The following is a 144,179-nucleotide window of genomic DNA, read 5'->3' on the forward strand; positions in this document are numbered from 1 at the left end:
TTCACACTGCTATAAAGTACTACCTAAGACTGGGTAATTTATAAATAAAAGAGGCTTAATTGACTCACAGTTCCACATGACTGGGAAGTCCTCAGGAAACTTACAATCATGCCAGAAGGTGAAGGAGAAGCAAGGCACATCTGACACGGTGGCAGGAGAGAGAGCAAGGGGAGGAACTGCCATACTTTTAAACCATCAGATCTTGTGAGAACTCACTATCATGAGAACAGCATAAGGGAAACTGTCCCCATGATCCAATAACCTCCCACCAGGTTCCTTCCTTGACACCTAGGGATTACAATTTGAATTACAATTCGAGATGAGATTTGGGTGGGAACACAGAGCCAAACCATGTCATTCTGCCCTGGTCCCTCCCAAATCTCATGTCCTTTTCACATTTCAAAACACAATTATGCCTTCCCAACAGTCCGCCAAAGTGTTAACTCATTCTAGCATTAACCCAAAAGTATAAGTCCAAAGTCTCATCAAGATAAGGCAAGTCCCTTCCACCTAACAAGTCCGTAAAATCAAAAACAAATTAGGTACTTCCAAGATACAATGGTGGTACAGACATTGGGTAAATGTTTCTGTTCCAAATGGGCAAAATTGGCCAAAACAAAGGGGTCACAGGCACTTTGTTTTCAAGTCTGAAACCTGGCAGGGCACTCATTAAAGCTTAAAGCTCCAAAATAATCTCCTTTGGCTCCATGTCTCACATCCAGAACACAGTGATACAAGGAGTGGTCTCTCAAGGCCTTGGACAGCTCTGCCCCTGTGGCTCTGCAGGGCATAGCCCCCACAGCTGCTTTCACAGGCTGGCATTGAGTGCCTGTGGTACTTTCAGGTGCACGGGGCAAGATGTCAGTGGATCTACCATTCTGGAGGCTAGAGGATGGTGGCCTTCTTCTCACAGCTCCACTAGGCAGTACCCCAGTGGGGACTTTGTGTGGGGACTCCAACCCCACATTTCCCTTCTGCATTGCCCTAGTAGAGGTTCTCCATGAGGACTCTGCCCCCATAGCAGACTTCTGCCAGGACATCCAGGTATTTCCATACATCCTTTGAGATCTAGGAAGAGGCTCCCAAAGCTCAGCTCTTGTGTTCTGTGTACCCACAGGCCCAACACCACATGGGAGCTGCCAAAGTTTGGGGTTGGCACCCTCTGAAACATGGTCCAAGTTGTACCTTGGCCCATTTTAGTCATGACTGGAGGTGGAGCAGCTGGGATGCAGGGCACCAAGTCCTGAGACTGCACAGAGCAGCAGGGCTCTGGGCCTGGCCCACAAAACCATTTTTCCCTCCTAGACTTCTGGGTCTGTGATGGGAGGGGCTTCCATGAAGATCTCTGACATGCCCTGGAGACATTTTCCCATTTGTCTTGGCTATTAACATTTGGCTGCTGATTACGTAGCAGGCTTGAATTTCTCCCCAGAAAATGGGGTTTTCTTTTCTACTGCATGGTTGGGCTGCACATTTTCCAAACCTTTATGCTCTGCTTCCCTTTTAAACATAAGTTCCAATTCAAACCATCTCTCTGTGAGCACATATAACTGCACACTTTCAGAAAAAAAAAAACAGATCACATCTTGAATGCTTTGCTGCTTAGAAATTTCTTCCTCCAGATACCCTAAATCATCTATTTCAAGTTTAAAGTTCCACAGATCTCTACGGCAGGGGCAAAACACTGCCAGACTCTTTGCTAAAGCATAGCAAGAGTCTTCTTTGCTCCAGGTTCCAATAAGCTCCTAATCTTCATCTGAGACCACCTCAGCCTGGACTTTATTGCCCATATCACTATTAGCATTTTGGTCAAAGTAATTCAACAAGTCTTTAAGAAGTTCCAAACTTTGCCACATTGTCCTATCTTCTTCTGAGCTGTCCAAACTTTTCCAATCTCTGCCTTTTACCTAGTTCCAAAGTCACTTCCACATTCTCGGGTATCTTTATAGCAGCACCCCAGTCTACCAGTACCAATTAACTGTATTAGTCTGTTCTCACACTGCTAATAAAAGAAATCTTTATTAGCAGGGGAGGTATTCAAACTGAAAAAGATGTTTAAGGCTTTCTTGACTGGCTGCCCTCCAAACTAAAAAACTAGGTTATAATTTATTCTAACTATTAACCTTTTCCTTTTGTTTTCATAAAAATGGCCTGGGTCATGGGATAATCCACCAACTCAGTTTCTGGATTGTGAAACTTCTTGGGAAAGTTTATACCCTTAAAATAATTATTTGATGTTATGACTATTATATTCCTCATTTAACAAGGTGGCTGATTTTAACCTGGTCAGAGAAGCTGACATTAACCACTACACAATATTGGTTCCCAGATGAGTACATGCACATTGTTCTCTCTCCCTCTGGTCTTCCTCTCTCTTTCCAAGGTTCTTTATACTTTTTCTATCCTCTGTTTATCCCCACACCCAATGCCAAGTACTTGAATCCATCCTGAAGTGGAATCTTCAAAGGCATCAAGGTTTTAAGCAAATATCCTGGCTTCAGTCTGAGGGGTGACATCAGATTGATATTGTGAATCTTCCAGTGAGGCTTTGAAGTCTTAATTTCTTTAAAACATGGTATTTATTAGACCAAAACCCCTTACTCTTGCTAATATTGACTGCCTGTTATTATGCTGAATATCAATCTTTTTTTTAAATCAACTCTCTCTTTTCACAGAGATAGGCAGAGTACAGAAAAAGGAGTGACAGGAAAAAAAATTTATCCTGCTACAATATCTGATGGCAAGTTCTTGGGTTGGCATCTTACTCTTATGATGCTTTAAAAAGTCCAATCTGAGATTTCTTATTAAAGTTCCAGTGAAGCTAACTTAAAAAGAGCCTTTATGGTTAATCACTACTCTTGCTATACTTACTTAAATAATCAGGACATGACAACAGTAGACTTATTTTGTAAACTAATTATTCTTACTGCAACTATCTTTGGCAGAAGTAGGGGTGGCTGTAGACAGAAAAATTATGTTCCAGTAGAAAACTATGGTACACCTGTTATTAGACTCTACTCCTGTTTATTGTCTCTGAGGTTTTGCTATCTACCTATAAACTTCAACTGACCCTGAATTCTTCTAATATTTGGCTAAGACTTTGCAAAACTCTTAAAACTAACATTTCAAATTTTCTTCCACCTTTCTGACATGGAATCACTAAAAATAAAGACTGCCCCTTTACTAAAGCCCTGTGAGCTAAAACTGGACTACTTGATATAAACTGCAGATAAATCATCGTAACAGCTCATGTATGGACAACCTTCATGCTTGTTGCTGTGGGCCACTCAGCCATCACTGGAGGTATTCAAACTGCAAAAGATGCTTTAAGGCAAACATTTAGAAACTTTCTTGACTGTCTGCACTCCAAACTAAAAGACTAGGTTACAGTTTATTCTAACTATTAACCTTTTCCTTTTGTTTTCATAAAAAAGCCCTAGGTCATGGGATAATCTACCAACTCAGTTTCTGGATTGTGAAACTTCTCGGGAAAGTTTTAAACAGGAATATGGCAGTGCTCAAAGTACATTACCCCAAAATATGACTGTAGAAGAACAGAATATGTCACCCTAAATCTTTGACATATTATTTTGAATGAGTTATTTTGAGAAATACCAGACACAGAATCGGCCCTAAAAAGTTACTTTTTTAGAAAGAGAAATTTACATCTGTAAAAGAAAACTTTATTTGTAAGGGTCTTTCTCCCTGCATCAGGAAGAAAAGGACACTAAATCACTAATGACTCTTAAACAAAATGGAAAAGGTATTGACTTAAATTTGCATAATCATCCTTATCTGTTGTAGATGGTGACTATCTGGGGCCGGTGCCAGATGGGTGGTTAAAATAATTTACCAACACAGTTGGAGGTAAAGAAAGGCAGATTTACTAGAGAAAGTAGGAAAACACATTGTAAGACAGCCACGGGCAAATCAGCAAGAGAGGAGCTGACTACAAAGAGACAAAGGCTTGTTGGTGATTTTATAGCATAGTGCTTGTGCTGTGTGCTGAAGAGGGCTTTGTGCAACACAGATAACGGGTCAAGGTTGCAGTGAGCTAACTTGCATTTTTTGATCAACAGAGTCTGGTGATAGCTGGACACAGGAAGATTGTGAGTTATTTGTGTAGGAGAGCTATGTGTTCTGGACCACGAAGAAAGGCAGAGTTATAGCTTATCTGCTTTTTCTTTTTGCTTTCCCTTGGTCCCACCAGCCTGACTCCCTTTCCCTAATTAGGATTCCCCATTACCTTTGTTTAAGATACTTTTCCTAGTCATCTCCTCTGAGCTGGGTCTTTCCCTGCATCCTTCTTTCTTGTATCAAAAAACAATGGCATTTATCCTAAAGTTTAAACTTTCTTTGAGATTTGCTGCACAGATGAACTCATTTCTCTGGATCTTCTCCCATGTAACATGTAACATGAAGTATATATTTTAATAAACTTCTGCTTGTTGATTTGTCTTTTGTTACCAGGAATTGCAGTTAAGAACTACAAAGTACAGAGAAAATTAGTTTTTCTTCTCTACAAGAACAAGAAACAAAATGAAATATATTCCCAATGGTTTCACAAAACAATTAAATCATAACTAAATTTATAATGAACAAATTATTTTTGAAGACATTCATAATGATAAAGGTAATGTATTGTTTTATCTTTTTTTAATTTTTTGAGCTGGGAATTGTTGACTGCTAAGTCATTAGGAAATATCTCCAAGACTGATTTTGTTTGAAAACTGTTGACTTGTTTCTCTGAAAGAAAAGTACAGCCACTATTGTTTACTATTGATAGGTTTGTAGAACTTTTCATTCTTTCATTTCCTTTTTGTTTAACAAATATTTATTTGAACACTAACAATACACAAGGCAAAATGCAAGGGATGGAGGGAAAACAGGACATAGAAATATGAAATATGTATTTTATATATATATATGTGCATATCACTTCATTTGGAGTGATAGAGTGAGAGGACATATGCGTGTATATAAATAAAGATAACTAATGATATAAAACAACAAGTAAAATTCCAAATTACTCTTATAATTATGTAGGGGAGAGAAAATTTTCTATCCTCTGAAGGTTCAATAATTGAATCTACGAAATAAACTGACAGTAGACAGTTTAGTAGGAGAAAAGCTATTTTAATTACACATAGGAGTCCCACAAAGTAGAGGACTTGAAGAGGGGCCAGATGATAGAAGTTTTTATAGAATCCCGAGCTAAAGAAAGACGTAGGGGTTGGTGGTTTATGGGGGGTGGTGTCTCTACAAGTTGCAGGGGAGTAAGAGGAGGGAATGCATGGAGAACAAAGGTTGTCTTGTTATACAGATAACATCTCTCAGGTAATAAACATTGTCTCCAAGGATCTCATCGGAAGAAGAGGTGATGGATAGTTTGTGACAAAGTCTTTCTGGAGGGTGGTGTGTCCTGTGAATTAATCTTCCTTCACTGATGAGACTCCCAGGGAGGATACCTATGATAATTGTGTTACTTTTTGTAGGCTCTATCTTCAGGCACTTAAGGGAGTTCAGAGAGAGCCCTTTCCTGTATTTGCTGTTTCCCAAGTGCCCTCAGTTTAAATAATTAGCATACCAAAATGGTACATTTTCAGGTTTTCTGAGCCCCAACAACTGCGACTATGCAGGTTAAGTAGATAATTACCTTGAAGCTGCTGGAAGAAAAAAAAAATCCATGCTTGCCTTTAGAGAACAATCAAATTTCTGTGATAGAAGCATATATATGAGAGGATGGCCATTTGTGTTTCTCGCAATCCTGCCTCTTAAATTCAAACACTGTTTCATGGGAATTGTTTAGCCAGTAGTATGTTGGGGGTAGGCACCGCAGAGATGAGAAAAGGAGCTGAATAGTATAGACATGTGAAACATGCAATTTAAGTAGGCAGTGCAGTTTTACAACCTTATAAGAACAAATTATATTATACAGGAGGAGTAAATTTGAGCAACAGTTCAGTGTTTAAAATGTTAGTCTTCTGTCCTTTATTGCTGTTTTTTATATATTAGGAGGAAAAGCCTGTGGAGAAGCCAGTTGAGGAATGATAATCTAAGTGCCTATCTTGTACTTGCTTGTCTTTTCCAAATTTGGAGGGCTTCAGCCATACCACAGAAGAATAACAATGAAAAACTCAGGGAGTCCATTGAAGACAAATGGAGGTGGTCTTTGGCAAGGACTTTGGGTTTTGCCTTGGTTCTGCCACCATCAGCTAAATATATTGTGAAGGTCCCTTAATGTCTGAATCTGAGCTGCCTCGTTTGTAAAATGAAGATAATAATGTCAACACAGGGTTATTACTGTAATAAACAATTGAGAAACAAGTGAAAATGCTTTGAAAAGCTGGAAACACAGTATATGTGAAGGTACTGCTGCTTTGTATTGATGACAACTCAAAAACAAACACTGGGATATTTCCTCACGGAGGGAAACTATCTATGAGTCATGGAGATAAAACATTCTGAGAAATGATAGTTTAAATTATCTGTTTTCTAATAGCCAGTACTACAGTTTCTGAGGAAAAAAATCATTTCGATCAAGTAAATATTATTCTTTCCTGATTGAAAGACAAGAATATACAGTTTTCTTTCACCAATGGTGCCTCTAGTGTTTTGTCACAATTTTTCTCTGCAATTATTCTGAGAATATTTTGGAGAGGTAGCACAAATCAACCTTTCTAAAATGACTCATGTGTGTTTTCTTTTAAAAAGGAGCACACATTACCACAGGGTATTAGGTCCTACTTTCAACTTTATAGCTTTCAATGTTTGCTTCATCTATCATTTATATTTATCGTTAACTTTCATGTTTCCCGAGGTAAACAGTGAAATTCTGTCTTTTCTAGAGGCAGAAAGATGAGCAGGAAAGAGGGGATCACTCTGATATATCATTCCTGACGTGTGAATGATGTTAGTGAATCCCATGATGGCCTAAGGCTTGGAGAAAAGATGAGATAGAGGGCAGTGGTCTTGTGATTCTCACCTCAGTCTCACTGGGATGGGAGAGTGTCCTCTTGCAGGTGGAGGTCACCACAACAAATGAGAGCTAAGTTCTAAAGCAGCCTAATCTTCTCATTGTTCCCAGACATCAAGCCCAAGATGTTTCTGTTCTGAATATGATTGATTGTGTTTCTATCTTCTGTAATTTAGCTTCCTTCACTTTCTCCATCTTACTTTAAATTCAAAATGTCTCTCAGTGCTCAAGTACTAACCAGGTTATCAAGTCCTAAACCAAATCACTTGATAAAAATGTGTGATATGCCTGACCATTTGCTCTTCTTTCATGTTGCAGTCTTAATTTTCTAGCAGCTCTTTTAAGACTGAAGGTACTCCAATAGTTAACAAGTGATAGCTGTAATTGGCCTAAAGAGGATTCATGAGTCTCATGGGAGATTCTGCTTGGCGAAGGGGAAGGTCACCTTCATCTAATCTGAAATAAATTTGAGAGTCTCACAAACATGAATCCAGAATATTAACAAAAACAAAGAAAGAAGCACTGCCAAAAATGTTACCCAAGCAAATCACTCAAGGGCTAGTCTTCTGGGACTGATAAAATCACGTACATTTGCTTAAAGCCTGTAGGAATCCCACTGTGTCACAGCTGTGCACTTACCAAGTTTATTGACTCCGAATACAAAGTATGAGAATAAACCTAAGATACAGCTCACGTTGTGCTGTGCATAGGAATAAGTTTGAAAGCAGGCTATAGGCCTGGTATGGGAAGACAAGGGAATGAGTAGTTCTTCAGCTGCAAATCTATTTTAGATACTCAGCAACGAGGTTGAGGAGAAAATATATGAATAAAGGCAGGTACTGGTGATAATTCATTTTTGAAAGAAAAATGCCAAAATAGGGAGGTGTTATCTATAAACACATAATTTCAGCAATGGTGGTTATTTCAGCCTTTGACACGGCACAGGACACTTTGGTAACCGTTCCTCTAGGTGCTATGTCAGAGAACAAATGTATCATCAATCATTGTGGCCTATTTTAATGGACAAAGACACAACTGAGATGGAGGAAAAAATCAGAATTCTAGAGGAAAAAAATCAGAAACAAGGGCAATTATTCAGAATGAGTCTTTTTTTTTTTTTTTTTTTTTTGAGACAGGGTCTTGCTCAGTCACTGAGGCTGGAGTGCAGTGGCACCATCTTAGCTCACTGCAGCCCAGGCCTCTTGGGTTCAAGTGGTTGTGCCACTTCAGCTTCCTGAGTAGCTGGAACTACAGGTGCATGCCACCACACCCAGTTAAGTTTTGTACTTTTTGTAGTGATAGGGTTTCACCATGTTGTCCAGGCTGGTCTCAAACTCCTGAGCTCAACTGATCCTCCCACCTTGGCCTCCCAAAGTGCTGGGATTAAAGGCGTGAGACACCACGCCAGGCCCAGAATAAGTCTTTATAAAGAAAAAAAAAATGAGCCTATTACTGCTCAATTCTCCCCTTCACTCTGGCTTTCACGGGCCATGAGCCCCCTGCTTTGTTATTCCTTTAAGTACACAGGATTCGTGAGACTCCCTGGTTCACCTGCTGACCTAAATTCTATACTATTTGGTCAGGCTGTAAATAATTAAATAGAAATTCTTGCTTTCACTTCATAATTATCGAAAGATACCCCAGCTTTTCCCAGGGTTCCTGGTTTAACCATGTGATATATCAATTAGGAAGAAAATCTTGCTTTCTCTAGTATTGAAGAAACCAATTTAAAGTAAGTATTTGGACCAAATTTTCCAAATACTGGCTTCTTAATTTTTCCTTTTTTTTTTTTTTAAGTTCAGATAGATATGTTGTTTTTTACTTTAAGAAAAAGATTTTTTTTCATAAAAATAAAAATATTTTGAAAAAAATTTTTTTAATCTCTTGGGAGCATCTTCACCTGCTACAATAAAATAAGATACTCTGAAGACTAGAGGAGAATAAGTAATAAGTAAATAATAACTCATGTGGCAATTAGTACTTAGTGAGCTCCTAATATATGCCAGGTATACAGTGGTACTTATAACTTCCAAGCATAATGAGAGCATTTGTAGTCTTTTGTATATGCAAGGAACTGAGTTTCAGATAGGAAATAACTTACAATCATACAGAAGGAGAATGTAGATTTGAACCCAGAATCTTTTCATACCTAAGCTTGTGATTTTCCCACTTACCTATATTTCCTTTTCACCTAATATGTTTCTTAAGCTATGTGTTAAAAACTACACTTCCAAGTTTTTCTTGGAAGTGATTCATTTGGGATGATTCTTTACACCCTCCCTTGTCGCTATTGGCATGCAGTGTCACCCTGGATCAAAAACCTTCAAGCATCAAATCAAATGCCTTTGCTTATTCAGATTTCTAGCCTTCATCCCTCCTACCTCTGGCTCCCTTGGTATGCCCCTGCCTTCCCTTTCTAATATTTTCTGCTTTAATTTCCCTTTACCCTATCAAGCCACAGTCAAACCAAATGATTAGCTCTCCTCTCTTCCTCTGTGCTTTCCCATCTCCATGCTTTTACTCAAGCCGTTCACTCTACTGGAAATGACCTTACCTCTTCCTCACACCACATTCAGAAGCCTTGATCCTGCCATCTTTCTCAGCCCAGCTCAAGTTCTTCTCTTGCTTTTGTAGCTGGAAGTAATTTGTCCCTCCTGCAAAACCTTTATAGCACTCTCTAAGGGTATTTCTCATGAACTCATTTTGTAATATCATTATTAATATTTGACTCTCATTTGCCCCTCTAGACTGAGTGAAGGATCTATGACTGATACACCATTTTGTCTTCCACAGAGCGTAGCTTCTATATTGAAGCTAACATAGATGTAAGAATGCTATATTTTGAAAGAACACATAGTTAAACTTTAATTTCAAATGGAGAACAAATAAATTTTAAGTATATTTGGATATTTTTACATATTCAAATATATGAAACATACTTACATTAAAAATCTTCATTCTTTATGTGAAATTCAAATTTAACTAGGTGTCCCATATTTTATCTAGCAATCCTCCCAACAAACCCTTATCAAGTAGTTTTTAAATAAGTGAATTGCATCTCAGTGGTTCAAATCTGTGACTACGGTATCATTAGCACTGACTGAAGTAACTTCAAATAGTCGTAAATTAAGATAGCTTTGAAAAGAATCATAGTGGTAATTTAGTCCAATCTTCTAGTTTTTGGATTATTTTTTTAAAAAGAGATCTCGCAGAGACTTGCTCCAAATTACACAACTAGCACTCAATTACACACATTGCATTAAAATCGGAACTTAAAAATACAAAGTAGAATCATCAAAACTTCAAAGAGCTACAAGGATGAAGAGAACTTCTGTATACTTGAACTGTACTTCTGTATTTGCTCATTCACTCATTTGAGGCTGGCATTAGCAGCTCTATCAGCCCTTGTTTTACTGTTATACAATCAGGGGTTCCCAACCCCCTAGCTGCAGACAGGTACTGGTCTGAGGCCACACAGCAGGAAGTGAGTGGCGGTCAGTGAGCATTACCACCTGCCTGAGCTCTGCCTCCCATCAGATCAGCCGCATGTTTGATTCTCATAGGAGTGTGAACCCTATTGTGAACTGCTCATGTGAGGGATCTAGATTGCACACTACTAATGAGAATCTAATTAATGCCTGATGATCTGAGGTGGAACAGTTTCATCCTGAAACCAACCCCCTACACATCCAACGCCCCTAACAAAAACTCCTGCTCCACCATCCCATCCTGTGGAAAAACTGTCTTCCAAAAATGAGTCCCCGGTGCCAAAAAGGTTGGAGACCGCTGGTCTACGTGTCTCTCTATACATTTGTACACATTGTTTCAAAGCATAAAGTCTTTTTTTTTTTTTTTTTTTTTTTGAGACGGAGTCTCGCTCTGTCGCCCAGGCTGGAGTGCAGTGACCGGATCTCAGCTCACTGCAAGCTCCGACTCCCGGGTTCACGCCATTCTCCTCCCTCAGCCTCCGGAGTAGCTGGGACTACAGGCGCCCGCCACCACGCCCGGCTAATATTTTGTATTTTTTAGTAGAGACGGGGTTTCACCGTGTTAGCCAGGATGGTCTTGATCTCCTGACCTCGTGATCCGCCCATCTCGGCCTCTCAAAGTGCTGGGATTACAGGCTTGAGCCACCGCGCCCGGCCTCAAAGCATAAGGTCTTGAGAGTCAGTGACTGTCCTATCTGGCCACTGATTAATCTTGCCTGGTTAATGAAATGTGATTATAAAAGGACACCTGAGATATATTCACAGAACCAGAGAAGACATAAGTAAAATGATCTAGGTCATAATTTTTATTTCCTGCCCTTCTGGCAGCAATTTTCTTCCCTAAATCGCTGGTACTTCTCCTTAGGATACTCAGGGGGTCCTGCCTGCCCGGCTTCTTTCCTTGCAAGGCATTCTCTCTGTGGCACTTCTTCCTTTCATCAGAACTTTCCTGTCCTGCTCTTATCTGCTCACCAGGTGGAAAAACAGGTCAAGAAACTAGTCTGAGCAAAGGTGTTAAAGGCTGATATGGATTTAATAGGTTTAATATGCATCTCCTCTAAGAAGCAGATCAAATGTCATACTTTCTGTGAAGACTACTCATTTCCAAGGATGCCAACTGCTTCCTCCTGGGAGCTACCACCACACTTCTGTCAACCTTCTAGTATAGTACTTCTCTGGCTGAGTTTAATTCGCTGTATATTAATACGCACACACAATGTCTTCTTCATATTTATACTGCCAACACCTACTATAGCATCTACTTCATAATTGGCAATCAATATATATTTGTTAAATAAGTGTTTTGTTAATTTGATTTAAACAGGGGATCCCGAGATGTTTAACAGCCAATACAATGATTCTTTAATGATTACCAGCGCCACATGTTGGGAATAGTCAGTAAAGAAGTTCTTAAGGTCTTGCTCTAACAAGTAGTCTTCAGTTATGTGTAGCATTTCAACCCTGAAGATGTCTTCCAGTAATAGCATTATTATTGGTTCGAGAGTGTTTATAAGACAGGGCGTTATATAACTTGAAGTACTTGGTTTCTTCCAATTATTGTCTCCAACCATGCTATCTTAAACTTTTCTCTCTCATTTTCTTTAATGCCATCCTGGACAGACCATATAACTTTCTGGTTACTTTTAATAATTAAAATATAGATTTGTCCGGTTTAAAATAGAAGGGGAGAAGGTAAAGTATAGCACGCTCTTTCACTCCTCCCTTCCCTCTTTCCAGGTCTGTTTCTCTGAAGTTAGGGGCAGGAAGGAGGAACAGAAAAATCATAGGTCATCTTACAAAACCATCCATATACTAGACTGGGATGTAAAGCTTTTCTGGAATGATCCTGGTTTGGAATTTTGGAATGGCTGTGTGCTGTCCTGGTGGCTTCTGTTGGTTTGGTGTCCTCACTTTCAGAAGTCCTCACTTTCAGAAGTGTCTAGTTGTCCTAAAAGTACTAGCCCTCCATCCCTGCTGCAATCTTTTTTTCAGTGTAGGGGTTCCCTCTCTTTGCCCTGTGGCTGTATGAGCTGCTCTAGAGATTCTGCACCCCACCCCGACCACTGTATCTTTTCACACAGAGCTTCAGAAAAGATTGGTTCTCTTCCAAGTAGTCTTTACTTTGGTGGCTTGCAGCCCTACAAATACAGCCTACACTACTAAGCTTTCTGCCTGTAGAACATCTAAATGAGAAGTAAATACTTTTCCCCATGTTTGTAAACACACTCTTCCCCTAAATTCCTTGGTAAGCTCTCCTAAGGATTCTCTCTTCATGCTCCACTGTGCTCCAATGGGAGCTCTACAGTGAACCTGCAGGTTCTACAGATCAGAAAGGAACAAGAAGACAGACACTCCCTTTTGTAGGCATCTCTATCTACCATGATTCTCTTGTAGCACATTCCCTTCACTTGACTATCCTCTTAGCCAACTCTTCTTAAGTAGGGTCACTAGTCCTCAGCTGGTCAGCTGGGAGTACTGCCACAAAACTGTGCTCCAGGGTACACCTTCTGCTGCTGGTATACAGCTACCTTCAGACCTGCTATGGAGTGTATAGCACAGATTATTAAAAGTTGGCTATACATCTGCTTCTTTTTTAAATCTTTTTTATGGCTATACATCTTAAACATGTTCACTATTAGAAAACTATCATGTTATCTGAAAACTCAGGGCTTGGGCACATTTTAATCATTTCTAAACTGCTATTCCATTATTCTTATTTCAATTTTATCTTGTATATTCACTACATGCACAGCTTTAGAATTCACAAACATTGTCAGTCCTGGGTAAATGAGGATAATCCTCTATGTGCTGTTGACTGAAACCTTACCTTCCTCTGTGAGAGATCTGAAGTGTCACCGATTCAATTAACTTTCTCCTTTTTTCCCTCTGAAGATATCCAGACAGTGCTTTTTAAGAGCTCTGTTTCTAAGAAAAATAAAATGAATCACATGTACTCAGCATGTTGCACTCAAAGAGCATTGGTAATACAAAAATAAGTAATTAGTACTCAGTTTTCAAAGGAGGTAAAAATCCAGGAATTGCATTTTGTTCTGAGGCAAGCTGGTATATTTGTCCCGGTTTGAGCCCTCAGGCTATTTATATAGATCCTGCCCAGGAAGGCCTCTGGCTCATGATGCTGTGAACCATGTTTTATGGGTTGAATTGTGCCCTCCAAAAGAGATATGTTGAAATCCTAATCCCCAACACTTCAGAATGTGATCTTATTTGTAAATAGGGTCTTTGTAGAGGAAATCAAGTTAAACTGAGGTCACTAGGGTGGGTCTTACCCTAATAAAATATGATCAATGTCCTTATTAAAAAAAAGAAATTTGGATATACAAATACACACAAGAATGCCATGTGAAGATAAGTACCACAAACTAGGTAGCTTAAACAACAGAAATTCATTGTCTCCCAGTCCTGGAGCCTAGAAGTACTAGATCAAGATATTAGCAAGGTTGATGCCTTCTGAGGGCTGTGAGGATGAATCTGTTCCATGCCTCTGCCTGGCTTCTGGTGGTTTATTGGCAAATCTTTGGCATTCCTTGGCTTGTAGATGCACCACTCCAATATCCTTTGTTATGGCAGCCCTAGCAAACCGATGCATTATACCTTACTTCGAATCTCCCAATTTCTGAATTATATATATTCTGAATATATAAAAAGAGCTCACCTCCCACTTGGGAACAACTCCTATAAGAGGTGAGGCTGAAACAGAGGGAAGAGCTACTGAGATTCTGATATGGGATAAGGTTCCTCAAAGCATGGTTTTCCTGCCCTTAGATCTCTAGCTGCTATCTCTCTCTACCACATCCCTTTTCTAAGTCAAAGAGATGACAATGTCAAGTAAAAACTGATTCTAGTAGATTCTCTGCTTATTTTCTTCTCTGAAATGAAACAATTTTCTTCCACATAAATCTAGGAGCCTACATTGGCAAGTGGTAAAATAGTGGGAGAACTTAATAATGTCTTCTCAATTTTATGTGTGACATGAAAGTGAGAACTTTTTTTTTTTTTTTTTTTTTAACAGAAAGGATATATCAAATCATGTGAAAAAGTCCCTCATTTTACTAAGTAGGAAATCAATACCCAAACGATTTCTAGTCCATTAATTCTTCCACTGGGTCCCATGCGGGTTAAGGATGGGAGAAGCAGAAGCCTGGGGATTAGGAAAGTACTGTACTTCTGCAACTTAATAGCAAGTGAGATAACTTTGGTTTCAAGAGTAATAAAAAAAAAAAGAAAAAGAAAGAAAAAAAGAAAAGGAGCTTTAGTAACACATGATTGGTTCAGTGATGAGATCTGCGGCCAAAAGCAATGTCTAGTACATGAATCAGAAACTCTTTACACTACTCATCACTGAAGTACAATGGAATTTCAAAGGAAGGAAAAGAAGTAAATTAATATTTATTGACCACCTTCATTGTAACACTAGTTTATATCCATTATCTCATTTAACCTTCACCACAGCAGCCTTATTAGTAGCCATATTTTATAGAAGAATAAACTGAGACTTAAAGATGTTTAGAAACCTTATCCAGGAAACAATGACCAGTAACTGGCAGAAATGAGATAGAAACTTATATCTGTATCAGCCTGCTAGGATAGCAGTTGTTCTTAACTCCGTGAAGCATCTGCATCCTAATCACTTGCAGAACTACTTTAAAGTGTGAGTTTAAAGTTCCTAAACCCAGAGATCCTGATTCAGTTGGTCTGTGGGTGGGGTCCAAAAATTTGAGTTTCAAACAAGTTCAGCAACACACTTAATTTTTACACAAGTCAGCAGTGTGCTACATTTAAAAAAGTTATTCTTTGAAAATGATTCTCAAGTGATTCTTAATCTTTTACATATTAGTTCAGATTAGTCACTATACCATAGAAACTGTGCCACTCTAAAATAGAACGAAAGTAACCCCTCCCCATTTCAGTGTTTACCAGGATATTGTGTGACACAATAAGTATTTATTAAGCTCCGACTATGAGATTATTTGAATGAGTACAAGGAAAAGTTAGACATTGACACAGGATTGACAATGTTGTACTTTGACAAATAGAAACATTTAAAAATTATCATCTATTATAATCATCTAGAAAAAGAGATAACTTGACACAAAAAATATAGGAAGGGTATAATATTAAACTGTTTTATAAACCAAATAAATTTAGTTTTATAAAAAAACTTACTTCACTGTCCTTATTTTTCTCATTTAAATTAACAAAACTTCATCAGGAACCAAAACGGGTCAACGTCTTGAGCCATGTCAATAGTTCACTGTCATGAGAATACAGAGTCCAAAGAAGACTCAGTCTTTGACTTTAAAGATATTGCAATTTAATTAAGACACTCAAATTTACATGCATGAAATGACTCAAAACCAATATAAAATAGTATATAATTATGTATAGGCATACCTCAGAGATATTGTAGGTTCAGTTCCACACCATTGCAATAAAGTGAGTATCACAAAAAAGGGAATGACACAAATTTTTTGGTTTCTTAGTGCACATAAACAGTTATGTCTACACTATAGTCTGTTAAATGTGCAATAACATTATGTTTAAAAATATACAAATCCTAATTTAAAAATACTTTATTGCTAAAAAATGCTAATGCTCATGAGTCTTTAGTGAGTGATAATCTTTTGCTTATAGAGGGTCTTGCCTTGGTATTGATGACTACTGACTGACTGATCAGGGTGGTGGTCGATATGCCGGGTGCATTGGCTCATGCCTGTAATCCCAGCACTTTGGGAGGCTGAGGCAGGAGGACTGCTTGAGCTGGGGAGACAGAGGTCACAGTGAGCTATGGTGGTGCCCCTGCACTCCCACTTGGGTGACAAAAAAAAAGCAGGGGCTGGTGGTTGCTGAACGTTTAGGTGGCTGCAGCAATTTCTTAAAATAAGACAACAAATGAAGTTGGCCACATCAATTGACTTTTCCTTTCATGGAAGATTTCTCTGTAGAATGTAATGGTATTTGATAGCATTTTACCTATAGAACATCTTACAAAATTGGAGTCAGTAGTCTCAAACCCTGCCACTGCTTTATGAACAAAGTTTTGTAATATTCTAAATCCTTTGCTGTCATTTCAACAATGTAACAATGTTCAGAGAATCTTTACCAGCAATACATTCCATCTAAGGAAACCTTTTTTTTCTTGCTTATCCACAAGAAGCAACTCCTCATCCACTCAAGTTTTATTCTAATATTGCAGCAATTGAGTCATATATTCAGGTGCCACTTCTAATTCTAGTTCTCTTGCTATTTCCATCACATCTTCAGGTACTTCCTCTACTAAAGTCTTGAAGTCATTCATAAGGCTTGGAATTAACTTCTTCCAAATTTCTATTATGATAAATTGACATTTTGACCTCCTCTCACAAATCACAAATGATCTTAATGGCATCTAGAATGGTGAATCCTTTCCAGAAGGTTTTCAGTTTACTTTGCCATATCTATAAGTGGAACCACTGAAGCAGGTCTAGCCTTATGACATATATTTCTCAAATAATAAGATTTGAAGTTTGAAATTATTCTTTGATCCATGGGCTGCAGAATAGATGTTGTATTAGCAGGCAAGAAGCAATATTAATCTCCTTGTAAATCTCAATCAGGGCTCTTGGGTGACTAGGTACATTATTAACAAGCAGTAATACGAAATAAATCTTTTTTTCCTGCTCTCAACAGAGTCTCAATAGGGAGCTTAAAATATTCAGGAAACCATGCTTTAAATAGATGTGCTGTCATCCGGGATTTGTTGTTCCATTGACAGAGTAGAGGCAGAGTAGATTCAGCATAATTCTTAAGGGCTGTAGAATTTTCAGAATCTTCAATGAGCACTGGCCTCAACTTAAGTCATCAGTTGCATTTTCCCTAACAAGAGTCATTCTGTCCTTTGAAGCTTTGCAGCCAGGCACTGTCTTCTCTTCTCTAGCTATGAAAGTCCTAAATGACATCTTCTTTCAAAGGAAGGTGTTTTGTCTACATTGAAAATCTGTTGTTTAGTGTAGTCACTTTCATCATCTTAGCTAGAGTTTCTGCATAATCTGTTGCAGCTTCTACCTTAGTACTTGCTGCTTCACTTTATGCTTTGTATTAGTCCATTTTCATACTGCTATAAAGAACTGCCTGAGACTGGGTAATTTATAAAGGAAAGAGGTTTAATTGACTTACAGTTCAGCTTGGCTGAGGAGGCCTCAGGAAACCTACAATCATGGCAGAAGGCAAAGGGGAAGCAAGGCACCTTCTTCACAAGGCGGCAGGAAAGAGAAATGCCGAGCAAAGGGGGAAGAGCCCCTTGTAAAACCATCAGATCTCATGTGAACTCACAGAACAGAATGGGGGAAATCACCCCCAGAGTCCAATTACCTCTACCTGGTCTCTCCCCTGACACGTGCCTTGCTTCCCCTTTGCCTTCCGCCATGATTGTAAGTTCCCTGAGGCCTCCTCAGCCAACCTGAACTGTAAGTCAATTAAACCTCTTTCCTTTATAAATTACCCAGTCTCAGGCAGTTCTTTATAGCAGTATGAAGGGATTAGGGGGATTATGATTCAAGATGAGATTTGGGTGGAGACACAAAGCCTAACCATATCACACTTTTATGATAGATGGCTTCTTTCCTTAAGCCTCATAAACCAACCTCTGATAGCTTCAAACTTTTCTTCTTCCTCCTGTCTCTCAGCCTTCATATAATTAAAGAGAGCTACTGCCTTGCTCTGGATTAGGCTTTGGTTTAAGAAAATGTTGTGGCTGATTGGATCTATCCAGACCACTCAAACTTTCTCCATATCAGCAATATGACTATTGTGCTTTCTTATCATTTGTGTGTTCACTGGACAAGCACTTTTAATTTCCTTCAAGAACTTTTCCTTTGCATTCACAAATTGGCTGTTTGGCACAAGAGGCCTAGCTTTTGGCCTATCTTAGCTTTTGATATGCTTTCCTCACTAAGCTTAATCATTTCTGGTTTTTATTTTAAGTGAGACATTTGACTCTTTCTTTCACTTGAAGGCTTAGAGGACATTATATGGTTATTAATTGGCCTAATTCAAATATTGTTGTATCTCAAGAAATAGGCAGGCCCAAGGAGAGGGAGAGTGATGGGAAAATGGCTGGTCAATAAAGCAGTTAGAACACACTCAACATTTACTTATTAAGTTTGTTCTCTTATATGGGTGTGGTTCTTGGTGCCCCAAAACAATTACAATAGTAACATCAAAGATTACTGATTGCAGATCACCATAATAGATACATAATTAAAAAGTCTAAAATATTGAGAGAATTACCAAAACATGACAAAGACACAAATTGAGCACATGCCACTGTTAACAATGGCACTAACAGGCTTACTCAATGCGGGGTTGCCACAAACCTTTAATTCGTCAAAAACACAGTATCTGCAAAGCATAATAAAGTGACGTGTAATAAAACAAGACTTGCTTATATACAATTGATATGGTTTGGCTTTGTGTCCCTACCCGAATCTCATTTTGAATTGTAATCCCAGGTGTTGAGGGAGGGAATTGGTGGGAGGTGACTGGGTCATGGGGGTGGTTTCTCCCATGCTGTTCTCATGATAGTGAGTGAGTTCTCATGAGATCTGATGGTTTTATAAGGAGCTCTTCCCACTTGGCTTCCTTCACTTGCTCTCTCACCTGCTGCCATGTAAGACATGCCTGCTTCCTCTTCCACCATGACTGTAAGTTTTCAGAGGCTTCCCCAGCCATGCAGAACTGTGAGTCAACTAAACCGCTTTTCTTTAAAAATTATTCAGTCCTGGGCAGTTCTTTATAGCAGTGTTTAGAACGGCTAATACAATAATTATGTGGAAGAGATAGTAGTTATATATAATGGGAGACTAAGTAAAAGAAAGATCTGTATGAAGTGAAGTGGAAACTGAAGGACTGGTGAAAGAAGTGGTAGCCGAACTAAATTTGGCTAGGTTGAAAAGAGGGCAAAGGGAATCCTAAATGGAAAAGGAGCAAGGCGCACAGAGTAGAAGTAAGCTACTAAAAACGACAGCTATATGAACCAGGATTGTGTAAGGAAGCTAGCCTGATTAAAGCAGAGAATACATTTTAAACAGTACTGGATGATTATGTCAGATAAAAAAGGTAGATTGTGACGATGTGAAAAATGGATTACTAGACAGGAATCTGGACTCAAGCAGATATAAGAGCATTATAGTTTCTCACACAGGGAAGAATCCAAAGTGAAAACATTATTTTGTACTGGTAAGTAATGTGTCTTAACTTTTGGTTGTGAAAACACAGGGTCTGACAAGTGCAAGTATTCCATGAAGTCTGGTTGATGGCGTGATGGCTGCTGTATTTGTAATCCACACAAAATCTCTGCAATACCTGCCAAGTCTGATTTATCTTGAGATTAGAATCTTAGTTTAAATTTCTACTTTCTACTTAGCTAACCACCTGCATTGTTTCCCATTCTGCTTTCTGTCTTTCAACCTAAAATAAAAATATAACAGGGTGAAATAAAATGTACTAATTCCCCATACACCGTTACACCTGGGCTGTGGTAAGGGGATCAACAGTGACTTCAGGTAAATAGTTCAATATCAATCAGGGTAGAAATGGCTCTTAACACAATATAGTCTGGTTTATTCTAAAGAAATAATGTCACAATTATGTTATTATAAATTCCTTATGTAGAAAAATAGTTATTTTCTTTAAAAAATTAATCATCAGGGTAGAATAAATAGTTAAAAGTGTTTTGTTTTAGTTAATATTAACTCTAGGAGAAAATCTTTAGACGAGCCCTAGTCAATGAACGGAACAAGAGGCAACTAGCAATCAACAAATCACTAAACTGTGAAATGTTTAAGACAAAGGAAGAAAACTGAGAACTTTATTCTCTCTTTGGAGTGACAGGTTCTAGGAAAGGGATAGGGGAGACCCTAGAGGCTGCCAGAAGAATGTAAAAGAGTCAGGAATGAGAAAATACATATGTAAGACATTTCTGAAGGCCTAGAAGGTCTGTGTGAGACTGCCAACCCACCCAAAGGCTTATCGAGGGAGAGAGACACATAATCCCTTGAACAACAAAGCATAGCAAAGAAATTCAAAGTATCCAATCAACTAAATTCTTCCCCACGGAACTGAGGAACCCTTCACAGGTCTATATATTTTGTGTTGTACTGTAGGGAAGTGGTAGAATAGTAGGTATCCGGGCATATAATCCTTTCTAGAAGGATTCAGGGATAAAATCTGTAGAACATAAAAAGGGTCTGCTGCACAGATTACAAAAATTAACACTGCCTCCTCCAGTGTAAGGGTTTGAAATTAGGAAGCACAGTAGAGGAGCTAGGCACAGAGCTTCTAACATTAATTACTGGGGTTCAACTTTTGTCTTCCTGGTTTCCTAGATATATGACCTTGAGCTAGTTGTTCCAGTCTTCTTAAAGTAAATATGATATATGTGTGTATGTGTGTGTGTGTGTGTGTGTGTTTATAAATGGAATGGGAAGAAAAACTACTTCATGCAGTTGTTGTGATAATTAAATAAGGTAATACATGGAGAAGACCTGGCGCCTGGTACATCTTCTGTAAATATGCACTATCATTATTATAAAATATTGTATAAAAGGTGAATAAATGTAAATTATCTTAACAGATTGTCCCAGGAACAATATTCAGGTATTAATTTTGAATATATATGGTCAACCTATGTTTGCCAGGTTGAATTTGCTTAATAAAGAGTAAAGAAAAACTGGCGGGTGATTTTTCCAAAGACTAAAGATGAAATGAGATAATATTACTTGGTACTTATATAGAAATGCATAGACTCAGACCCCTTTTTGAGAAAACAGAATTAGAAAAAGATGTAGAGAACTTAGAAGCGATTTTCTCCTAAGGGTCCATATTAGAAAATTTACTCTAGACAATATAAATCACTATCATAAAGAATTCATGAGAATGATAACATGGCACCAGAACTGTGACAAAACACCAATGAAACAAAACAAAACAACAACAACAACAAAGAAACCTACTTATCCCCAAACTTTTCTGATTTGTGAGTTATTATGGGTTTCACTTTTTAAAAATTCCCCTTCTGCTATGGCATGAATGTTTGTGTCTCCCCAAAGTTCGTATTTTGAAATTCCAACTCCCAAGGTGGTATTAGGAGGTGGGGCCTCTGAGAAATGATTAATTCATGACAGGAGCCTTCATGAATGGGACTAGTGCCCTTAAAAAAGAGGTCCAACAAAGCTCATTCATGCCTTCCATTATGCAAGGGCACAGCTAGAAGATGTCATGTATGAACCAGAAAGCAAGCCCTCGCCAGATATCAAATCTGCCAGAGCCTTGATTTTTCTAGCCTCCAGAACTGTGAAAAATACATTTCTGTTGCTTATAAGGTACCCAGTTTGTGGTAGCTTGTTAAAGCAGCCTGAATGAACTAAGACACCTTTCTAAAATGTGTTATAACTGACTAATTTAAAAATTAGAGTACAATCACTGCTCGGGTGACAGGTGCAATAAAATCTCAGAAATCACTAATAAAGTACTCAATCATGTAACCAAAAACTACCTGTACTCCAAAAACTATTCAAATAAAAAAATTAGAATACATTAATATCAGTATTTTTCCTGAGAATCTCATTAACTCCTTTGAAATAACTGAAAAATAGCACTAGATATTGTAATATGGATATTGAAAATATCCAGAATATAAAAATTGAATTTAGGCTGGGTAAGTTGGCTCATTCCTGTAATTCCAGCACTTTGGGAGGCCAAGACAGGAGGACTGCCTGAGGCCAGAAGTTCAAGATCAGCCTGGCCAACATAGTGAGACCCTATCTCTGCAAAAGAAAATTGAATTTTAAAAAGTCACATTGAACAAAAATTTTGAAGAATATTTAATTTGTTTCAGCTGATAATTCCTAAGATTCTCTATACTAACTATATTAAAATAATAGAACTTGCTGGGAAAGTTGGGAAAATGATACTAGAGAGGTTAGAGTATAATATAGCAACTTTTTGCTTCCTCAGATCTTATTTAGAGCTCATCACAAATTAGCAAAGAATAGGTACTTTATAGTTCCAAACTAAGAATTCCATGTGAGTCCTTAACAAAGATACTGTATTACAAATGTACAGCTCAGTTCTCAAATCCACTAAAAAAGATGAACACAGCTGAGAAGTCAAGTGGATTAACAGGCTTGTAATGATTAAAGGGTAATAAAAAGCAGATAGCTATTTTGAATTCAATGCTATTTTTCTTCTTAAGCCTGGGCTCTAAACATGTATTCTAATGCCAATAAATTTAGAATCTATTTTTTTTTTATCCAGAACATTCTGTTCAATGTTTATCACTCTAATTTACTTATATAAAAGAAAACAAAATAAAACTTTCAAAATATGTAAGGTTAACATTAATGCAACAGCACCACCCAGTGAATATGCTGTATATTCAAAAGTGTTACTAGAATTTACTATTTTCTTTAAATACTAATGTGTACTTTCAAAATATCTATGGCCTCAACCATTTATATAAAATTATACACTATAATACTAACTCAAAAATATATAAAAGCACTATGCATTTTTACTTTTCCATTTATAACTACAGTTAAGATGTGCTTTCTGATACTCGTGATTAAAGGGTTTTGAATATTAAATGCTACCTATGTTGCTACCTATGTCAGCAAGCCAGAAATGCTGGCCGATAGGAGAGACGTATCATTATTTCCTCTTGTATGAAATGTTACGCAGGCATAAAACAATGGCACTTGTTTGCTTTTGTAGATTTTGTATATATCTGATAATACAGTACATAGTTTCAAAGATTTTCTGTCTCATGCCCTTACTATAAAATGTGTGTTCATAATTTCACTACATCTTGCTATTACTATTCCTAATTCATATAAGTGAATTGAATGATGGCATCAATAATACAACCACAGAATTTGTAAACCAATCAATAACGTAATGTGGTGCTTCAGCACAAGAGTTTGAGGCTGCAGTAAGCTATGATGACACCAGCCTGGGCAACAGACTGAGACTCTGTCTCAAAAAAAAAAAAGCTAATATGATATAATATCAGATAACATCTTAATATTCTACTCTATAGTGACTAGAACATAGTTGGGAGTATTGCTTTTGGTATTAAGTCCATATAAATCTACTAGAACACTTTTTATGTTATCTTTTTATTTCTCATGAAATAGAAATACATTGGAGGAAAAGGCAAAAGGAACTAAAATATATTCAACAAAATGAACATTTCTTTTTCACTCTGACCTGCTAGTTTCCCTCCTCAGAAGCTACTACTATTACTTTGTTAGATGCATCATGTCTCAAAAGGAGTTCAGTTCAACAACAAACACTGATTGGGTGTGCAGTTTGTACCAGGCATGGCGTTGGGCATTAGAACATCAAAGGTCATTAAGAACCAGACCTGTGTGATAGTGGAGACAGGCACAAAACAGATCATTTCAATATAACATAAACTTTTATTTTTTTAAGTATGCAAAGAATCCATCTCAGACCTCTCTTCTTGAGTTTCAGAATCATTCATCCAATTGCCGTGTATCTGGACATGGTATGTTTCACAGGCATGTTAAGCTAGACATGTTCAAAACTGAATCACCAGTTACCTCCCAACTGAGTCTGCCTCTATGTTACCTAAATCAGAGACTGGCATCCCATTTATCTGGGTACTCAAGCCAGAACATTTCATTTGTACTTATCAAGCATCTCCAGCGTATAAAGATTTGTGCTAAGCTGTGAATACATGACAGCAAATGGGGTAGTCCCTGTCTTCACTAAAGCTTGTTGAAACTCTGTCCTTGATTTATCCCATTTCTGCCCTCACAATTCAGCCAGTCACCAAGTTTTGCCATTTCTACTTCCTAAAATTCTTCTGAGATCTATTTCTACCCACACTGGCAATGCCCCAGTATAAACTGCCATCTTTCTTTCCCTGGTTTACTACAATTATCTCCTAACTGGTTTCCTTCTTGCTGGTATTGCCACCCTTTGAGTTCTTTTTCTCAGAGTAGCGATTCATCATTTAAATACTAACCTAATCATGTTGATACCATTCAAAGGTACTATTAGCCTTAAGAAGGAGTCCAAAGTTTGTTACATCATCACTAATGCTCTTCATGATCTGGTCCCTATTTGCCTCTCCACCCCTGTCTAGAATCTCTCAGTTCCTAGACTGTGTTCTTCTTCATAAACATTGTTAGCCTCTATCTAGAACACTTGTCTTTTACCCTTTCAATTCCTAGCTATTCTCAAGCATGGAGCCAGTAAGACTGAACTGCCTTTTTTTGATTTTTTTTATTTTTTTCCCTATGAGAACGTAAACTCTGTCAGGAAATTATTAGATTGGTTATTGCCATATTTGCTTTTTCATTATTACATTTCCAGTATCTAGCTTAGTATCTAGCATAAAATAAGGGTTCAATGAATATTTTCTGAATGAATCCATGAATGTCAAGAAAGCAGAGAAAAGTCAACTAACTCAGACTATGGAATAAGGAAAGGCTTCTTAGAAGAACCCTAAAAAATTAGTAAGGATAAAGAAGAGTCAGCCAAAGAAAATAAAGACAGTCCAGACAAAGTCAACAAGAAAGTGAAAGGTCTCAGGTGTAAAGCAGCCTCATGAATGCGAAGTGGGTAGGATGGGAGATGGTACTGGAAAGGGAAACAAGACTGGGAAGGAAAAGAGTGGCAAGATGATGAAGACCCTAGCACACCAGGCCATGGAGGTGGACTATCTTGAAGGTGACCGTGGAGGGAGATCAGAAATTTAAGGAGGCAAGTGAAATAGATTTACATTTGAGACTGGTCATTCTGGCTGCTACTTACAAGATGGATTTGGTGGTGTAGGTGGGGGTGGTAGTAGTTACAGCTGGAGGCAGTGAGATGAGATAGAATTGGGAGTACAAATGAAAGCAAAGGACAAAAAGAGTTTGAAGGGCTCATGAGCCTCCCAAATGTCTGAACTTCAAGGAAGAGGTTAGGAATAGCAGTAGTTTTAGAATCCATAAGCAAATAGGTTAAAACAATGAGTAGATAGTCCTCACAGGGAAGACACAGACAGAAAACAACTCAAGGTTGGAACTTTGGGAAATACTATTTAATGGGTAGGCAGAGGAAAAAAAGACCCCCAAGAAGCATGAGACAGGTAGAAAAAGATGGGAAAAATGCAAAAGGAGTTTCAAGGAGGGTTTGATCAATGACACCAAATGCAGAAAAGAGGTCTAGAACAAGAAACAGTGTTCATACATTAGTGGAGGAAGTACGTTACATTTTCTGAGACAGACAAATAAGACAGGTGGCTATATGTGGCATTGACAGAAGTGGAGAGGGAGGAAGTTATATATTGTATGATGGCTTTAATTTTCTCAATTAACTGGGAAAAAAGTATTGGGATTGTCTGTGGCCCCTACGGAATCTCTATTCATAAGAATGGGTGCCTGATGGCAAGTAGAGTGTAGGACCCAATCAGTATTTCACCTATTCCTACATTAGACCAAGTGAATCAACTTTTTGTCCCTATTGATCTGTTAAACAAAGTAGATATAACAATTTGGAAACCCTGTCACTTAAAAAAAGAGATTTGTTTAAAGCACTAGATATCACAGCATCACCACTTGCATTAAAGATAAAGTCCTAGCTGCAGGCTGCCATGGTCTCTTTGGAACACCCCCCATCTTGTCACTCAAAGGTCCACTCAGTCCTGATAGGTCTGTCATCCAGAATTTAAAGTGCAGTCTAGAAAAGGAACATGAAATTAAAATTAGAAAGGCAATAGACACAACAAATTGCAGATGCATATGAACGTGTTATGTGCTTGAAACATACCTTTAAGACTACTCTGGTCACTTTCTATTAAAGAGAGGAATTTAGGCTGGGAAGAGGAATGAGGAAAGGGTAAAGTTTGTGAGAAATCACTGAAAGTTACAGGAAAGGGAAATTACTGATGATAAATTAAGGGCTTGTCAGGAATCCGGGAAAGAGCTGAAGATAGAGACTGACAATCTGTCATATGTCACTTTGTGTCATTTTCTCCAGTGTTTCCAGTTAAGGATTTATAGACAAGATTCAGGGACAAGATTTTGACAGGCACCTGGGTCAGAGGCATCAGACACAGGAAGTTTGGATGCTGATAAACCATGTAGACTAGGCTGTGAAGGGAGGTATTAGCAGGAGGGCTGACAGGGAAAATGAAATAGAAGGGCAAATGTAGCACCTGTGAGGGTATAAAATTATGATGCTACAATCATAAAGAACACTGAAGTTTTCTGCAATTGTCAGTGTTTTTATAGGTGATAACAAAACTCTTAGACTAATGTCTAGGGTGAGAATTCTGATGTTCCACCTTCTACCTTACACTGACCAGTATCAGGCAACGAAAAGTTTTTAAAAGTCAGATTTAACCTTCTAATTAAATTAATTTGAATAAACACTCATTTTTTAAACAAATAATGTACTTCTAATATAACTATTTATCACATCAATAGTAATATTAACCCCCAAATAAACAATATTTATTGTCGATACAACAAAATCGTCATCTTGCTCTTTTCTTCCTTTGCCTCATTTTTCTCTTTCTCCAAGTTCCATTCTAATCTTGGCTTTCACATAAATCGCTTGGTTTTTTTGTCTCGATTCTCAACAACAACTTAGACATTTGTTAAGCACTTGCCACTTCCAAGATATTTTATTAGGGACCATGTATAAATAATAACAGTCAAAATAACAGCTAATATTTATCAAGTACTCATAATTTTGCCAAGCACTTAATTAAGCACTCTACGGGAACTAATTCACTTAATCTTCATGATACCCTATAAAGTAGAACTGTTATCCCTATTTTAAAGATGCAGAAACCAGCTCAGTTAGGTTAAATAGCTCGCCTAAGTCCACCTGGGTAGTAAATGGTGTAATCAGGGATTTCAATCCAACTCCCTCTGACCGTAGAGATGTGCTCTCAGTCACTACACTATGGTTCCCTTCCCTGCCTCTAAGGACATATGATTTGGTGGAAGTTATGCACGTATAAGTAATCAATTTGATTTGGCAAGTGTCAATGAGACAGGTCTCTTTTTTCTGCTTTCCTCACTGACTCTAATATTTTTTAAAAATCTATTTTCTTAACCTCCTTTTGAGTCTTACTAGATTCCGACTTTGAGACTTACATCAGTAAATAGACATTGAAAGATAAAAGCCCTGAACTAATGAATATGAAATGTATTTTTATTTAAAATTGGTATAGACTTCACTATCAGGTTTGGTCCTTCAACCCACAGGACAAAGCACCGGTATTTGTCTACATTCAACACAACCTTTCTAGCACTTTTTTCACATAATTCAGTTCAGGTTCCCCATCCAACACACGACTGTCACCAGATGATGCTATACCCTGTGACCAGATACAAGTTCTATTATGTCCTCTCGTGTCCCAAACCTCAATAAAACTTAATGGCTTTCTCCCCTGATAACTAGGCCTGCCGTGGTTTCCTAACTTGTATTAAGTGCAGTGTTTCCATTCTTGCCAAAACAAACAAAATACCATGTAAAAAAATACAGATTTCAGGGCCCCTTATCTGAAGAATGCAACTCACTCAGGAATGTGCAAGTTTGGGGAACAGTTCAGTGGTGGAAAGCACCTGATGTTCCTGGCTCCTCCTGAGGGCTGATCGAAGAGGGAGAAGCTAAAATCACGAGACCTGGTTTCTACTTTAGACAGTACCACCTACTGTATAACTTCTAACAAATCACTTCTCACTGAGTCCAGTTTTCTTATCTGTAAAAGCGAGAGGATTTGACCAGATGAATGTTACGTTCCTTCCACCTCTTGAAGTCGTGCTTATGAGCACAGAGTCAGAGGATGTGTGTTCACATGGAAGCTATGCTACTTGTGCGCAGATAACTGCATTCTCTGATTCAGAGCCCTCACCTGAGGGGATGATAGTATCTCTCCACTCTCCCTTTTCTCCCCTTTAATGAAATCTAAATGAGATGATGCTGATAAACATCTAACAGAACCCGGCACATAATCAATGTTCAACAAATTATTATTACTCTGGAATTCTATAAATTACCTCTGCACTTCCTCCCTTGTCACCCTGAACTTAGTGAAGTTTCCTCCACTTGGTTTTGCCCTTCAACTCGGACCCAGAAAACGCGCTCAACGCCGGCGGAAGTCACGCTAAGCTGGGCTATAAATGCTCAACCCCGGTCTCTTCCCCGAAACCCCGGCGCTTCCACTTCCCGCAGTCCGAGGTTCCGACTCGGCGCCAGCTCCGCGAGCAATGGTTCCGCGCTGCGCCCTGCCCCTTCCATGACAACTCCAGCCCCACCTGCCTGGCGGTTCTTGAGCCCAACCGGCATCCGTCGCGGTTGGACGTGGGCTTGCCGGAACGAGGCGGGACTTCCAGTAGGAGGCGGCAAGTTTGAAAAGTGACAACGGTCGACGTTTGCTGATTTTTTACTTTGCTTGTAGCTGCTCCTCGAACTCGCCGCCTTTCTGTCGGCGGCCGGCACTGTAGGTGAGCGCGAGAGGACGGAGGAAGGAAGCCTGCGGACACCTTCGCCATCCCAAGGCGCGGGCAGGTGTCGGGACGCAGGGCTTGGCGGTGTTTTTGTTGTGCTCAGCGGTGGGAGGAGGCGGAAGAAACTAGCGCCTGGGAGGTGAGGGGCGGGCCCATCGTTACTTTTTATTTGATTTTAGTCCCAGAAACAACCAGAGTTCAGTTCCTAAGAAACTAATGGGTGTTTTCTGGTGCAGCATAGACCAAAGAAGACGAGCTTGAGCTGAAATTGTTCAACTTAGGCATACATTTATGTGTGATTTTTGGAAAGGAGGTGGTGATGTGGCTTCTTTGGCTGCAGATGCTTGTCAGCTTTTTACACATCTCCGTTGCCAAACGTTTCTTAACCAAATCCAAAACCATGAATGAAAGGACAAAAATATCACTTTCAATGCACGTTCAAAATTCAAAGGAAGAGAGCAGCGTATATATAGCACTACGCATGCGTAACGCTATCATTTTTTTTTTTCCCTTTTTAAAGTTCAAGGAACGTTTTACTTAATTCATTGAAGTTGGGAGTCATTTCTGTTTATTTTTGTTTAATCTCTGCCTCCTGGAACTGTGATGTCCACAAATAGTTTATTTTAACAAAACAAAGTGTGTAAAATTTAACAGATAATACTTTTAGTATCTACTCTGCTCAGCATCGTGGTGCTGCAAGTAAGTGAGAAACCAGAGGAATAATTAGCAGTTAATCTCTGCTACTCGTTAGACAGAGTATTACTGCGTATATATGAAGTCATTTATATACTTTATCCCACCCAGGAGCTCAAACTGTGTAGTTGGAAAGTGTCTTTCTTCATCTCTCGTTAATGAATAAATTGTAACTGAAATGGTACTCCGAAAGAATGATAGAATTTGGATATTGGAGGAGGTTCCAAAAGGAAATACTGGAAGTTTGGGAAAGTTAGGAGACTAACTTGGAGCACAAATTTCATTCAATTATTAAAGGTTTTGGAAGCCTAGCAGAAAAATTTGAATTTGATGTGGGTAAGGTAATTGAAGTATTTTCGTACAAATATTATATGATGCATTAAGTGTTTTTTATAAGGATTAATCTGATAGTAGAGTGCCAAATATTAGAGAAGAGAGGAACGAGTGATAATAATTTTGAAGATACTTTACACCTATGCTTTCTATTGCAATATTCTGTAATTCAGATGCAGGTTCTTTGGAAAAGTGACTTTTTCTGAAGTCTTTCTTTGGTCCAGTCCTTTTATAAACAACCTCTAAGTCTATGACTTACATGAAAATGTAGAATGCATATTTATGCCAAAGGGGACATCTGATATGTGATGCATCAGAATCCAAAAGATCCCAGCTCTATGGCCTGGCAAGGTAGCTCATGCTTGTATCCCAGCACTTTGGGAGGTTGAGGTGGGAGGATCACTTGAGCCCAGGAGTTCAAGACTAGACGGGGCAACATAGACCCCATCTCCACACACACGCAAATTAACAGGGCGTGGTGGTGTGTGCCTGCTGTAGTCCTGGCTACTTGGGAGGCTGAGGCAGGAGGATAGCTAGAACCTGGGAGATCGAGGCTGCAGTGAGCTGTCATTGTGCCACACTGCACTCCAGCTTGGGTGACAAACTGAGACCCTGCCTCAAAGAAAAAAAAAATTAGACAAAAGGTCCTAGCTCTAACAGGAAAGCTTGCAATCATGAAATTTAATGGTAGAAAGTCCAAATTCTTGCTTAAGGTTCAAATGATCAGTTTATACAACAAGAACACAAGTGACCCAGCAGATGTGACCAAAAAAGAGGAAAAGAGGGAAAAAAAAGAACAGGGAGAAGCCGTCTTGATACAAGATGGTCATGGTGAAGTTCTTGGAGTTTCAGTTGATCAACAAGTGCTACAGCAGAGGCTATTAATACTGTGCCCTAGACAGACCATGTCGTATTCAGTTTGGGCACTACATTTTAAGAAGACATTTACAAAATAGTGTGTATTACAGGAAGATGAATAAGATAGTAGTTTCTAAAACAATGTCGTTATAAGGAGTATTTTAAAGTTACATATAGCCAAACATAAACAAATTATACTTACTTTAAAAAAGGGAGGGCTTAGCAGAGGTGTAATAGCTTTCTTCACATTTTTGAAAATGGTGTCATGTAAACAGAGATTAATATATTCTATTTAGTTGCAGTGACTGGACCGAGAGGTAAAATTACAACAAAACATATTTCCACACACTGTAAGGAAGAGTTATTTAATTTGGAATCATAATAAAGTGGGAAAAAGTTGCATTGAGAGTGAATTCTGTGATGATGTCACATGTTCAAACTGAATTGGGAAGTTATTTGTTAATCATTATTTAAAATGGCTTCCATTTATTAGAGGTTAGGCAAGTTGCCAAAGCTCCCGTTTTTAACCCTAAAATTCTGAAAAACATTAGGAGCCTAAAGAAATAGATTCTCAGAATTGTGGGCCATTTCAATGTATTTGCAAAATTGAATATATTCACATTGGGTCTCTAAGATCATTTTGCTTCACTGGAGAGTAGGGGATCTGAAGGTAACACAACAGGTATTTAAGGGAGTGGCTGAGCAGTGGCTGCTATTGCTGCTCATTTCCCTCTTGCTGTTACTACTGCTATTTTTGTGGTTACAGGGAGAGATACGAAGAAAATGAAAAGATCCTGGAATCTCACAATGTAGTGTCAGAGTTCTTTAAACATAGTTTTGGTACGTTGCAACTAGTATCATAACAGGGTTAAATGCAAGGCTCTAGGACAAGGTTTTCTTTCTTTCTTTCTCTCTTTCTTTCTTTCTTCCTCCCTTCACTTCCCTCCCCTTCCCTCCCCTTCCCTCCCCTCACCTGCCCCCTCCCCTTCCCTCCCCTCCCCTTCCCTTCCCTCCCCTCCCCTTCCCTTCCCTTTTCTCCCCTCCCCTTCCCTTTCCTCCCCTCCCCTCCCCTCCCCTCCCCTCCCCCCTCCCGTCCCCCTCCCCTCCCCCCTCCCCTCCCCTCTCCCCTCCCCTCTCCCCTCCCCTCCCCTCCCCTCCCCCACCCTCCCCTCCCCTCCCCCACCCCTCCCCTCCCCTCCCCTTCCCTTCCCTTCCCTTTTCGACACAGGGTCTCTATCACCCGGGTTGGAGTGCAGTGGTGCAATCTCTGCTCACTGCAACCTCTACTTCCCAGTCTCAAGTGATCCTCCCACCTCAGCCTCCCAAGTAGCTGGGACTATAGGCATAGGCCACCATGCCTGACTAATTTTTAGGTTTTTTGTAGAGATAGGGTTTCATCATGTTGCCCAGGCTGGTCTTAAACTCCTGGGCTCAAGCGATCCACCTGCTTTGGTCCCCCTCAAAGTGCTGAGATTACAGGTACAAGGTTTTTTAACATCAGCATTTATTGACCTTTAGAACTGGATAATTCTTTGCTGTGGGGGCCACCCTATACATCACAGGACGTTTGGCAGCATCCCTGGTCTTTACCCACTAGATTCTAGTGGCACCCACACTCCTGTGCTGACAACCAAAAATGTCTCCAGCCGTTGCCAGATGTGCCCTTGAGGATAAAGTTAGAGAACTACTACTCTAGGGGGACACAGATAGGAATAACTCACTACATGAAGACATTAGGAGATATGGTTTTTCGTTTTCTTGAAGTTCTCACTCTGGTGATAGGAATTGCTACCAATTATATAATCTATTCTTATTCAGTTGTTTTTCTCTCTTCTGTTTGCATCTACAACCTGATTAGCCATCTCACTATATATGTATTGAATAGGATGTCAAAACTGAATACAATTTTTTATGCTCTATATTACTGTTGTTTATATATGGCTTCTGCTGATAATGTTGCCTATATGCCTTGCTTTGAGAATTAATTATTAGGATTGGTCTTGTTAAGCTCCTTGGCCCTCACATGTAAAAGAAAAGCACATGGTTCCCATCTATGTATTCAACCAAAGTCCTCCTTCCTAAATGTGTTTTTCTCTTCCTACAAAAGAGAACAACACTAGGAAAATTAGTAGAAAATAACTGTGTCACCTTAGAATAAAAGTAATTTTAGGATACATAGATAAATATTTGTCTTTATTTTACTAAGATATTTGATGATAGTTAACACTACTATGAATAGTTCAACTTTGGCTCTTTCATTTTGTCCTAATATTTATTAGTTTCCAGATAATGAGAGCTACTGATTATGTGATATTTCTAATATTTTTTTCTTCCTTCAGATTAACAGGAAACTTCCAAGATGGAAACTTTGTCTTTCCCCAGATACAATGTAGCTGAGATTGTGATTCATATTCGCAATAAGATCTTAACAGGAGCTGATGGTAAAAACCTCACCAAGAATGATCTTTATCCAAATCCAAAGGTAAAAGGTGGTTATGTTTGCATGTGGATAATGGTATTTAAGAAAAAAGTAAGCTACTAGGTCTATAGTGTGGCAAGAAAGGGATATGCCCTCCTATTTGATAGAGACCATTTTCATCGAGAGAGAATCTCTCACCTAGTGTAATTTAAAAATAACACCAAGTTTATATGTGTGGTGACTTCTACATTCCCATTAGGATTCAACTCTTTAATATAGTCATTTTCTTTAAAAAAAAAAAAAAGAAAACCAGCTTCTAAAGCATATTAAAGTATATTCAATTTTTTATTATTATTGGAATGGTGGTCTGAGAGTATCATTTATTGGTAGGGGTTGAAGGAACTTATTCCAAGTGGTTTTCAACCACAAAAAAATGCTTAGAAATAATCCTCTTTGGAAGCTTACAGATTAATTTTCATGCATTATGCCCCAGGGGGAATTGACTTGTTTTGACAGGTACTGTTTTTCCTATCTTTAGTTATTAAATACAAAATGAACTATTTATGTGTCACAGAAAATCCCAAAGTCTCCTTCCAGTTTCTTGTGTTGGACTTGAAGTGATAACATAGTAAAACCTGGTTTAATGATGTAGAACTCAAACTTTCTGACATCGCTACCCCCTTTGATTCTTGAAAATGGAAGAAATACTTTTAGAATAACTGATGTCTTCAAACTGAGTAAATTCAGCTTTCTTAAAAGATTACCACGTTTTCCCTATATTTCTCGTCTTTCTGCTCACCCAATACAGTTGTATTACTACATGGATCAGAACAGATTCACACTCCTGCATTTAGGAACTGCTGTTTTAGAAGATCCAATTTTTAAAATAATATATAACCCTATTACATTTATACCTCCTGATCAAGGGTTCCCTTAAACTTCACATCTAAGGAAACCTTAATATCTGGGCAGCAAACAAGGTTTCCTGTGTTCTTTAAAACACATACACACACACACACACACACACACACACACATTTTCAATGTGCCATTATTTCTGCCACATGCCTGACAGCCTGTTCTGAAAGACTAACTCTTCTTCTTCCATTTCCTAAGGTGGATTGGGTTGCTTGGATTGGATTTGGATATACTTGCCCTCTCATTCTTAAACAGCTGATCCCTTGACCACTTATGTATGAGCAAACTAAGCATCTTGTGTTAAATTTGGAAAAATTAAGGAGTATTTCAAGGGAAATGGAGTAATTTTGTTGCCTTTTTCTTCTTTGCTTTCATTGACTATAATACTGTATGGTAATGATGATAGTATGAGTTTATCATCATTATGATAAACTTTAGAGTTATGCATCAGAATATTCAAAGTTGTTTTTGCTGTAGCCTGAAGTCTTGCACATGATCTACATGAGAGCCTTACAAATAGTATATGGAATTCGACTGGAGCATTTTTACATGGTGAGTTTAAGATAAGGCAAAATTATGGGGGTGTTTTTGTTTGTTTGTTTGTTTGTTTTGCTGCAGTTCTGCTTACAATGCATACTGGCTTTTATGATGGGAAGTTATTGACTTTATTTTTAACAAATTAAAATACATAGAAAATTAGTGTCAGTTACATTGGGATCTTATGCATAATAATGGTTTATATCCATAGCTTTAGTAAGATGAAAACCATAGTAAAAGACTTAAATGACACAGATTATTGATGCTATGCAGTTGTTAAAAATTTTTAGGTTTGTCTTCAGAGACTATAATAAACAATAGCTAAGTCTTCCTATTGTTCTCTTCTCTGGAAGAACTCCCAAATTAGAGTAGAAGATATGCAGTAAGATTGAAACAATTGAAATGAAGCAACTGAGCTTTTAGCAAATTAAGTATTTGCATAGTACCTGATATTTAGTAAATGCTAACCTTATTCCATTTTAAAAATTCATTTAAAAATCTTTATTAAGCACCTACTATGAACTTAGCATTAATAATAATGAAAACTCTGTATTTATACTAGAATATGTATTAAGGTCTTTAATGATAATAAGTTAATATATTTTGATCTTAGCTGAAGATTTTTCTCATTTTGTCTAATGCGTACGGTTGATTTTGTGGTTTCTTGCATTTAGATGCCAGTGAACTCTGAAGTCATGTATCCACATTTAATGGAAGGCTTCTTACCATTCAGCAATTTAGTTACTCATCTGTGAGTAAAGAGTGATTTTATTGTCTTAGTCTACATTCATATTTATATTGCATTAAGTTTTCTTAAAGACATAATTTTCTTTGGGAAGGAATACCTACTATGTTCCTCTTCATTTCATCCCATATACATTCAAAATTTCAAAATTGTAGACTGCCACCAAACAGAACTGCCTCCAACTGTGCCACTTTCTCAGCATATTTTCAGTTGAACTTGTAAGATACTGTAAGTCTAAAATTGTTTACCATCTTTGTGAAGAGGTTTGAGTTCTTAAAAGAGTCTTAGTGTCACCAAGTTTATGTACTGTTTATTAGAATCTATAACTATACTTTAGTATTGCATGACTATGTGATTAATATACAGAAAAAATAGATTTCAGTGCTGTAGGGTTATACATTATAGTAGACTTCTGGCTTCATCCCCTGACCTTAAGAAGTATATCCAGAAATCTCTTTCTGAGAATAAGATGTTTATATCCTATGGCTTAGTATTTAATGTGCAAAATACTTTTCAATAGTCTTTTTGTACTTCATCTTCAAGGGACTCATTTTTGCCCATCTGTCGGGTGAATGACTTTGAGACTGCTGATATTCTATGTCCAAGTAAGTGAGAATTCAAAACAATTTTAATGTCTGGCTTCAATCTACCATTTCACCTTCACCTTTCCATCAGTAAATGTAAAAAAAAAAAAAAAAGAAAAACAACTTCAAGGAAATTGCCTTTAAAAAGTATATCCCATTTTTAAGTATGAATTTTTAATATCATGTTGGATTTTTTTTTTCCTTTTAAGAGCCACAGAAAAGCTGTTTATTTGATTTTTTAGAAACTCTTTCCATTTAAAAATGTTCTATAAATTTGAGAATATGAGTACCAAGAATATGTAAGTATGATGTTGCATAGTGGATTCATCATACCAATTTTATGAAATATAGCAATTACTATTTACTGTAAAGAAATTGTCTTTTATCATTAAAAGAATAGTCATGTTATATCAGAATGTAAAATTCTAGCTTTAATTGTCCCTTAATTTGACTTTGATATTTATCCCTCAAGTTATTGTAAGTTAAGAGATTTGGTGTATGTATTAGGCTATTCTTGCATTGCTATAAAGAAATACCTGAGATTGGGTAATTTATAAAGAAAAGAGATTTAATTGGCTCACCGTTGTGCAGGCTATACAGGAAGCATGATACTGGCATCTGCTTGCTTCTGGGGAGGCCTCTGGAAGCTTAGTCGTGACAGAAGGCAAAGGGGGAGCAGACATGTCACATAGCCAGAGCAGAGCAAAAGCACAAGGGGGAAGGTGCCATACACTTTTAAGTGACCAGATCTTGTGAGAACTCACTCACTATAGAGAGGACAGCATCAATCATACTCTTACTTTACAATCCAGCAGTCATGCTCCTTGGTATTTACCCAAGTGAATTGAAAGCTTATATTCACACAAAAACTTACACATAGATGTTCAGAGCAACTTTATTCATAATTACCAGAACTTGAAAGTAGCCTAGGTGAATGAATAAACTGTAGTACATCTAGAGAATAGAAATTATTCAACACTACAAGGAAATTAGCTAGCAAGCTATGAGAAGACATAGAGGAACATTAAATGCATATTATTAAGTGAAAGAAACCAGTCTGCAAAGCCTACACAACTATATATCATTCTGGAAAGGGTAATATTGTGGAGACAGTAAAAAGATCAGTGGTTTCCAGGGGTTAGGGGTGAGGGAGGGATGAATAGGACCCCTTTAGCACTAAGGATTTTTAGGGCAGTGGCAGTACTCTGTATGCTACTCTAATGGTAGATATATGTCATTATGCATGTGTCAAAACTCAGAATGTACAGTACCAGGAGTGAATTCTAATGTGTACTGTGGATTTGGGGTGATAATGATGTGTCAGTGCAAGTTCATCAGTTGTAACAAATATACCACTCAGGTGAAGGAAGTTGGTGGAGAGGAGTTTGTACATGTGTGGGGACCCAAGGTATATGGGAACTATCTACTTCTTGTTCAGATTTACTTTGAACTTAAAACTCCTTTAAAAAAGGAAGTCTATTAAAAATTAATTGACTATATATTTATATGTGTCTATTTTTGAGCTTGCTATTCTACTGCATTGATCTGTATGTCTATCGTTATGTCAAGCAGTACTTTGATTACTTTAGCTTTATAGTAAGTCTTGAAATCAGTGTTATTTCTCTTTCTTCGTCTTTTTCAAGATTATTTTGGCTATTCTGGTCCTTTGCATCTCTGTATGTATTTTAGTATTTTCAGCTTGTCACTTTCTACTCTTCTTCCCCCTGAAAAAGCCATTTTGATTGAGATTACTTTGAATGTATTGTTCATTTGGGGGATATTTGACAATTTAATAATATTGGGTCTTCTGATCCATATGCATGCTATATCTCTGCATTTATTAAGGCTGTTAAATTTCTCATAATGATGTTCTATAAATTTAAGAGTGCAGGCCTTGTATAATAAATGTTGTTAAATTTATGCCTAAATCAAATTTTTAATGGTTCTGTAAATTAAAATTTTCTGATTAGTTATTGTTAGTGTAGACAAATACAATTGAGTTTTGTATATTGACTGTGCTAAAATCACTTATTATTTGAGTAGATTTTTTCTTTTTTGTAGATTCCTTAGGATTTTCCTTATTGACAATTCTCAATCTTTGTTTGAGAACAAACTTTTTTCCTAATCAAGATGCCTTTATTTATTTATTTATTTATTTTTTTTACTGGCTTGGACTTCTAGTATAATGTTGAATTGAAATGATGACAGCAGTCATCATTACCTTGTTCCTGATCATAGGGGGAAACCATTTAGTCTTTCATTATTAAGTATTAGTTGTAGGATTTTTCTTAGTTTTTTTTATCAGAACGTGCAACTTTTACTTTATTTCATGGAGAGTTTTTATCATGAAGGGTATTAAATGCCTTTGTGGCCTCTAGTGAGATAATCATGGGTTTTCTCTTTTTTAATCTACCAAATTACATTGTTTGATTTTTGAATATCAAGCTAACCTTGCATTCAGGATGTTCCCTGATTGGTTATGATATTTTTTAATATATTGCTAGATTTGATTTGCTAATATTTTATTAAGTGTTTTTGTCGTGTTAATGATGGATATTGTTCTGCAGTTTTCTTGCAATGTCACTGCAGTGACTGATCTGAATATCAGGATATACCAGTCTCATAGAATACATTTGGAAAGATTCCCTCTTCCGTTTTTGGGAATTGTTTTGTAAAATTTGTATTATTTATTTCTTTTTTGAATATTTGGCAGAATTTACTGGTGGATCCATCTTGGATTGGAGTTTTCTCTCTGGGATAAATTAAGAATTCAATTTCTTTAATAGGTTAAGGGCTATTCTGGTTGTTTATTGTCAAAACTCCTGCGTTAGCTTTGGTGATTTATATTTTTAAAGGAATTTTTAGGTTGGCAAATTTGTTAACATAAAAGTGTTCATTATATTCCCATATTATTTTAATGTCATTGTGGTAGGTAATAAAATCTTCCCTTTCATTTTTGTCATTAATAATTTGTTTCTTTATTCTTTTTTTTTTTTTTTCCTAACCAGTCTGGTTTTCAGCTTATCACTTTTCAAAGAACCACCTTTTGACTTAATTGACTTTTCTATATTATACGTCTTTTTATTATTATTGAATTTTGAACTTATTGTTATTCTTTCTTCATGGTTATTTTGGGTTTCATTTACTCTTTTTTTTCTAGTTTTTTTTTTTAAGGCAGTAAGCCGAGTCCATTAATTAGATACCTTTCTTCTTTCCTAATGAGTATGTATTGCTGTAAATTTACCTCTAGTGCTGCTTTAGCTGCATCCCCCAAACCTTGATATGTTGTATTTTCATTTTTATTAGGTTCAAGATATTTTCTAATTTCCCTTTTGATTTCTTTTTTTCATGTGCGGGTTATTTATAAGTGTGTTGTCTACTTTCCAAATATTTGGGGATTTTCCCACAATTTTTTCTGTTACTGATTTTTAAGTTATTTCTTTTGTGATCAGAGAATATACTTTGTATCATTTGAATCCATTTAGATGTCTTCAGACTTATTTTATGACCCAGAATATGGTCTGTATTTGTTCACTATGGTGGTTGTAATAAATTACCACAAACTTGGTGACTTAAGATAACATACATTTATTCTCCTATAGTTCTAGTGGTCAGAAGTTCAAAACTGGTTTCACTGGGCCAAAACCAAGGTGTTACTAAGGTTGCACTCCTTCAGATGGCTCTAGGAGAGAATCAGTTTCTTTGCCTTTTCTAGCTTCTAGGGTTGCATTTCTCAGCTCATGACTTCTTTCTGTCTTTGAAGCCAGCAGTATAGCATATTTAAATCTCTTTCCACTTTCATGATCACATTGCTTTCTACTTTCTGTGTATAGTCCAATCTTTCTCTACTTTCCTCTTATAAGGACACTGTGATTGCATTTAGGGCCCACCTAGTTATTCTATAATAATTTTCTCACTTCAAGATCTTTAATTATACTTATAAAGCCACTTTGCAAATAAGGTAACATGCACAAATTCCAAGGAGTAGGACCTGAACATCTTTGGTTGCTATTATTCAGCCCACCACATGGTCTACCCTTGTAAAAGTTCCATGAGCACTGTTGTTGATGAGTGGAGTGTTTTAAACATGTTAATTGGATCCAGTTGATTAATAGCGTTGTTCAAGCCTACTGGGTCCTTACAGACTTTTTTTTGCTGGTTGTTCCATTAAACTGTTGATAGATGTTAAAATCTTCAGCTATGATTGTGAGTTTGTCTGTTTTGTCTATTCTTTAAATTTTTGTTTTATGTACCTTGAAGCTCTAGTTTTAGAAGCACACACATTTACAATTGCTATATCCTCTTGATGACATAGTCTTTGCTCTGAAATATACTTGATTTGAGATTACCATAGCTACTTCAGGTTTTCTTTTCATTAGTGTAACCATGCCATATCATCCTTGTAACTTGTGTCTTTATATTTAAAATGGGTTTCTCGTAGACAGCATATGGTTGGGTCTTTCTTTTTAAATTCAACATCACTATCGCTGTCTTTTAATCAGTCTTAGACCATTTACACTTAATGTTATTATTGATATGATTGGGCTTAAATCCACCTTTATACTATTTGTTTTCTCTTTGTCCTGTTCTTTAGTCCTGTTTTCTCCATTTCGTGCCTTATTTTGGTTTATTAAAATAAATTTTATTTTATATAATACTATATATGAAAAAGATATTCTACCTTGTCTGTTATTGGCTTATCAGCTATATGTCTTTTTCAAATGGTATTTGCTCCAAGTTTTAGTATATATGTATATATCTTTAACATGCCATTATCTATCTTCAAATATAGTATACCTTACAATAATATACTTTTATTTTCTCCACTACTGGTCTTTGTGCTATTGTGTCATAAATTTTACTTTTAAAGATATCATAAACCCCTTAATCGATATTAGATTTGTGTGAAACAGTTATCTTTTAAAGGATTTTCTATTTTGACATTTAAAAAATACACGTAGAGGGTACAAGTGCAGATTTCTTGCATACATATATTGTGTAGTAATGAAATCTCAGCTTTTAGTGCACCCATCGCTCAAGTAGTGAACATTGTACCAAATCAGTAGTTTTCCAGCCCTCATCCCTCTCCTGTCCTCCCACATTTTGGAGTCTCCAATGTCTGTTCTACTTTGTATGTCCATGTGTACCCATTGTTTAGTTCCTGCTTATAAGTGACAATGTGCAGTATTTGACTTTCTGTTTCTGAGTTATTTCACTTAGGATAGCCTCAAGTTCCAACCATATTGCTGCAAAAGACATTATTTCTTTAGTGGTTGAGTAGTATTCTGTGGTATATGCACACCACATTTTAAAAATCTAATCCTCCAGTGATTGACACAGGTTCATTTTATATGTTTGCTATTATGAATAGTGCTATAATAAACATACAAGTGCATTCATTTTTTTGATATGATTTCTTTCTTAAAGAGGTTTTTTTATATGAGGAAAAATGTCTTTTATGTTATCTCGCATTCTTTTAAGTACACCAAATTTCCATCTGGTATGATTTTTCTTACACATGAAGCATTTTATTTAACACTTCTTGTAGTGCTGTTAAAAAGCCTTTATTTCACTTTAATTTTTGAAAGGTATTTTTCTTGAGGCCAGGTGTAGTGACTCTCACCTGTAATCTTATCATTTTGAGAGGCCAAGGTGGGAGAATTGCTTGAGTCCAGGAGTTTGAGACCAGCCTGGGCAATATAGCAAAATCCTTTTTCTACAAAACAAACTTTAAAAATGAGCCAGGTGTGGTGATGGATACCTGTAATCCTAGCTATTCCAGCAGCTTAGATGGGAGAATAACTTGAGTCCAGGAATTTGAGACTGCAGGGAGCTATGCTATGATCATGCCACTGCATCCCAGCCTGAGCAATACGGTGAGACCCGCTTCTTTTTGAGAAGGAAAGAAAGAGAAATGGGTAAATAAAAGGTATTTTTCTTAAGCACTCAGTGGATATGAAAAGTCAAGTTTTTAATCCATAGTTGGTTGTATCTGCAGATGCACAATGCACAGATATGGAGGGCTGACTGTACTATGCCATTTTTTGTGTGTTTGTTTTGTTTGTTTTTTCGGGTTTTTTTGTTTTTGTTTTTGAGACGGAGTCTCACTCTGTCACCAGGCTGGTGTGCAGTGGCACAGTCTCGGCTCACTGCAACCTCCACCTCCCAGATTCAAGTGATCCTTCTGCCTCAGCCTCTCTAGTAGCTGGGACTACAGGTGCACATAACCACACCCAGCTAATTTTTGTAGTTTTAGTAGAGAAGGGGTTTCATCATGTTGGTCAGGATGGTCTCGATCTCTTGACCTCGTGATCCACTGGCCTCGGCCTCCCAAAGTACTAGGATTACAGGTGTGAGCCACCGCACCCGGCCACTGTGCCTGGTGTAAGGGACTGGTGCATTCACAGACTTGGGTTCTGTAGGCATCCTGGAACCAATATCCAGCAGATACTGAGGGACTACAATATAGAATTCTTAGTTGACAGTTTTTTCAGTGCTTTAAATATATTGCTCCATTGTCTTCTGACTTGCATTGTTTCTGATAAGTCTGTTGCTTTTCTTATCTTTGTTTCTCTCTCTATAATGTGTTTTGTTTTCCTCTGGCTGCTGCTAAGATTTTTTTTTTTGCCTTCTAAGTTAGTTATTAGCAGTTTGAATGTAATGTGACTTTTCGGTGTTTTTTGTTTGTTTGTTTTTCTGTTCTTTCTTCCCTCCCCCTCCATCTCTGCCCCCCATTTAGGTTTGTTCACTTCCTTGGATATGGTTATTGTTTTTATACAATTTGGAAAACATTCAACTATTCTGTAAGTTTTTTTGTCCCTTCTTTTTGTAGGATTCCAATTACACATTAGTTATGCTGCTTGATACTGTCTCTCAGCTCAGATATTGTATTCATTTTTTTTCTCTCTGGCCTTTATTTTAGATGACTTCTATTATGTCTTCAATTTCATGAATCCTTTTATTTTAGGTCTAATCTGTTATTCCTATCAGTGTAATTTTTATTTCAGGTATTTTTCAACTCTTAATTCAGATCTTTTTAAAAATATCTTTCCTTTTATTTCTTCATATGGCTGATTATTTTCTCTGCCCCCTTTATTTATTTATAAAGACTGTTTTCACATTCTTATCTACTAAATCTATCATCTATTTATTTGTGTTATTTTTTAATATGTTTCTGTTGACTGATTATATTTTCTTATGGATCATGTTGTCCTTTTTGTTGGCATGTCTGGTTATTTTTAGCCCATGCCAGACATTGTGAATTTTACATTGTTAGTTGCTGGATTTTTTTTATTCCTTTAAATATTTTTGATTGTTTTCCTGGCCTCAGTAGTTTCTTCCTATTCATGAACTAATTAGTACTTAACTGAGAACTTGAGGGAATTCCTCTACAGATTTCCAGAACTCTTTCTATTTACAGTTTCCTCGTCTCAATACTCAGTTCCATAAATCCTAGTTGCTTTGGCTTCTACTAACTCTAAACTCTGTCTTCTTGATCCAGCAAGATTCACAAGTTTTATTTGTGTTCTCTTTCTCTGGAGTACAGCCTGAAAACTCTTCAGTCATAGGCTGGTGCAGTAATAGAGTTCACCTCATTTGTTTCTCTTAGAGATTGCTCTACTGTATTGCCTGTTGTCCAGCATCTAAAATTTGTTGCTTCATGTATTTTTATTTGTTTTTCTAGTTTTTTAATATGGGAGGGTAATTCTGGTTTCTGTTATTTCTTCATGACCAAAAGTGGTTTGCCTTTTTTTTTTAAGTTATTAATACAAAGATAATTCTTACCTTTAAGTTTGAGCAGATTTTCTACACTTTATTATAACCTATACAGTTTTATTTTATATATTATGAGCAGAATATATAGTGGAAGAAGATGAATTTTCATTTTCATGTTATGTTAGTTCAAAGGTTTATTTAAAGAGTGTTGCTTTCTATTTTAGAAGCAAAACGGACGAGTCGGTTTTTAAGTGGCATTATCAACTTTATTCACTTCAGAGAAGCATGCCGTGAGACGTATATGGAATTTCTTTGGCAATATGTAAGATTTAAATATGTTTTGGGGTTACATGCCAGATCAGTAACATTATTTATGAACTTATAATCTGTTTTGAAATGATTGCCATAGATAGCAAATTGCTGTATTGCCTTTAGAATTGAATTCATTTTTATATTTCTGTAAACTTGCAGATTTTAGTTACTGGAAAGCATATCTCAGAATCGTATTTTCTTTGAAATTTGGTAACATTCTGGAGAGGCTGAGTTCTGCTTGTTTTAAAATCTTGTAGCTGAGGCTTGTTTTCCTTTATGAGGAAATGTTAGGGAATATTGATATGTTTACATTTTTTTCTTTGAAGTTTGCATAATGTAGCTTTTATTAAATAATGGACATATTTGAGGTTTATATTGCCTTTTAAATAATGGCATAATTGGACTGTTTGTGGTGGTGGTTATCATGGTTGCTCAGATTCAGTCCAAGGCAATCTCTTTAACAGACAGAAACTCATTTTCCTTTCATCAACAATTTAGAGAATTTGGGAAGATTATGAGTCATCTGTGTGATTTTTCCCATTTGTCTTCAGTAATGGGGTACCATACTCTTAGAAAAGCACCAGAGTAACTCCAAACACTTAGACCCTAGGCTCCAGCTTCACTGAGCTATATGGATCCATACTTCTTTGCACAAATCATGCTAAGCTTATACCTCCTAAACATCATATAATCTTCAAAGCTTACCACATTCATGTGCCAACATACACACACTCTCATAATTTTGCTTGGTTAAGTATCCACTATCTTTAAGACACACCTCAGACATCTATCACCTCTACGATGTCCTATCACCCTTCTTCCCAGCCATTACCCAAGTTGGGTTAGATGTCACTCTTGTTGGTTCCCATTATATTAAAAACAACAAGCTATTTTGTGGGTTTTTATTCTTGTATCTGGCTCCTCAAGGAGACTTAGCTACTTAAGTTCAAGGCCTATAAGTTAGTCTTCTTGAGAATTCTCAGTACTGAGCTCAGTGCCTATGATGAGAGCCCGACATTTGTGTTGAGTAAAGAAATTCCTAATTCATTTGTCATGAAGGCCTAACTCTATCTTAAATTTCTTATTTCTGATGGTTCAAACTATAGTATGAGTAAGCGTTTTGGACACTCTGATTGTGTTGAAATGCACTAATATGAGATGATTAAAATTGCTTTAATAGAAATCCTCTGCGGACAAAATGCAACAGTTAAACGCCGCACACCAGGAGGCATTAATGAAACTGGAGAGACTTGAGTAAGTGGCAGATTTACAAGTAAAATAAATGCAATTTCAAAATGCAAAATGAATTGTAAGTAGTATTTTACAACCCTGTAGTCCACCTTAAGTCTCTTTTATCTCCCTTAATAAATAGCAGGGTATTTGAGTTTGCCTTTTCTAAAAAAAAAGAAAAAAGAAAAACTAGTTTTTCTTCTAACTCTTAATTATGTCATACATCCTTTGGCTTTTTCTGTTGTTGATGTGTTAGCCTGATCTGTTTAAAGCCTTTAGCTTACTCTTCTAATTTGTGTCTGGAATATCATCTTATGTAAGTGAGCAGTAACTGCCTGGACTGTGTTCCTTCAGATCAGTTGATTCCATCCAATGTTTACTCCTACAACAGAGTTTTTTGTCTATTTGTTTTGTTTTTGACTTATAGGTAATGTAGGGAAAAGAATCACTCAACAGTTGTGATTTCTTGGCCTTCCTCATATATATATTGATTTTGAGCAGGATTTTTGAAATCTTTTCTAATTTATAGAGATGTCTTTGAGGTTATCTATTTTAGGCGAGAGATTTTCTAACCTGCCCCTGGTTAAAATTGCCTTTACAGGCAGCAGTAAGCTGAAAAGACTGGGGACAGGCAGACATTAGACTGTAACAGGGTAAAAGATACGACAAACTAAATCAAAAGAAGAATGACAAAGTGGAGAGAATATATGCAGCACATGCCACAAAGCCTTACAACTCTAATAACAAAACCCATGTAATATTCCTAATATACAAATATAATATACAAAACTATAAAGTAGCCCTATAAACTGATAGGAAAAAGTATAACTTTAAAAAAAAATAGACAAAGGCTTTAAACAGGGAGTTTATATAAAAACAGCTAATATATCAGATAGGCAAAAACTAAATTTGAAAACATTCATATAGAAGAGACTTGAACACGTGTAAGTGTTGTAAGGAAGGACTAGTAGTGGAAGAATGGATGATACGGGAGTAAGAGATGTGAGGCGATGATAGCCAGTACAGAGGTAGAGAAATCAGCATTACCAGAAGGAATACAATATGCATTTTATTAGGAGTGAAGTTAGAAAGGGTAGGTATGTATGTGGATGGATCCATAAATTTGATAGTAGAAAACTGAAGGAGCTCATTTGATTTTTATTTTTTGCCTGTAGTAGAGGCCAGATCATTCATTTTAAATGGTTGCCACATGAAAGGGTGTAATTCAGAAACATAAAAGTAGACGATTTCTTCATCTAAGTTATTTGAGGACAGGTATTTCATTTTAGCCTTTCAAAACTGAAGGGCGGTATTTTAATCTATTTTGCTGTGTTAAGTTCTGTTCCAGTTGAAGAGCAAGAAGAGTTCAAGCAACTTTCAGATGGTATTCAGGAGCTACAACAATCACTAAATCAGGATTTTCATCAGAAAACGGTATCTGTTGTGGGGCACCTTAAACTTTAAAAAATAAAATTTGTTTGTAGATGTGGTGGGACATATAGTGGAGGTAACAGCACATTGCTTTCTCTATTACCAAAGAAATAGAATGTATTTCTGTGCCTATTTGTGCCCCTTATAATGGATATATACTTCTCTCAACCATCTAGAACCATGATGGGTTTTGTTGGCAAAGTTTTTTGTTGTCTTATTGAATAGAATTTTTTAGGGTTTTCCTAGGTCTAGTTTTGCTGCTTCCAAACCATGTACTGTGGCACCCTGGATACTGCAGTAAACTCTCAAGAATGCCTCAAAGTATCTTGAATTTTCAAGGGAACCACTGTAGTACTCAGCATCTGTCATATCCTTATTGAATTCAAGGAAGTTCACAGTTTCAATTTTTGGTCACATTCCTTTCATATCCTTGTGAAGCTGGGGTTTGGCATTTGCTGTGGTAAAAGCAAGTACAATGTAAAAATCACTGTGACACCGGAAATGAGAATTCTATAATCTGAAATATACGCTCCAAGGTACATGAATGTATGCAGTGCCCAGTAGGTACATACATCTAACTAGGAAGTACTCGAGGTTATTTAAAAACAAAATAAAAAATTTTTATTTCAACTTATATGTATTATTTTTCAAAGGGCTACAATGTTAGGACATAAATACTTAGGCCGTTATTTGGACTTAACTACTTAGTAAAGGAGCTCTTAGATATTTCTTTTGGCTTAGGAGCATCATGAACAGAGAAAGTTTAAAGAATATCTGATCTAACACATTTAACTCCTTTCTTACCTTAATTTTATGAGACAGCAGTGAGTGGCTAAATCTAAATGTTTTGAATCATTATAAAACATGTGTTTGCTTTTTCTCTTAGATAGTGCTGCAAGAGGGAAATTCCCAAAAGAAGTCAAATATTTCAGAGAAAACCAAGCGTTTGGTAAACATCTTTTCTTTTCACTAGCATTTAAAGTTTGAATATATTGTGTAGAGGAGTATTTTAGCTGTGTGTGTTATTATTGTCAAATGTTTCTCCCTTTTTTCCCTCAAAATGAAGCAATCTTTTTCAACTTAAATATAATAGATGACTATTGTTTTAAAAAATACCAAAACACAGAAATGTGTGAAGAAAGTAAAAATCACCTGAAAGCTCACTATACATTCTGATGTATATCAAAGATTGTATTTGCTATGTATATGTAAATATACGTGTGTAATTTTACATAAATGATATTAGGCTCAATACGTCTTACCTGCTTTTTCCCCCATTTAGCAATATAACACAGGTATGAGTTTTAAATAGATCCTCATTATATTAATGCTTGCTTCTAGTTGTGCATTATATGTATGTGCCATCTTGTAGATCCTTTTAATCCCCTACTGATAGACTTTCACATTGCTTCTAAATTTTTGCTATTAAACAGAAATATATGTATGTGTGTATCATATGCATACATATGTACATACATACATTTCTGCAACACGCTGCTTTTATTTAAAATAATTTTTTTTGTTTAGGATTTTTGGGTCATAGGAAATACACATGTAAAATTGACCAATGCAGCCAAACTGATTTCTAGAAAGATACCAATTTATATTACTACCAGTAGAATAAGAGACTGTCCCTTTCCCTATACCCTTGCCAAAATTGGATGTTTTCAGGCTTTTAAAATCTTTGTTACTGTTATATTGAAAAAAAAAAAATTCTCATTTTATTTTTATTTATTTAATTTATTTATTTATTTGAGACAGAGTCTCACTCTGTCACCCAGGCTGGAGTGCAGTGGTGTGATCTTGACTCACCACAACCTCCACCTCCTGGGTTCAAGCAGCTCTGCCTCAGCCTTCTGACCAGCTGGGACTACAGGCGCGTGCCACCATGCCCAGCTAATTTTTGTATTTTTAGTATAGGCAGGGTTTCACCATATTATGCAGACTGATCTCGAACTCTTGACCTCGTGATCTACCCTCCTTGGCCTCGCAAAGTGCTGGGATTACAGGCATGAGCCACCACGCCAGGCCAAAATAATCTCATTTTAATTTAATTGCTTTAATTCTAGTGATTTCGGCCATCTTGCTTAGTGATTTCTTGTAATTTCTTATTTTGTATGTTACTTGTTTGTGTACCTTGCTTATTTATTTATTTTATTTATTTATTTATTTATTTATTTATTTTTTGAGATGGAGTCTCACTCTTTTGCCTAGGTTGGAGTGCAATGGCATGATCTCAGCTCACTGCAACCTCTGTCTCCCAGGTTCAAGGGATTCTCTTGCCTCAGCCTCCCAAGTAACTGGGATTACAGACATCTGCCACCACTCCCAACTAATTTTTTTGTATTTTTAGTAGAGACAGGGTTTTACCATGTTGGCCAGAGTGGTTTTGAACTCCTGACCTCAAGTGATCCACCCACCTCAGCCTCCGAGAGTGCTAGGATTACAGGTGTGAGCCACCGCACCTGGCCACTTATTTATTTTTCAATAAACTCCATGAATTAGGGATTTTAGCTCTCCATTTATTTGTCTGTCAAATTTATATATTTTTTGCCCATTAAAAGGTTTATGTTTTTATGTAATAAAATTTATAGATAAGGCCTTTATGGTTTTTGGCTTTAATTATGTACATAGAAAGGACTGCCCTATTCATCAGATTATTTTTTAATACTATATTTTCTCATTGTACTTTTATAGTTTCCTTATTATTTTAGCATGTATTCTTTAGATCCTTGAGAAACTTACTGCAGTATTATATTTCCCTTATTTTTCTATCATTTTTTTAATTGGGAAATGCTTTCATCTAAGTAGTACTTACTATTGCTCAATTTTATTATTTACTTATTTCTGTCCCATTTAAATCCAAGTTAAAACAAACACTTTGTACTTATCAAGTTTAGACCTTTTATAAAGAAGAGAAAAGTGATGAAAGTTAACACTATTGTAAGGAAAATAACCTCTAATCTTGTAGAGCATTAAAAGAGAGTAGATAATGTGATTTGCAGAACTCTAAGAATGAAATAACAAAATATACAGAAATTACAGGAGTACATTATATCGAACATGCAGTTTTGGCCTCTGAGTTAGCTGATCAAAAAAGAATCTTTTAAGTTAAAAATATTTAGACAAATTACACAACACAGTAATACATTCTTGTTATGAAATATTCTCTCTTTACATACACACACACGTATATATATGTATATATAGAGAGAGGAGTATACATATATATATAGAGAGAGAGAGAGAAGGGTACGAAATGTGAAAGGTCTCCTCTCAGCCCGTTTTACCTTGAGGTAATACTATTCCCTTCCTTTTTCCGACACCATATGTATACACATATAGAGGCACATAATCGTGTCACTATTTTGTTCTGTTTTTATAGAAATGTATTTATGTCTTATATGTTGATCTGTGAATTGGTTCTTTCACTTAATATATCTGGAAAATCTTTCCTGTTAGTACATAGAGTCATCGAGGGTCCCCAGACAATGTAAATACAACTTATCAACAAATATCTGAGAAGAAAATTCATAGGAATTTTTTTGACATAATTTCAGACTTAAAACAACAAACTTTCAAGATAATTTCCAGCCACCCTTCACTTCGATTCTTTGAATAGTTACATTCATTTTTGAAATTCAGGAGAAGGGAATTTGTTTTCATTCAGCAAGCATGTAGTGAGCACCTTCTCAGTGCTATAACTTTATTTGGGTACTTGGAAAACCAAGATACATTTTCACAACTCCAATTTCAGTCTTATGAAACACATATTAAGTACATAATTATAGAGTTGCACGTACAAATTGTACTATTTAAAGAAGAAACATAGAGAAAATGGGAGCAGGATTTTCAGGGATCAGTACACATTTAGCAGGTAGACAGGAGTGGGATAATGATATTCTAGGAGGACCCTACTGGTCAAAGAAAGATCACTTATACTTGTCTAAACATAAGATCAGAATTACCAGATTGTAGGGTGCAGTAGGGAACTGGTGGGAGATGAGACTAGACAGGATGAGAGTAAGAGCCATGTAATGAAAGGCTTTGAATGTCCTGCTAAGGAGGAGCTTGATCTTTGGCCTACAGGCAAATGTGAGCAATTAAGTAGGTAAGTGATGTGTTCAGAATTTAATTTTACCCCCATTACAGAGAACATGGACCTAATTTCTTTGTTCTTTCCCATTATACTAGAATGGTAAATCACCAAGTTTATTATATATAATATATAAAAATGTTTTCTCAACAGAATGAACTAAAATTGTCAGTGGTTTCTTTGAAAGAAATACAAGAGAGTTTGAAAACAAAAATTGTGGATTCTCCAGAGAAGCTAAAAAATTATAAAGAAAAAATGAAAGATACGGTCCAGAAGCTTAAAAACGCCAGAGTGAGTTTTCTTTTTATTTTAATGCTTTTGTATCTTTAAAAAAAAAAAAAAAACAAATTCTTGTTTAATTATGTGTTATTTTTTGGATTTCTGAATTATCTATACTTCCTCTTAAACTTTTTTTGACCTTATTTCTTTGTAGCTTTTCTCTAGAGTGGATATGGGGAAACTAAATATAATTTCAAGACATATGTTCAATTATGCAACAAGCCTTTGCTCTGGGAGATCAAAACAGAAATGCTGGGTCGTGAGATTTAATTACTTTATTACAAGGGAGAAAAGTATTAAGTAATTTTACAAACAATTGTAATTATAAATTATAATATATACTATGACAAAGTATAAGGTATGCATGTGTGTGGATAGGGGTATATGAGAAATCTCTGTACCTTTTGATTAATTTTGCTGTGAATGTCTAACTGCTTGAAAAATTAAAATCTATTAATAGTATCAGAAAGAGGAAAGGAAGTATAGAGTGCTTTGAAATAATGTAATAAGGGGAGCCCAGTTTAGTATTGGGCTGGAAGTACAGGTGGAAGAGGGAAGGAAGAATGCTACCATTCTTCAGATGCTAGCATTAAAAAAAGATACTTTTCATTTTAAACATAGCAGTACCAAGGCCCAATTCATTGTGTATGGAAGAACATGAAAGGCAGAGGGAACAGCATATGTGAATTCTGTGAGGTAGTAGGGAGTAAGGTATGTTCAAGATTATGGGTTATGTAGGAGATGGATTGACGTGGTGCAATACAAACTTAGAAGTGGGCAGACAATTTACCATCTTTTGTGAAGCATTGTTTTTAAACTATTAATTTAAAAAACATATGTGGTTTGTCTTTGAATTTGTTATCCAATTCTTTCTTGAAAATTAAGATTATCACACAAGAATAGACAAAGATCACCAGAACAGAAATGAGAATCCAGAAATAGATTTGAGTATTAATGAGAAAAGGATGATTTATTTAAGAAACAGTTCTGGCTCAATTAGCTATTCATCTAGAAGAAAAGGGTGTTGGGCCTACACTTTGCTCTTTTACAAAAATAAATTTTATATGTATTAAAAATTTACCTTAAAAAATTTAAGTTTTACTGATTTTAGGAGAACATTTATATAATCTTGGACTAGGATAGATTTTTTAAATTAAGATTGGAAACAGAAAATCTTTAGAGAAAATTAGACATACTAGAACATAATTACAGTGCATATGACAGGTAGAGGGATTATATCCATGATTTGCAAAGATTACAAATTAGTAAGAAAAAGAAAAAAATAAGGTAGATCGAGGGGTAGGCTAGTGAGAATAAGGGAAGGAGTCTTTGTATTGTTACCATGGTTGTAGGAAATATATGTTCATTTTGTAATTTTAGATGAGGAGTTAATCTTTTTAAAAGAATTAACTGTAGTAGCCGTTATTATACAAATGAATAGGAAGATTATGAGTAATACGATTGATAGCCCAGGAGTAATCAGAAATAGTTTGAATATTAGCAAAATAAACTATTTTAATATCATCATTAATAACTTTTGGAAAGTATTTCATCGAGTAATTTAGTAAAATTATGGCAATTTTCCTTTGTTTGAAGATACTTGGCAATTAAAAAACAATTATTTGTGCTTAAACACATGTCAATAATAGTGCTGTATTACTGACCTAGAAATTTAATTATTCCCTGCTCTTAAGTTTCAGTATTAAATGCAGAAATTATTTAAGAGCAAACAAATTGATATTACTGCAGCTTCATTAAGAAGAATATCAAACTGTGGTCTTTGTTTTTTGTCTTTCAAAGCAAGAAGTGGTGGAGAAATATGAAATCTATGGAGATTCAGTTGACTGCCTGCCTTCATGTCAGTTGGAAGTGCAGTTATATCAAAAGAAAATACAGGACCTTTCAGATAATAGGGAAAAATTAGCCAGTATCTTAAAGGAGGTTTGTATTGTATGGAATTTTTATGTCTTTGTTATATACAGTTTACTATAGTTCTTTGGATTTTGCTTTCACTTTTTGTTACTGTTTTCCTAAAGAAAAGCAGGGTCATTCTACAATATAATAGATGTGGCAGTGTATGCTATGAAAATGACACTTTTCTTTTTAAATATAGCAGTAGCAAGACCCAATTTTTAACCTTCAGATGAAATTAATAATAACTAACCCAATACATTGCTGTGTATATTTTGGAAAATAGTACAGTAGCTCCCCCTTATCCTCGGGATTCATTTCAAGACCCCCAGGGCATGCCTGAAACTGTGGATAGTAACAAACCCTATATATATGTTTTTTCCTATACATACATACCTATGATAAAGTTTAATTTAAAACTTAGGCACAGTAAGAGATTAATAATAATTACTAATAAAAGAGCATTTATAGCAATATACTGTAATAAAATTTACGTGAATGTGGTCTCTCTCTCAAAATATCTTATTGTACTAAACTCACCCTTCTTGTGATGATGTGAGATGATAAAATGCCTAGATAAATAATTGAAGTGAGATATTGCTAGGCTGCTGTTAACCTTCTGACCATACATCAGAGTGAGGATCATCTGCTTCATGTGATCCTAGATCCTCAAGGCACTATGATGTTGACAGTTGGATGTTGATGTCTAGAGAGCCAGTAGTGTATACAGCATGAATCTGCTGTGCAAAGGGATGATTCACTTCCAGGGTCAGGGCTGGGCATGGTGGCTCAAGCCTGTAATCCCAGAACTTTGGAAGGCTGAGGAGGGAGGACCATTGAGACCAAGAGTTGGAGACCAGCTTGAACAACATAGCAAGATGCTATCTCTACAGAAAATTTAAAAAGTTAGCTAGCTATGATGGTATATGTCTGTAGTCCCAGCCACTTGGGAGTCTGAGGTGGGAGGATCACTTGAGCCCAGGAAGTCAAGACTACAGTGAGCTATGATCGTTCTGCTGCACTCCAGTCTGAGTGACAGAGTGAAGCCCCATCTCAAAAGCACACACACCCAGACATCCAGGGTGGGATGGAGTAGGATGGTGCAAGATTTAGTCACAGTACTCAGAACAGCACACAGTTTAAAACTGATGAATTGTTTGTTTCTAATACTTTCCATTTAATATTTTTAGACCACAGTTGACCAGGGGTAACTGTAACCATGGAAAGTGAAGCCATGGATAAGGGGAACGAACTACTGTCATGGGATTTTAAATTTGTTCTACCAGTTGGAAATGATGTTAGCATCAGAAAGAAAGTTCCACCTTAGTGCCCAACACTGTATCTAGGACCTATGGAGAAATTTAAAGTTTATGACATAGTCCTCTGCCCGGAAGAAATGAGAGCTAATGGCAGTTTCTCAGGCTACAAGCTTGAAAATCCTTTTTTACTTCTTAACTTGATCATCTTCATCCAGACTGCGCCTCCAGGATAACTAACATTACATTTGATAAACAATTTCCTTTTTGAGATAAGTAGGGATTAGAAGGTGAGATTGTCCCAGGTATTCTTTCCCAACTACATAGTCCCCTCATCTGCCATCGAGTCACCCAAAAGAGATGTGTATCTACTGCTTTGAATTGTTTCTCACACCTACCCTTTTCCCTTTATTTTTACTACTTTAGTTCAGATCCTAACCCCCTCAACTCTAGTCTCTTAGCTAATCTTCTTAACATGTCTCCCTTTCAGTCTATGCTGATAGAATAACGTGATGAAAATACCTCTCTAGTTGTCATGTCCTTTCTCAGTATCTCTGGTGCCTCCCTGTTGTCTCTTCTGGTTCGTCTGCATTTTTCTGCCAGGCTTTCAGGCTTTAGAGTTTTATCTCTTTTAAAAATTGTGTTTAATTATAGTTCATCCTAGAAAATACTCTTTCATTTTATTTATAAATCCTCATTGGTTATGTTGACTTTAAATACTTCTTATAAAATACAGAGCCTAAACCTAGAGGACCAAATTGAGAGTGATGAGTCAGAACTGAAGAAATTGAAGACTGAAGAAAATTCGTTCAAAAGACTGATGATTGTGAAGAAGGAAAAACTTGCCACAGCACAATTCAAAATAAATAAGAAACATGAAGACGTTAAGCAATACAAACGCACAGTAATTGAGTATGAAGTTGTTTTCAATTTTAGTGTATTAGAAAGCGATTATGAAAAGCAAATACATTTTTCCCCCAGGATTTCAAAACCTCTGTTTTCAAAAAGAGTTTAAACAGTTTTATCTTTATTTCACCTTTAGTTGACTAAAACAGATGAATTAATTATAAAACTTATACTGCTAGGTCTAGATATAGAGATGGCTTAGCTACTCTTTTCCTAGATGTACAGTTCCAATTCCTTTGCATCATTCTTCAGAAGGGTTCTGATGTTACTGATTATTTCAGTGCACTTTAGAGATAGTGGTTTAGCTTGCATCAGAATGAACTAACTGGCCTATCTTATAGTCCAGCTGGTCTGTAGAGTTACAGCATTTGTGTTTTGAGAAAAAGTCTTATATTCAGGTAAGAAGTAATACTTTCCTAAGTATGCAAGTATGTTTTTAGCCAGTATGTTAGGGTCCTTTATTGGTGAAGTACCCATCAGTTGTAAGAATGTGTTTTTAAAATACCTGCCCCAGATATGTCTATGATGTCATTCCTTCAGTTCCTAAAAGGTATGTTAGCGATCATTGAGTGTTTCCTTCATACTGCCTCATGCAGATGAAAAAGGGCAGAACCTAAGGATTTTATATTTGTTGCCAAACTGCCTTGTAGAAAAGTTAAACTGATTCACACCTAAGTGTGTACAACTGGGGAAATGTAACTTAAAAAATCTTCATTTAAAAAATGTGTTTATTTATTTATTTACTCATTCACTGACCCACCAATGAGGAAAAAAAAATCTCATTAATATATTGAGAGAAATAATTCATGCTATGTTATGATGTGATTATAGCACCACTCTTTGGGGTTTTCGTGCCTTTGCTTTTATATCTTGAGAAGAGTTTTAGGTTTGTCAAACAAATACTGACACATGGTCACTTTGGAATCAAAACTAGAATTGTGTTTGCCTTTTTAGTTACTGAGGAGGATTAAATATTAGCTGTCTTGATTTTCTTTTAGGGATTGCAATAAAGTTCAAGAAAAAAGAGGTGCTGTCTATGAACGAGTAACCACAATTAATCAAGAAATCCAAAAAATTAAACTTGGAATTCAACAACTAAAAGATGCTGCTGAAAGGGAGAAACTGAAGTCCCAGGTGAATATGTGTTCAGAAGAAGTTAATTTCAGCTAATCTCATATGTATTTGAGTTGTTAACTGAAACAAAACAGCTTACTTGGTCTCTGTGTGTAATGAGACTTTTAATGATACCTAAAATTATTTACTCTTTATTCTTGTTTTGAATATATTTACTGTAAAGCTTCATAAACAGTCCTAAGTTTAATGAGAACAGGCATCTTGTCTCCTACATTTTTATCTTTAAAAATGCTAGTACAACGCTAAACATAAAAGGTTTACCTGTTTCTATCCTTTTAACTGCCAGTGTCTCTAACAAGTAGTCTATTTCTGATATATTTATTATTTATTTATTCTCTCCTTATCTTTTGAGTTTGATTTATATCTTCAAGAGTGTTCTACCAGAACAATAATTCAAACTGCTCTGCCAGAAACCACAAAAAATTGCTATTTATTATGCAAAATCCCTTAGCTTCTTTTTTTTTTTCATTCTTTACCTTGTCTACATTGACAACTTACATACAGATTTCTAAAACCGCTGATACCTGATAAATATTTAAACATCTGCTGCCATTACTTTCTGCTATCCACACCCAATTTGTAAAAATTCTTAATACTAACAGAGCCACAATAGACAATTCCCTTATCTGTTCTCAGTACCTTATCCCTCAGAAAAATTGTGTTGTTAGCACTTGCACATGTGAGCATTCTCTTAAGGCTATGTTAAAAGGAAGGAAAGAAAAGGGAATAGAGCAAGGAAAGGAAGAGGGAAACTGGATGTAAAAGAAATAAAATGATTGGGATTTCACTTCCATGGTCTTCCCAATACACTGGCCTGCTTTTTTCTGTTTTGTTTTTGGTTTTGGTTTTTTTTTTGTATACCTCAACTACTTTTCTTTTTCCTGCCTCTTAACTTGATATTCACCAAGAGTCAGTCTGTCTAGTATGGCGTTTAGAAAGACTTAGCAGATATTTAATCCTGCTTCTTAACCAAATCTAATCAACAAATATTTATATGTTATAACGTGGTCTAGGAACAGTTAGTGAACCAGTTACTAACAAATTAGTAACTAGTTACTAACTCAGATTCGAGGCATCTTTGTCTGTCAGTTATGAGATACCCATGCCTACCTTATATTACTTTGAGTTTTATGCCTGTATGTCTTACCAGTTACATTTTCCATTTCTTAACAGTAGCAACTGTCTAATGTTAACCTTAGCATATCATGTCAAACCATTCCTAGAATGCTGCCTTATGTGTAGTATGCTTTCCATAAATATTTATAGAATTGAAAGGTCATCTAGCATGGTGTTTCTTAAAACTAGCTGTGTATTCGAATTCAGTGAGGAATTTTAAAATGAACAAATCCTCACCCAAACACATTGATTAGCATCTCCAGCAATGGGGCCCATGAAATTGTGTTTTTTAATGTGGCATTTGAGAACCACTGATAGGCTTGGCTTAATTGTTTTCAGTGGTATAGTTTTCAATGGGTATGGTCACCCAAGCTGTTCTACTAGGGCAGCTTTAATTGTTAAAATTCTGTCTCTTATTTTGAGTTTAAAATATTTTTTTCTGTACTCTGTAGTCAGCCCAGGTCTTCTCTGTGGAGCAAATGTGTACCCTTTTCTGCTTAATAACCCTTCAGACATTTGAGGATAATGATCATGGTTTCTTTCAGCCTTCTCATATTCAGGATAATTAGTCCCAGTTTTCCACCATTCTTTATATAGCTTCATTTTCAGATTTATTACTGTCCTATTTATTGTCATCTCTATTTCCTAGTTGTCATTATTCTGCTTAAGATTTAGAACCCAGTGCTAAACACAATCTTCCAAAATAATGATGTGACCAACAAGACCCAAAGCACATTTTTAATAAAGCATAATATTGGGGTGGATTTTTAGCAGCAGCATCTTGCCTTTGACTCATATTGACCCTGTGATCAACTAAAGGACTCTGTCTTTTCCACATACAGTTCTGCCATGTTAAGAGTTTTTTACCATACTTTAGTGCAACTGTTACTGTTAATTCAGAATTTTACTATTTTAGGTTTTATTTTATTTTATTTATTTCAACCTAGATTTCAAAATGTCAAGGTTAGTTTAAATCTATCATTCCACCGTAACTATTTCTCATTGCTTAGTGTCACCTCAGATTTGATCTGCATGCATTTTTCTTCAAAATAAAAATGTTTACTAGAACAAGGTCCTTTGCTGCATTGCAATTTTTTCATCCTAGAGGCATAGAACTATTGAACAAAACTTTGGGTACAATTGTTCAACTTGCTAAGTTGTTCTTACCTACCTTGATTCAGGCTACATTGTGATATCTATTTGTTACACAAATGAGAAGGTCTCTAAATACTTTGGTAAAATCAAATACTTTGTGTCAAAGAACTCTCCTTAGCTTACTTTATAATCATCCTTGAAAAAGAAAAAAGGATATATTATGATTGCCAAATTGTTCTTTGTGCAGTTCTGTTGCATTTTGTGATCATCATAGTCTTTTTTCATTAAATGTTCTTTCCCATAGATAATTTATCTCTTCTAGTTTTAATTATTATCTTCATTTGGATAGCTTTCAAAAATCTATGTTTCTTGTTCTGGCCACTCACAACAAAAATAATATTTTAAAATTACATTCAACATTTTCTCACATCTGACCTCTTCTTCACTTTCTGTCTTTCCCTTTTCTTTTTCTCTCTTTTGCTCAACTTCTTCATAAATTTCTTTGTATTTCTCAGTGGCATCATTTTCTATCACAAAACATTGAAATTTTGGACTTGCTTTAGATAATCCTGACATCCAGATAATCACCAAGTTAATTTCATGATTGCTTTTACATGGTGGTACTCTTCATACATGTACATAGCCCTTCATACATACAGCGCTCTTACTATTATACATCTATCACATAATTTTGTAGTAGTCATGGATTACAGCAACATTTGCCAAGTTTCTTTGATTTTAGATTCTTCTGCATCAAATATGCCTTGAATACTAAGTACTACCACATTTATCCTGCTAAAATATTATTCTCAATACTACACTTTCTTGTTCAAAACAAGGACCATTTTCCTTCAGTTCCTTCATTCACCCAGTCAGTATTTCAACAAATGGCCAATGTATCTGCTAGGTGTCAGGCTTCACACTTGATTCAGAGAGTAAGTTGTGAACAAGGCAGGAATGATTTCCACCTTAGGACTTTTAAAATTGTCTATCTAAGCTAATCATTTCCATTATTTAAGGCCCAGTAGAAATTATGTCTTCCACATAACTTTCTTTTATTTCTTTGAAGTATCTTTCTCTCCTCTCTCAAATACTATAGCACTCTCAGTCTATTTCAAATAATCTGGATCTGTGCTGTCCAGTGGACAGCTATTAGTAATATGTGGCTATTTACATTTACATTTAAATTAATTACAATGAAATAAAATAAAAAGTTTTTGTTCTTTATTTGCACTAGCTATATTTCAGGTGCTCAATATCCAGTCTGTTCTGGTTGTATGTTCATTTAGGAAAGAAAGCATAACTGGCGTCTTTCATTGTACTATTGTACTATTTACAGTGCTACTTATACAAAGTACCCAATAATATATTGGGTTAATTTATACATATGTGATAAATGGCTACACTGGCTATAAGACTCCATGGATAGTGTATAGTCTTAAATATTTCTGATTTGAAAAGTGAGATAGTTATCTAGACTGACACTGTCCAACAGAACTTTCTGCTGTAATGAGAATGTTCTTCTGTATTGCTCAATACTGTAGCCAGTAGGCATATGTGGCTGTTGAGTCCTTGACGTGTGGCTGGTGCAACTGAGGAACTGAATTTTTAATTTCATTTGATTAAATTAAATTTTATTAAATTTAAGTAGCCACATATGTCTACTGGTTGCTATATTCGACAGCACAGAACTAGCCTTTGAGTTTAAAAATATTTAGCTTCAATGAGGCCATCACAGTAAGACTTATTATATGTGAATTAGGGTGGATTAATATTATAAAATTCCACTTGGATATAGAATTTAATTGAAAATGCTGAAATACATAGTATTTGTCAGGGATACGATCTGTCACCATTAAACATCTTGTGAGGGTTGGCTTAGAACTTCAGATGTTTTTGTCTCTGCGCCTGTGCCACTGGAATTGGGCCTTAATGTTTCATTCACTTGTGGCTCTACCAGCAGGATTTTGCTCCTCCTTGAGAGTGTTATTTGTTCTCAGAAGGAAAGTATTCCTTTGGGTATTTTGAAATGGTTGGTTCAGATACGTACAGATTGTATATCTTAATTTAGTCACACTTAGTTTTGATAGTTTCTCATAAGTAATATCTTTCTACCAAATTTATTCAGCTTTCTTTTTTGGAATGAATAAACATATACTCATATAGAACTAGAAAATTAAATTGGTTTATAGCTGCTGAATGTGCTTTTTTTTTTTTTATAATGGCATTCACACAAGCTAGCAACTAATTCACCTTATTTTTCCTACAAGATTTAAGAAATAAAGCCTTCAAAAATTTTGATTTATTTTCCTATTGGTTCATATTCTATCATAGTTGTAGTAATTTGATACCTGCTTAGATCTCAGAAATATAAACACACTCTTCTATTTTTGTGTTAGGATTTAATAACTATGTTTGGATTTTTGGAGAATGTTTAGTCTTAAGCATATATTTACATTCACTTAATCTGTAGTAATAGCTCTCAAACTTGCATAGGTGGCAGAGTTGCTGGAAATAGTGTTCTTTTTTGGAACACTGAATTTATACTATATCAAATTATAATCTATGTAATTTATTCAGATAGTATCTCTGCTAGAATTTAAACTAAGATAAATAGTAGCCAAAATTATAGGCTTAAGAAAAATTTAGTGGGAGAGACACTTAAAATTGAGAACATTGTATTCATATACTGCTTTTCTTCCCCCATTGGAAAAAGATGGCTATTTTATTTCAGTGGCAAAACACATCCTATAACCTTGTAAAATACCAATTTCTTGTGGTATTATGTATATTATAGTTTGAGAATTGTTTTGTCTAGGAAATAAATAATGAAAGGAGGATCAATATTATATTTGACAAGTATGAAATGGAAGAAAATGTGTACAGGCTAATTTGCTTCTTATTTAATCTATAAAAATTGTTTTTTTATTTTTTAAAATTCTTAGCACATCCATATAGGCTTGAACTATCTGATCAGTTTATTCAAACAACTCTAAAAGGTATTAATATATTTTTCAGTCTTATAGATTGCTTATTAAATCTGTTTGCATACCTTTTAAATGATAATCAGGGTCAAATGCAGAGAGTATAGTTATCTACAGTAATGTAGTTATTTTCCATGTTTAACATGGAAAGCTCTAAAGTAAATTTTTCCTTGATAATTATAAATATGTTTGTTCTTAATATATTATAATCCTAACCATTTGTCTCACGTCTCTCCTTTGTTCTTTAAGTAGCAAACTTTTTTGATGTGTTTGTACAGCTTATAGAATGAATTTTTAATAAAAGCAGACATGGACATGCACATTTGTATGTGTGTGCATAAGAGTTTAGGCTTTAAAATATTAATAAATATGAATAAACTTGGAATTCTTATAACTCATTTGTAGTTTAGGTTGTTGCATGGAATAATTATTATTCTGTTTCATTTTCTACCTAGGAAATATTTCTAAACTTGAAAACTGCTTTGGAGAAATACCACGACGGTATTGAAAAGGCAGCAGAGGACTCTTATGCTAAGATAGATGAGAAGACAGCTGAACTGAAGAGGAAGATGTTCAAAATGTCAACCTGATTAACAAAATTACATGTCTTTTTACAAATGGCTTGCCATCTTTTAATTTTCTATTTAGAAAGAATAGTTAAGTTGAAGCGAATGGAAGTAACAGAAGTACCAAAAAATGTTGGTTTCATCAGTTTTTATATACTCTCATAAGTAGTTAATAAGATGAATTTAATGTAGGCTTTTATTAATTTATAATTAAAATAACTTGTGCAGCCATTCATGTCTCTACTCTGCCCTTTGTTGTAAATAGTTTGAGTAAAACAAAACTAGTTACCTTTGAAATATATATATATATATATCATTTGATTCTTACTTAAGCAATTTTTTTGCTTAAGTAGATATTTTTATTACTACATAGATAAAGTAATTATAAAGGTCCTAAAAGATCAGATAGCTGAAGCAAAATTTGAACTCTACTCTGTATGATATTGAAGTCTAGAATGTTTCAATGTACCACACTTTCCAAGGTAGTTAATTGAAAGAGAAAGTTTGAGTTTAGTAGTCAATTTCTTCATTGATGCGACTGGCATTTTTTTCAAGAAAAACGAGTTAATATATGTAAAGTGACTAAAACAGTGCCTGGCACATGGTAAACACTCGATAGCTCTTATCTATTAGTATTTAAGGTCATGGAAGCTCTAGGTACTTTCCTTTGTCAGAGATAATAAAATGTTATTTTAGGGAGTGACCAGGCTTTCAATGAAAGGGAAAGCCCTGGAATGGAAGGAGCAGCAAAAACTGGGTGTGCGGGGAAGAACAGATGGGGATACAAAATTGAGCTATTGCCTTTTCCCCTCCTAGCTTCTCTTTAAATATTCATGAGTTTTCCTTCAGAGAAAGGGCTGCCTCTAAGGCAAGGTAACAGGTATAAACATCACCAAATATCTCTTGTATTTTAAAAAGTTTGACCCCTTGGACCTATCTCCACCTTTAACTACTGCACCTTTTTTCACAACCAGATTTCTAGAAAACCTAATCTATACTTGTGAATTAGTTTCATTCCTTGTTCATCACAGAAATGTTATTTCTATCCATGCTAATCTTCTGAACTTTCTAAGGTCACCAAAAAATTCCTAGTTACCAAAATTTCATGCATACTTTTTAAGCTTTCCTCAAATTCTACCAATCCAGTGCTTTTTTCATTTTGTCTCAGTAACACCTCTCTGTTGGTTCTCTTAATTCCCTGTGAATTTTTCCACCCTAGAGCCTCATTCTGTTTTCACCTCTTGTGTTTCTGTTCTGTGTGCTTCCACCCTTGCCTCTCCTTATTGTAACCTCTATATTCCTCCTTGAAAATTTTTATCTATACCCACAGCTTCCAGCACAAGTTAAACACCTGTAAACTTAACTACATTTATGTTTCTTTTATCATATCTCCTGATTTTCAGACTTGCATATCCAATGGCCAGTAGGTGTATTTAACTTATTGGCATTCTGATGAAGCTTAATAATGGACCCTTTCAGAATAATGGGTTTAATGCATGATATAAAATACAGGATAAAAAGGGAAACCAATTAGATTCAAATATGATTATCAAATATTTAAAAACATATTATGGTTACTAGTATCACCAGCTACACTTGTGCCATGTTGGGAAAGGGACTCATCCACTTTCTTATGCTACTACACCTCACTCCCTTATATCCATTTAGTTAGCAAGAACTACAGATTAGTGTACCCAAATCTCCCTTTCACATCTCCTTTGCTTATGTTGCAAGTTGCATCCTCGTCATTACTGTACTGGCAATAATCTTACCAGGCTCCCAGTCTCCAACCCATTTCTATAAAGGCATTCCAGTATTCTATCATGCAAATTAGAAAGTGTCTGTGATCTGTGCAGTTTTTTAGCTTTTCAAATTGTCCTGCCAGGGTACATTAGTGAACTCACAGGGGAATCATGGAATATTTTAAATTTCCAAAGGAAACAACATGTTTGATATTTGTGGGACGCCGTCACAAACTACTAGTTCAAGGTCATTCAGAATTACAATGTTAAAGCATGCTACATTTCTTTCAATGACATCATATTGAGAGGTGACAATGTGCTAGCAGCCCTCTCAGCGCCTCCTCGGCCTCCGCGTCCACTCTGGCGGTGCTTGAGGAGCCCTTCAGCCTGCCATGGCACCCTGGGAGTCCCTCTCTGGGCTGGCTGAGGGCGAAGCTGCCTTCCTCTGCTTGTGGGGAGCTGTGGAGGGAGAGGCCTGCCTCTGAACCAGGGCTGCACACAGCGCTCGCGGGCCCGTGCGAGTTCCGGCGTGTGCGGGCGCTGGCTCGGCGGGCCCGGCACATGGAGCGGCCGGCTGGCGCCGCCGGCCCGGGGCAGTGAGGGGCTTAGCACCCTGGCCAGCAGCTGCGGAGGTTGCACCGGGTCCCCCAGCAGTGCCGCCCGCCGGCGCCGCACTCAAATTACTCAAATTCTCGCTGGGCCTTAGCTGCCTCCGGGCGGGGCAGGGCTCGGGACCTGCAACCCACCATGTCTGAGCTCCTCCCCCTGCGGTGGGGTCCCACGCGGCCTGAGCCTCCCCGAGAAGGGCGCGGCTCCCTGCTCTGTGGCGCCCGGTCCCATCCACAGCCCAAGGGCTGAGGAGTGCAGGTGCAGCTCCGGACTGGCGGGAAGCTCCACCTGCAGCCCTGGCGCAGGACCCACTGGGTGAAGCCAGCTGGGCTCCTGAACCGACTGGGGACTTGGAGAACTTTTATATCTAGCCGGAGGATTGTATGTGCACCAATCAGCACTCTGTGTCTAGCTCAGGGTTTGTAAATACACCAATCAGCACTCTGTGTCTGGCTGAGGGTTTGTGAATACACCAATTGGTACTCTGTATCTAGCTAACTCTGTGTCTAACTAACCTAGTGAGGACTTGGAGAACTTTTCCCTCTAGCACTCTGTATCTAGCTCAAGGATTGTAAACGCACCAATCAGCACTCTGTCAAAATGGACCAATCAGCTCTCTGTAAAATAGACCAATCAGCAGGATGTGGGTGGAGTCAGATAAGGGAATAAAAGCAGGCTGCCCGAGCCCCGCAGCAGCAAGCTGCTGGGGTCTCTTTCTGCTTCGTGGAAGCTTTGTTTTTTTGCTGTTTGCAATAACTCTTGTTGCCAGCTCACTCTTTGGGTCCACGCTGCTTTTATGTGTTGTAACACTTACCGGGAAGGTCTGCAACTTCACTCCTGAAGCCGGCGAGACCACAAACCCACCGGGAAGAACGAACAACTCCAGACGCGCTGCCTTTTACAGCTGTAACACTCACCATGAAGGTCTGCAGCTTCACTCCTGACAGCGAGACCACGAACCCACCAGAAGGAAGAAGCTCCAGACACATCTGAACGTCTGAAGGAACAAACTCTGGACACACCATCTTTAAGAACTATAACACTCACCGTGCGGGTCCGTGGCTTCATTCTTGAAGTCAGTGAGACCAAGAACCCACCAATTCTGGACACAATATCTTTGTGGAGCTGGGTTTGGAATTTGAGGAGGTAAGCAAGTATCACATGAAAATCATAGAATAGGAAATGAAGATAACGATGTTCAGTCTGATTCCAAGGTTTGAGTAGTAGTAAGGTGCCCAATGGGCACAGATACCCAATTAGTAACTGGTTAAGAGTAAAAATAATAAAAATATTCTTTCAGTTTGTGTTTTATTTTAAAACATTGTTAGGACATAAATGCTTATTAAGTTTTCTGGACCTAACTGCTTAATAAACAGAACGATAATTATTTTGCTTAGGAGCATTCCCTTATAGGATAAAGTAAACCTGCAGGAATTTGAAAACTCTTCATAATCTAGACTTTCTCACCTTTTCTCTTGTCACTTCTCACTTGAACTTTGTCCTTGAGCAATACTGTGCTATTTGGCATTCACAGTACTTCACCCTTAATGTGTTTACATGTGTTTTTTTTTTTTGTTTTTGTTTTTGTTTTTGTTTTTTTTTTTTTTTTTTTTTTTTTTTTGCCATAGTTTATAATGTCTTTCCTTTGTTCAACTGGAAAATACTTGTTTTTCAAGTCTAAGACTTGTGTGTGTGTGTGTGAGAGAGAGAGGGTCTTGCTCTGTCGCCCAGGCTGGAGTGCAGTGGCACAATCTCGGCTCACTGCAACCTTTGCCTCCTAGGTTCAAATGATTTTCGTGCCTCAGCCTCCCGAGTAGCTGGGACTACAGGCACACGCCATCCCACCCAGCTTATTTTTGTATTTCTCGTAGAGACAGGGTTTTGCCATGTTGGCTAGGCTGGACTTGAACTCCTGACTTCAAGTGATTCACCTGCCTTGGCCTCCCAAAGTGCTGGGATTACAGGCATGAGCCACCGTGCCTGGCCAAATCTAATACTTTTTTAACTGTCAGCTTTTCCTTTTTACTTTTATTTTTACTGTAATTTGTATCATTGTATTGTATTCTTTTTACACATGTTACACCTTGCTGGACTTTAAGGTCAGTGACTCATCTGTTTTAGTATTTCTCCTCTAGCATGGAACCAAGCACCTGGTAGTCACTTAAATGTTTACTTAAGGAATAGCCATCTCTCTCCTATGACCAAAGCATATAACCTTGAGGCCAGGTGTATCTTATCCCAGCAAGAAACGTTATCTTTTAGGCATATTTTTATGCCGAGTAACGACATATGTTTCAGCAGTTTGATATTTTCACTTCCTATTTTTGCCCCCAAAGAGGTAAAAAGCCTTATTTAAGAGGTCTTCAGTATAATCCACATTTGGCTGTTTTGACTAAAGAATAACTGAGTAAATTTAGGATTTTCCCCAGCACCTTCTTGAAAATGACTACTTGGACCATGTAATCTTTTAAAGTTTATTAATGTGGGAAAATCAATACTCTGCAGAAGCAAGTGGCCTCATGGTATGTGGCATGTGGTGAAGCCTGATCTTAAAGGAAATACTGTGCAGACACAGACTTTAGTTATCATTTATGAGTTCAGGTACTTAGCTATATGTAGAGCAAATATTTAATTTCAAGTTCAACTGACATATTTCAAGGAGCTAATCCATTTTATGACAAAGCAAGGGAAATTGAAATATGCACCTTGCAGGCTGAAGTTAATACATCTGATTTTAGTTTAACGGGATGTTTCCTATTTTTAGTAAGACCAGAAAAGTTTTATATGAAATTCCATTTCAAATTCTGGGCCTGCCACTTACTTGAATTAAGTTGGCACTCTCTCTCCCTTTGATTGAAATATGCTTCTCATCTTTCTCTCCATATTGCCACCAGGGGGCATAACATAACTTGCATAACCAATGCTAAAATAGCTGTGGATTTTAAGATTTGAAACTTAAAAACTGAAAATTTTTTAAATTATAGTAACAATGCAAAAAACAAAAGTGTCAGAATTTAGAGATAGTCTGTTTAAAGTTGAAATAGGTTCTAAATCATATCCTAAGATTATTTTAAAATTTTGCTAAAAGGATGACTCATCTCAAGGCTCCAATTCTGACCTTATGTTTATTATCTTTTAAAAATTAGTTTGGCCAGGTGCGGTGGCTCATGCCTGTAATCCCAGCACTTTGGGAGGCCGAGGCAGGTGGATCATGAGGTCAGGAGATCGAGACCATCCTGGCTAACATGGTGAAACCCCGTCTCTACTAAAAATACAAAAAATTAGCTAGGCATGGTGGCATGCGTCTGTAGTCCCAGCTACTCGGGAGGCTGAGGCAGGAGAATCGTATGAACCCGGGAGGCAGAGGTTGCAGTGAGCCGAGATCATGCCACTGCACTCCAGCCTGGGCTACAGAGTGAGACTCCATCTCTCTCTCTCTCTTTATTTATATATATATATAAATAAATATATATAACTAAATATATATATATAAAAGATTATATATATATATAAAATATATATATATAATCTTTTAAAGATACACATATGTAATCTTTTAAAGATTACGTGCGTGTGTGTGTGTGTGTATATATATATATTATTTTTTTTTTTTTGGTCTAAATCATCCTCTTAGTAATTGGTTCAGGATTTCTAGTTCAGATTCCGTGTAACTCTTAAAATTGAATTTTTCTGAGACAAGAATTTGAGATTTCATACAACAAGCAAGTCTCTTAGGAAATGAAACTAGAATATCACCTGGGATTCTCAGTGTAACATTCTTTTCTTCTGGTAATCCTATAAAGTAAGTTCCTACCACCACCAACCTCTAATCCATTCTTACTGCCATGACATAGAACTTTCTAAAATACAAACTTGATAATCTCTCCTCACTGCTCTACAAATCTTTGATGCTAACGCATAATACTTTAAAGCACAATATTTTGATGGAGACCATATAGTGTGGTATGGCAGTTCTCAAACTGTAGTGTGTGTAAAATTTTCCTGGGAAACTTGCTAAATATGCCACACCCCCGAGAGATTTGATTTGGTGGGTTTCTGGGGTTCTACATATGAAACAAACATTCTAAATGATTCTAATAAGAATAATCCTTGGAGATTATTTTAAGAACTGCTGTGTGACTAACAGCATAAACTAGAATAAGTCCTCACACTACTTCTAGTATAACAAATACGGGAATAACAAATAACAGTGGAGTGCTGAACAATGTGACTGATGGGGGCACCAACCCTCCTCACAGTGGAAATCCACGTATAACTCTTGACTTCCCCGAAAATTACTAAAAGCCTACTGTTGACTTACCAATAATGTAAACAGTCAAGTAACACATATTCCATATGTTATATGTATCATATAGTGTATTCTTACAATAAAGCTGAGAACTGAAAATGTTAAAAAATTATAAGGAAGAGAAAATACATTTACTATTAAGTGGAACTGGATCATCACAAAGGTCTTCATCCTCGTCTTCATGTTGAGTAGGCTGAGGAAGAGGAGGAAGATGAGGGGTTGGTATGGCTGTTTCAGGGGAGGCAGAGGCAGAAGAGGTGGATAGGGTGAAAGGGGAGGCAGGCAATCTAGGAGTAACTTTTATTGAAAAAGATCCACATATAAATGGTCCTGTGAAGTTCGACCCCATGTTGTTCAATGGTCAAATGTGTATCTCAAGCGTGAAAACACTGAGTGAATTCTGGAAAACAATTAGCAAAGTGCCTGCCACACCTCAGACACTCAAATGGTACGTGATGCTGTTAGACTGCTCTGGGGCCAATTTGATATGGTTTATATCTTCTGCACTACTTCTGCCACAATTCTTTATACCTAGTTAGTGGTGAATGAATATTTGCTGAATTAAAGAATATATCTACATATACAAAATGGGAATGAGACCCTAAAGCAAGGAGTTTTCAGGAAAAGAAGTCAGCCTTGTATTTTTAGTGCAAAGAACAAGGATCATGACAGTTTTATCCTACCAGGGTAAAAAAGAACCAGGTATGCTCATTTTTAAAAGTTGCAAATTTCGCTTGGCTCCACTGGGTGTCACTGCTAACTCCTCTTTTCTGTTTGAGCATAGGTGTAAGGATTGCAGGACATTAGAAAGAGGATTTTCAAACCTCAGGATTTATCAGAATCACCTGGAGGAGTAAAACGGATTATTGCCCCAGAGTTTCTGATTCTGTAGGTCTAGGGTGGGACTCTATAATTTGCATTTCAATGAAGTTCCCAGGTGAAACTGATGCTGTTGGTTCAGGGATCAACATTTAGAGAAGCACTGCATTAGAGAAATCTAACCACAACTGGGGTCAGATTCTTCACAGGTCTTCCATAGCAATGCTTCTTACACTTTGATATGCTTACAAGTCACCTGGAAATCCTGTTAAAATAAAGAGTCTGATTCAGTAAGTTGGAGTGGAGCCTGTAATCCTGCATTTCTAAAAATCTCCTAGGAGACGCTGAGGTTGCTGGACCACAAACCACACTTTGAATAGCCTTCCTGCTTCTCGTCATTGATTCTACCTTTACATCACCAAGTTCTCTACCCTTCAAGACTGAGGTGATGAGAGATGTAAAATGCTTGGCACAGCACCCAGTGCATGGTCAAGCACGTTACATATGTTAGCAATTATTATGTGGAGGTATTTAGTACAATGGTTCAGAATGTGGATTTTTGAGAGAGAAACATTTGAATTCCATGTTTGCAACTTACCAGCTTTGTAAACTGGGGCATGAAACAAAATGGCATTGAGGCTTAGGCTCCTTATTTTCAAATTGAGGAGTTTAGTAGTCTTTACTTCACAAGACTGTTGTAAGGACTAAATCAGATAATAAATGTAAACTACTTGGCACTCTTTGGAAATGGCCATTTTTGCTAGTAAAACCAAAGAAATTAAAGCGACAAAAATGACTGCAACAGGTGTTATGTGAGCTTTTACTGTTTGAAAGAGATAGACTCTACCCAGAAGAAAAAAAATCACATGGCACCCATTAGAATACTAATGTTCATTTTTTGCTAGCAGTTGTATCACCCGTCAAAGGAGAAAGGACTCAAAGTACTGAGAAATTTACAACCATCATTTAAAACTAGATTTGTAGGAAAAAAAGAGTTACAGAAACAATATCTTCTCAAAAGTTTTTAGAGAGGAATTGCATTTTAGCAGGGAGGGCAAATTTATTCTTATATAATCAGGACAACTCTATATCCGTGCTCTTTCAAGCCAGAGATTATAATTCATTTTGTACCTACAGAACTTAGCACGTAATAGAATCAAAATAATATGTGCTGAACAAATGCATGAAGAAACCCTACCATATTCAAAGAAATAATAGGCTGTCTTTTGTTAGTGTATCCCTTGAACTCTCTCTGTTTTTCTTAGATGAGTTCCTTTTGTCCTCTTACTATCCCAGTTTTAGCACTAAATAACCCACATTTAAGGACTATCCCAGTTTTAGCACTAAGTAACCCACATTTAAGGCAACCCTTCATTCAGGGCAAACCAGGATGGTTGATCTCTCTGGACATGCGCTCTACATGAAGCTCCTATTTGGCCCAACCCTCCTCTTATACCCATGGTTAGGCTTCTTTTACTTTCACGGTATTTAGAGCTGGTCTTCTTCCCTCAATAACTCAATAGATATGTACTAAGAGTGCACTACACACAGGCCCAATCTGAGTGTGTTGGAAAAAGCCAAGGTGAAAAAGAATTCCTGCTCTCAAGAATTATCCATGGACAAAGTAAACTTTTAATGACTCTCTCTTCATTCAGGTATTATTAGTCTTTCTTTTGGCCAAAATCCCTGTATCTATTGCTATGTAACAAATTACTCCAACTCTTAGTAGCTTAAAACAAAAAGTTTATTATCTCACACAATTTCTGAGGGTCAAGGAATATAGAAGTAGCTTGGCTGGCTAGTCCTGGCTTAGGTACTTTCATGAGGTTGCAGTTAATCTGGCCTTCAGGGCTGCAGTCATCTGAAGTGTTGGTTAGGGATAGAAGATCTGCTTCCGAGATGGCTCAATCCAATGACTTTTGGCAAAGGACCTCAATTCCTCACCATACAGGCTTCAAACAGCTATTTGATATGGTAGCTGGCTTTCCCCAAAGCAAATGATTGCAGATAGAGATAGCAGAGAGAGAGAGAGAGAGAGAGAGAGAGAGAGAGAGAGAGAGAGAGCAACCAAGATGGAAGACACAATGTCTTTTATAACCTAATCTTGGGAATGACATACCATCACTTCTGCCATGTTCTACTCTTCACATAGACCAACTATGGTACAATGTGTATGTTTTGGGGAACTTCATAAAAGCATAAATACCAAGAGGCAGAGCTCTTTGGGAGCCACCTTGTAGAGTTGGCTACCACACTCCCCAGTCCCTGTACTGGAGACTGGGACTTCTATACCCTTACCACCAGCATGTAGACAATGTTTTAAGGTAATATAAAATTAGGGAATTATTCCTTTGACTGGTCTACTCACACTGCTGAATATATCTTCTCAATACACTAGTGCATCTCTTACAATGTACCTTTTTCTTGACTGGAACGTTACACTTGCCTAATGTGATCACAGCACGACTTAGTAGATGAGGCACTCATTATCTCCTGTGAAACAGATGGGAAACTTTGGCTCAAATAGGTTCTTAGTGGCAACCAGTTGATTCACTTGCCCAAAAACCTAAAATGACTGCCAATGACCTCATTAGTTCAAGTCTGAACTACTTAGTTGGCATTCAAGTCTTCTTTAAACTGGACCTATATTTTTTTTCATCAAATGTTTCCTCATTGAGTTCAACATATATTAGAACAATATCATGAGTTGCTTGCTTCCAAATAGGATCTGACCTTCTTCCAACTTTTAATAAAAGAAATCAGACATTTATTAGCCACTTTTCCAGAATTCAGGGACCCATATCCTAAACTCTACAAGCCAGGTGCAATTCTAGAGATTTAATCTGAAAATTTGGGGAAGACCAATTTAGCTCTTTTGCTCAGACTCCTATGTAAGAAAGACAAACATGAATCTTTTCTCACTGTCATTTCTATTGTAGCAGTCTGAGATTTACCACCAACTTCCTTGCACTATGTATGTCTGTTCATTGCAATTTTTTTTGAGGACTCAAGACCAGTCTATTTTACACTAGTTCCAGTGATTTGACAGGTAAAAACTACGTCCAAAAGAGTTAACTTTCCTCCCAAAAGTGACTGCAGGATAAGCTAGGCCTTCCAAGTCAGCCCTGCTTCCATCAACCCCGGGGGGGCGTGTTGCCTGAAAGTCTTCATAATAGGTGATCGGCAGTCACTTTTGGGAGGAAAGTTAACTCTTTTGCAGGTATCATTGCTGTAGTGAAAGAGGGTTAGAAATTAAGGTTCAGACCTTTAATTGCCCATTGTGACGTTTTCCCTAACTCTTCTAGCTAAAATTATTCCTCATTTTTATTTTCCCTGAGGTCCCTATCCTTTTTTTTCCTGGTTAAAAGGAAATTTCTAAGAAATGATAGACATCTGACCTGGGGTCTTAGTCCAGAAATTCAGATACAGCAGAAGTGAAGTCTACACATCAGTTGATACTCTACCAAGCCACAATAACCAACACTGTTTTCAATGGAATAAAAACTCCATTATGTACTTTATCTGTCATTAGCTAGTCAAATATTCCTATTCTGGAAGTAAATCTTCAGAATGTCAAAGGGACTGTTAATTTTGAATTTTTTAAAAAAATTGATTGAAACATTTAATAATCAAAACCTTTACATAACGAATGGATTTGAAAACATTTCTGTTTTCTTTTAAGATAGGTATATTCCAGAATTATTCCAGAATTATACAAGACTACCACATTTTGAATAATGATAAATTATAAATAATGATAAATGTGCTATTACCTAACTTAAAGAAGAAAGCATTAGCATTGCAACAGAAGCCCTTTCTATAGCCCTCCACAATTACAAGCCCCTTCACTGCTCTCAGGTAACCAGTATCCTGAAATATAAATTTATTATTCCCATGAATTTTTTTTAGAATTTTACTGACACTGTGAAGTAACTCTACCCATATATAGTATTGTTTGCGTGTTTTAAACTTTGAATGATTTGCTTTATACATTCTACAACTTGCTGTTTTTGCTCAATGGGAGCAAGTTAAGAGTGAGGACTTTGTTTTGTTCACGCTATATCCAGAGAACCTAGAAAAGTGGCTGACATATAGGAGGAACTCAAGTATTTCTTGAATAAATAAGCATTATATTTGTGACCAATTTTCCTTTTATATGTGTAGCTCATCCTGTGTCATTTTTTACTTCTGAATGGTATTTCAGTGCATGGCTATGCCACATACTCCTCTTGAAAGATATTTAGGTTGCTTTTTATCTTTTTTTTCTTGCTATTATAAACATGCTGTGCACTATGAAAATTTGTTAACATTTATTTTTATTTTTGCACATACATGGTAAAGTTTGAGATATATAACAAAGAGTAGAATTACGGGGTCCCCAAAGTAGTCTGCCAAATTTTACATTAGCAGCACTAAGTTACTTCCTATCTTTGTCATCACTGGAATAATCAGACTTCTTTTTTTTTTTTTTTTTTTTTTTGAGACGGAGTCTCGCTCTGTCGCCCAGGCTGGAGTGCAGTGGCCGGATCTCAGCTCACTGAAAGCTCTGCCTCCTGGGTGCACGCCATTCTCCTGCCTCAGCCTCCCGAGTAGCTGGGACTACAGGCTTCTTAATGTTTGCCAGTGTGATGGATGTGAAATGATATTGCTCTGCAGGTTTCCTTTTTGTTTGTTTACTAGTGAGGGTAAACATCTTTTTATATGTTTATTGGCTATTTACATTTCCTCATTGGTGAATTGCCCCTTTTATTTATTTATTTTTTGATCATTTTTCTACTGGGTTGCTTATTTTTTTCCTTACTGCTTTCAAAGATATATATTTTTAAATTCTGGGTACTATCCTTTATCAGCTGTATGCTTTGCAAATATCTTCTATTTGTGGTTTGTCTTTTTTCTTTCTTCTCACACAGCACTTAAAAACAAAAAATCCCAACTTTCCTCATAGTACTTATTCCACTGAATATTAACTGTTTAATGCATGAAAACCATTAAATCATTAAAAAGTTTAATCTACTAGAGCGTGAGGTTCTGGAAGGCAAACTGTCTGTTATTCATGATTGAGGGCCTAGCACCGTGCCTTGTACATATTAGGGCCCACTTAATGCTTTTTTATTTTTTATTTTTTTGAAACAAGGTCTTGCTCTGTCACTCATGCTGGAGTGCAATGGCACAATCACAGCTCACTTCAGCCTGGACCTCTTGGACTCAAGCAATCCTCCCACAGCCTCCTGAGCAGCTGGGACTATAGGCATGTGCAACCACATCCACCTATTTTTTTTTTCTTTGTAGAGACAGTGTCTCACTATATTGCCCAGGCTGTTCTCAAATTCTTGCGCTCAAGTGATCCTCCTGCCTCACCCTCCCAAAGTGCCAGGATTACAGGTGTGAGCCATTGTGCCCTGCTGATTTTGATTTTTGAAATAGATAGGGCTTTTTTCCTCAGACAAAGCAAAAAGCAGTTGCTAGGGGCTAGTGCAGGTGTTTGCAAACCACAGCCCATGTGTCAAACTAGCCCACTATCTACTTTGTAAATAAAGCTTTATTGAAACGCAGCTATGATCATTTGCTTACATTTTGTCTGTGGCTGCTATCCTGCTATAACAGCAGAGTTCAGTAGCTATGAGAGAAACCATATGGACCATAAGTCCAAATATATTTGCTATCTGGCCCTTTACAAAGGAAGGTTGCCATTCCTGGACTAGTAAGTAAAGGTGAATGCACAGAGAAGCATGCTACTATTTTCAATTTTGAAAAGAAAAGTACACCTGATCTCTTACTGTCATTTTCTTAACATTGTCTTAACATTTACCAGCCTGCTTATTTTGCAGCTCCTTGCCTCATCCTATCTTAAAAAGAATGAGTAACAACATATATAGAATATTTGAAAATAACCCAAATTAATTTAGGCCCTAAATAATGCTGTCAGTCCCCAAATAATGTCATCATTCTATCTTGAATTCATGAATACAGAAATGAATCTTGTTTCATAAGAATGTGTACCAAAAATTGACTCCTGTATCATCAATTATTTACGGACAGAGGAGTGTGTTTGAATTTTTTTGTAACCCTGACTCCCACCCAATCTCATTCAGTGTTCTGCTCACTGAGGTCACTCTATAAATGTTGACTTGTGACTGCTGATATTGTAATGCATTATTTACCTGGTTGCATTTTGTAAAAAATAATGGGGACAGACAGAGAGGGACTAGGATGTGGGTAGAGAGGTGTAGAGAAGGCAGAGACAGAGGGAAGCAGTGAGGAAAGATGACCCTAAAAGCATTTGCTAATTTACAACTTTTGGAGCTGCTGAAACTGCTTTCAAATTTTGCAGCGTGTGACATTTTTCCAATTTTTCCATGTTCCTGCTGCTGTTCCAGTACCACCGATAAGAAACCCTCAACTCTTGCTCTGTTCTGGAATAATGAGACTGGGAAAAAAAGATCTTTTTCATCTTTTCAACATTAAAAAGAAAAAAAAATAGTCAAAGCCCAACAATTCAACAAATATTACTCATGTCATTGGCAAGAAGAAAAGGAGACTTTTGAATTAAAAAAAAAAGGAAAAGACGCACACAGGAGGCATTGTTTGCATATCAGAAAAATTAATCTACATAGGAAAGTATAAGAGCCTGCAATTCAGAAAGCAAAGAATTAGGACAGCCCAGCTGAGAATAATTTTCTAGCCAGTTAATTTAATTGCATAAATCATTCCTTTGTTAGCAATAAAGAGATATAATTAAAATGAGATTGCCTCTAGTTTCTATTCTCTAGAAACTAAAGGAATTGATTTTGGGCAAAGCATTCTTCCAAATACCAGATCGGCAAATTACATTTACCTTTTTAGAAAAGCTAAATTATTTTGCCGTAATATCATGGTGGGTTTAATTAATTATAGATCTGCCATATGATCTTAAAGAAATAATTTATTTAATGTCCTTAGAACAGAAGTTTGCAATCATGTGTGTATCCCTTTGGTAGATGGTGTGCAGATTTTTACTAACAGGTCAGAAGTTTAACAGGCAGCTGTCAGGAAAAATTTGAGGCAGCATAACGATTGTTTGGGGTTTTGGTTAGCTGTCCTTGTTTAAAATTAAAAAAGCCACTACTTAGTATTGCATAATTTAACTGAACTCATTTAGATTGACTTTATTCTAAAATTACTACTGGTAATTATTTGCTGTCTCTGAACCTTTGGGATTTAAAGAGCCTATAATTGTCTATTAAATCGAGGGAAATCAGATCAAAGAGGGATGCAAAAAGTCTCCTACTATAAAGCACAGGTCTTCTGATCAGTCAATTGTATGTCAGAGAGAATTGCAAGCTGCGACAGAGAAGTGGCTCATTTTTATGGTAATGAATCTGAATTTTAAAAAATGTACTGAACTACACTTGCTTGCTCTAGATTTTTGAAGTTCATTGGCATTACTTGGCAACAGAGATTTGTGCGGTGGTGGGAGGAATCCCACCAGCCTTCAGAGAGCTTGTGCTCAGAGAAAACCGTGCCCTGCACGATGGCTGCAGTTCTCATACAGCATCTGAGCTCAGAGGGGCAGGTGATGCTCTTCGCATTTCATGGATGTGATTGTAAAATGTCCAGATTCATTTTTGTACTAGACAAAATGTTTGGTGTGGCTGTTAGAGGTTTATATTTATCGACTTTTGAGAATGAAAAGTACACTTTTTCATTTATCCATATTCCCGAGGCTCATGAGAAGGCAGCCAAAAGAGAAAACTAGCTCAAAACTCAGAAGAAATTAGGTCTTTCTGGCATGATTGCTGCTGTTCAGTAGGAGGATCTCTTACTAAAGGAGCTGGACAATAAGGACAGACACTTCCTAACTCCAAAATTGCTCCATAGGATGGAACAGATGGGTCTGACCTTCCTGTGCTTAAAAAGTCAGCAGAATATTCCAGTCTATATTGGGCAATAATTGCTCTGAACATTTTTTTGGTAGGTCCTGCTACAGCAGGGTCTAGCCCTTAGAGCCCCAAATCTCTGTAGACTATTCAACTAATGCCATTATATTCACTCTTACATTCTCTCTCTTGGCTCACTCTGTAAGCTCTTCAACTGTCTGGCTGGTCCTTCATTAACCCTTTTGGTGTGTTCAAAGGTGGCATTATTGCCTTCCCTTTACTTAATCCTGTGTGACTTGAGTAGGCTATTAGTACACCAAAAATAACTGAAAATTTATGCTGAGGTTAATCAACAAATGTGTTGATTTATTTGGAAAGGCTGGACTGGAAAAGTAATGTGAAAGGCAGAGTTAGTGTTAATATGTTGGCTTCAGCCAGAATTGTTAGACTCTAAATAACATCGCATTGTTAGGATTAGAAACAATTCCTTACCCCAGAGAAAATGCAACCTTATCACCTGGTTACTAATAACTTTTGCTAATTAATAATGCCAACCTTAGGCTATTTGGGTTCTGCTTCTACATACAGTTGGCACTTGAACAACAGGGGTCTGACCTGCATATATCTACTTACGTGCACATTTTCTTCTGCCTCTGCCACCACTGAGACAACAAGATCAGATCCTTCTCTTTATCCTCCTCCTCAGCCTACTCGGCATGAAGATGAGGATGAGGACCTTTGTGATGATCCAATTCCACTTAATAAATAGTATATATTTTCTCTTCCTTATGATTTTCTTAAGAACATTTTCTTTTCTCTAGCCTACTTTACTCTAAGAATACAGTATATAATGTCTACAACATACCAAATATGTGTCACGGCTATTTATGTTATGGGTAAGGCTTCTGGTCAACAGTAGGTTTTTAGTAGTTAAGTCTTGAGGGAGTCAAAAGTTAGACGTGGATTTTTAACTGTGTGGGGTGTTAGCTGCCCTAACCCTCATGTTGTCCAAAGGTCAACTGTGTTGTTTTTCTTATTGTTTTTCTTTATCCACATCCATCAGATGGAGATCTCAGCCAGCCCCACCAAAAACATGGTTTTGCTTGTACTTTCTATTCAATAAGTTTATTCATTGGTAGTGCAAATAATGTTATTAATTCATTGGATAAGTCAACGGATATCCCAAGATGTAATGCCCAGTCTCATGTATTTCAAATGCAATGCCTGACTTGAAGATATATCTAGAAGTGTATGTTAGTGCTACCGGGGTAACAAGAACACTCAGGATCTCATGAATACTTGGTCTGTTTCTGGATCATCTCAAAATGTAGAAATTATCATATCCATTAACCTAGATTACAGGTAAGAGATCTTTGGGCTAGAGAAATTTAATGTCACATGTTTACCCAGCTACAGGGAACAAGTTATCAGCAGTTCCTTAAAGCAGTCTCTGGCTTTCCTACTTAGAACATAGATTCCTGTTCAGCTACCTGATCTGGGCTAGGAGGTAGTGAGCTGACATTTAGTTAAATTATTTTGTATCAATACCATATAACGCTTTTAGTACTGTAGTATTTGAAAACAGTTTCAAAATACCCACCAGGTCACAAATATTTTATGAACCCTAGAGAGTTTTAAGGGCCTTATCCTTGTGAGTACTGGTAAGGATTAGTATAATTACTTGAAACTACCTGTCTGTGTCCTAGGGTTAGGAATTTGGCCAATAACCTTGTATCATCATCTTTTCTCCATAGGGACCATTTCCACCACCCTCTCTTCCATGTCCCACAGTATCCTTTACCTATCTTTTCATATACCATAGTGTGCTACTATTAAATTCCTATCTGAATGACTCTGCCATTGTCTGTGAGCTTCTTGGGCTCAGGAATAAAAGCCCATTCAATGTTTGATGCAGTCCCTGACACAAAGGTACTCAATTACTCTTTATTGTTGTTATTAATCAATATGCAGGGAAAATCCTCATATCCTTGTTATCCTATTCACATACTTGGCCTACTCTACACATTTCTTTTCTAGAGGTATGCTTAACGTGTTATACCTTGCCTAACGCAGGACCTGTTGCATGCTTGGTATTTAATAACTTTTGTAGGATGAAAGTCATCATGCACTAGACAGGTATTTTAACAACTGCCAGGAGATGTGTTTAGAGGATGTCTAGTGTGCATAATATCAACCATGGAAAACTGTCATACTCCTGAGCAGCCACAGTCTGGTTGTCCTTAGGGCTATATTCAAGGCTCTATTTTCATAATTCCCACTCTCCCTTGGCTTTAATTGTCTGCTCTTCTGATAACTCCCAAGTCCATCTATCCAACCCAGACTTTTCTTTAGAGTCCCAGACCCATGAATCTGTCTGCCTTCTGGGTACCCCAGTAGGGTATACTGTAGGCACCTCAAACTCAATTCCTCTTAAATAGAACTCATCATTTTCATCTCCTCTTCAAAGCAAATATTACCACCAGCCCGCCCAGTTGCACGTGATAGAAAAGAAAAAAAGCCTTCCCTCATCCCTCTCTCCCTTATCCTCCACAACAATTCAATCAACACACCTGTCAACTCTCTCTTCTATAATTGTTTGGCCCAATTGTTTTTCTCCATTCCTCAGACTCACCCACCAGATTCTGTTTTGTTCCTCTCCAATCCAGATTCTACAACAAAACCAAAATAATCACTATTTTAATAAAATATTACTCCATTGCTGAAAAGTCTCTACTATTTTCCCAGTGCCTTTAGGATAAAGCCTAAGCTCTTAACATGGCTTTCAAAGCTCTTGAGAACTTCCTTGTCTCATGACATTCTTGCCCTTCCAAACCTCAATTCGGCTGCTGCTTCTCAACATGCAGCCCTCACCACAATGTTACCTCCTCAAAGACATGTTCCCTGACTACCTTGGCTAAAGGCTAGCTAAAGCAGCCCTACCCCCAAACCACTCATTTGTATCTCATTACCTTATATTTTTAAAATGAACTTGTCAATAAATGGGGTTATCTTATTAATACTTCCCTATTTGTTGTCTGTCTTCCTCTACCAGGATTTAAGCTCCTCCTCGGTGTATGTAATACTCAAAGCTGTACCTCCAGATTGTAGAGCAATGCTCGGCATATAGTAGGCACTCCATAGATATTTATGGATCTACTGAAGACTCCTTTATATTCTTTTCATTTCCACAATTATATCATCCTCTACATCTCTCCTTAGGGACCTTCGCGCGTGCTGTTTGATACATCCCTTTTCCACACTCTTTTAAGTTTACTAAATACTATTCAGCTTAAATATCATTTCTTCCAAAAAGTCTTTCCTAATCTCAGAGTCCCTCTGTGGCGTTCTCACATGTCAACTTGATCATTTTCTATCAACAACATTTGACACTGTTGGAATGGTTGTATAAATAGCTGTCTTCCACACTAGACTTCCACATTTTTTTGTTGTTCACAGTTATGTTCCCAGGGCCTAGTATCGTGCTTAGCACATAACAGGCACTCAATAATAATTTGTGGAGGAATGAATGGATGAAATGTGTTTCAGAAACAGTGTTTCTGTTCTGTGGGAAATTTATTTTCAAATCAGACTCTTAATAAATATTTCCTCCCCAAAAGGTGAGAAACACCCTCCTCTCACCCTGGCGTATATAGATCTGGTGGAGAAGAATGCTGATTGCACAGGCAGTGAGGACTAGAAAGCTGAGCTGTAGCACCAAGCAGACAAATAGCGAAGCTATTCCTAATGTGGTAAGTAATTAGCACACATTTGGCAGAGTGTATTGGAAGGAGCAAACCTCCTTAGCAGTATACTTGGAAAACACTCAGGACTTAAAGCTGAGAAAAAAACAAGGAGCAATTGCAAATAGATACTAAGAAAAATCTTTACATAGTAATAAAGACCTTGAAACATGGAAACATCATCCCAGAGAGATAAGTATGGGACAAGAACAGAATGTAATATGTGGCAGAATCTCCAAAATTAGGACTAGATGGAAGAAGAAAACTCTGGTTGTTTCTACAACCGAGATTATTTTTTCTCTTGTCTTAACCAATCTAGCAAAAATTTTTTTTCTAATTTTTTAATGAGGAAGAAATTGAAGATTAGTGTCCAAATTCTATTTTATGGTTGCTCTAGTTGATGTATAGGGGGTTCTTCCTAAGTTAGTTATATTTCTTAAAGTGAACATTTTCATTGGCAGTTCATATTTTTGTTTTTATAAAGTCCTGATTTTTTAAAACTCCTACTTCGGCCTCCCAAATTGTGGGGATTACAGTTGTGAGCCACCATGCTCAACTGTACATTTGGACTGGATAGCTGCCAGCAGTCAAAATGTTGGCTCTCAAATTTGTTAATTTGTAGTTTGGTCTAAAGAAGTTTATTTCTCTCTGGGTATGCTACCTAAAATTCCATGGACTCATTTGGAAGATTGTGAAATTCATCAAATGACTTGCCCAGCCAAAGTGTACTAGGGTGTCCTCATGGAAGATAACCTACTTGGGGCTCAAGAAAACAGTTCTGCCTTTGTTCTGCCATAACTGAGCATGGTCCGGTCTTACCTCACGTCTGTGTTCTCCCTTGCCTATTAGTAGTCCCATAGTGTCTCTAAAGAAGGACTTTGTGATCTTAGCAAAGCCTTAAAATTAGGGTTGCCGAATAAAATACAACAAATAAACAAATATAAGTTTAGGGCATTCTTATACTAAAAAGGTATTCACCATTTATCTGAAATTCAAATTTAACTGGGCATCCTGTAGTTTTTATTTGCTAAATCTAGCAATGCCAATTAAAATTAATTTATCATTAAAAGAAACAATTCCATTTCAGTTCTCTGCCCATCATCATTAAAAGCCAAAAGAAAAAAAGTTGCAGAAGGAAGTAAAACAAAGGATTTTTTCACTGGTGTCAATTGCTTTTTCATGCAACATAAATGTTTAATTACTGAGACTTCCTTTTTCCTTCCTTCCTTCCTTCCTTCCTTCCTTCCTTCCTTTCTTTCTTTCTTTCTTTTTCTTTCTTCCTTTCTTCCTTTCTTTCTCTCTCTCTCTTTCTCTCTTTCTCTCTTCCTTTCCTTCTTTTCCTTCCTTCCCTTCCTTTCCTTCCTGCCTTTCCTGCCTTTCCTTTCTTCCTTTCTTCCTTTCTTTCTTTCCTCTATAACTCTTGCTCTTTCACCCAAAGTGGGAGTGCAGTGGCACAATCATGGCTCACTACAGGCTCAATCTCACCCTCCCGTGCTCAAGTGATCCTCCTGCCTTGGCCTTCCAAAGTGCTGGGATTACAGGCATGAGCTACCACACCCAACCTGAGACTTCTTAAAAATAGGAAAGGGTTGAGAATGTACTGGGAGAGGAGGCATTTTGAAGCCAGTGATTGGATTACCACACATTATCTTCTGTTGTTCATGTCTTCATTAACGTAGCAGTTAGTGTGTTTTGCTGCATTTATCTCCTTTGATAAAGTTAGGTGCTCATGAGATTGTGAACTCAATTCTCAGGAGTATAGGTTAACTTCTGGTTTAGAAGCCACAAACTACATTATATACCACAACACACTAGGGACAAAAGGGGCCATTTGATTAAGTCATAAACAACCAGCTGATTGATTGGTTCAAGGAATTTAAATATCTAGGCATTCATTTTAATTAAGTACTTCATTGGAAAACACATAACATGGACTACAGTCACTAGAACTGTGACAGCTATATTGCAATTTTATAGCCCAAAATTTAATCAGCAGGTGCTGATTAATCCTGCTCTAAAAATCTTCCATAGCAAGGCAGTTGCTCAGATTCTCTATGCTTCGAAAGGGGAAGGAGGGATAGTTGATGCTGCTGAGAAAATAGATGGCCAACCTTTTACTTTTACTTTTGCTCCTTATTTTTCTGGGAGTTTTGATCTCAGCTATAAGCAAATTCCCCTCTTCAGCACCAGTGTTGACATGACCATAACAATATGTTTAAGACCATAAAAAGAATCCCATTTCAAAATTATCCAGCTCTGAGTTTCAAGGGCTAGGTTTCCATAGCTAACTTTCAGTCAGTAAAACGTAAGCTTACCCCCAGCACAACCCCCAGCCCTCCCCATTTCCTTTCAGTTCTCTCCCCTCAAATTGCACAGGTTTCTCTTCTGGACCCATTCTATATTTTCTCACAGCTCCTCTCTGGGTCATCTCTACCTGTCATTATTTTAGCTCTTTGATTTTACTAAACAATATGTTGTTTCTCACACGTATGCTTGTCCTAGAATGCCCTTATCTTCCTTGGCTTAGCAAAATCCTCCTTATACTTCTTTGAATGCCCAGACCAAATGTTATCCCCTCGAGAAGCTTTCTCCATCATCCACCTCAGACTATGCCAAGTATCTCCTTCTGTGACCCCACAATTACTTTGATGTGTCTATATCACCAGGTTTATGTAGAGTGGGTAAAAATTTTTACATATTTATTTTTATCTACTTATAAAAATAAAGCTTGCTTATTTATAGAAAAGGTGAAAAACAGAAAAGTATACAAAACAAAAAATTATCAATAATTCTACCATTCAGAATACAATGTCAATATTTTAGTGTAATATCTTCTAAACTTTTCTCTATGCATGGTATGATTGCTTAATTACAAAAATTCCCCCAATTTTCCATCCCTGCCTGTATTCTTGCCACTTGATATGTGACCTTGAAGCTCCCTCTATCCAGAGATAGAATCTCTTCCTTCCACCCCTTTAGTTCTTGTCATGACTTAGTTTGGAAAATAGAATGTGGCATAAGTGATGGTGTGCCTATTCTGAGCCTTGCACATTTCTGCTCTCTCTTGAAGCCCAGATACACTATGAGCACAACCCCAAGCTAGCCTGCTGAAGAATAGATCATTTGAAGAACAGATAAATCATCCAATCTGAGATCATTCTAGAGTAGCCCACTCCGAATTGCCATGCCAGCTAAAATCAAAGGTGCCCAAACAAGCCCAGCTGAGATAAACCTAGATATAAAGAACTGCCCAGCTGAGCACAGCCTAAATTGCCTGCAGAATGATGAGTGAAATAAATGGCTTTTTGATTAATCATTAAGTTTTGGGGGAGAAGTAGTTCATTATGCAGCAATAGCTTACTAATGCACATACATTTTTACATAGCAAAGATTACACTGATTATAACAAGTTTGTACCTTCTTTACTTTCTTTTTTTTGTATTTTTTGTAGAAATGGGGTCTCACTATGGTGCCCAGACTGGTCTTGAACGCCTGCGCTCAAGTGATCCTCCCTCCTTGAACTCCCAAAATGCTAAGATTACAGGCATGAGCCTCTGTGCCTAGCCTCTCCTAATTTTTAAATCATAATTATATGATTAAAAAATTGTTGCCAAGTTTTATGTTTATCACTGCATGATGGTCTATCTTATGGATGTAGCATAAAGTTTTTACCATTTTTCTATTCTATATCTAGGTTGTTATAATTTTAGAGAGCACAGTGTAATGGGCATATTTAAACTAGAAGTAGAATTATTGGGCCAATAGCCATAGAAACATTTTGAAGGTCTTTGATACATGTTGACAAATTCCTTTTCAGAAAGCTTACAAGTTTCTGCACTGTCACTGGTGCTGCCTCTGATGGCTTATCTCACCACAGTCTTGCTGCAGTTAAGTATTAATTTTAAATAAACTGTAAATTTTGTGGTAAAAAAATCACCATTCTAGTTTTTATTTTTTATAAGTTAAGTTTGACTGATGCTCTTTTCTTATTTTCTATTTGATATGGTTTGGTTGTGTTCCCACCCAAATCTCATCTTGAATTGTGGCTCCCATAATCCCATGTGTCATTGGGAGGTAATAGAATCACAAGGGTGGATTTTTCCCATGCTGTTCTCATGATAGTGAGTAAGTCTCATGAAATCTGATGGCTTTATAAAGAGCAGTTCCCCTGCACATACTCTCTTGCCTGCCGCCATGTAAGTTGTGACTTTGCTCCTCCTTGCCTTGTGCCATGATTGTGAGGCCTACCCAGCCATGTGGAACTGTGGGTTTATTAAACCTCTTTTTTTTAAAAAAATAAATTACCCAGTCTTGGGTATGTCTTTATTAGCAGGATAAGAACAGACTAATACACTATTTGTATTTATTCTTTTATGAGTGATCTCTTCATACACATTGTTAATTTTTCTTTTCCTCTTTTCAGTAGTTGTGTTTTGATTTGCATGTTCTCTATATTAATAGCATATATTACCAATAGTTACTATTTATTTAATGACTACTAAGAAGTAAGCACATCACATAAAGAATCTCTTCTAAATCTATGCAACAATTTTTTCAAGGTAAGTTCTAGTATTCTTTTTACAGATGAGAAAACTGAAGCCTAAAGAAGTTCAGTATCTTGTCCAAGGTTATACATGGAAGACTCAGGTTCCAGAGTCTGGCTCTTCCTTTTGGATACTGTTACTTCACTTTGTCTATCACAATTTTGCAAGAATTTTTTTTCCCTTACTTGTCAGTTACCATATTACAGAAAGATGATCTCTTCACAGGTTCACGTGTCTTTCCCACTAGCTAGATTGTAAACTTCTTATGGTTGAAATAAAATCGTTGTACCTCCTGCACCTTATATGGTGCCCAGACAAAATATATATTCCATAAATATTTGTCAAAGTGAATTATTTGCTCTCATGTTGATACCGATATCTTGGTGGCCAAATTCGTTGTCTGATGGGCTGCTATATACATTATGATGTTCTTTTCCCCCAATTAGATGTTATAAAATAAACAGGCCAATTACATTAGATCATCTTACTTTGTCGATTTATGTTTTCCACAAGTAGATAGCACTAATTCATGATTCGTAATCATGATTGAAAACAACTATCACTGGGTTCCATCATCCCCCCAAATGATAAGATCCTGGATAACCTGGGTAGAAAATTATTCACAGCACTGTCCAATCCTATTCTTCATTACTTGAATCTGGCCAAAAATATAGAAGTTGTTGGTGATCAGCCCAACTGTTTCTTGAAAAATAATTGTGGAAAAAAACTAAATTTAGTTACTGAAGTCAAGGTCCATGTACAACTTTCATGACCTTTCTTATATATTAGTCACTTTGAAAATAAGATCCAAAGTTGTGCTTAAGAGGAAATTAAGTTTACATAATAATACATTGAACTAGTGATTCATTTTAGAGTTTTAGATTTGAAAGTCTGCATTATCCTGTCTTAAAATTCACTGTAAATTGGCCCAGTTTTTAACTTTGTCACTTTTCTGAATGCCAGATTCTACCTGCTCCTTCTATGGAATAATAGGAATTCTATGGAATAATAAAAAAAGTTCTGATTAGATTCATAAAAGGAAATTTTTCCAATCTGCATGTGTTCTGTTCGTGGGTACAGTTATATCTCTTTGGAAACAGGAAGGATGATGCCCATATATATTTGCACAATGAAATAGCTCCTAGGTTAACAAATGAGTTCTCATAGATGCTTACTAAAATTTGTGTGTATATGCTTTCTAAAGCAAACCAAAATTAAATAAGCAAGACTCTTTTCTTTCCTGGCGGGACCCCTAGCTGCCTTGGGGACAGACTGACAGAACTGCTAGCTTCAGCCGAGGGAAGAGTTGAAATCATCTGGAAATGCTGAGCCGTGCCTTTGCAGGAATGTGCAGCACCTGGCACTAGTATTTTAAAACCCTCTAGAGAGAGTCACCAGTGTTTTTAAAAGCTGAGCAACAACTTGCTGAGCTCCAAACTAGGTCAGTGAACATAGAAGGTGAAACTTCTGTTAAGATGAGTTTCTCATTATTATTTAATAACAGTTTCAAAAGCAAGGTAGGCAGTGGGTCGGGGGGACATGCTGACAGTGAGGAATCCACTTTCTTAGACTCATACACACAGGATTTCTCAAACAAAAGAAGACCACCTGGCTTCAAAATTCTGACATCTGTTTAATAATACCCCAATAATTTTTCATTTATGTTTTACAGTAGAGGTTATCAACCACTATTTTAGTAGATTAAAATTTTCTAGCAAATATTTTTCTCTAAAAATTAATATTGGCTCAGAAACATGCAAATAGATAAGTAGCATAGCATAAGTAGCTTAAAAATATCCAAGTATCCAGATGTATGTGAATTTATTGTTTGATAAATCTAATTTTTCAAAATGTTAGGGAATAAATAGCGTGAATACCAGAGGCCATTTACCTATTTTGAGGGGGAGAAAAGCTGGATTCCTGTCTTATAGCCTGCATAAAAGTAAATGCCAAAATAACAGCAAAAATATTAGAATTATACAAATATTACGAAAGATCTTGTGTTCTATTCTTCGTTAGTCCCACACATTTTCTTACATTTATTTATTTCTGGTTACCATATGCATATTCAGTTGATGTGTATGAATAGGATATTCCTTTCAATTTAGCTTCTATCTGATTTGTTAATATCAAAGAAAGCTGTTTAATATTAATCTTGTATCCAGCCACTTTCTTAACTTCTTAATAATTCTAACAGTTGTTTTAAGTTTTGTTTTTTGCTTTTTTTTTTCTGCCGCCCAGGCTGGAGTACAGTGGCATGATCTCGGCTCACTGCAACCTCAGCCTCCCGGGTTCAAGTGATTTTCCTGCCTCAGCCTCCTGAGTAGCTGGGATTACAGGCATGTGCCTCCATGCCCAACTAATTTTCATATTTTCAGTAGAGATATGATCTCACCATGTTGGCCAGGCTGGTCTTGAACTCCTGACCTCAGATGATCCACCCTACTTGGCCTCCCAAAGTGCAGGAATTCCAGGCGTGAGCCACCACACCTGACCAGTTGTTTTAAGTTTTGATTGAATCTCTTTGATTAAATATGTGTATGCATATGCATATTCATGTATGTCTTTTGTTGGTTTTATTTAATTAGCCATAAACTCTAGAATTCTGTTTAACTAGTGATGACAGCAGGCATTTCTCCAGTTTCCATCTTCAAGTAAATATAGTCACTACTTCCACATGTAATTTTGTTTGTTACTAATTTTTATTTCAAACTCTTTATTGTTTTTAGGCATTTTTGTTCTATTATTATTTTACTTAGAATTTTATGAATTGTTTATTTTTATTAAATACATATTTTATAATTATTGTTCATTTTTTTCTCTTTTAAGTAACATAAATAAATTAAAGGTAAAAATCTACTGAACAGTAGCTTTGCTTAGGTTAAATATTTAATAAAAATACATAAGTAATATTTATTGCTATTTTTGATTCAACCTAGCCTTTTTGGAATAAACCATACTTCATCATGATTAATTTTTTTAAATGTCTTGTATGACTCTTTGCTAATGCATTATTTGGATTTTTTGTATCTAAATTCATAAATGATATTGGTGTATAGTTTCTGTTTGTGCTTGCTTTTTCCTTTTCTAATATAATTCTTTGATGTTTCCAATATCCTCCATTATTGGTCTTTTCAAATTTTCTGACTGATCTGGAATCAATTTTGATAATTTAAATTTTCCTGGAAATGTCTATTTCATCTATATTTTTCAAATTAATTGTTACACTGTGTATTTAAACTTTCTTAAAAATTTTTTTAGTTTTAACTATATTTGTAATTATAACATTTTTTCATTTCTGAATTTGCATATTTTTGCTCCTCCCTTTTTTGGTCTTTTATTTCCCCTTCAAATCAGTGTTTACATTTTTTTGTCAAGTTGTTACAACTTTGTCATCGTCTTTTGTTATTTTTTGGCTTAACTGCATCGTTCTTAAGAGAGTTTTCGAGTCCGTTTTCTTTGTGGTCAACTGCATGAATATATATTTGCCTTAGGTTATATACAAAGTTCTATATGTCCATTAAAACAAATGTATTATTTGTGTTAATTAAATTATTTCTGTATTTACTGATCATCTATTATGTTCTGGACGCTGCATGATGTGCCAAGTGTGCAGTGGCACAAAGACAGAGCATTCCTATTTACTGCTATATGACATTTATTGTATGGGATATACCACAGTTTGTTTATTCAGTCACTTCTTAATGAATATTTGGATTACTTCCAGTTTTTAGTATTATAAATAAAGTTTCTATGAACTTTTGTGTTTAAGTTTTTGTGTGGAAGTACGTTCTCATTCCTCTTGGGTAAATAATTAGAAGTGGAAAGCTTTAGTCTCATGGTAGCCATATTATATTAATCTTTATTGACAGTACAAAATTGAATTTGGACTTTGGAACTAAATGTGGATTTTGCCTTATAATAGGACAATGGAATCTTTACATATTCATGGATCCAACTGAGCTGTAAAGTCTCATATATGTTACTTTTTATGCTTTCTTATCGTTTTTCTACTTAAAATATGTTTTCCCTGATAATTTTCGCTTTTCTGTTGTATATTTTCCAGAATATGAATATATTACAGGGTAATAGTACCATCAAGAGGTTCTACAAAAAGTAGTTTCTGTCATTAAATAAATTGAGAAAGTGCTTCTTAGAGATTTACAATTCATACTCCTATTTTAAGGACTATGAGAAGTCCTGCTTAAAACTACTCAGTGATTTCCCCTTGCTTTTAGACCAAATTCCAAATTCTTAACACCAGCTCATGAACTCCTACACTCTGACCCCTACTAACCTCATGACACTCTGACTTGATTAGTTCAGTGAATGTACCAAGTTCCTTCCAGCTTCAGGACTTCACACAAATGATTCCTTCTGCCAGAGCTCTTTTCTCTATCTCCACACACCTGGATAATCTCTCATAATTCTTCTGGTTAACAAATTAAATATAATATCATTACAGAAACCTAGAATATAGATCAGGTCTACATTCTAAACTCTTAGAGCATCCTGTGCTTTTCTTCTGTAGCACTGGTTACAATGACAATTGCATAGTTACATGTGTAATAATTTGATTTATGGCTGTTTTTGTAGCTGGAATATAAACTCCATAAAAGTGGGAACTTGTCTGTCTTTCCAATAGTCACCATATCTGCCTGTTTTAGACAAATAGTAGACACTTCACTTCATAAATATGTATTGAATGAATCAAGAATCCAAGTAATTTTACTTAACCCTATATTTCCAAAGCTTATTTGACATATCTCTTCCTAATTATCTTGCAGAATTAGTATTCAGTCAATAATGCTCTTAGGAATGGAGCTCTGTGTGTGTGTGTGTGGCGCTGGTAATTACCCTATTTACTCGCTTAATAAATATTTATTGGGTGCTGCTATGTGCTAGGCACTGTTCAAGGCATTCTAGGCACTGGTAATTCAGCAGTTTTTAAGCCCAGATAGTTTACCTTTAGCAATATTCAGCCAATAAATATTCAAAAGTAAATAATATATTAGTAATGAGTGCTGTGAAGACAAAAAAAAAATAGATCAGGATAAGAAGATATGAAATGAAGGCTGAGCTTTAATTTAGAAAGGTGGTTAGAGAGGACCTCTCCCATAAGGTGACTTGTGAGTGAAGATCCAAAGATGAGTAAGCTGTGCTTGCTGTCTACGGGAAAGAGCATTCCTGATAGAGGAAAGAGAAATGACAAAGTGCCTGTGGTGGGAACGTGTAGAGATCTGAGTGCAGTTATAGCAAGAGGACAAACAGGGAGAATGGTCGTACTTGAGGTCAGAGAAGGTGGAGAAGGGCACTGGGTTATGCAGGGATACAAAGGGCTTTGGAATAACTCTAAAGGATACGTGAAGACACTGAGCAGAGCAGGAATATAATGCATATTTTAGGAACGTTACTAGCTCTTGTGTGGGGAGCATCTGTAGGAGGAGGAAACTTTCTAGGACTGTCTTATAACAATCTAGGTAAACAAAGTAGACTAGGGTGTTAACAGCACAGGTGATGAGAGATGGTGAAATTCTGGATATATTAAATGTAAAGACACCAGGATTTGCTAATGGATTGTGCGTAGAAGGCTGAGAGCTTAGACTGTGGATGGGGAAACCTAAGTTTGGTTTGATCATACTAAATTTGAGATGCCTATAAGAAACCCAAATGAAGATATGGATAAAAATCTGTAAGTTTAAAGTCAGAGGAGATGTCAGTTCTAGAGATATAAATTTGGAAGTCAACAGCCTACTGATACTATTTAAACTAGGGACTGGATGAGATAATTGAATAAGTGAGTATAGATCAAAAAGAAAAAGAGTCTAAGGACTAAGCCTTTGGGACTTAAATGTTACATCATCTATAGTAGTTAAAATTGAAACCTCATCATATAAAAAGTAAAATGGACATCTTTTCTTTTTTCTCTATCTCCTGGATTTTTCATTGTATGAGAAATCTTCTCTTTTCATTCGTTTTTTGAAACGTATCTTCAACAATTATTTAGATTGGTGTATGCTTCCAGCTTTTTCATCTTTATTATTTTATACTGATTCATTTATCAAGTAGTAGCACATGAATTAAAGTAAACACTTTCAGAATTGGTATTAGTCCTTTTATGTCTGTGAATATCTTTTTCTTAATATTTGAATTACAACTCCACTGAATATGGAATTCTTGAGTTACAGTGATTTTCTTTGTACTCAATAGTTACTGATCTATTATCTTCTAGTAGTTAATGTTAAAAGGAGAAGTCTGAGTCCATAGATATTTCTTACCCTTTGTAGTCAACAGTTTATGTGTTTGTTGGCTTTTATTTACTTATTTGTAATTATTGATGTTTGTTTATTTGTTTTTCTTTCTTGTCTGACTAGATGCTCATGTTTTTTTTTTCCTCATAAAATTAAAAGTTTCCACGACATATTCAGGTCTTCATTTCTGTAACGTTTTCAGATTTTAGTATTAAAGTTGGACTTTCTCCATACAATTAATTATAGAACTTTCTATGTTTTTCATTGTTTCTTTATTATTTGTGTTTTTCTATGTTTATGCTATTGTTAAAGCTGTGTTATTTACCTTCAATATTGTTTAAATTATATTGAAGGTAAATAATGCAACTTTTACTATTTTCCAAACTCTTCTATGTTGTGCAGGCCTGTTTATATTCTCTGTTTCTTCTCAGGTCATTTTAATTAATTTATATCTTACTAGTAAATTGTATGTCTCTAGGTTTTTAAATGTGGCCCTGCAGAGTTGCATGTTGCATTATTTTCTAATTTTCAGAATTTCTTCCTTATCTATAATTATGTTTCCTTTTCCTTTTGTTTTTATACTTTTACTCTCTCTCTCACTTTACTCCTTAAACAGAATTGTGAAGAGTCTATTTAATACTTCTTTGAAATGAACAGTTTTTGGAGTTATTAATCTTTTCCAACATTTTTTGTTCTGACTAATTGTGACATGTATTTATTCATTCTCCTCTACTACTTTTTAAAAATCCTTTTGTTCCTTTATAACGTTCTTAAATTGAGTACTAAGCTCCTTTGTTTTTATTATCTATGTTTTAAGATAGACATTTTTATTTTTACTAAACCTTAAACATTTAAGTAACATTTACTAAAAATTTTTCTCTGAGTAGAAGTTTAGACATTTTCTATAGGTTAAAATATAAAGCACGCTCTTAATTGCCTTCTAGAGATTGTAATTTCAATTTTGAATCAATGGCTTTATAAGGATACTTTTCTTAATTTCTAATCAGCTGAGATTTTATGCCATCTTTTCTTTATTTGTAATTTTATTAAAATGAATGTACTCTATAAAATCTTTCCTTTAAGAATTGTTAAAATTTGTTTTATGACGGTCACATGGGAGATTTCTGTAAATATTCCATGGTCATATACAACGAATTTATATTTATTTTTTAAAGAGGTAAAATTCTCTCTCCCTTTCTTCATGCACACACATACACTTGCATACACACATATACACGTGCACACATACATATATGAGTGTTTATGAAACTTAATTTGTTGATTATAGCATGCTGTCTCCATACTCTTACATACTGTTGTTCACCAGATCTGTTCGATTATGTGCCTTTGATGCAAACAACCAATAGAAAAATAGATATAAGTTATGAACAGGCACTTTACAGAAAAGGGTCTCATAAAGCCAATACAAATACAGGGAAATATTTACCATCATTAGCATTAGGTGTGTGCAAACCATGAAAACAATGACCCACCATTTTATACCCATTTGATACACAAATTTTTTTAAAAGTCTACAATATTCAGTGTAAGACAGAATGTGGACAGAGAGAATCTTTATACAGTGCTCTACACTTTGAAAACTAGTCAGATATCATTTTCTAATGTTAGTCACCTATCCTATATGCCTAGATATATACCTAAGAAACACTCCATATCTACAGCAAGAGGCATGTATGAGAATGCTCATTACAGCACTGGTTAACAAAGTTAAAACCCTGTAAAATCCCAAAATTTCATCAATGAGAGAATGGGAGGATAACTATGGCTCAGTGGAATGTTATAATAAAAATGAGCTACATTAACATACAACAAGATGGATGAATCTTATTAATAAGATATTAATAAAAGGTAAATCTCCAAAGATTTTATACGTGAAATTCCTTTGTATAACGTTAAGAATTGTGTGTGTGTGTGTGTGTGTGTGTGTGATTTGAGAACATATAGATGGAAGGGAATTATATAAAAAAGGAAAGCAAGTGTGTGTTCTGTACAGGACTCAGGTGGTGGAAGGGAGTGGGGTAGAATAGGAGAGGGAGAGTATGGTTAGATATAGGTTATTGTTGCTCTTCTGTTTGTTTGGAGTAGGGTATCTCAGGTGTTTATGATGTAATGAAAAAACTACTGGATATAAAAATATCCAGCTAACTAAATAAAAGTAGGCTGTGAATGGATCAATGATGAGAAAGTATCATGAATGAGGGATTATGAATAATCTATTTTTGTGAACCTGAGGTCAAATAAAAAATAATAAATTGGGCTTTTTTTTTTTTTTTTAACATACACAGGGTCTCACTCTGTAGCCCAGGCTGGAGTGCAGTGGCATGATCATAGCTCACCGTAACCTCGAATCCTTAGGCTCAAGCAATCCTTTCACCTCAGCCTTGAGAGTAGCTAATACTACAGATATGCACCACCATGCCCAGCTAAGTTTTTTTTTTTTTTTTTTCTTTTGAGACAGGGTCTCACTTTGTCACCCAGGCTGCAATGAAGTGCCACAATCACAACTCATTGCAGTCTTAACGTCCTGGATTAAAGTGATCCTCCTGCCTCAACCTCCCAAGTAGCCGGGACTACACCCTGCTGATTTTGTATTTTTTGTAGAGATGGGGTTTTGCTATGTTGGCCAGGCTGGTCTCAAACTCTGGGCTCAAGCAGTCCTCCCACCTTGGCCTCCCAAAGTGCTAGGATTACAGGCATGAGCCTCTGCGCCCAGCCTAATTTTTTTTTTTTTTTTTTAATACGGTTTTGTAGAGACGGGGCCTCCTCATGTTGCCTAGGTTGGTCACAAACATCTGGACTCAAGCAATTCTTCCACCTCAGCCTCCCAAAGTGTTGGGATTACAGACATGAGCCACTGTGCCCAATCTAAATTGGGCTTTTAAAAATCAACACACAATTTCTCTCTTTGATCTATCAATTAGCTTTAAACACTACCTGTCTGGTATTAGTATTCACACTAACTTTTCTGTTTGTGTTTGTCTGGTACCTCTTTGCTCCCTGCTCTATTTTCAGTGTTCTTTTATAAATCGTTTTAAATGTATCATAAAATGAACGCTTCCTAAACTTTAACACGCGCAAGACTGACCTGCATTTATTAAAAGTTTCTGTTCAGTGGGTCCGGGGTGGGACCTGGGATTTTGCATTTCTAGCAGGCTTCAGGGGATGTGAGTGTTGCTAGTTCCACACACTTCGAGTAACAAAGTCATAAAATACATATATCTGGTCTTTTCTTAACCAAGAAAGACTCAATCTATATTTTAGTAAGGGACTTTGGCACATTCACATTTAATGAAAACAATGCATATACTTAATTTTAGTGTTTCCATTCTACTTTATGTTTAATTTAGGGTTTCACATTTTTTATGCTAGTTGAATTGTCACTATTTATTCAGTTTTTCTCTTGTTTGGAAATTCTAAAACCATTTTCTATTCAACTTATGGTGTTTTTCTGTTTCTCAACACCTGCAATTTATTCCTTAAACAAGTATTTCATAAATGCCTACAATCATTTGTTATGTTTATGTACTATTCTTGGAAAACAAAATGCCAACTATTTCCTCCTTCCAAGGCACTCTCTTCATCCACTGATTTCCCTACCCCAATACAATGAGATCTTTAGGTTATATTTTCCTTTCCTCTTTTTCCCTACAATATAACATCTTTATAACTCATTCTTGCTTCTCCCACCTTTACAACCTCTAGGTATGGCTGAGGTAGCTGTCTTTAGGTTTTACATTACAGCATCTGCTTTCTGTTCTAAGAATTGTATCTGAACAGTGATGTTGCTGATTATCCATCAGTCTGTCATTATTCCTTTACGTTCAATTACATATATTGCAAGGTGCCTCTCTCACTTCTCTTTCCTCTCTTTTTTATTTTCCCCTAGTTTAAGTTTTTCCTTAGGATTCAAAAGTTGTTTAAAGTCCTTTTTATTAATATTTTTTTCAGATGGGGTATATGAGTGACATATTTTCTAAATTCTTCTATATCTTCCTCTTATCCTGGTAGGTAGCTGATTACCATCTTGACTGGATATAGAATTCTTGGGTTGCATCTACTGAATTTCAAAATTCAAAACATATATTTCAACTTCAAGAAAGTGTTTGTGCTGTAATTTATTTTCCTTATGGGCTCACAGTGTAATAATGGTCATCATTATTTGGTTCAGATTGCCATCTCTCTCCTCAGGAGTTCTTTATTAGGGAGCCATCTGAGTGAGGTGCTTGGCTTGTTCTTCTACTCTTTAGACACAGTGTTTTGTTCCTTTCTCAGCTCATTGCTGCATTAGCTCTTGGGGCTCAGGTTCACCTGCCATGTACTGTACATGGAATCAGTGTCAGTGATGAAGCAGAAATAGTAATGTCTGTCCTTGTGGGCCAGTGGTATAATGGCCAACAGGTCATCTCTCAATAATCTCACCTTCAAGGGCTGATGTTCTTTAAACTTAGATGCCAGACACTTCTGCAGCTTCTGGGGAGCTGGGGAGACCAGTCAACCCTACCAACACCGCTTGCTCATGTTTGTTCTGCTCTTTCTCTTGTGGATTCTCTCTACAAGACAACCTAGCTCAGTCTAGAAGGATTCTCAGGGCAAAGCCACTCTTAATTTGGCATGTGGAGCACACTGTAGTGCATAACAAGTAGTCAGGAACATACCAGATGCCTCTCTACTACTGACAAATTCCAGCCTCTTCAGCCTGGCATGGAAGGGCTTTCTCTTCTTTTTTTTTTTTTTTTTTTGAGACGGAGTTTTGCTCTTGTTGCCCAGGCTGGAGTGCAGTGGCATGATCTCAGCTCACTGCAACCCCTGCCTTCTGGTTTCAAGTGATTCTCCTGCCTCAGCCTCCCAAATAGCTGGGATTACAGGAGCATACCACCACACCTGGCTAATTTTGTATTTTTAATAGAGACAGGGTTTCACCATGTTGGCCAGGGTGGTCTCGAACTCCTGACCTCAGGTGATCCACCCGCCTCAGCCTCCCAAAGTGCAGGGAGTACAGGCATGAGCCACTGTGCCAGGCCTCTCCTCTTACCTTTCTAATCTTAGCTGCTCTATTCCCTTTCCTCTCACACACCCATCCGGAAAATTCACTCTTCTATGTCCATGCCCACAAATAAGTTTTGGCGCTCCTCCCTAGATTCTTCCTTCAGGCTGGCTGCCATATTCCTAACTATGATTGCTCCCTTCAGATTATTAGCAACATCATGGTCCCCACTACCCAGAGCTTGCTTCTAAGTTCTATGCATCATGGGTATTTGTCTAACCTGATAAGGAAAAGTCCTCTGATTACAATAAATTATGTCACACATCTAGATGTTCAGGGTTCTGCCATGATACCAGTCTTGAATAGAATTTTCCTATGATACCTTTCTGGAGGAGTGGTTCTGCCCGTATCTTCTGAATTAAAAGCCTAGAAAAGTGTTACAGGTATCGAACTACCACGTTAGACCTTAAAGAAAACGAAAGTCAATGTTATGTTTGAACAAACAAATCAACCCCTTCCCCTCTTTCCATTTCTAAAGCAGTAACTAGTGGAATATAAATGTTTCTCTTTTCTTTTTCAACAGAAAGATCTGCATTGATCAGCATGGTAGAAAGTTATGGTTAAAATGATTTTAGAATAACAGACAATGCTAATTATCTGGAAAAATTCCTTGATTGGCTGATTAATTCATTCTTCCATCAATTGCATAAACACTGATTAACTGCTTTGGGTCAGCCTCAACTCTAGTAGCTTTGTTTTAACATTTATGTTCATTCTTTGGATCTAGTTCTTTGATTCGAACAATTAGTGGTGGTGGTATGATTTTTGCTCTTATCACTCAGACTTCATAACTCTTGCTGTTTTGTCACTCTTAATATTTATATGACATCTAGTGAGTGATTGATCTTCTATAGGACCCTATGGTCACTCACATTTGCTTATCACTAGCACATAGGGGGCAATCCACAGATTTATGACTGCCAATAAAAGTTGTTACCAAAAGTACCATTTCTTTTTTTTCCTATGTGCTAATTTCTAATAACTCTTGTGCAGGAGAGCAATTACTGACAAAAGTCAGCCTCTGTTAATAGAGTTTATCACACTTCATCATATATCCTTTGTCGTTGGAAGCATTTTGACAAGCCCAGGGTTAATTAAAACCAAGAAGACAATAAAATACACCTAATCAAACATAACAGGTACAGAAATCAATTAGCAGATTTATAGTACTTTGGAGGTTTCCATAATGTATAAAATTCAAAGAAACTATCGTTTCCATTTCCTCAAGACAGTGTAATTAAATTTCTAATTGAAACTATTTTTCAGTAGGTAACGTGCAGTCCGCTCAAGTTTGATTTGCATTAAAGTGGGGTCTACAGAGGTTGAAAGAGCCTAGGAAATTAAAAAGATCATTGAGTCATTTCCATTATTGTTATTTTGTCTATCTGAAAGTTGGGGGAAAGTTATACTGTATAAAAAGGAAGAGAAAGGAAAAGTGGTGCTTTGCATGATAAAAAGAATAAGTGAAGTCTTCTTATATATCAAGGATCTCTGTTGTTACTCATTGCCAAAAAAAAAAAAAAAAAAAAAAAAAAAATCACCAAGGGAGAGTGAACATCTCAAATAACTCTCATGTAATGCACTAGTTTTGTCAGCATTGTTAAACAATTCATCTGGCTTATTTTCTCAACTTGACAGATTCTTTTGACTGGATTGATTGCAATGATCCATTGCTTTGGTTTCATGGAGATGTGGCCTTAAATAAGCCATGTCTTTTTGAAGTTTTATTCCCCATCCAGCTAAGTGAAATGTGACGCCAGTCACCATGCCGGGAACACATTGTCTCAGTGGAGAATGGGTGAGGATCTATATGGTCTAGTGTCTGAAAGGCTGTGTTCACTCCCCTTGTGGACTGGTTGACCAATGGGCATTTTCCTGTCTGCCTGAGGGTTTCTTCTTTAAATACTTGCCTACCTCTGCCTGATACTTTCTAGATTATCAATAAAATATCTTAATGCTATTTAAACATATAAATGATCATATTCTTTACCTTCCACCTGAAATTATTCTTTTTTTTTTTTTTTTTTTTTTTTTTGAGATGGAGTTTCACTCTTGTTGCCCAAGCTGGGGTACAGTGGCGCAATCTCGTTTCACTGCAGTATCTATCTCCCAGGTTCAAGTGATTCTCCTGCCTCGGCCTCCCAAGTAGCTGGGATTACAGGCGCCTGCCACCACGCCCGGCTAATTTTTTTGTATTTTTGGTAGAGATGGGGTTTCATCATGTTGTCCAGGCTGGTCTCAAACTCCTAACCTCAGGTGATCCACCTGCCTCAGCCTCCCAAAGTGCTGGGATTACAGGCATGAGCCACCAGGCCCAGCAATTATTCTTTTTTTGACATTTCTGTGCCATCGACATTTAATTTAAATATAGTTTTGTTGCTTTGAACTTTTTTCGTTTTGCCTTTAATGATTACCCCCAAATGTAATTATTATCAACAACAAAATAACTTATATTTGTTTCCTGAACTGAGAATTAAATTCCACCCATTATTAGGTTTTTGCTTTTTCTATTTGTTTTGTTTTTTAGAGACTAGGACTTGCTCTGTTGCCCAGGCTGAAATGCAGTGCTATGACCATAACTCACTGTAACCTCAAACTCCTGGGCTCAAGCAATTTTCCCACCTCAGCCTCCTAAATAGCTAGGACTACGTGTATGTGCCACCATGCCTGGGTAATTTTTTTTTTTTATTTTTGTAGAGCAGGGGATCTTGCTATGTTGCCTAGGCTGATTTTGAACTCCTGGGCTCAAGTGATCCTTCTGCCTTGGCTTCCCAAAGTGCTGGGATTACAGACGTAAGCCATAATGCCTAGCCAGGGTTTTACTTTTAAGCTGTGAACAAACCAAAATGTATTACTCCTTTCATAAAATGACTGCTATAGAACAAACTGCAAGGTCAAAATTAGGTTTTAGATATTTATTTTGGTCTATGGTACTGACTGTGAGTCTGTGCCCATATAATGCTAATAGAAGCCATATACCTTGAACAATTTCATGGAAAAACATCAACCAAAACATTGTTGGAATTCACATAGACAACTGTGATAATATGTTTATTTTTTGTTGTTGTTGTTAAATGCTAAGATATGCTGATGGCAAAGTAAAACAAATATTCAAATGTGTGTAAATCAATATTTAGTCAAGACAGGTGTGATGATGTTAACATAAACCTGACGTCATGCTTTTTCTTTTTCCCTAATGATATCTGTTTTCTGGCCAATTCATTGTTTTAAATAACTTCATTTGAGTGTTAATGGCTGTTAAATGAATATGAAAGAGTTAGGCAATAAATTAGTGGTGGCTGGTTCATACTGCATGTCCCTAGGTTAATGATGGAGCTCTTATCTGGACTTACTCTGTTGTTGGTCATTGGAAGATGCATCAGAAACAAAAAGGTTTTACGTCTAAGCTATCTTTGTTGCTTTCCTATATCTCAAACCCTCCTTTCTCAATTCTTTATTAGCTCTTCTCCCTTTTTCCACTCCTTCATGTGAATATATGTATATAGATAGATATTTTAACACTTTTATTTATCAAAATGTGAGACTCGAATATAGGCAACACAAAATAAATGTCATCAGAACAGACTTTTTACAGGAGAAACAATGACTAGTTATCCTAACTACTTCATAAATCAATGTATGAATATGACATTTAACATAAACATAACGGAAGTTAGCATAAAACCATTAACAATTGTTCTCTTCATGCAGTGAAGGATCCTGGTTGTTTTACTGCAAATGGTTTAGAAGACAAAACATAAAACAGTAGTAATAAACACAAGAACTGAACATATTCCTACAGGCAAATGATGTTTTTATTTTTGAATTATTTTTCAGAACTTTGAAAATTAATACCAGGAAATACTTTTTTAAATTTATAACAGCATCAAAAATAATAAAGCACTTACAGATAAATTTAACAAGGAAGTACAAAACATGTATACCAAGAAGTATGAAACATTGTTCAGCAAAATTAAACAAAATTTAGGTAAATGGAAGGACATACTGTGTTCGTGAAGTTGAAAACAGTATTGTTTAGATGGTGATATTTCCTCCTCTTAAGTTGACATATTTATTCTTACATTTTCATGCTTTTATGTATGATATGAGAATGTGAATATTTAAGACACAGTACTCTACTCATTTTCCTACACTTTCTTCATCTGAGAATTCTCCTGTTCTGTAGTGTCAACAAACTTCAATTTGCAAATAACAAATCTCTATTTACTGTTGAGTCCTTTCTCTTAGGCTTTGATTTTGCTGTGTACTACTGGCTGCCTATAAGACTTTCCACTTTTAGTATTCTCTGAAACCCCAAATGAACATCCTCTTCCCAGCTCTTCTTCTGTTAGTGGTGCCACCATATTCCAAGTCAATGGTAAAGTGGTTTAATTCTAAAATAAATAGACAAAAATGTATAATAGTTCAGACTCGATTGAATACATAGTACAAGGTGAGAGAAGTCTGCAGGGTGACCCTCCCCATCCATGGAGGATTGCATGCAGGAGATTCTGTAGTTCAGATCTTGAAGTGCTGCATAATCTCTGCTCTCTTATGTTGGCTGAATCTCAGTGTCATGGTCACACATATCTCAAGGGAAGATGGGAAATATGGTCTATCACTTTGTCCAGGAAAAAAACAAAACAAAACAAAACCAGAAGTGGGTGTTGATGTATAGCCATCAATCTCTGCCACGACCACCTAAATTTAAAACTATAGTTTCAACTCTGTCTTATCCCCCATATCAGGTAAAAATCCTAGACCAAATGCTGTTATATTTTCAAAGCATAGCTTATTGAATCTTCCCTCTGGTCCTGATGCTACCACATGGTCCAGGTCCTCATCCCTTCATATCCGGATTACTGCATTAGCTTTCTAAGTGATTTCCCGAATTTCAAAACCTCTTCTGCTCCAATCCACCCTACAAAATCCTCTTCGCACTCACTTTCCTTATGTACAGCTTTCATTTTTTATGTCACAGATTGAAACCTTCAGCAGCTCTCTTTTCTAACATATCAAGTCTAATTTCTCCTGCTTGGTTTTTAACAATGGATATAATTTTATAACTTTTTCTTACTTCAGCCAACTTTGATCTACCTCTGGAAGTTTCTGCCATGTGTTTCTGTATCACTCAATTTAGATATAAATATTAACTGTTTTGTGTTGTTAAATTTTACTTTATGTGCTTTAGAGTTCTCTTCCTTACTATGTTGTGAGCTCTTTGAGAAAAGAGATGATGTCTTTTATTTGGTTCCCCATGTAATCACATTGCTCAGTGCATGCAAAGTTGGTATTCAATAAATACTTGTGCTAAATCGTCTAGCTGTGTGAAGAAATTAGTCATGACACTGATTTTATTAAAGGTGTCAGCTATATTGGCAAATCTTTGTTACAAACTGCCATTTATTTATGGAAATCTATGCTTAATTATAATTAGTGCCAAAGTATCTCAACACAAGCAGATATAAACTAGAGACATTTAAAAGCCTGGGGAAACTAATTTCAAGTAGTTTTTTTTCCCATTAACTCAACTAACAATTTAATTCTGATCCATGTCCGGAAAAGGCTCATACTCTAGAAGGAAGGCTAGGATACATACAAATTGTGGTAGGCAGAATTCTAAAATGGTCCCAAAGATTTCTGCCACCTGGGATACATGCTCTGCATAATCCCTACCTGTGGGTGTGAATGGGACCTGTAAATATGATGAAATATCACTTCCATAATTATGTTACGTTACAAAGTGAAAGGGAATTATGGGTGTAATGAAATTCTCTGATCAGTTGATTTTGAGTTAATCAAATGAATGATTATCTTTGGTGGGTCTGACCTAGTCAGGTGAGCCCTTAAAAGAGAAAATGAATAGCTTTCCTGTGGGCCTGGAAACATGCAAATGCTACGTTGTAATCTCACTATGGAGGAAGTCTTGTGACTAGGATCTGAGGGCAGATCCAAAGAGCTAAGAAAGCTCCAATGAGAAAGTGGGGACCTCAGTCCTATGACAGTAAGTAATTTAATTCTGTTGCCAAACAGTGTGAGCTTGGAGGAGGATACTGAGGACCAGAGGACAATGTGGCCCAACTGACACCTTGATCTTAGATTTGAGAAACACTGAGTACTTTGTTACTTCATGCTCATATCTGTAAGATAACAAATGAGTATTGTTTTAATCCACTAAGTTTGTGGTAACACGTTGTACAGCTATTGGAAATTAATACACATATTTCTTACAATATGTTATTTAATTGCTATGATGAACTGTTATAAATGAATTTAATCATGTTGAGATTCTATAAATTTTAATTTTAAGACTTGAATTAGTTCCAATATAAAAACTCATATCAGACGAAAATCCTTTTGGACTTGAAAGTACCAATGTCATTTACTTTCATTTTCTTGACCTTGAGTCAGTTAACTTCTGACCTAACTCAATGAAGCATAGGTTGGCATTCCCTAGTCTATTTTCAAAGACTTCTACAAAAGATGATTTCACCCAATTATCAGTGTTTTATTAGGTGGTCACCCCTTCTTTACTCTTCTCTATCCTAGCATGCATATCATGCTGACTTAACATCATTTTCTGGATAGCACACTAGATTAAATATTCCAAGAATCTTTGGAGGAGAGCCAAAGTATTCTTTTTGCTCTTTAGAAGGAAAATGGTTTAAAGGAAGTTGCTGCTTAGCAAAGCCATTACTCTATTGCAGAGCAGGCATGTTTCCAAAGTACATTAACAATGCTAATGAGAAAACTAGCCCTGGAATGAAAAAAAAGGGGAAATGAAGAAGTCATTTCATCATCAGATGTATTCTGGTGAGGTAGAGAAAGCCTAGAGTATGACTCAAGAGATGTGGCCTCTATTGACTGAAAGTCCTTGTAGAGCTCTCTGTGTCTCAGTTTTTTTTCTCTTCTCTCTCTTTTTTTTTTCTTTTTTTTGAGACAGGGTCTCGCTCTGTCACCCAGGCTGGAGTGCAGTGGCATAAGCGTGGCTCACTGCAGCCTTTACCTCCCATACTCAAGTGATCCCCCTGCCTCAGCCTCCCAAGTAACTGGAACAACAAGTACATACCACCACACCCAGCTAATTTTTTTTTTTTATTTTTTGTAGAAACAGAATCTTGACAATTTGGCCAGGGTGCTCTTGAACTCCTGAGCTCAAATGATCTGCCAGCCTAGCCTCCCAAAGTGTTACAATTATAGGTGTGAACCACTGCGCCTGGCTTCAACTTTTAAAATCAATAATGTGGGAGCATGAACTACATAATCTCTGGGTTCCCTTCCAACTTTAAGATCAATAATTCACCTATCCAATGATAAAATGGGGAGGATAAATGTGGGATCTTAGTGGAAAGCATAGAATACTTAAAGTCTGTGTAAGGATATGAGAGAGGAAATATTTTTCCCTGAAGATCAGTCTCCATGTGAAGGCGAACACTCAGTTGTCTTCCGCACATCAGCACTCTATGGCTTTCCATTGTTGAAATTTATAATCTCAAATGCAGCACCCTCCCTGCCCACCTCCTCTGGCCTTTTCCATTCCTCCATTCATCATTTTCTTACATATTCTCTATCTCCTTCCCAGCTGAATTCTTCACTCTTTTAAAAATACATCCTATCCTTTCCCATCTGTGCTTGGCTTTTGTGGTACTCACAGCTGGATTGTTCTACCTTCCATTTTCACCTGACAAATCCTGTTCAGGCTTTAAGCTCTAACTCAAAAACTACCTTCTCTATAAAGCTTTCCTTCCTGGTACTTCTCTCCTAGAAGTGACTGAGCTGTTCTTCTTTGGAACTTCCTTGCTATGCATCCTCCTTTAAGCATAAGTCTTTATCTACCTTATATGTTATTTGTGCATATCTCATTCCTCATACTGCGAACAGAGATGTTATAGGAAACTGAACTGAGTAGTTCCTGAGTTTAGACTATAACCTGAAGGACATGTTATATTAGCTTGCTTACCTAACATCTTGTCTTCTTGTAATTCTTTTTCCTGTTACTAGAGTGCAGCAAAGTAAAAAGGTAGTTTCCTGATAGCGTATATTCTCAGGAGTCCTTCCTGCAGAATATTCATGGTGATAAGATTCAGGAGAGCAAGTGCTATGAAATTAGCTATGCTCTTTCGTAGGAGTCTTGCATGAGCTTGATGGTTGGCCAAAGCAACAAAGGCTGAGGGAGACAAATTGATTTGGTGGGAGTCACACGTCTAATTAGGGGCTCCAGCACAGTAGGTTTTGTTCCCTCTCCTCTCTAATACACACTGCTTCAGGGCCCACCCCTCAAAATTGCTTAAGGCTGCTATGATCCCTGAGGCAAAAGTATCTTCTGAATGAAGAAAACACTGATTTGATTTGCTTCTTCACAAGTTTTACTCCCAGATGGTGCCTCCAGACTCACAGAATCTCAATAACATTTTATTTCCTTTCAGGCCACGGCTGATTTGCAGTGCTTTTCCATTTATAATTTTCAAGCTGAATACCTTTATGACTTTTCTGTTTCCTTTTTCTTTCAACTTTTGGAGCTGGAATTAAACTTAAGAATTTAGAAAAAATAGTTGTAAGCCGTTAAGGGGAGATTGTAAAGACGTACGAACAAAAGGTCTGAAGAAGGAAAGAACAAAGAAGAAAATTGGAGGCGTTGGAAGAAAAGTGGGGAATCTGGCCAACATTACTCAGTACTACATGAGCCAGAGCTGAGCTAACTACTTGTCTATGATGCCTCATTTCATCTTATGACAGACCAGAAAAATTAAATCATATGTCCAAGATCCCGTAATAAACAAATTATGGAAAAGGGCTTTGGATGGAAGACTGTTTAACCTCAGGATCTATACTCTTTTAACCACAACTTGCTGGGGGGATGCTGAATAACACGAAGGCTGAATGCAGATCAAGTAAGAGACTGATTGGAAGGCAGAGGGAGATGAACAGGTTTATCTTCTTATTCTCTCAGTTAGAACAGAGTGCCTGAGCTGGAGAGCACATTGAAGCATCCTCTAACTTCCAGCTTGTGTGCTGAAAACCTAGAGAAAAACAACCCGTGAGGCTTCCAGGAATTTAATTCAGATGACATGCTTCTTTCTTTCCATTTTCTTTGGTTTTCATGAGCCTCTAAGCAGTTGTACTGGTCCCAAAGTTCTGTTTCAAGTACCCTCCTCTTCCCCTCTTGCTTCCCTCCCCACCAAGGATGACACTTTTACTTCTGAAAACCTTAAGCGGCAATCTACTCCAATTGGGTCATTGAGGTCAGAGTTCCTAGACTAAAAGATAATGAAGAGAGATGTCTCAGCAGAAAATAAGGACTGGAGTCAACCCTGAGCCTCATTTACTTGGGTGATAATGTCAGGTTCCTGATGTCCTCATAATACACACACCACACTCATCCCAGCATTATTTAGCTGCCAGAAGTTTAAACTATGAGATTATTATTATTATTTTCCACTTTCTGGGATCAGAAGAATAAGAGGTAAAGAAAGACAATGGTAGTTTTATTTGTTCATTTATTTATTCACTCAACATCTCTGCTATGTTGTGGGGGAAATACAGATGCAGAATGTCCACAGTTTCCACTTTTGAGGAGATTATAGTGCTGGAGACACTGACCCAAGATTTGAGAGTAATAAGGTAGATTTAAGGCAGTGGAATGATTATGGACAAGTACCTAAATAAAGTGCAGAAAATAGGTATTAAAAATTATCACGAAGAAAAGAGGGTAGAATGGGTTAAATGAGAGGCAAAATTAGGTGGTTGAAGGAGCACAGAGAGGCGCTTACTTGGACACCAGAATGGGGCTGTCGGGTGGGTGTCCCTGGAGCCTCGGTGACATTTGCCTGAGAGCTGACTTCAACGAATGAAACAGAGGGGAATAATTAAGAGGTGGTGTCCAGAGACAAAACCAAAGGCAGAGGAAGTCAGGCTGTCTACCCAGTGATTGGAGAGGGATGCATGGAAGGGAGTCACCATGGCGACTGGACCAAGGGCTGATGGTCCTTCTCAGAGGCAGCCTAGTGAGGTGTTCAAGCAGGTTCTGAAGCCAGGTTTACTGGCTTTCAATCCGGACTTCATGGCTTACTCTCTGAGAGACCCAGAGACAGTTACTTCAACTTTTTGTTTTACAATTTCTTCATGTTTAAAATATCATTGATTATTATGGTACCCACCTACGATACCATACCATCCTAGGAGTAGATTGTACAATTGAGTTAGTGTGGGTAAAGTGCTATGAATAGTTCCTGGCACATTGTAAGTGGTTAAAAACTGCTATTTATTATTAGTTATTAGTAGTTAAGGACACTCTCTAAATTCAATTTGGGCTACTAGTTAAATTTTGAGAATGACTTTCAATTCTGATCCTTACCAATCTCTTTGTCAACAGGCACTGCCATTCCTTAGCCCATTCCAGACAGAGCAGAAAAGAGAAAAGAAGAAATAAAGCAAAAGAAACAAGAGGGAGTAAAAGAAGCTCCCATGGTTTTTCTCTGAGAATTTCACTGGGGATCTAATTTTAAAGACGTGAAGATTGAAGAAAGAATACATAATTTCAACCATTTTGTTAAATGAAATTTGTTGGCTCTATAAAAACGCTTCTGTTTTGGTGATGTCCTCCAGTTTTCCCTGGTTTTCCTCATGAAGAATAATAATTCTGTTCTGTCCTCTCCATCCCAGACTCTAAATATTCTTTTTTGTTTTCTTTTCCATGAAAGCAAAACTCCTAGGCTACATCCCGTGCAACTCCAGCAATGTGAGCAAGCTTTTGTTCCCCGTATTGGCAGCATTTCCCCGTCGTTTGTCCCCCTGCCTGTCTGCAGGTCTCGGAGCGGCTCTGCTGTCGGAGATTGCAGGGAGTTGGTGGATTGGAGCCATGAAGCTTCTTTTATGAGCCAAGTGCAGAGAAAGGAGCTTTTCATACGCTCCAGCCTGCAGTCAGGTACTCCCTGGTGGGCTCCTCACAAAGCCTAGGCCCTGGAGCTCTTCCCTGGAGTTTGCATTTGTTTCCTTATAGGGCACATTCCTGGCGATGGGTAGGAGGAAATGGCAGCCCAAATAAGAGGCAGCCCTCTGCAGCCACTCTGGGCTGGTTCCCTGCTCAGCCCATAGAAGTCACTGGTTTGACCCATTCCTCCCTAAAGCCAGTCTGAGTTCTTTATTAGTGAGCATGAAAAATGCTTCAATCATAGCACCAGATGGTACCCAAACCAATTTGGATTGTCAGCTGAGGCCTACTCATTTCCAAGGACTTGGTCTAACATCAATGTTATTTCCCTCAGTGCCCATCCAGCCCTAAGAGATGATCTTGCTCAGATGATTTTGATGAGAAATAATATTTTACTCTACACAGGACCACAGTCATTACTTCTTTCCGTCTTTATTAATTCATTCAACAAGCTTTTATTGAGTGCCTGCTGTGTGCACTAAGCATTTTAGGGCATACCAAAGAGAAATTTATTTCTGTTCAATAGATATTTGCTGAGAATCTACTATGTATGTGGCAAGCATTACACTAGATAATGGACATATTAAGTCACTAAGAACAGGTACTCATAGATGTAGAGAGATGAAGCGTGCAGTTACACAACAGGTACTGGGAAAGGCAAGTAACCCAATGTCCTGCATTACCCTCTTTCAATTTTGCTACTTGGACTATAAACAAAATTTAAGTTGGTACTCTATTCTCTCAAGCTTCAGGAAAAGAATTTGCCAATAACATTAATATACCACTTATGCAGGAAGGATGCAAGAGAGAGTCACTGATTCGGTTCTCTTCTACCTTACCGCTCAGAGTGGTCCATGCACTATCAATGATGGCATCTCCTGGGAGCTTGTTAGAAATTCAGGTCCCACTCCAGACCTGATGGATTAGAATCTGTAGTTTTAATGAGATCCACAGGTGATTTATCTGCCCGGGGAAGTACTGCTCTGCTAGTTATTTGTGTCTGAGGTATTCCAACAATGATGGTGAGCTCAGTGAAAGATCACCACATTTATTTTTTCAGTGAATATTTATTGAGACCAACAACTCAGTATCTGCTAGTTACATAATCTCTTTATTTTTTTAAAAAAGTGCAGGCCATTCCTTACACATGAGTCATTGAGTTTTGGACTTCGTCACCTTGACATGATTGCCACTGTTGATTGGACAGAGATCCAGATTTAAACCAAAAACAGCCATTGATGAGCCAGTGACCTTCACAGTATTCTGACCAGAAAACTCTCTGAAGCACGGTTGCATTGTATTGCATAAGTAACTTAGTCAGAGGCATTTTCCTAGGGAATTCAAAAACTCGATAGGATTGATGTTCACCGTAGGTAAAGTTAGAGAAACTTAAAAAGAAGCAAGCAGGAACCATCAGGTTGAGAGTACACAGAGAATAGGAGAAAAATGTCCAGGTCCATATCACTGTTGTGTGTGTGTGTGTGTGTGTGTGACCGAGTCTCACTCTATTGCCCAGGCTGGAGTGCAGTGGCATGATCTTGGGTCACTGCAACCTCTGCCTCATGGGTTCAAGTGATTCTTGTGCTGCAGCCTCCCGAGTAGCTGGGATTACAGGCGCCTGCCACCATACCCGGCTAATTTTCGTATTTTTAGTAGAGACGGGCTTTCACCATGTTGGCCAGGATGGTCTGGAGCTCCTGACCTTAGGTGATCTGCCCACCTCAGCCTCCCAAAGTCCTGGGATTATAGGCATGAGCCACTGTGCCAGGCAAGTATAAGCATTTTTTTTTTTTTTTTTTTTTTTTTTTTTTTTGAGACGGAGTCTCACTCTGTCGCCCAGGCTGGAGTGCAGTGGTCGGATCTCAGCTCACTGCAAGCTCCGCCTCCCGGGTTTACGTCATTCTCCTGCCTCAGCCTCCCGAGTAGCTGGGACTACAGGCGCCCGCCACCTCGCCCGGCTAGTTTTTTGTATTTTTTAGTAGAGACGGGGTTTCACCGGATTAGCCAGGATGATCTCGATCTCCTGACCTTGTGATCCGCCCGTCTCGGCCTCCCAAAGTGCTGGGATTACAGGCTTGAGCCACCGCGCCCGGCCTAAGTATAAGCATTTTTAAGGGTTCACTTAGAAAAGCACTGAGAACTTCATGTATATGTCACCATTAGTCCTCAGAGCACCACTGAAAGGCAAATGTTCCAAATGGATGTTTTCAGTGGGCGATGTAGACTCAGAAAAGAGAAGTAATTTGCCTGTGATCTCTCAACTGTAGAAACATCAGAATTTGAACCCAGCTCTAACACGTTTGAAAGCCCAGACATGCATTTTTTCATGTTATCTTCCTTCAGCCTATTGCCTGTGTTGTTTTGTTGTTGTTGTTGTTTTTCCAGTCCTTTTCATGAGTGTTCTGGGGCCACTCAGATTCCAGGGCAAAATTATGGGCACAATTTGCTCTCCAGAGTGACATAAAGGAAGTGGTTCAGTGCCCTTGGAAGGTTCAGGAGAGCTGCTTCTGCACCCACCACCATAGGAAGGTGCTGGGGGAACTATGAGATGAATCCTGGCTTTCTTCCTTCCTTTAAAGAGCTTATAATCTTTTTGATGAAAAGAAGTCTGAAGTATTTTTTAAAAAAATGATTATGTAAGTTAGTGTGTATGAGGACAGAAACTTAAGGCAGGTGGCAGAATTTTAGTGAGGCCTTAGAAAGACTTGAGATACATGAAGAGGAGGGGCCATGCCAGTCTGGGGCTACAGTGCAAGCAAAGGCAGGAAAGAATTTGTTGCAGTATGAGATGGAAAAGTAAATCATCTGCTCCCATTTCTCAAGCATCTACTTCAGGCTCAGTGAATGCATGCTATATGAAGAATATATGTGTGCTATGTGAAGAATATGTGCATGGTATGTGAAGAGTATATGCATGCTATACGAAGAATATACACATGCTATGTGAAGAATATACACATGCTATATGAAGAATATACACAGGCTATATGAAGAATATATGCATAGTATGTGAAGAATATATGCATGGTATGTGAAGAATATATGCATGCTATATGAAGAATATACATATGCTATATGAAGAATATAAGCATGCTATGTGAAGAAAATACATATGTGAAGAATATATACATGCTATGTGAAGAATATATGCGTGCTATGTGAAGAATATACACATGCTATGTGAAGAATATATGCATGTTATGTGAAGAATATAGGCATGCTATATGAAGAATATACACATGCTGTGTGAAGAATATACACATACTATATGAAGAATATACACAGGCTTTATGAAGAATATACAAATTCTATAGGAAGAATATATGCATGCTATGTGAAGAATATACACAGGCTATATGAAGAGTATACACTTGCTATATGAAGAACATATGTATGCTATGTGAAGAATATACACATGCTATATGAATATATGCATACTATATGAAGAATATATACATGCTATGTGAAGAATATACACATGCTTCATGAAGAATATATGCATGCTATATGAAGAATATACTCATGCTATGTGAAGTATATACACATTCTATATGAAGAATATATGCATGGTATGTGAAGAATATACATGTGCTATGTGAAGAATATATGCATGCTATGTGAATAATGTATGCATGGTATGTGAAGAATATACATATGTTATATAAAGAATCTGTAAGTCCAGTCGGTGACTGGAGAGAGACTGTTAGGGGTCAGAGTGAGACTTGTGAAGAACCTGAATCATGATAGAAAAACAAGAATCAATGGGTTGATAGTTGTGGACTGGCAGGAGATGTATGTGAGTCAGAAGGAGTGCCCCAAATTGTGTCTACACTCAGAAGAGTGGGTGGACTAGGAAGTAGGTTGATGAAAGTCATCTCCCTTTTCACCACTGTTAGGAAGGGGAGGGGTCTCGTGGTTAATCACTTCATAGGTTTATTCTTGGAGAAGATGGGGGTTCTACCACGTGAAATGTGTCAGAATCTGTAATTATACGTGCCAAAGACTATTTGTGCTCAACAAATACCCATTGCTCCCTATGTTTCTTAGTTTTGCCAGAAGCTAGGAGGTGCTAGAGTTTTGTCCAATGGGCTGCAGTCAGAAGTGATGTAACTCTCTTCTGAGCCTGGCCCATAAAGCATCCCATTCATCCTTCAACCCTTTTGTGCCCTTCATTAATAATTTGGAGGCCACATGTTCCAGCTAGTGTAGCTGTGGAATGGAGGGCTGCCTCTTGAGCATTGGGTTTGAAATATTCATGCTGAGCTGCTGAAAGTTTGGAATTTGGTGGTTGTCACAAAAAATTCCAGCCTTCTCTGACTGATACAGATGTATTTTTGTGTTTATGATTGCCTAACACATAGTAGATGCTCATAAATATTTGCTCAGTGAACAAATAAATCATTATATCAGTTACCAAGACTGGTATGATTATTTTTTCATCTTAATTCTCTGCTCTTTGAGAGCCTAGTGTGTGTTGGATTCTTTCCCCTTCAAAGGTCTTGATGTCATTATTTTCCAGGCGTTACCTGAATGTTTGAGAGAAGTTTGGGGAGAGTGGAAGGTGCAAGAGTGATTTTCCCCTGCCCTTGCCCCTACGAGGGATCATCCCGGGGACCTTCATCTGCTGGGAAAAAACCCTGCTAAAGGAACCAGATCCGTCGACCAAAAGAAGGGCTTGCCCATTTAAAGACTGAAAATTCAGGAAAATCTTTCAAAAAAAATATCACAGATCTCGGCAATCCACACATCATTTTCTTTGCCTAACATATTCACCAACCAATAATGTCAAAACCTCTCAGTTTGAAAGAGATCAGTTCTGTGTTATACCCAGCATTCCTGATGTCCTTAAGGCTCTGATGTAATAATAAAAAAGTGTAAAATCACTCAGGGTGATCTGGATTCAGGGCAGAGGAAAGGGCTCCTGCTGGGTGGTCCCCTTTTCTCTTTCCTTACATGTAAATTTTACACACTTAGCCCCTCAATTGGAACAAGATGAGGATTTGTTTGGTTTGCAATTAACAGCTGAGTGAAACCTTCTAGAGCTGTAGGCTTTGGGGACACACATTTCCCATCAGGCCTCCACTCCCTCCGTCCTTTCTTCTAAACACTGCTAAACCATACACCTGCTGAGAAATTAGACCCCTATAAGGTCTATTTCAAATCCATGACCTAATTTGTTTTTGAACTTCAAAATGATAAAATGTAAGAGTAACAAGGATTTTTGTTTATAGGGAAGTATTTGAAGAGCCTAGGGACATATCCATGATAAAACTGCACCGTTCGCTAATTAATACATGTCCCAATTTGAGCTCCTGCAGAGAATTTGTGTATTTAGTCTGAAGAAAACTCATTTGCCAAAATCTGATCATTTATTCCAGAGTGCACTCACAGTGACTCCACAGTATTAGACTTGTGTAAAGCTGTTTACCACTCATAGATATTTAAGACTTTTAAAAAATATATACAGTAAATGCCTCATTATTGAGGGGGAAATAAAAACCATCAAATCTATGAAAGAACCACCAAACAGTGTCATACAGGTGGGACAGGAGTGTAGAAAGGGCTGGGCAGCCGAAGAACACCCAGACTGTAGCTGCTGCTCTACCACTGACGAGCTGCGTGACCTTGGGCAAGTCCCACAGTATTTTTGATTGTCTACTTCTGTAAAATTGATTACTTCCGACAAGTTGTCTCTGAGCTCTTTTCTAGTTCTAACAATCTACAAAGTTTTCTGGGAAGCTTTGAAAAACTAAAGCAATAGTATAATTGGACAGCAGAGTAGAAGGAGTCCTGATTGACTGAGTCCCCAGTGAGTCTGTATTTGTGGAGCCATCGTGTATTAAAAGTTCATGTTCCTCCTTTGTTTCTCTGGCTTTCTCTCCCACCATCCCACCTTCACACAGAGTAGACCTGGTTGTAGCGCCCTCTCCCTTGCTCCATTGTTCCTTTCAGTGGTCTGGAGAGTGGAGAAATGAGACACCAGGACTTGGGAATTAGAAGTAGTAGGATAAACATTAGACCTCATGGCCTGTTTCTGTCTGAAGCTGTTTATGGTAGGGGATTCAGTTGAAGTGCTGCTTGACCGACCACCCAGCCTTCATAGCATTGATTTTAGAAGCCAAACCCACTGATCCATAGTGCACTTTCTCTCTGGACTTCAGGGTGTGAGTGTCTCTGATTTTGGAAAGCAATGACATTCCTGAGTTCCCTGGCCCAGAATCATCTTAATTCTATTCAGTCTTACCATGACTTTTAAGAGAAAGGAATTAGCTGGAAGCGCCAGACTGACTTAATTTCTGCCAACCTCGGGTTCAATTTCCCGGGTTCATCTCACTGTGCCTTTAAAACCTAAGCAAGGAAGAAAGTATAATTAGACTCCCAGCTTTCTTCACAGGGGCAGTCTAAAACTTTTATCCATAAGGATGTCCTCCATGGACAAATACTGGGCCCCAAGGAAGGAGGGAGAATGTGTTTGTGGGCACATCTGGCTCAGATTAAGCTGTAGGTATTTCAGGGCTTGGAGGAGCAGGAGACACTCTGTGTGCGGTAGGTGTAGTTTTCCGACAGCATCAGCATGGCGATCTCCATTTCTCATCTAAATCTGCCTTACCTGAACTAGATCTGAATAGGTCCACTCTTCCAGCCTCTTCACCCCTGTGCTTGCTCTGTGTCACCTGCTTCCTGCCTAGAATGAGAAACGGTGCTTCTGTTTTCCTTCCATTCACCAGGAGGATTTGCCATAGAAATCATTTGAACCATTGGAAAATTCAGCCAAGTGGCACCACATGTGGCAGAATCTGTGCCTGTTTTTCTGCACAGTGGGGGTTTAAAATTTTGGGGGGCTCCTGCCTGAGGTCCAACTTTGTCCCTCATGAAGCCGATATTTGGCAGGGAGAAGCAAACAAATACTTAAATGGTCAACCAAATTTCAGCTTGTATTAATTATATCATTCAGAGATTTTTTTTTTGGCTTAAATATAGCATCATGAATACACAGCTGCAGAGACTGTGCCAAACAGCTCAGCCGGCTGTACACACTGCCATCAGCGGAAAACCGTTTTTCTTTTCTCCTGCTTGAGGTGTTATCATCGGGAGCCATGTGGATACTCCCTGGGCCAAGCAGCCGTCCCTCCAGCACCTTCACAAAAGCAGCCATGGGGGATGGGCTCTGCCTGTGCAAGGCCTCCCTGTGGAAGCTGGGTGTGCAGGCCGGGGTTGGGGAAAAGGGGGAAGAGGGGCGTGTTGGGAAGTCTATTGCGTTGATCCATCAGAGAGTGACTCTGAGAAATGAAATGCTATGTCCCTGGGCCAGGGCTACAACCAGAACATTATACCTGAGATAGACACTGTTTTTACATACTAGTCAGAATCATGAAAAATGTGCTTCAGTTATGGCAGGGCTCTGGCTGGGAACAAGTTCCCAGCTGCCTCTGTTGCTCTCCTGGAGAACTTTGAACTCCATAAGGGGAGAGGTCCAAGATATGTGCAATAGCCATAGAAAATATAAACCTGAAATAATTAAAGAAAAATACCAGGAAGAAAATGATCATACTGTGCCTATACTTAAAACCCTCTGTGTTCCCTGTTGTATAAAGAATGAATTTCCAATCTCATCACACAAGAATCTTCATCATAAGACCCCATCCCTTCTTTGTAGTCTTATCTCCTGCCTCCATACCCTGTATGCAATTCTCTGTCCACACAAAATCACTGGCTACATTCTAGAGAAGACAAGCACTCAAATGCTTATTTGTTTTGGTGTGCACTTTCCTCCCCCCGCAGCAAGAATGCCTGATTCTTTCTTCTCCACTTCATGGGCATCCACTCTTCCTCCTGTTATGACTCCAGTGTGATCTTCTCTTGCTCAGCCCTGGCTGACTTCCCTGGACAGAGCTGCCCTCGTGCTCCTCTGAATCCCCCTGCGCTGTCTCACTATTTCACATCACTTTGCATATCCCCACCAAGGTGTTCTGCTGGCTTCTCTCCCAGTGAACTCTCCACTCTGCAGGAAGTAGGGACCACCTTGGAAAATACCCAGCACCTAGGTCAGTGCTTGGCACAAGTAGGTGCTCAATGAATGTGGATTGAGTTATTTGAAAAACGTTTTTTAGATTTGGCGCAGTGGCTCACGCCTGTAATCCTAGCACTTTGGGAGACCAAGGCAAGAGGCTAGCTTGAGCTGGGGAGGTCGAGCTCAAGGGCAGGGCAAGGCTAGCCAGGGCAACAGAGTGAGACCTAACCTCTGATTTTGGAAAGCAATGACATTCTAGACATTCCTGAGTTCCTGACCTCATCTCTACAAAAAATAAATAAATAAACATTAAATTAAAAAATAAATAAAAAATAAATAAAAAATAAAAAAAATTAAAAAGAAAAGTTTTAAAAATGTAAAACTGTGTACATGCTCAGTAAAAAAATTGAAACAACACAGAATGTATAAAATAGAAAGTAAAAAATTTCCTGGCATCCTTGTGCATTTATATGTCTAGGTACACACACACACACACACACTCTCACACACATGCACACACACACGTGTGCACACATGCACATGTGCACACACACATGAACACGTGCACGCACACACGCACATGCATACACGCACATGTGTGCACAGGTGCACACACACAGAGCACACACGCACATAGGCACACATGTGCACACGCACATACATGTGCAGAACTGCACACGCACACACACATGCACACACACGCACACACACACTTTTTAAAAAATAGAAATGGCTCAGAAAGGGCATATTGTTTTTAACTCTTGAAGTCATCAAGATGTTAGAAAAATCTTTCCATGTCAATACTTGCGGGTGTGCATCCTTCTTACCAAGCTTATAGTATTCATTTTCATATTAATGAGGCTAAAATTGTAACCACAATGTGTTCTAGAATCTCAAAGGGTCCACAGGTCACCAGGGAATAGCCAGAGAAAACTCAATAGAGGAGATGGGATTTGAGTTTGGCCCAGAAGGATAGTGAGAATACAGATTTTTGGAGAGGGCCAAGGAGTAAGTGCGGGCAAGTAGCTTCCCAAATGGAGGCAGTAAAGGGAAAGTCGTGAGTAGTACATTTGGGGTGGCAAGTAGACGGCAGTCCATGTTAGAAGGTTAGCACTGAGCAGCAGTGAGATATCAGGTGTGAAGATAAATTGGGCATGAATTGAACGGGATAAATTGGATGCTTGAGGGTTTGGATTTATCATGCAGATGATGGTGGTGGAATAAGGGATGGCCTGATGAAACAGTGAGCCAGGAAGTTTGTTCCATAGTTCTTGGTGTGCAGTGTGGACTGGGGAAGAAGAAAATAGAGAGAGAAAGCTCAGGCTGAAGCCTCTGGTGTTACTCAGCGGTGACAGGGAAGAGAAAGGGGAGGTCATGAATTTTTGTTGAACTCCGGCTCTGTGCCCTCACAGTGTAGACACCTCACCTTATTATGCCAGTCCCTCCTCCCACTGACACGGTGAGAAGGCCGTTACAGGTAAGGATGCAGACGAGGCTCAGATCACTATGTATATGGCCTGAAGTCAACGGTTTTGAACTTGGAGTCCACATCTGTTTAGCTTCAAAGCTTGCAGTCTTTTCACTCGGCTATGTTGCCCTGTGGACTGGTGAGGAACTGTGGAAAGTGGTGGAAGAGAAGAAGGGAGAGATAGGGATGATGGAATCAAAGTCGAGGGTGTGTGGGGATTCACAAAAGGAGGATTTAGAGTGGTCCAAGGGTTCATGAGGGACCCATGGTGGAGACTCTTCGACTAAAACATTCTGCCTTTGAAATTCTCCTCACCAGGACTCTCTATTTTGGTGTCATGCTTTTGAAAGCAATGACTTCTGGAGGGAGTTTTATTGATCTAATTACTCAAGATATAGGCTCTCAAAAAATCTGTTTTATACTCCCTGCCCTCTCCCACCGACCCAAATTATACTACATTTTCCTCTTTATGACACTCTCTATGAAAATTCCTCGCGTCTAGTGCCACAGACTGAAATACGACATTTGCTCTAACAGCATTTTATTTGAAATTGTGTTTGGCAAAACGTCTCTTGCGGTGCCTGGAGTTATCCCGGTCTTTTGAGGAAGGCACGAGAATGACAGGCTCATGAACATGCATTCGGAAGTAGGAAATGGTTAGGGTCTTCCTCCCTGCTCCCTTAACCTGGAACAAAATCTCCAAGAACGTCTAAAGCAGAAGGGTCATCTCCAGCACTTCATTTCACTGAACTTCTTTTGTTCAACTTTGCCCGCATCTAGCGTTCGTGCCTCTAGAGGGCACTGTTTGCCTTGAAATGAAGTTCTTTTAAGTTTCAATCACCTTTTCCCTCTGGGGTCTATTGTTTTTGCTCTACACTACAGTACTTCGTTTCCTTCCAGAAGGGTTTTCTTTCCTTTTGTGCCTGTGTATTTGTGGGAGCGTGTGTTTCTCCTTTAAAAGTGAATTTAGTGCGTATGAACATGGCAGATAATTACTCTGACCAAAGCCTGTCATGTCTAGGCAGGTCTTTTGAAAGCTTTCTTCTCTCATATATTCTTCCGGTGCCCCTGAGTCTGACCCCCGGTACACCTCCCCCAACCCCAATTATTTCAGTCTGGGGGTCACCGTCACAGCTCTGCCAATGCATCTCAATCCTGCCTCACAGCTGCCTGGGCTGCTTCAGCCAGGGCTCCCTACTCAGGGCAACTGAGCCTTGATTTATGACATCCCTTTCCACCAGTCCTGGTCTCTCCTCGGGCGAGACTGCTGATCATGCCACATTTTCAAATTGGTTCTGCACTGCAAACTAATGTCTGCAGGGACAATAATTTGGCCCTGAAACCCATTTCAACTGTGACCTCCCTCATTCAGTCTGCTCTCTGGACATGAAGGACACCAGGGTGCCCCCTTATGCAGAGAAGGTGAGTGGGTAAGTATTGCTTCCTACTGCCTCTGTGTGAAATGTAGACACACACATGCACACACTCCTCAGGCCTCATGTCTGTGCAATGTACAAGCACTTCAGGGGCTCTGAGCCAAGCTAAGGGTCAGGGCCCGCCTGAGCATCCCTATTCTTTCTCCACCCTGTTCCAACGGCCTAGCAGTTTTCACTTTTCATGCTGCACACACAAGGGACGAAAGCATGTGTCCTCAGGAGTGGAAATTAACATCAGTGTGTGCTGGGGAGGGAGTAGTCCAGGACCAAAGAGCTGGATGGATGTGGAGGTAACAGGTGGAAGTACCAGGCATTCCTCAGTGAGACAGAGGGGACCCATGGAATGGCTGTAGGAGGAGATGGAAATAACCATGAACTTGACTGTGGCCTCATGCGGAGAGGGTTTCAGCAGCCATCAGCGAGGGCATCCTCTGAGCAACAGCACTGTGAAGCTGCAGAATTTATTTTTGTGCCTTCTTTCACCTTCCTCTTGTTTTTCTTTCCCTCCACGATGTTCTCCTCTCTTCTGGGCACTCCATCCCACTCCGCCAAGAGGAAGTCCTGTAATCATAGGATGCCAATACTAGAACGGATCACTTTGTCTAGACAAAGATCATTTTGTCTTAATATCTCCATTTTAGAGATGAAGAACAGGAACTCATCCCCACTGAGGATGTAATGATGATAATTACAGTAATAATGTAGCTATGCTTTTGAATGTTCTGGACACAGTTTTAAATGTATGAATGCATTTAATCCTTAGGATAATCCTGATAATATTATGACATCATTTCATAAATTTGAAAACTCATGTACAGAGCAGTTACCTTTTCTAAGTTAACAGCATTAGTGAGTGGCAGAGCAGAGTCCAATCTAAGCTGTCAGGCTCTACATGTCATATTTAAGTATATATGCTCAAAAACTACATGATTCATTGATTATGTACTCTGTGTCAGGTACTTTACATGTATGATCTAAAATTTTTGTTAAAACTATACTGTAAATCTAATATTCCCATTATACAGGTAAATAATTTAATTCTTAGAAACATTAAATGACTTGCTGCTAGCCATAGAGCCCATAGGTGGCCAAGCTGAGATTTGAACTGGGAGTGTCAGGCTCCAAAGTCTGGGTTTGTTTCATTTATTACACGGTTCACTCAAGTGACTTAATGCTATTCCAGGGATTAGTTATTGCATGCTAAGAGCCAAGACAGGAGGAAAGGACTACACTTAACCAGGAACGTTACTCTGGGCTATAGATTGCAGAAATAAACGAAGGAGGAGTTAGGGAACATTAAACCATTTTGGTACTTTGTAAAACATACAAACATCCTTAGACACATGTCTGCCCAGCACTGCTTTGCGGAAGCAACACAAAGTGTTGGGGAGCACACTGGACATACAGGCAGAAAAGCTGGGTTTGACACAGGGCTCCACCAGCTGTGGGCGATTTTGTACCAGTGTACTTAACTCCTATGGGACTCAACTTCCTCATCTGTAAAATGGAAGTGATAAGGCCAGCTCTACCTTTTTCATAATAATATTGTAAATTATAAAGCCAATGAACTGGAAGTTGAGACCTATAGCCCATAAGAGGTCAGCAGTCTCCCCTCTACTCAATGTGAAGAGGAGGAGGATTGAAGTTCCAGATAATGTGGAGAGTCCTTTTTTCAGCCATAATGGGTAGCCAGTTGACTCAGGCCTTATGAGTGGGCTGGCTAGGGTAGACATTATCTGCTGTCATCCAAGCACTCCTCTCCTACTTTAGAACAGAACAGCACGGGAGCCATTTCTTTGCCCCAACTCTGGACAAGGAGGAAAGAGGAGAAGATAGGCCATTAGGTGATAAAGGAAGACTATGGGAGGCATGCACCCCTCTACCTTCCGGAAATGAAAACATACACCTTGAAACAAGATATAATAAGATCATCCATGTATTGTAACACACAAATTAGATTTTTTGTTTGTTCTGTCCCAGTCCAAAAAGTAGAGTTTTAAAATCAAGATCAGAGGTCAGGCACAGTGGTTCAAGCCTGTAATCCCACCACTTTGGGAGGACAAAGTGGGAAGATTGCTTGAACCCGGGAGTTTGAGACCAGCCTGGGCCCCGTCTCTACCAAAAATACAAAAATTAGCTGGGTGTAGTGGTGTGCACCTGTAGTCCCAGCTACTCGGGAGGCTGAGGTGGGAGGATGGTTTGAGTCTGGGAGGCAGAGGTTGCAGTGAGCCGAGACTGTGACACTGCACTCCAGCCTCGGTGACAGAGCCAGAACCTATATATATATATAAAAAAATCAAGATCAGGAGAAGCACAACAAGCTAAGATCTCTTCGTTGTAATTCAGTGGATAAAGATACATTTATTGGGTCATTATTACACAGTTGTGTCATTTTTAAATAAGAAACCCATTTAGAAATTGTTTCTAGAAACTCAGAGAAACCTGAAATTTCTCGTAAAACTTCTTGCTTGCTTGCAGAGGGTTCTCTTGCTAACATATCCCTGGAGCCGGTATCCTTGACATGTGTTCAGTCACGATGTGTGTGGAGTGGGGAAGGTGAGGAGACGGGAGCTAAACTGAATGCATACTGGGGCAGGGTTGGGGCAGGTCAATGAAGTAACATGTGTCAACTTGCTTTGAAAGTTATAAATCCCTGATACTGTTATTAAAATGTAGAAACTCTTTACTTGGGTGGAAGTGGTAGACAGATTTCCTTGCCCAGCTCTGAATCCGTTCCATCAATACGCATTTGTAGAGGATCAAGGAATCAAAGAATGTTCTTCGTCTCTATAGCCACTACATTTCCTGGAGCCCAACATGGTGTCCATCATAGGAGGCCATCAAAACTTGTTGAATGCATGTGCTCAGAAAGTATCTTGTCATCACTTTCTCAGATAATACACAAATATAAAGCCCCATTTACCCTCTACTCTTCATTATGACTCAGGAAGAAATAACTAAACAAAGTGGCCTCACCTAGCCATTACACTCTGTGCGTGTGTGGATAGGGCAGAAATATACAATATACTCCCTGGCTCTAAACAAGCCTCTGTCTTGAATTTGTACTGTGTCTTTGGCAACACTTAAGTGTGCTTCCATCTTTAAAAACATCAGAGATCTCATATCTTAATTTTTTAAAAAAATTAGCTAGACTTGAGTTTGAAGAAGGACATTGAATAATGGATATCTCACATCAAGAATGATTAGGTTTAGTCTCAGATCTTTCCCAAGTAATTTGATCTTTTTTGACCCTTGTAACAAGGCAAAAATAAGACAAAATCAAAATGAAACAGGCAATAGGAGATGACATAAGTACCACCGAGGACACGCATACATTCCTCATGTTTTCTCACCTAAATGCCTTTACTCATGCCGTGATGTCTGCCTGGGGCACCATTCTCTTGTCTTTTGTTGGGTGAAATTCTCTTTATATTCAGAAGGACCAGCACCACATGTGTCACCTTTGCCAAGAAACCAGGCTTGACTCATTACGTCTTTTCTTCCCCCTAAACTCTTGCATTTGGCTGTGTCTTTTTTATGATGTTTACCACATACTTGTGTGGATTTAGTGTTTTATGCACATATCCTATATCTCCTGAAAAATTGTAATTTTCTTTGAAGCAATAGGCATATTTTCTTGATTTTTCTCTTTATTTTCATACTTCACACACTGGAAATGCTAAATTGAATATTGTTGAATACACAAATTAATGAAAGAGTGGAGGCTGGGCATGGTGGCTCTTGCCTGTAATCCAGGAAGGAATGCATCTTGAGTCTAGGAGTTTGAGACCAGCCTGGGCAGCATAGTGAGACGCCCCCATCTCTACAAAAAATAAAAAATTTAACTGGGTTTGGTGGTGCATGCCTTTAGTCCCGGCTACTTGGGATGCTGAGGTGGAAGAATAGCTTGAGCTTGGGAGGTTGAGGCTGCAGTGAGCTGTGATTGTGCCTGCACTCCAGACTGGGCAACAAAGCAAGACCCTGTCTTGAAAACACATACATACATATACACATGCATAATTTTTAGAAAAGAAAATAGGGATGCTAGTTCAGGTGGTGTATAAACATGAACAGTCTTCTCTCTGAGCTGATCACTCAAGTAGAGATAGAATTCTTCGCTGAGAACCAGGCAGAATGAAACTGTATGTTATCTTCAGCCACTCAAGGCAAGCTGTGAACTTTCCATTATCCCCTCTAAGACCCAACTATTTGCTTACATATGCCCATCCTCTCTTGCTAGTTAAGGAAATCTCTCCATCAATTCTCCCTTTTCTCTTCTACAGCATCAGATTTCCCCTTTTTTACTAGACGATTACCATTCACATACAAACATGCTATAATTTTCTCCATGTTTTCTTAAAAAGGAAAAAAACAAAAAGTCTTCTTGAGCCACTACTTTTCTCCAGTTACGGTCTCATATCTCTGTTGCCCATGGCAACAAAACTTCTTGAAATGTTTGTCTCTACCCCCTATTATTAATATATTGTACTTCTTTTACACCAGCTCCAATCAGGCATTTGCCTCCACTTCTTTACCAAAGTGCTCTTGCTAAGATCACCCATGACCTTCCTGTTGTGAAATTCAGTGGTCCATTCCTAGCCCTCATCTCTCTTTCTCCACCAGCAGCATTTGACACAGATGATCAGTCTCATTATTTTACTTGGCTTCTGAAGTGCTATACTCTTAATTTACTGGTTTACTTCCTAATTCACTGGCAATTCCTTCTTCTGTACCCTTTGCTGATTCTCCCTCATAGATCTTTAAACTCTAGTGTGACCTCATGGCATAATGCTCAGACTTCTTCTCTTCTCTATCTCTTATCACTTGCTATGTGGTGCTGCCAGCCTCATGACTTTAAACATCATCTATGCTAAGGATTACCAAATATATCATTCCAATCTCGACTTTTCCCCTGAGTCCAGCTGTCTAGTCATCATTTCATCTTGGATGTTTTGAGATGTCCTTAGGCATTTCAAACTTAACATGTCTCAAACCTCACTGTTGATCATGATCATTCCTTCACACTTGTTTATTTTCCCTTGTTTTTCCCATTTTAATAACTAGTAATTTCATTCTTATGTTTTCTAAGAGTAAAAACTTTAATGCCATTGTTGAATTAAAAAAAAAATCTCATAACCAATTCACCGTCCAATCTTACCAGCTCTACTTTCTAAGTTTACTCAGACTCTAGCCTTTGCTCATCACCTTTATGTTAAACCTGCTGGTTTAAGGACACCATCATTTATGGCCTCGTTGCTTTCACCCTTGACCTTGACCACCCCCCTATACTCTGTTCTCTGGCTAGCCACCAGAAGAATCCTTTTAAAAGCACAAATCAGATCTTATAATTCTTCTGTCAGTGGTTTTTCATCTCAGAATAAAAGCCAACATTCTTATAATAGCCTATCAAGTGACCAGCCACATTAACCCTCTTATGGCTTCTCCAGGGGAGCAGAATAGTCTTGCTGCAAGGCCTTTGTACCTGCTGTTCCCTCTGCCTGGAACGCACTTTCTCTGGGTTTCCACATGGCTAATTCTTTTACTTCTGTCGGGTCTCTTTGTAAATATCATCTTATCAAGGACACCGGTCCTAAACACGCTGTTTAAAATAGTACTTCCTCTGCCTCTTTCTCTGATTTTATTTTCCCTGCTACCATATATTACCACCTGACATCCTATGTATTTTACATATTAACTGTTAATTGCCTGTTTACACATTGCTAGAATCTAAATCTTCTAAAAGTGAAATTGTCTTTTTTCCATCACTGTCTCACCCTTAGTGCCTACGTACAGTGCCTGCCAAAAAGATGATGCTGAAGAAATAGTTGTTTAATAAACAAAGCAACAATACTAATCAATTTCTACAATTTTTAAATCTCACACATTTTTCTTTAGGGATGTGGGAGATAGTGGTCATGAAGGGAGAGCCATATTAAAAAGTTGACAATGGGGCTGGGAGTGGTGGCTCACGCCTGTAATCCCAGCACTTTGGGAGGCCGGGGTGGGCGGATCACGAGGTCAGGAGATGGAGACCATCCTGGCTAACACGGTGAAACCCCGTCTGTACTAAAAATACAAAAAATCAGCTGGGAGTGGTGGCGGGCACCTGTAGTTGAGAGGCACTTGAGAGGCTGAGGCAGGAGAATGGCATGAACCTTGGAGGCAGAGCTTGCAGTGAACTGAGATCACCACTGCACTCCAGCCTGGGCAACAGAGTGAGACTCTGTCTCAAAAAAAAAAAAAAAAAAAAAAAAGGTTGACAATGGGCTGGGAGAGAGAGAGAGGAATTAAGTAAAATTCCACACACACACACACACACACACACACACACACAAATCATTGGGCATGGTTCTAAAGTAACAGAAAGAATTCTTCTTCAAGACTTGGTATCTCTCTTCTCACAGGTTTGCTCTACTCTAAATAACATGCCTAAACACTAGGGAGCCATCTTAGACATCAGAATAATATGATTTCACCAGTGTGTGGGATTTGGGAACTAGTGGGGAACAATTCATTTTCTGAAGAGAAGGTGATTAATACACTGAGACATTAAAGCAAATGTTGTTCATTTATACATTGTACTAACCAGCCTTGAGTGCTTATGGGGTACTTTTCTTGGGACTCTGGTTAATGGTGTGAGGAGCCAAGAAAATACAGACCCTGATCTGCTTCTATCTTGGTGTAGGCTGATCTCTGTGAAGAAGTCCTGGGGGAAGGCAGGCCCGAGGTGTGTGGTTGGGGAGCGAGACAAGAAAATGGGAGCAGTCATGAAGCAGTGTCCTGAGATGTCTTGCCTTCCAAAGCCTTAGGGTTTCTGCCAAAATGTAGGTTTTGTAGGGAGGTAGGCAGCTCCCAACCTGGAAGGACATGTGGTTGAAATTATAGAAAAAAGACAAAATTATAAAGAAGGCTACTGGATGGAAGGCTGGGATAATTTTTGTGGGGAGTAGTGAGCCCCTGTATATACGAACATCCATGTTGATTCTCATTTATCAGAGTAAGTACTTGCTTGGCCACATGGTTAGAATGCTGTAACAAACTGTGCCAGATGTTACCAATAAAAGAGAGCCCTTCTTTTTACATACCATTATTGGCATAATATTTTCTGTTTCCAGCCCTTGTGGAGGCATTGTTGACAGCTTGATGAACTAAGGACTCACTCTGGGTTTGACTGTGTTTCAATCACGAAAGCCCAAGACTGAAAGCAGAGTTAATAAGAGCTAACTATCTGCCTTGATGGAAAAATATAATATTGGTACCTCAGGTAGGACATCCCAAGAAGAAAATGGTTTCACATAAGAAAGGTCCCAGAGGCAGCTGTATAAAGCCCTATTGGGCAGCTTCTAGGTTCAGAATATATGAGATGTGGATCATACATTCCCTCTTGCAGATTGACTAAGGGAGAGAAGACAGGGAAGATGGAGCAGGAAAGCTAATGACAAGTGTGAAACATGGACTAAACCACCTCCAAGCACCCAGTCACTTGTAAATATTGTCATTGTAATAATAATGATAAAATGTAATAACCACCATTTATCTGGTGACTACTTTTCATGAGCCACATATTTGTATGTTATATATACATAATAAATATATATACTGGTAGTTTTTGCAAGAGCCTATGAGACACGTATCGGTTACCCCTCCATTTTTCCTTATCATATTCATGGCCCAGTCTCTCAATTCTCCCTTTTTCTGAAGGGGAAACGTTCTCTTCAAATATTTTGAACCCCCATCTTGTCTTTCCCATCTCCAGAATATGCTAGCCTCATACTGACTGAGCGCTTTGAGGTAAGACCTGTGAAAGCCTATTCATTAGGGACTTTAAACCTTTACAATCTGCTGTCCTCTGCACGTTAAAGTTCTCAGAGTAGAACAGATGCAAAATCAAAGCCAAAAATAAAAAACAATAACACTATAATCCTAGCACTTTGAGAGGCCGAGGCGGGCTGATCACTTGAGGCCAGGAGTTTGAGAGCAGCCTGGCCAAAATGGTGAAACTTCGTCTCTACTAAAAATACAAAAATTAGCTGGGCGCGATGACGCATGCCTGTAATCCCAGCTACTCAGGAGGCTGAGGCAGGAGAATTGCTTGAACCTGGGAGGCGGACATTGCAGTGAGCCGAGATCGTGCCACTGCACTCCAGCCTGGGTGACAGAGAGATTCTTGTCTCAAAAAAACAAAACAAAACAAAAACCAGTAACAAATACAAGAACAAGATCTTTCTTTTGTTAACATCCTTATCTCTGATGGCATAACTTCCTTCCAGAGGTGAGAGGGGAAAAGGAATGAGGGGAATAATAGGTCCTTCTTTGAACACAGTATTTTCTTTATTTTATAAATGAGAAACTAAGTCTCAGTATAGTGAAACTGGGGGCCAGACTGATAAGCAGGGAAAATGTGTTTTGAATTCAGGTCTATTTGACTCAAAAGTTCACAGATCATGTGCCGTGTACTTTCTCATGGCTTCTAGTCCATTCTTCAACTTGTAGGTCTTCAAAAGACCTGCATGAATGACTCAGTTCTGAGCTGGCCCTTTTACTATCTGTCTCTCTGTAGGTCCCAGATGCTTACGTTGTTGCTGCATGAATGTTAGGGGTGGGAAAGGTAGTGCTATATATTGAGGGAAGGAAGGAATCATACACAATATAAGGAGACACAATTCTGTCTATAATAAGGGGAAAATGGAAAAGTAACCTCTAAACTGGTAATGTGATTGAAGAAACTCTTTCTCGATAGAATTAGATTAGGTTTCCCATGCAGAGGCCCTATATACCACTTCATGACACCCAGCACCATTCCACAAAAACAAGTGGTCAGGTCACAACCTGGAGAAGACAGCTGACCTTGTCCCAGGTAAAGGGTTTGCTTATGGAGCCTGGCTGTGTCCTCCTCCTCTTCTTTACCCTTGAGATAACTGGGTGCCTGTTACTACAGTAGGAGTCTTTTTACACCCATATCCTCCCCTTCCCTGCAGTTCTTTCTTCCCTTCACCTAGCTCTAAATCCATCTGCCCTGAAGTGGGAGTTAATGAAAGACTCTAGACTTCTGGGTAAGGATATATTATTCCACCCTTCATTTACTCTACTACTCTCATTCATGAGGTCTGTGAGCAAAAAGGGAACCTGTCCCTCACCGTGTATAAAATAAGAGAATTATAAGGAAATTTTGAGAGGCTGTTGGAACCCACAGATAAAACATCCTTAAGCCTAAGGCCAGCAGTGCATCACTGTTTCATTTTCATTGGGAATAAACCTTGTTTTTCAGGCTGGCTTGTGCCTTCTTTTTTCCTCCTAAATTGTTTTTAGTAACTGAAATCGCTGTGACATGGATGCAGGGTGAATTAGATATTTCCTGGTTAGCTATTGATACAACTAATGGTGAAAAATCACAATTTATCAATAATTAAATTTGACTCATATAGTTACAAGTTTTCAAAGGAAGATAAAAAGGAAACTCCAAAATGCAAAACACACAGAGGCTTGAGAATTGTCAGGAAACAGAGGAAGAGGAGAGACCTGAATTATAGGAAAACAAAGCTCACTGAAGAACACAAATTAAAAATCTGTATCCAGTTCATGATGTGGACAACACGTGGGCTGCTACTGTATTACCAGTCTTTCACAAAAGATTCCATGTTAACTTATATTTACAGTCTAGGATGTATTATATTGATCCGGACAGTGGGTAAAAGAGATCATTGAAAAAAGTCAGGAGATTAAATTTCTCTACCTAATAAAATATTAAACCAGAGAGAAAAAAGGAGGGGAAAAATATAATTAGTAACGAAGGGCTGGACAATTTGGGAGGATATTGGGGGAATATTTGAGAGAAAATACTAGAGGATGGATGATGACAGCAGAATAGGTTGCCCTAGACATCAAACAGCCCTTCTGGGTTTAAAGAGGAGAAAGATGAGTGAAAAGAATTTTTAGGATGCTGCTTGAGAGCCATGCAGCATCATTATCCTGTTGGGGGCTTTTAAAGAGTCTTAAGATCACCATTTTTTCAAAGTCCTTTTATTTATTGTTATTATTATTATTAATACTGTATGAAAATTGGCCATGAGGTAGCCAACTTTACTTAGGCTATCTACACTTAAATAAATGTTGTCATGTGTGGTAGATGGATCGAGTGGTGTTCAAAAGCACAGTCTCACTGATTTCTTTGCCATGTATCTATTTTTTTAAGAAAAATTATATGTATATATGTATATGTATGTTTTAAACTCCTTGTTAACAAAGTATTCTCTTTAATTCTTCACAATGGTGATTTTATTAAATTAGTTGCCTTACAAAACATAACAATTCAGCAAACTGTTGCTAACTATTAATAGTATAGTTAGCTGAGCACATTTTATAAGGGAAGGAAAATACCAAAACCCAGATGAAGTCCTTCCATTACAGTCTGGCAGAACAAAGGAGATTTTGTTTCTCAGACACTTAAATTAGGCAAATAAAAGAGGTAGAGTCTCTCTCCTCTGTCTGAAGTGGTCCATCAGTAGAAATATTCTGATTAATATAAACTAGACCATTAAGGCATTAGATACTCAAGACATTCCACAGCTTGTAATACAATAATGATTTACCTTCTTGGGCTTCAAAGTTTGCAAGTTTTTTTTTTTTTTTAATTATTTAAGTATCAAATTGGTGGCTTTTCAGCAGCAGTAACTTCCTTCAGAAATAACCACTCTTCTTCAATATCTATGTTTTGAATCTTCCAACTCAATTTTTAGACAAAGTAACTTTAAAGAAGGTGAAGACCACCTGTCCTTTTTGCAAACTGCTTTTCTTGACAAGAAGTAGTTCAAGGAGGTATTGTTCAGGCTACATTAGTGGATGGTGCTGGTCAATATGATTTTGGCTGTATTTTGTTTCCAATTTAGTGACATTGCCTTTGTGGAATAAGATACTAAGGATTATAGCATTATTAGGATTTTCAAAAACCCCTATGATTTAGTAGCAATTGAACTTCCAAATTTTAACCTCTTGGCAACAAAACCCAATTTCCTCTTTCTGACATTAGCTCCTAATTGTCAAGACATTAAATAGAAAGCAGAAAGATACTGTACTTCTGATTGCAGCATTTGACAGAAATGAAGGGAAAGGAAGTTGTGCTACATGTTGAAGGGATTGTGAGTGTCTTAGTGAACTAGAGTTTCAATAACAAAATATCATCGACTGGACTCCTTTAACAACAGGCATTTATTTCTCACAGTCTTGGAGGCTGGGAAGCCTAAGAGTAAGTTGCTAACAGGTTCAGTATCTGGTGAGGGCTCCTTTTCCTGGCTTGTAGATGGCCACTTTCTGTATCCCTACTTTGTGGGGAGAAAGAGGGAGCTCTAGTCTCTTTCTCTTCTAAGGATACTAATTCCATCATGGGGTTTCCACCCTCATCTCACCTGGTGAGGCCCAAAGCCCCCATCTCTTAATATCATCACACTGGGGTTAGGGTTTTAACATATGAGTTTTGGAGGAAAACAAATATTCAATCCGTAGCACTGAGCAACCAAAAGACACCAGGAGATTAAAATGTTACATGAGGTCTCGTCTTTCACGGTGACCTTTAATCCTTTAACCCCCCTCCAGGAACCACACTTGGCTTTTTTTTTTTTGCTTTTCTTGCTTCTTTTTGTCACAGCAGAGCATTGGTAATCTTTTTCAAGTCATCAACTTCTAAAAAAAGGCACACATCTCCATCTAAGGATACCCCAAACTTGCATAATACAGTGACTTTTCATGCTGTGTAATTTTATTTTTCAGGAACTTTTCAAAATCCAGGAAGCCATCTCTTCAAAATGGGTTCAGAGTCTTGGCTCCATAAACTGTATTAACACCAAACGTCTCTTTGGCTGGTTTGAAGTCTGACTCTTCCTGGAATTCCTTTAGCTTAGTCCCCGTGGAGTTTGCTAAGTGTTCTTTGGTGTTAGCACTTTATGTTCTCCTACCATCTTTTCAATTTCATGTCTTTTTTCCAGTTGCTGTAATTTCTCTTTGGCTTTCTCGAGTCATATATATATAATATTATCTATTTATCGACCTACCTATTATCTATGTATTATCTGTCTATTGATCTATCTTTTCTGAAACCTATACTTCTAGTTTTACTTCTCTTTCTTTCTTTTCACATCATCGCTGTCGCCCCAGTTATCCTTGATATCCTGGTCACTGCCTTCTCAGTTGTCCCGGCCAGCGGTACTGCGGGATCTCACCTCCCGCACAGCGGTGCTTCACGGAATTCCTGCGGTGTCCTGGGAGCACCTGCACAGCCGCCGCCATTTCCCAGCAGGGGCGCATGGGAGCGACAGCGAGGCCTCAGGGCCGGAAGTGTCCCTGTCTTTGCCCTCGTTGGCTAGTGCGGGGCAGGCTGGGACCGAGGCTAACTGTGTTCAGAGGCCTTTGGTGGGTTGGGGAGGGGACGTAAAACTAGAGTGATTTTGAGGTTGATGAAAAATGTTGGATGTGTAACCTTAGAATGTGGTCTAAATGAACCACAGAAATCAAGCTAAAGGGAAAGTAGATAAAACCAAGAGAAAGAACTCTTCTGGATTTCTGTCGCCACAGATTACCATATAATGTCTTAATGTCTCCCTTTCCCACAAGGTTCCCAGCCCCTATTTAATCACTGCACACCAGTCTCGGTACTGCTGTGAAGAGACTTTGGAGATGTAATGAAAGCCCTAAATCAGTTGACCTTGAGACTTGGTGGACCTGACCTCATGATGTGAGTCTTTTCAAAGCAGAATTTTCCCTGACTGGCAGCAGAAGGGGAATTAGAGAAATCTGCAGCATGAGAAGCCTTCCACATGCCATTACTGGCTTTGCCAGGGAGGCGGCCATGGGGCAAGGACCTGAGAACAGCCTCTAGGAGCCTGTCCATTCCTGGCCAACAGCTGGCAAGAAAACAGGAACTTCAGTCCTACAACTGTAAGGAACTGAGCTCTGCAGACCACCTGAGTGAGCTTGGAAGGACATTCTTCCCCAGAGTCTCCGGGTAAGAGCACAGCCCAGCTGACGCCTTGGTTTGCACCTTCTGAAACTATGAGCAGAGAACTATGTTGAGCTCATAGGACTTCTTACCTACAGACTTGTGAGATAATAAATAGTTGTGTTTTAAGCCACTAGGTTGTGGTCATCTGTTACTCAGCAATAAAAAGCTAATACATTCCTCATCACTGATTCAAGTAACAAAAGGGAAAAATACAGGGACAGCTAAGGACAACAATACATAGCAAAGATAAATAGAACCATGGGCTTTGCCTTATAGTTCAAATGTTCTCCACCTAGGAGACAAAAATATTGATCTAGAAAAAGCATTAAATGGGGAGCTTTGGGCATTCACATAACATTCCTAATGTCCGTTTCTCCCATATGTAAAATGCAGATAGTGATGTCATCCTCATAGAAGAGTTGAAGAAATAACTGAGGTAGTTGATGTGAAAGTGTTTAACAAATGTACAAAATTAATGCATGGGTGGGTTTTTTTTTTTTTTTTTTTTTTTTTTTTTTTTTTGAGGCAAGTCTCACTGTGTCGCCCAGGCTGGAGTGCAGTGGTGCAATCCCAGCTCACTGCAACCTCTGGGGTGGCATTATTTTTAAGCAAACCTAGAAGAGGCAAATTCAAATTTGCAAATAGATATAAGAGGGGATGATTCTATTCTTTCACTGGAGGAGTTTTCTCCCATTCCCAGTACCATTTCCCAAAGTTTCTGTCTCTTCATTTGGACTTTTTCTGTGCTATGGAATAAAGTGATGGAAAGGGGTATTACTATGAAGACTTTGCCAAACAAAGACAATGGTTAGAAAGGATGCCTTTTATATCTTTTTTCTATATACTCTTATTCTATCCATTGTTACAGCAAAGTTAAAGTAACTTTATTTTAAAGTTGTTATTGTTAACGTTTTTCACTCATTTGTATATTGTGTTCATTCATGAAATACGTATTTAGTTCTTGGTATGTCAGGCATTTAGAAAAGCACCATTGTACTTGAAAGGCTCTGATTTGACACTAAGAAACTCATTGTTAAGGGCTGTTTTAGATTTTTTTTTTTTTTTTTTTTTTTTTTTACCTTAGGTCATTGTGCAAACAGCAGGATTCAAAGCCCTCACACCAAAAACACATACCTGCTTCTTCAGAGAGAAGAGCCATTTGACAAATGCCATCTTTGATCTTTTCACTTATGTGTCCAAGAAACTCATTTGAGTTCAGATCTAGGAGTCTGTAGTTCTAGATCTAGTCATCAATCAATACTGTATTGAAGAATTTCTTCCACAAAAGAATTCCTTCAGCAGAACTCTAAGTCTGTTAACTAAAGCACAGTTACATTTAATTGAACTTAATTTTGTTGTTAAGTGGGTGTGATGTGAGGGCAAATCCTGCTTTCCTTTCCTAACTTGCATTGTATATACTCTGCATTGTGTCAGCACCAGGATCAATGTGACTGCATTTTGTTGACTAGAAGTATACTGAGACTGATGAGGATCTTGGCCAGCCAGGCTTATCAGCACTTGTGCCCATGGTCAGGTCAGGCTCAGGTGCGCTCACAAAGCAAATTAGTTGATTGAAAAGCAAGCATAAAAGATAAGGTTGGACTATACTTGCAATACACATTATTGAGGCAATCAATAGGGCATGAATTTGGCAGAGTTCTAAGGAGCACAAATCCCAAAGGTTAAGGTAGGAAGGTGATCATAAGTCAGAATAGTCAGGAACAGAAGAGAGACTAGGACAACTGAACATTTTGAGGTGCCAGTACAGGCACCAGCAGGGCCTCTCATTGAGGCAGGAAGCCATTCCAGAGCCTAAAGATTCCTGGGCCTCTGGACAAGAATCAGAGTTTTGGTAAAGGACACCAGGTCATAGGGACAATAAGGGGAGATTCATTTAACTCAAATCAACAGGTATTTATTGATCACTTCCCTGATTGCAGACTGCATTTAGGATTTTGTATAAAGAAATGACTGTTGTATGGCCCATATTCTTACAGAAGCTACAATCTAGAAGGAGAACCAGGGACCTTACAAGTATTAAGTCAGATATTAATAAGCATTGGAACAAAAGTGACATGCATTTCCAAGTACTATAAGATAAAGAAATACTGTATTTCTTGGGAAAGCATAATTCCTGGTTAACAGGTAAAGATCTTAGACAACAACACTTGCTCTGGCAAAACCCAAATAAAATGAAAGGCCCAGGCTTAAGATACAGTATTCACTGAATGTGGAAATGGGTGCAATTCCTTTCACTAGCTGCTACCCCTTTTCTGCCACACATCTCTTAAGTTATCATATGGGCTTACAGAATCTTTCAGTCAACTTTCTGAGTGCCTAGTATGTGCTAGGCACATGATGGGGAAGAAGGACAGTGGAGAGAGGACAAAGAATAAATGCTGTAGTATCTGACTTCTAGGAGTTTACAAGGTAGAAAAGGTAGACGTCTGAGAGATGGTGACACAGGTCGAGGGGTCTACTAAGCTCCTAAGGCACTATTTGTGCTTCCACTGACTGTGCAGGCCTGTAAAATGTGCTATTACCACCTTGATGGGTTTCCAGCTAAATGTCTTGTTTAGAGATGGTTAAAAGTGTAAGGAAAGGGCTGATAACAGCCTGCCCTCCTATGGAAGATCTTAGGGTTCTTGACGCTAAGAGGGAATTAAAAATGTAAATTAGACCACAAAGTCATTCATCCCAAGCTGTGAGCTATGCAACTCTAGGCAGAAATGTTGGAAAAAGTATCCTTTATTGAAAAAGAAGTCCCCAGCCAATGCATCTCCAAAGCTAGGCTGAAAGAGGGAGCAAGCCAGATGGTTTTTGTGTTGAAAGAATCCACAAGGCAGTCTAGGTTTCCAGACAGCTAATAGGGGTGAGAAGTAGGGTTTGAGGGATGGGGACTGGGGCAAGCAGAAAATAATTTTATTTCTGACCCCCATTAGAGATGTTCTGACCAGTGATTGGAGGCTGTGACCAGAACCTTCTTGATAAGATAGGGGGTATCCGTGGGACTTGGGGTTCTGAATATGTATGGCACAGATTTCTTTGTGTGGCTGGTATCTGACTGGATATTTATTCTTCTGGATTACACATTCTGACTCTGAGGAACAAAGAGCTGGCGAGAGCTGCTCTCTGGTGCTTAATAATTTGAAGGAATTTACATTTCAATGCAGCCCTGTGTTAAATTTCTCACACAGTCTCTCTCCCTACTCCCTACTTGCCTTCCCCTCCCCCTAATTTCTTCCAATGGAAAGAACAGACCACTGTCCCAGTCTGGGAAAGGCAGTGGACAAAAAGGAAGAATGAGAAAATCATAGCGACATCATCGGAGGGAGGAGATTTATTGATATTCCACTTAGAATTTATTCCCTCAGAATCCTATTTATTTTATTTATGTTTATAAATCATACATTACCAAGTACAATGAAATCTCCAGAAAACCCAGGTTAGTTGGCGTTCTCTGTGATTTGAAAGATGAAACAGAGGGAGAAAATGAATAAGAAGTGAAGGTATGGGAGGGGTTGGGGACAGGAATAGGTGACTTAGGAGAAAACATTTCCTAAGGAATAGCACATGTCGCTTTGGCTTGCTTTGTGTGAGCAAGTGTGATCCAAATAATTTCCTCCGTCCTTCCCCACTGCCCCTCCCCCTCCTCCCAGGAGAGAGGATTCATTGTCAGGTAATTAACCATCAGCATTACAGAAAGCACTCACTAGGCAGAAGTGTGAAAACACATTTACACCTCATGTAAATGGGATAGGAGATTTTGCTGTTTGAGTGACACCTGAGGAGCCACAGAGTGACAAAGATAAAGTCATCCATGGTTAGGATTACGAGATCTTAGTGCTCATATTTTGTTTCTAAAATGGGCCACCCTTTCTCCCTTCATGCTGATATCACAGAGCATAGAGTGACCAGTAGACTACAAGGAGCTTGGGATATAGCTTAGGAGACATGGCAGCCCAGCTAGGATCCTGCACTAGTAAGTCAAGGGGTTTATTCTGCTATTGCAAGTGCAGTCAATCAATACACTTGTAAGACATGCTTCATTTGTACCCTAAAGCATTGTTTCTGTCCTCAGGATACTGACATACAAGTACACAATTATAGTATAGGGTGATAGTAGCTACAGAAAAGGCATGCCCAGGAGGTTGTGGGAGCATGGAAGTGGCAGTCATGGAAGATTTCATGGAGGAGGTGACATGAGATGAGGTTCAGAGAATGAAGAGGAACTTGTTAGGTGAATTCAATGAAAAAATGCAAACACTAGCAGGATAGTTTGGGTTTGCATTGTACATTGCTTGGTATAAAAGAGGGGGTAGATGAGGCTAGTTTAGTCTGTAAGACAGGCTTATGGATGTGCCACAACATAACTTGGATTTTATTCAGTAAATGATAAAAAAACTTTATGGAAATAAAGGCAGTCTGTGAATGGGGTGACTAGTAAGGGAAAAAGGAAAACGGATTTTTATACTCACCATGATAAAAATATGGAAACCTTGACACAATACTTTAAAAACTAACCATAGGACAAGTAGGTCTAGACTTCTCAACTGGAGGAGGAGGAGGGAATTAAGAGCTATAATTTTCATACTCATAAGGATATTCTGGCCAATTATAGTTAGTTCCAACCAGAACCTTCTCAGTAAAGGGGAAAGGACATCTGTGGAAATGGAGGCAGAGCCTTATTAGCCTCCATGGTAGTATTTAACACCAATTGCTGTTAGAAAAGCAAACCTTTCAATTGAACTGCCTCTTCCCTGGCTCTAAATTGAACTCATCTAAATCCTCACCGTAGAACAGGAAATTCCTACTTCACACAACTCTAAGGGGGCATTATTAGGTCTGTCCCATCTCCTGTAAGTTATAACTATGATTGCAACAAGCCTTGGGCATTTCATAAAAACATGAGGTTCTCTTAAGTATACGAGGGACATATTTAGGATCAATGAAAAAGGATGTGGGCCCTTTAATAAATGTTATTTGGTGTCACAGAATTTATATGTAACAGTGATTCTTCTCTTCCTTAGGCTAATTCTCTTCTTACTGTTTTAAAATGTATGTATGTATTATTATTCAGGTATAATAAGGCCAACAGATCAGGTGATGAATATCATTGAAAAGATAATTTGTTATCGTTCTTAAGAGGGGGAGGAATGACATACCTCAAAGTGAAGGGAGCACAGGAAATAAATGTGAGCAAAAACTTGTATTGTAGTTTCCATGGGAAGAAATGAGTGATACTTAGTCATCTGGTATCTGGCCCTGTGGTGATCAGCTCAAGGGAATAGAGGCCCAAAATGTTAGAGCCCGATAGATAGAGGATGTGATTGGGGATATGGGCTCTGGATAGGTTGGTTTGCATAATGAAAGGTGTGCTTGCAGGTGAGTCCTTACTATATCTAGGAATTGGCTATCTCTGGAAGGGGCTGTTCTTCCAGGGTCAGCGAGAACCCAGACAGATAGCAAAGCGGTAGAAATGCATGATTAGTACCCCTAAAGACCTTACTTTTTCTTAGATTCTTCTCTGAACTTTCTCTTTTCCTTTGAAGATTGGCAAGAATCTCCCTGTAAGCATATGAAAAGTGATGTCTATCATAGAAATATGTGACTTCCTGGTTTCTATGAACTTTTTCTGGAACCTTGTAGGAGATACCAGATTTGATTGCTTTATGACTGGAATAATGGTAATCTTTTATGCTACTTTCTGGATCAACCCAAGAAGAGTTGTTACAGCCCACATTTTCTGTTACCAGTGCATTAGGTTTATAATTCTGTTAAAGCACCTCACCAGTTAGGATGTTTCAAGTGGTAATTAAGAGAAAATTCATCTTAAAATGGCTTAAATAAAGAAATTATATTATTTTACTTAACAAGATATATTAAAGTAGGAAATTCAGGGTTTCAATCATATTTTCAAATACCTGGCTCTGTCTTCCTGGTGTGCCATTTTGATGTGTTAGAATTGTCTTCAGGTTGACTCCCTTCAAAGACGCAAAATAACTAACTGTTTCAGGAATATGTCTAGACCAAGAAACAAAACAGAACAAAAGTCCAGAGTAAGAAGGGAAATGATTTCTAATTTAAAATCTTTTCTATTGACTGCTTTTCAAATAACTAAAGTTTGGTTTCTTAATTTTCTCTATTTTTTGATCTTCTTTTGTTTCTCTGATTTCAATGCTTAACTTTATTTTCTGTTGTACTTAAATTTTTTGTTTTTAGTTTTTAAAAATGAAGCTTAGATCATTGATTTTAAACCTTTCTTCTTTTCTAATATAAGTATTTAAAGCTGCCAATTTCCTTGTAAGCACTATTTTAAGTGTATTCTATACATGTTGATATGTTTCGTTTTCAATATCATTCATTTGAAAATACTTTCTAATTTTGTTTCAGAATTTCCTTTTTGGTTCATGAGTTATTTTGAAATATACTGCTTAATTTCCCAATATTGAAGATTTTAAAGATACCTGTTATTAACATTTAGTATAGTTCAATTTTTGCCAGAGAGCATATTTGGTTGATTTCAATCCTTTAAATGTACTGAGACTCATTATGTACCATTTTGTGTATTTTGAATGTTCCATGTATGCTTGGAAAATAATTGTGCATTCATAAGTTTTTCTATGTAATATTCTATAAATGACAATTTGATTAAGTTATTTGATAATGTTGTTCAAGTCTCAATAACCTTTCTTAGTTTTTGATCTACATTTAAAAAAATCTGTTATTGAGAGAGGAGTGTTAAAGGGTCTAATTATATTTATGAATTTGGCTTTTTCCTTTCAATTCTGTTAGTTTTTCCATCATATATTTTGAAGATCTGTTATTAGGTACACAGACATTAAGGACCGATTGTTGTTCTTGATGAATTGTCCTTATTACTATGAATATTTTTCTTTATTGTCAATAATACTTCTTGTATTAATGTCTATTTTTCCATTATAGTCACTTCAGCATTCTTATGATTATGTGGAGTATCTTTTACTATTGTTTCATTGTAACCTACTTGTACCTTTATATTCAAATCTTGTAAACAGCATATAGTTAAGTCTGGGTTTGTTTCTTAAAATTTAATCAACCTCTGCCTCTAATTTATTACATCTAATGTAATTATTGATATGGTTGGCTTTAAGACTATCAGACTGTTCTTTGTGTTCTATTTGTTGCATCTGTCATTTAGTTGTATCCCTTTTTTAAAAATTAATTAGTTTTTGTAAACATACAATTGTATTTCTCTAATTGGCTTTTTAACCACACTTCTTTAGTTATTTTTATTTGTGGTTCCAGTGATAACAATGTACATTTATAACTTATTCCAGATAACATTGAATTAACATTAAACCTCTTTATATAAAATAACCTTAGCAAGTATAGCTACATTTAAAGAATTTAACCCTTTGTGCTACTGTCATCATACATTTTCTGCTTCTACATATTATAAACCCAATAATAATATGAAATAACACATTGTTATCATATTTTCTTTAAACAGTCAATTGAATTTTTAAAAATTAAGCTGTGAAAAATAGCCTTTTATGCTTACCCATATATTTACTGTATCTGGCATTTCTTGTTTCTTCATGGAAATTCTAGTTTCATTTTGTATCATTTCTATTCAGCCTAAAGAATGTAAACATTTTTTGTTGTGTAAGTCTACTTATGAGACATTCTCTCAACTTTTCTTTATCTGAAAATCTCTTCATTTTGTATTCATTTTTAAAGGGCATTTTAACTTGCTATAAAATTATATGCGGTCATTTTTGTTTTCACTGTTGTCACACTTTAACAATGTCATTCCATTATATTTTAGCTTACACTGTTTTTGACAAAAAGTCAGCAATAATTCTTAAAATTGGAACCCTGTACACAGTGTGTTTTTGTTTTTGGTCACTTTAAGGAGTTTGCCTTTATTTTAAAATCCATCAGGTTTTTGTTTTTGTTTTTTTATTATACTTTAAGTTCTGGGGTACATGTGCAGAAAGTGCAGTTTTGTTACACAGGTATACACGTGCCATGATGGTTTGCTGCACCCATCAACCCATCATCTACATTAGGTATTTCTCCTAATGCTATCCCTCCCCTAGTCCCCCGCTCTGCAACGGGCCCTAGTGTGTAATGTTCCCCTCCCTGTGTCCATGTGTTTTCATTGTTCAACTCCCACTTATGAGTGAGAACATGAGGTGTTTGGTTTTCTGTTCTTGTGATAGTTTGCTGAGAATGATAGTTTCCAGCTTCATCCACGTCGCTGCAAAGGACATGAACTCATCCTTTTTATGGCTGCATAGTATTCCATGGTGTATGTGTGCCATATTTTCTTTATCCAGCTAGGTATATTATTAAAAAAATGGATGGACCAAAAAACCCATCAGTTTTATTATGTTATACTAGGTGCAGTTTTCTTTGTGTTGTTTTTGCTTGAGGTTTGTTGAGCTTCTTACTCCAAGTGTGTGTGTATATTTAAGTCAAATTTGCAATGTATGTTATTCATTATTTCTTTACATTTATTTTGTGGTCCAATCTATCTCCTTCTGTAACTCCAATTATATGTATGTTAGGTGACTTAATAGTGTCTCACTGGTTACTTACTATCTGTTCCTTTTTATATCATTCTTTTGTGCATTCTTAAGTTTATTGCCCTGTCTTCTAGCTTACTGATTGTTACTTCTTCAATGTCTAATCTTCTATTGAGCTCATCTAGTACATTTCATGTCCTCTATTTTTCAATTTTAGAGTTTTAATATTTTACAATTTCCATGTCTCTGTTAGAGATTCTGCATCTGTTAATTTATTATATGCATTTTAAAATTTCTTTTTATTCTTCCCAAAGACAAATTTGAGATGATAGTTTATTTAATGCATTGTTTTGTTTTAGAATGGTTATAAATTTACAGAGAAGTTGCCAAGATGGTTCATAGGCATAATGGGTTCATATACCACCCATTCATGCCTATTGCTAACATTGTTACAATGATGCACTTGTCACTAGTAAGAAACCAACATTGTTTATTGGTATTAAGTAAATCCCATACTTTATTTGAATTCCAGTCCTATTCTCCCTGTATTTAAAAAAATGTCAATGCAGGAGCCCATCTAAAATACTACGTAACATTTCGTCTTCCTGTCTCCATTTCTTCTGTGGTCTATAACAATTTATCTTGTTTGTGATAACCCTGAAGGGTTGGAGATGTCAGGTATTTTGTAGAATGTTTCTCAATTTTGTTTTGACTGATGTTTTCCCATGGTTATACAGGGTGTGGGATTTCACTGGGTGGAGTGCCCATCTTATCACATCATATCAGGGGTATAGGCTAAAATGTGGTTTACTGCTGTTGGCCTTTACTTGGCTGAGGTAAAGTGGGACAGGATTCTGTACTCTTGCCCTTTCCAAGCTCTAATCTTTAGAAATACTCACTAAGCACAGATAACACTCAAGGAGTGGGACATCTTTTTATTTAAAATTGTTTCTACATATTTGTAAGAGTTGTTTTGAAGATGTTACATGTTAATTCTAATATCTGCTTGGTCTCTTACCTTATTTCCATTGACTATTTTTTCTTCCTGGTTATAAGTGGTTTTTTTTCCTGCTTCTTTGCATGTCTAGTACATTTTATTGTTTGTTGGTATAAATATTAATACATTATTTTGTTGTCTGCCTTTAAAGAATAATAAGCTTTGCTTCAAGGCAATTAATTTACGGACAGATGAGCTTCATCCTCTCAAGTCTTGGCTTAAGGGTTTGTTGGGATGAGTCTAGAGTAGCTCTACTCCTAAGGCATTGTTCTTTTGAATTTTAAATGTGTGTTCCCAGAGGTTTCTCCACTCTTACTGATCAGAACGCCAATGCTTCCCAGAGCTGTGCAACATCCAGAACCTCCACTCTAAGCATATCTTTCCTATACTCAATCTCTGCCATGTTTCATGGAGTCTCAACCTAGATGGGTGAAAAGTATTTGGCCAATGACTTGAAGAAATTTATATTCAGATTATTTGTGATCATTCTCTGGCAGCTTTCTCTTCTGCAGTTCCTTACTCACAAATTACAGTTGCCTCAGTAACTTAAAATTTACATCTGTGTTTCCTTTGCTCATAAAACTGTTGCTCTCTTTGGGCTCCATTTTGCTGTTACCATGGTTTGAAAATGACCTCCCTTATATAAAACTAGAGTGTATGTGGCAGTCTTATTTTCCCTTCTCTCAAAGATCACAAACCTTCACCATAAGCACTTTGAGAAATCTTTTCTTAGCATCTTTGTTTCATCAGCATTCAATATAGTGTTTGCATATATTAATCAGTGAGTAAATTTTAAATTATATGAATAGAATTAATTGTCTGATTAAACTCAAAAGTCATGACCATCCCATATTTTAGTTTTAGTTCCCCAAAACGATGCACAGTAGGCTGTCCTGACAAGAAATAAGTATGTAAAGTAATGCATATGTTAAATAGCTTGATTTAACCATTTTGCAATGTACAATATCATGTATATCAAATCATCATGTATCAATATATATCAAAACATCATGTTGTACATCATAAATATATACAATTTTTTATTTGTCAGTTAAAAAAAGTTTTTAAAAAAGAATAAGCTCATTGTTACTTATTCATGGAAAGAGTTGAGGTGATAAGGTTGAAATTGTGAGGCCACCAGTAGTTTTTATCTAGTACTATATCTTTATCTTAATTTCAGGAAAGTCCACAAAAAGTTTTTCATTTCAGATAATATTCTAACTTAAATCTTAATTGACCTATTTGGAGATTTCCTTAGTCAAGAAAAAGTCAGTGCTTGATAATTTTTTCCTAACCAGGCTTAACAACTTTAACCTATAGTTAAGAAGTAAAACAAATTCTTTTATTTAGAATATTAGGGATGGGTAAAATTTGCCCTGTGATTGACAAACAATTGCCATAAACCAAAGGCTGAAACTGAAGATTCCTGTTTTCCTGTTATATGTAAGTGTTGTTAATCTTCTTTAGGGAAGTTTTCCTACCCAGAGAAAATATGTACATATACATTCATAAAGAAATATATTAATAACATGTGCCTGACTTTCTTTAGTTTTTTTTAACTTTATCTTCTTGGGGTTAAAATATCCTCACCACAAAGAAAGCAGTTATTTCATTTCAAACACTATTATGGTTCTCTTCCCATGTAAATTTTTGGGTTGTCTCTCACCTTGCTAAGGTTTTATAAGCCAGAGAGGCTTCTGGCCTGAAGGAAGACTAGATTCTTGTTTGTGTGGTTGACGGGTTGTGTTGAGCCCTGTGTATAATCACTAATCCATGACTCCAAAACTGAAAGAAGGAGGTGGTCATATTGCCTGCAGTTATTTGATTCATGTCAGAAATTACCTATCTCTCAAGTTATTTTGTAGATTCACCTATCTATTCATTTATGTAAACAAACATTTCTGAATTCTTGCTATGCATGGTATAAGCTAGCCCAGGGGTTCTCAGAATGTGATTCCTGGACCTGTGGCATTGGCATCATTTGGGAACTTGAAGGAAAATTTTGGACTGCACGGCGGATCTACTGAATCAGAAACTTTGTGGGTGGAGCCAGCAATTTGTTTTAAGGAGCTTTTCAGGCGACTCTCATTCAACTCCAAAGAGCTCAGAATTAACACAAAATGAGAAATCTCAAGTTCTTGAAGATTCAATATCTTCCTTGCCCAAGGTCTCACTACTAGTTAGTAGTAGAGGTAAAATAGTCTTCTGAGGGCCAATCCAGGGGTCTTTATACAACATCATATTCATTAGCCACCTCTTGCCCTCCTTTCTACCCCTCCTTCCCAATGTACTTAGGTTGTATTGTATGTACTTAGGCTGATGTAGAATTGATCTTCAAAGAACTGCCTTTGGTCATCTAGTGGAGAAGCAAAAGCAGACAGAATTGTGGTTACTAGGGCTTATGAGGAATCCTTTCCCCTTCTCTGGCCAGGTATTTGAACTGTTAGTAAGCCAGCTAGTCAGGCAGTGAGCATTTATCCCCACTGTGTGAAGGGCACAAAAAGCATATTGCCCTTCGGGTGGTCTAGAACTGGGTGCATAAGAAGAGAAAACAGTTCTTGCTCTTGAAAAGTCATACACACACATACACACATTTTGAAAATATAGAGGAATAGTTCTGATGATGGCAATAGCAAGGGCAAGATAGTATGTACAAATAAATTATTTCTGGGGGATCTCAAATCCTAATGCCAGAGCTAGGAGGATGGGGGTTCATCAACCCCACTAACTCACTGGGCAATTTCTGCTTCATTTCGTTAGACAGAGGAGATTGTTACCAGAAAGCC

At 37.5% G+C, this 144,179-nt stretch overlaps 2 protein-coding genes, 1 long non-coding RNA gene and 1 other non-coding gene across 8 annotated transcripts; 3 read left to right on the forward strand and 1 right to left on the reverse strand.

The window, feature by feature from the left end:
- Positions 1-10,990: 10,990 nt before the first annotated feature.
- On the reverse strand, positions 10,991-29,039 carry LOC114678958 (uncharacterized). 3 transcript variants are annotated; one of them, XM_077986356.1, is made up of 3 exons: positions 28,545-29,039; positions 28,065-28,246; positions 23,919-26,211 (listed from the first exon to the last, which is right to left on the reverse strand). In XM_077986356.1, exon 1 carries the CDS (start codon positions 29,037-29,039, stop codon positions 28,662-28,664), a length of 378 nt encoding a protein of 125 aa, XP_077842482.1. In that variant the 3' UTR covers positions 23,919-26,211; positions 28,065-28,246; positions 28,545-28,661. The 3 variants fall into 3 exon arrangements, with proteins under 3 accessions (XP_077842480.1, XP_077842482.1, XP_077842478.1); XM_077986354.1 differs by lacking the exons at positions 23,919-26,211; positions 28,065-28,246 and adding an exon at positions 10,991-13,389; XM_077986352.1 differs by lacking the exon at positions 28,065-28,246.
- NUF2 (NUF2 component of NDC80 kinetochore complex) lies at positions 28,875-62,349 on the forward strand. 3 transcript variants are annotated; one of them, NM_001261374.1, is given in 14 exon segments: positions 28,875-28,991; positions 33,218-33,360; positions 34,692-34,766; positions 35,426-35,502; positions 36,040-36,101; positions 44,021-44,118; positions 45,289-45,362; positions 46,676-46,772; positions 47,656-47,718; positions 51,019-51,156; positions 52,945-53,085; positions 55,048-55,223; positions 56,216-56,351; positions 62,002-62,349. In NM_001261374.1, coding segments are annotated over 13 exon segments (1,395 nt in total). In that variant the 5' UTR covers positions 28,875-28,991; positions 33,218-33,237; the 3' UTR covers positions 62,137-62,349.
- A 2,522-nt stretch (positions 62,350-64,871) lies between these two features.
- LOC114678959 (uncharacterized) lies at positions 64,872-112,810 on the forward strand. Its single transcript, XR_003730618.2, has 3 exons — positions 64,872-65,609; positions 81,065-81,196; positions 107,420-112,810. It is a non-coding gene; the product is annotated as an uncharacterized LOC114678959 (long non-coding RNA).
- On the forward strand, positions 94,171-94,241 carry LOC114675056 (small nucleolar RNA SNORD113/SNORD114 family). Its single transcript, XR_003726151.1, has one exon. It is a non-coding gene; the product is annotated as a small nucleolar RNA SNORD113/SNORD114 family (small nucleolar RNA).
- Positions 112,811-144,179: the final 31,369 nt, after the last annotated feature.

The sequence above is a fragment of the Macaca mulatta genome, chromosome 1 (genome assembly GCF_049350105.2).
Source record: "Macaca mulatta isolate MMU2019108-1 chromosome 1, T2T-MMU8v2.0, whole genome shotgun sequence".
NCBI classification, from domain to species: domain Eukaryota; kingdom Metazoa; phylum Chordata; class Mammalia; order Primates; family Cercopithecidae; genus Macaca; species Macaca mulatta.

Bases quoted from the DNA above. Each gene is read 5' to 3' on its own strand.
- LOC114678958 (XM_077986354.1), bottom strand. From the start codon at position 29,039: ATGGCGAAGGTGTCCGCAGGCTTCCTTCCTCCGTCCTCTCGCGCTCAC.
- NUF2 (XM_015124470.3), top strand. From the start codon at position 33,238: ATGGAAACTTTGTCTTTCCCCAGATACAATGTAGCTGAGATTGTGATT. The intron at 45,363-46,675 runs GTAAGTGGCAGA...TGCTGTGTTAAG, and splicing joins ATGAAACTGGAGAGACTTGA to TTCTGTTCCAGTTGAAGAGC. The intron at 53,086-55,047 runs GTTTGTATTGTA...TATAAAATACAG, and splicing joins TAGCCAGTATCTTAAAGGAG to AGCCTAAACCTAGAGGACCA.